Here is a 144,179-nt window from a genome sequence, read left to right as displayed (position 1 = left end):
TGATTTTGGCCCTGAAATACCTCAAGGCTATTACCAAGAAATACCAGAATCAAGTTCTCCGACAGAATCACAAATCCTTACGGAAGAACAAAGAGAAAATCTTTATGAAGAAAGTCAAAGGAAAAACATTATGGTTATTAATACAGACTTTATACCAGATATGAAATTAATCGAAAAAGATTATTATCATGAACTCAATGAGAAAAACAGAAGATTATTTATCAAAAAATACAACCGTGAAGAAAGAGAACAAATTAAGTTAGAATGGTTTAAAAAAATGAATCAATTAAAAGAAAATATCCCTTTCTTCAGATTTGTTAAGGAAAGACAAGAAATTAATGTTATTCAAGATCCAACAAAAAATTGGAAAACCACTGATAATTACTTTATCAAATCTATTCATCCGCCAGAAAATTCAATCAAGTTTAATTATAAAGGAACAGAAATCTTAGCCTCACCCTTTAAAGAAGCAAAAGGGAAAACAGAAGTTGATCAATTAATTAGTCAAAACAATTACACAAATCAAATGCTTAGGTCAATAGCTACTCAATCTACAAGGATTGAAGAACAACTTGAAAACCTTACTGAAATTAAGCATAACAGCACTTATGAAAAAGGTGAATCAAGTAAATCAAAAGAAAGATTAGAAGAACCAATTAGTTTTGATATTATTGATCATAATCTTAAGAACTTTAATTTTGACAAACAAAATGAACTACTTATCAAAAGAATTGATGAATTAGTTGGTCAAACCTCAAATCTTAAAATTAATACAATATCTAAGGAAGCAGCAATTAATGCTCTTGAGTCAAACTTTAAGGAAGAAAGTTTTGACCTTAACAAAATCAAAGACTGGAAAAGTCAAAGTCAAAGAACTTATTATAAAAAGCCAACTCCACCAAGTCTTTTATCAGAAGAGTCAAATGACCTCCTTCCTCAAAGAAATTTCCAAGGAAATGAAATTCATGAATGGAGAATTGATGGTCTTACTGAATATCAGCTTCATTCCTTTTTACATCAAATGGCTATGGCAGCCACTGCCTACAGATTACATTCAAATAGAGCCAGTGAAACTCAAATTGTTTCACTACTTTCCCATGGTTTTACTGGAACACTTAGAGAATGGTGGGATCATTATCTCACTCCTTTTGAAAAAAGACAAATTTACGAATCAAAGAAAATTAAGGAAGAAAATGGAAATGTTACTCAAGAAAGTGTTGCTGTTGCAGCACTCATTTGGTCAATTTTTAGGCAATTTATAGGAGAACAAAGTAGCCAACATGAGAAGAATAGTGTTATTCTTCTTAATCTTACTTGTCCAAAATTATCAGATTTTCAATGGTACAAAGACATTTTTTGTAAAAACCCAAAAATATATATATAAGATTAGTGGAATGAATTCCAAAAAAATAAAAATAAAAATAAAAATAAAAATAAATAATTAAAATTAATTAATTAATTAATTAATCGGATTTAAAAGAAAAAGAAAAAAAAATAATAATTAAAATTTATTTCTATTTTTGTTAATAAAATATATTATTAATATTAATTAAATATTATTAAATTGAATTGATTAAATAAATAATATTAAAGATATATGTGTGTGTGTGTATGTATATATATATATATATAAGGATTAAAGTAAAAAGGAAAAAAAAAATAATGTAATATAATATAATTATATAGGTAAAGATTTGAAGAGAAACCTTCAGGACGTTTCCTGAAGGTTGAGTTAATTATACAATGAATTCTTTTTATTTTATTTTATTTTATTTTACTTTCTTCTTCTTCTTCTTCTTTTTTTCTTCTTCTTTACTTTTCCTTTCTTTATTTTTATTCTTCTGCAACTCTCAGAACTCTCTCTCTCTCTCCTCACGTTCTCTCTCCCTCTCTCCTCGATTTCGTGACGGATTTTCGTCCGATCGAAAATCCGAAAATACCACTGGACTCCATTCGCCGTTGCCGTCATTTCTACAGGAGCGGATCGGTGGTAGGAGCGGCGTAAGCATATTCCCTGGGGTAAGCCATTTCCCCCTTTTTCTTTAATTTCTTGCAAAATATAAGCCCAATTGACGAACGGACACCACCACGAGAATCTAGGGATGATTCTCTACAAGTTTAGTGGGACGGAATTCTCATGGGGGTGTCGGGCCAAAACTCCAAATTTGGGGTGCGGCAATTATTAAGGGGCTTATTTTTAATTAATTAGCATTAATTTAGAAATGCTAAAATATTAAGCATCTGCGACTGAAATAGGATTTTTGAAATTTAGTGCTCGGGTGAGCGCCGCGGGTGTAATTTTGGGACCCGCAGGCAAAATTTGAAAAAATTAAGTAGGGATATTAAATAATAATTTAAATATTAATTTGAGGGATATGGAGCCTAAGGAAGGCTAGATGAGTATTATTTTGGAGAAATAGATTAATAAATCTGGGGAAAAATGTAAATTGCATGAATTAGATTTCGGGCGCCAAGGGCGTGAAATTTTGGGTCCTAAGGAATTTCTCAATAGTCAGATAAGGGAATAAACTAAAACAGTAATTTTTCATACAAATTATTATTGATTATGAGTAAATTTATTTTCAGAAAAGCATATGTTATATTGTGTATTACGCATGAAATGTACGATTGGGAAAATACTGCTATGATGATTAAAATGTATATGTATGTATGAGATGTAAATAATTCACGTTTTTAGAATATGAAGTATGACTTTTAACAGCATATGTGTGGCATGAATATTATTTTATGTGAAATGTATTATGATGTGAAAGATTTTACGAACCAAGCATGATTTCAGGCATTTATGAAAATATGAGTTATGTTGTGATGGTTTTGACGATTGTGTGATAAATGAGGTATTTTCAGTATTTATATACCTGAAACAATTTTGGCGCGAGGCTATATATTTATGTTATCGGCACGAGGCCGTATTTATGTTTTTGGCGCGAGGCCATATATTTATGTTATCGGTACGAGGCCGTATTTATGTTATCGGCACGAGGCCGTATTTATGTTATTGGCGCGAGGCCACGTATTTATATTTTCGGCACGAGGCCGTATCTATGTTTTCGGCACGAGGCCGTAATGATGTTACGTATGATCATGTATTATATGTTTTCATAACCAGGATGTTAGTTTAGTTCAGACCAGGAGCTCGGTATCGTAGCTATAGGTTCATTTTGGCACGAGGCCTTATTAGTGCTACCGTCCCACGAGGGGATGGGAGATGGATAGTCGATGTGGCTTTTAGTAGAGTGTGGACGTCCACCTGGCAATCCGGACCAGGGTGTGGCGGGCTCATCGTACTTACAGACATATTTGATTCGGCAGTAGTCGGCCAGCCATTGTCGGGTCCCGCCTTCGAGCTGCACAACTCGTCATGGGGGGTAATACATGACACCAGCTAGCTAGTCATCCTGGGTTTGTTTTTAGTACTACAGTTATAACAGATGATTTTATGTATGATATGATTTGTTAACAGATGTGAAAATATATGTTTACCCAGTACGATATGATTATGTTTATAGAATTATGAAATGTACTGTATACGTACAAATGCATTAAATATTCATGTTACCACACAACTGTATTTAGTTTATTTTCCCTTACTAAGAAGTGTCTCACCCCCAAACTTAATTAATTTTTCAGGAGCTCCTGAGAGACTGGCGGGTCAGGGCCGCCGTTGAGCTAGTGAGATTACCCTGTGAGAAGGGTAAGATTTTGTAATAGTGTCAGAGTTATTTTGTGTTTGACCCTAGAGATATTTGGATGTATGTGAGGATGTATAGAATGCTCTGGTATTATATTTTATGACTGGATATTTGAGATTTTATGTGTACTGCTGCTGGGTTTTCCACTGTGTATGACAGGTGTCCCCGCTACCCACGGGTTCGGGTTGACCATTTTATTTATTATGTGATATTTTATGTTAAGAAATTGAGGGACGTTACATTTTTATTGCCAAAGTTATGAGTAGACCAGATGGAAGATCTGGATTTTGGAAAGAAAAATTTATTAGTGGATTACCAAAACTCTTTGCTCAAAGGGTAAGAGACCGTGTCAAAGAAACCTTAGGAACAAATTATGAATCAATCACCTACGGACAAATAGTTTGTACAATTAATCATGAAGGTCTCAAGTTATGTAATGAACTTAAGATGCAATCTCATATGAAATCTGAATTTAGAAGAAACAAAGGTGAACTTGGAGATTTTTGTGCTTAGTATGGGTATGAAAAGATGCAAGCACCCTCAAGAAAACACTCAAAGAAAATTCACAAAAAATATAAACCATCCAAAAAATATTATAAAAATTACGATAAAAAATATTATAAGAAGAAAAAGAATAGAAGATCTGAAGAATCTTCTAAGCATTATAAGAAAGAAAACCCACAAAAGTTTAAAAATCAAAAGACTTGCTTCAAATGTGGAAAGAAAGGACATTATGCAAGAGACTGTAGGGTTAAGCAAGAAATTAAGGAACTTAACATTGGGAAAAAATTAAAAAGACAAATGCTCAACCTAATTATCAATAGCGATTCAGAGGAATCAGAAACATCTTATTCCAGCTCATCTTCCGAAAAAGAATTCATAAACGAAATTATCTCAAGTTCTGAATCTCTTAGTCAAAGTACTTCTTCAGAAGAATCTTGTCAAGAAGACTTAGGATTTTGTTCCTGTAACAAGTGTTCAAAATCTGTTAATGTTATTTCGAAAACAAATGAAATTATTCTTGAAATGATTGAACATATTCAAGAACTAGAGATTAAGAATAAGTACTTACAAAAATTAAAAAAGAATTTAGAAAAAGATAAACTTCCCAAAATTGAAGAAGTATTTAACAGATTTAAAGAAAGAGAAACATTATCAAAAGATAATATTACCATCCAAGACTTACAAAGAGAAGTTAATCAAACCAAAGAAGAAATTAAGAAGTTAAAAGAACAAGGAGAAGAATTTAAGCAAGAAATGATTCAATTAAATTCAAAATTAGAAAAAATTAATAAAGGAAAAGAGAAAATCAATTCAGATGATGAAGATGATTTTCAGATTAATCAAGGATTTCTTCATTACTTGTCAAAAGTCAATATTCACAAATGGTATTCAGAGGTCAAGATTGTCATTAACAAAAACTTTGTCCTTAAAGGATGTGCTCTTTTAGACACAGGAGCAGATCTCAACTGTATTCAAAAAGGGCTTATTCCTACCTGCTATTATGAAAAAACTAAAGTACAACTTTTCAGTGCAACAAATTCTACGCTCAAAATACAATACAAAATCACTAATGCTCATATTTGTAAAGACAACATTTGTCTCAAAACTACATTTGTACTTGTCAAAAATATGCAACAAGAAATTATACTTGGAACTCCTTTCTTTACAATGATTTATCCTTTTACGGTTAACGAAAAAGGAGTATTTACCTCAATAAGTAATCAAGATATTACGTTTGAATTTATTGACAAAATGCACGAAAAAGAGATCAATACTCTAAAAGATTTAGGAATTAGTAAAATAAATCTTATTCAAAATAAGCAAAAACATATTAAATCTTTATCAAGAGAAATTTATCACAAAAAAATTGAAGAACAAATTCAAAACGCAGAAGTTAAGCAACAAATCAACTTATTCAAAGAAAAGCTTGAAAGAGAAGTTTGTCCTGATCTCCCAAATGCTTTTTGGGATAGAAAAAAACATTTAATCAAATTACCTTATGTTAAAGATTTTAATGAAGAAAAAATACCTACAAAAGCGAGACCTATTCAAATGAATAAAGAATTACTTGAATACTGCAAGAAAGAAATACAAGAATTACTTACCAAAAAACTTATTAGGAAAAGTAAATCTCCTTGGAGTTGTGCGGCCTTCTATGTTCAGAATCAAGCTGAAATAGAAAGAGGTGCTCCAAGACTTGTTATCAATTACAAACCCTTAAACAAAGCCTTACAATGGATTAGGTACCCGATACCTAATAAAAGAGATTTACTCAATAGACTTAATACTGCTGTAATTTATTCAAAATTTGACATGAAATCAGGATTTTGGCAAATACAAATTGCTGAAGAAGATAAATACAAAACAACATTCACTGTACCATTCGGACACTATGAATGGAATGTAATGCCTTTTGGTCTCAAGAATGCCCATTCTGAATTTCAAAACATTATGAATGACATCTTTAATAAATATACTAATTTTACCATTGTATACATTGATGATGTACTTGTTTATTCAGAATCAATAAGTCAACATTTTAAGCATCTTAACACATTCTATAATGTTGTTAAGAAAAATGGTTTAGTTGTTTCTAAGCCAAAAGTTAAGTTGTTTCAAACCAACATAAGATTTTTAGGACACCAAATTTATCAAAATAAGATTACTCCTATTCAAAGATCTTTGGAATTTGCTGATAAATTTCCAAATGAAATTACTAATAAAAATCAATTACAAAGGTTCTTAGGATGTCTTAATTACGTAGCAGATTTTATTCTAAACATTAGAATTTTAATAAAACCCTTATTTAAAAGACTGAAGAAAAACCCTCCAAGTTGGAATGAAGAATGCACCCAAATTGTTATCAAAGTCAAAAATTTAGTAAAAACTTTACCATGCCTTAGTCTCCCTGACCCAAATGCGTTTATGATAGTTGAAATCGATGCATCCAATGAAGGATTTGGAGGTATACTTAAACAGGAAATTAATTCCCAAGAAACCTTAGTTAGATTTCATTCAGGAGCATGGTTAGGACCTCAAGTTAATTACTCCACCATTAAAAAGGAAATGCTTTCAATTGTTTTGTGTATTCAAAAATTTCAAGACGATTTGATTAACAAAGAATTTTTACTCCGGATTGATTGTGCTAGTGCAAAAAATATTATCGAAAAAGATGTTAAAAATCTTGTTTCAAAACAGATTTTTGCAAGATGGCAAGCAATTCTTTCAGTTTTTGACTTTAAAATTGAATTTATTCAAGGAACTTCAAATTCAATCGCAGACTTCTTAACAAGAGAATTCCTATAGGGAAACCATGGCCAAAAGACAAACCGTGAGTGACCTTTACTCAAAAGTTGCCTCTTCCTCAAAAGCTCCAGAAAGAATTCCTTTATCAAACCGTTATTCACCACTCGAGAGACCCTCAAAGCCTCAAACCCCCAGTTATAAAGACATCACAGAGGGAAAAGTTGTTTCCTCTAGACCCTCTCCATCAAAAGATTCTCCTAAGGGCTATTTTACCAAGAATATTTATGAAGATCTTTTCCCCATTGAAGATGAATGGGAAGCAGCTCAGCCATTTGAAGTTATCAAAAAATGTTTTTTCAGAGGATGTCATTTTGACACTCCTGATATTATCAAAGACAGAAGATTTTACGAATTAATTCTTATTGAAACAAATTCGGTTATTATTGATCATACCTATGATCTTCAAGATCCACAAAAAATAAAATTTTCAAAAATAAAAATTATCAAAGTAATTCCTCCTTCTCTTTGGGGACAAGCTCCTCGTTCATCAAAAGAATTTAAAGGAATTTTCATTCCTCAAACTTACGATTATAAAGATTACCAAAATGCCTGGTACTTTGTCTTCTTCATAAGGAATTTTACTCATTCCTGATTTGTTCATTTTGATCAAAAAATTATTAAAACCTTTCCAAAATGGTTTCTTACTTGGTTTTCTTACTTCGGAGCCGAAGCAGGAATCTTCCCAAAATCTATTCAAAATGATTTTGAGTTATTCAGAAAGAATTTTAAACTTCCTAAAGATTTCTCAAGGGGGCGTCTTGAAGAGACTGCAAGTCTTCTCTTCTTTTGCTCATTTTTTATGATCACATGGATTTTCTGCTGGGACTATGTCATTGTTTCTCCAGAAGATAGTTCATTCGGTCATTCAAGAACCTTACGAAGAGTTTTCAAAATCCGTTGGTGGGATAAATTTATCATGCCTGAAGGAAAAGTTCGAGCCTGGTTATCAAAATCCTCAGACCCAGAAATCCCTTTTACTCAGAAGAAGAAAATTGTTCTTGAAGAAGAAGACGACGCTATGTCAACAGTCTCACTTTCTTCGAAAAAGTCAAAATCATCCACAAATTCAAAATTACTCAAGATGATTGCTCAGCTTGCTTCTGACGAATCCGGATCCGAACCCGATTCATCACCTGCTCCACTTGCTCCAAATTTTAACCTTCTGGGACCCGATATTGAGTCCTGGTACAAATTTATGAATGATTTAGATGAAACTTGTTCGAAATAATTTTATCAAGACGATGACTCCTTTGGCATCTTTGAAAAGCAGCGACAGGCAATCCTGTCATCTTATCAAGACTTGTCATATTTTCCAGCTGCCAGCCGTTTGGCCCAGCTTTGTAAATTATTTATCTTTGTGATATTTGTCTATTTTGCACCTGTCCACCACTTGGGGCCAGGGTTGTATTTCTTTATTTGAGTAAAATATTTTATTTAAAGGTGGTGGGCTCTCCACACAAATGCAGCCGTCCATGTGCTGTCACCTTTATTTAAAGTATTTTGTCTTGTTGCATCGGCTCGCCTGTCCTGTAAGGTCTCCGTATCTTTTAAGTGGTCGATGGGGCCCAATGAGCACCCGCACTTATTTCCCCGGATTCCAAATTGTTTGAAGTCCGAGCCAGTCTGTCTATAAATAAGAGGTTCAGCTTCTGTTGTTCCTCGCACCAAGTTAAGGTTTGTCCTAGACTTTGGCTTCTTGTGAGTAAAGGTTGGAAGTTAATTTTAAGTGCGGGTGCTTCATCTTCCTGAATAACTCTTAGGTCACAAGTTGTTCTTCAGCAATTTGTATTTGCCAAAATCCTGATTTCATGTAAAATTTTGAATAAATTACAGTAGTATTAAGTCTATTGAGTAAATCTCTTTTATTAGGTATCGGGTACCTAATCCATTGTAAGGCTTTGTTTAAGGGTTTGTAATTGATAACAAGTCTTGGAGCACCTCTTTCTATTTCAGCTTGATTCTGAACATAGAAGGCCGCACAACTCCAAGGAGATTTACTTTTCCTAATAAGTTTTTTGGTAAGTAATTCTTGTATTTCTTTCTTGCAGTATTCAAGTAATTCTTTATTCATTTGAATAGGTCTCGCTTTTGTAGGTATTTTTTCTTCATTAAAATCTTTAACATAAGGTAATTTGATTAAATGTTTTTTTCTATCCCAAAAAGCATTTGGGAGATCAGGACAAACTTCTCTTTCAAGCTTTTCTTTGAATAAGTTGATTTGTTGCTTAACTTCTGCGTTTTGAATTTGTTCTTCAATTTTTTTGTGATAAATTTCTCTTGATAAAGATTTAATATGTTTTTGCTTATTTTGAATAAGATTTATTTTACTAAGAAAGTGGAGCACTACAAATACGAGTATCAGCTATCGTCACTTGTAAATACCCAATCAAAATTAATAAAGAGTATTTTTACTCTCATCTCGAGTTTTCATTATTCTCATTGTAAATTTGGTTCAATTGGAGTAAGACTAACTTGGTGCTCTAAGTTTCCAAAAAGTCATGGAAGACAAAACAGGTTAACGGGTATTTGAAAGTATTTTTTTAAAGATTTCATATGATTTTTTTTAATCGGCATAATGTGTAATTTTCTAATATATCGATACTCAATGCGCCTTACATGAAAGTATATATGCTCGTTGTACTTTTTTTTTTCTATTTTGGACACATTGAATTTAGTGAACATTTTTTGAAGCTGCCTTCAATTTGTTTTATTTTCTGACGTAATCAAATGGATTACGATGCTCGTAATTTATGCCTAACACAAAAAGTATTTTCACTATTTGTTTGGACCAAATTTTTTATTTGAGAAAAGAAAAAATAGATATAAAAAGAAAATTTATTTTCCATTTCATATGTTTCCACATCAAATAAATTAAAAATGAAAAAATATAATTTAAGAAATTTTAAAAATAAAATATTATTGATTTGTAAAATAAAAAAATTTTTAAATTTTATTCTATTTTTTATTTTTATTTTGATAATTGAATATGAAAAGCTCATCCTTTTATATTTTTTATTTCACTAATATTTTATAAGTTTCAAACAAAACTTGAAAAGTTATCATTTATTTTTTATATAGGAAGTTACGAACAAATTTACTCAAAATTTATGAAAAAATAACAACAAAGGTTACAAAATAAATAAGAAAAATCTCAAAATAATTTGCAGAAGTTTGGATTCCTGGTGCCATTTCTATTTAAATATGGGATTGAATTATCGTCTTCTAAATGCGAATTAAGAAAATTATTCATCACTCAACAACCTTGAAGTTTATGATATTCTCAAAAATCTAAAAATAAAAATAAAAATGAAGGCGTTAACAAAGTCTTACGACCTTCCCAGTGGACCGTCTCCTGTTCGTTTCCCTCTCTGCAAAAAAGTGTCACTCCCCACTCCTCCAAACCCGCCGCTGCGGCCTACGACGCCACTTACCCGTCGCCGCCTCCTCCCGGAGAAGCCCTAGGCTCTTGAGACAATCTGTGGTTCTGCCACGGCATAATCAGTTGCCTTGCTTGCCACAAAAACTTCATTGTATCATCTTCGAGCAGGAAGGAGATGGAATAACAGAGGTCTGTGCTGCCAAAATTTTATTGATATTAGTTTCGAACACATTGAAAATTTTTGTTCAATTCTGTTTGTTTTGTGTAAAAATTCACAATTTTCTCAATACATGTAAATTCACTTTCCATTTCAGACTTCAGGATCGATTCCGTGCTTTCAGCCAAAAAAACCCTTCAACATCGAACAACTTCTATTATAGCTTATAGATTCAAGAAATGTTGCGGCGCCTCATCAGAGCGGCCGCTTCCACTGCAACGACGTTGCAGAGAGACTCCCTGAACTTACCCAACGCTCTAATTTCTGCAACTACAGTTGCTGCTTCTTCTTCATATTCTTTGAAGCTCTCGCACGCAAACTATTCCTCGAAAAAACCCACTAAGCCCAGTGTGTCTAAGGCGAAGAAGGCTAAGACCAAGTACGATGCCAAGGCAGACGAATTTGCAACCGCTGCCGTGGCTGAGGCCGAAGTATTTGATGAGGACGACCGAGCTCGCCGCCTCGCTGAGGACGAAAAGAACAAGTCCCTTGACGTGGGTCCCAACGGCCGTCCCCTCTTCACCTCCGCCGGTTCCATTTCTCAGCTCACCAGAAAGGACGTCTGCACTTACATGAAATTCAGGTGTGTGTGTGTTTAGTAATATATATGTTTTTCCAGTAATTTATATGTTAAATTCGTGATTTATTTGGGGTTTTTAGTATGGAAGATTTGGAAGCAGTATTGCTGGAGGGAGTGCCGACAGGTATGATGAAGGAGTTTGAGGACTCAAGGCGAAATGCTTTGCTTATTCGGCATAGCTTTTTGGATCTTCGTGATAATTTTAGGCGGATTGTTGATCCGCCATTGTGGTCATCTGATGGCAAAGGTGTGTGTGCTTTGCTCATTTTATTGAATTCAAATGATAAATCTGTGAAGATAACGCATCAAATATTGAGGATTGAACTTGTTGTCAGGGATTTATTTATTATTATTGTTATTTTTAGAGTTTTCTATTCATCACCAGGAAACTAATCACAAGAAATATTTGGTAGTGATGCGGAATCCATGATTTATTAGAATTAGTGGAGTTTTCCGTATTTTTATGATTATTATTCCTTCTTCAAACAAACATACGCATTATGAACTGATTCCTTCACTACAATGGTGGTGAATTGAACAATTTTCTATAGTGGGAGGCAAAGTATATGCACGAAACAATAAAAATGTAGGCAGTAAGTTTCACTGACAAGGTAGACTTCATAAATCCTTTTTTGTCATTCTCCAAATTTCAGCACAATATATTAGAAAGTTAGAATGCTTCCAAATTCTTATTTACTATGTGCCTGCTCCTCTTATTATCACTAAGAACAACTAACTCACCATTTTAATCATCCTTCTCTTGTCTGTTAATGGTGTTACACCTACCTTGACACTGTTTTGTGCATGGGTGACACCCCCTTGATTCCTTTTTATGAATTCTCTATCTTCCCATAAAGAAAAAAGTAAGACCTATTCATTCCTTAATTTGTTTGTAAAGGTATGCTACTCATCCATTTTCTAACATTTTCATTTTTGTAACCTTTACTTTATGGATAGAATATTTTTTTTGTCACCTAATATTCTAATGCAGCATAGTTGGTTTTATAGCCCATCGTATGGAACTCTCCTTTCAATTTTAATGTTATTCTACAATCGCACAACCAAGGTTGTTAGAATTAGGATCCTACATAGGACCTAGGAGGGTCCGCAGGATTGGATCGTGGATTGTAAGATTCTACTTGCAATGTAAAATAATTTAAATTTTATATATTTGGCAATTTGTGACAATTCTCAATAAAATAGTCCTTAATACTTGGTAATAAGTTCAAGAAATTAAAACTAATTTCAGGAATGCAGCTAGCTTGCTAGCTAGCACGTAGCAGTTTTTTCCTTCAACAAGTTTGAACCTAAAAAAAATAAAATCTAAATGGCCTGAATTGCAAATTGCTATGCAAAGGGAAGACTATTGCTGGCTTATTTATTTAATAATTATAATTAAAAAGAAAAGAAAAAAGAATGAAGAGAAGAAAGAAGAAGAAATTGCTAATCTTAGTTCAATGGACTGATATAAATTTCTCAATTTATGTGGTTTTGTCATCAGATCATAAGAGAAGAAGAAGAAGGAGATGAAGGAAAAAAAGAAGGAAGAGGAAGAAATTTTTGTTAGTGGAAATGAAAAGAAGAGGAAAAAGAAAGCTATATGCTCTATGCTTTGGGAAAAAAAGATAGGTCTCTAGCTTGTCGATGATAAGAGGGAAAAAAGAAAAAAAAGAGAGGAAGAAAGTAAAAAGAACTGCAAAGATAAAGCATAACTGCTACAGGCTTGCAACTTTAAGCTCTTAGCCTGATTATGAAACTCACTATTTGTTGAAACTCTCAGCTGACCTCTATTGTTGCTGGAAGAAGGAACAGCCCAAGTCTATTGATAGACAACCTAGGATCTGTCTATCAAGAACTCTAAGCTCTAAGAGAGCTTTCAATTTTGAAGGAAAGGGAGCTTTCAAGAGACACTCAGCTGCTCTCAACTTGGATTGAACAAATCCTAGAACATTCTCGTTATGTTGCTATAATTTTGATGCATTTGAGCCAACTAGACCAAATTTTGTGTCTATGCAAAAGTAAAGTGTTTGGGCCAATAAAAATATATTGGTCTTTTTCTTTAAAATTCTAAATAGGAAAAAATATTATTTCATTGCAGAAGTAGGATCGGTAGGATTGCAAGTAGGATCGAGATCCTAAGATCCTAACGATCCAGGTAAGATCCTACTAGGATCCTACTTTATTAATATTCTACTTATGGATCGTAGGATTGTGGAATTGCACGATCCGGATTGGGATTTTGATAACCATGCAGACAACACGCCTGAGACGCTTGTCCATTTTTCCCAACTTGCTTTGTACTATGCCTTCAATTTCTCTTTCAGCTTCCATTTCACGTGGGTGACTTGGGTCTCACTTCTACTTATCATAAAACCTATTGATTTTAAAGCATTTTACCATTTCCAACTTAAGTTCTATTCCACAATTTTCATCAATCAAGAGTTAGTATTAACTACACACAACGTACACTATGAAATCTCATTTTGGATATGTCATTGAGTTCGTCTGTATTTTGGATATCTCTAGTAAATTTATTCATAGCTGAAGTAAAAATATAAGAATTCAAAGCTGACCCTTGATGCATACATGTATTGTGATTGGAAATTCGACTCAGCATGTGTAGACATAACACTAGCCATTATCTCATTGTCATATCTTAATGAAATCTATATACATTACTGCCTACTTTTTTTTTCCCTAGAACCCACCATAGAAATTCCCTAGGTACCTATCATAGACTTCCTCTAGATCAATAAAAACCAGTTACTTCTTCTTCTTTTCCTAAACTTTTCAATTAATTTTCTTACGGATATATTGCTTTTATGGTTGATCTCTTGGATATAAAACCAAAAATCAGTTTCTAATCCTTGTTTTATCCTTAATCTTTGGTCAATGACCCTTTTATTTTAAGTTTCAGAATATGGCTAGGTTTAATTTCATGATTGGTATTACAAATTTGAATATATCCTAGTTATATAGGTGTTGATGTTCTTTTCCTCCATTTGGTATTTTCTTAGTCCTTATTAATTTTTTTTAATAAGCAAGCTAATTATATTACTCTGTTATGCCTTCAACATTTCGAAATTTCATCGTGAATATCAAGTAGTTGTACTCACTCAAGATGTTCTCTAAACTTAATTTCATTGACTCTAATACTATGGATAAATCTTAAAATTTCAATTGTTTCCTTGATTGTTAATTCTAAATTGATGTCTTCTCCTTGATTTTCATTAATAGCATATAAAAATGAGTTCACCATCTTTCTTTTTATAGCTTCTTTGTTTAACTATAATACTATCGTCCTTTTTTATTTATTTATTATACATTTGATATTATGTTCTTCGTATAGCTTCTTCTTTTAACTAAAACACTATCATCCTTATTTTTTTAATACATTTGATGTTACTTAGGTCTATACTCTTTCTCTCTCCAGCTCTAGCAAATTTAATTTTTTTTCCCCTTTCTTTAGTGCTTTCTTTAGTATATAAATTATTGTATGCTTAAGTCTAGCTTCATTTACAATTTTTTTCCCAATCCTTTATTGCATCTCATAGATTTCAGAAAATTCTATATTTCAATGTTATTATATGTCTTAAGCCACATTTTTTTTTGTCTTTGCTTTTTAAACATTTTGATTCCGCTACCAACTTTCTTTACTTATCATGCATTTTGATCTAGATTCATCTTAAGACCTTTTTGGCTCTCTCTAGCCATCCTATTCCAAAGAGTATGTGTGTCCCCTATTGTCTAGTCATGTTCTTTTCTCATTTTATCTTTATTTTTCATTTTTATTATGTATTTTTTTTCTCCTTTAGTCACATTGATCTCTATTATCCTTCCTCTTATATTTTTAGTGCACATACTAACAGTAGTACTCTATGTTGTGTAGTTAAACTTTTTTGATGCAAAAAGAAGTTTAATTTATAGTGGAATGCGTATTTAAACTTTCATACCAAAAAATTTATAATCCTTATGTGATAAATGATCTAGACTCCTAGTTAAGGGAAAATCAGTTTGACTTTTATTTTGTCTGCTCGTAACAGTTATTAAATGTTATTTTCTCTTCTTAGAGCATACATTCATTGTGAAAGGATCATATGACATAGCAAACTCATATCATCGGAGTTGTTTTTTATTTCCTCTTCTATGCCTTCCAACTGTCATTCATAACCTTTATTTATCTCTCCTATCTGGTCATTCAGATATTCTTCTATGAATATTTGCTCATTCCCCAATATTACTTGTATAATACTATCTATAACTTCCTCAGATTGCCCTTTTAATGTTTTCCTCTGAGCAACATATGCACTAATGATATTTATCATTTTTTATCCGAAGACCACCTTAGTTTTTATGATTTTATCTCTTACTCTTTTAACATCTATAACACCATCTTTTATGTCTTTGTCTACATTAGTGCCTACCTCATTCTTATGTTTTTCTTTTCATGTCAAAGTTTAAATCCTTCTTTAACTTCCCCCCCCCCCCTACTCAGTTTACAAAAATCAAATTTATGCTATTCTTTTTCTTTTAATCATTGTGTCAATTACTCCATGCTTTTTATATGCTTTTATGTTCCAAGCTGCTAATTTAATCCCAGTCTCCTAAAGTAGCTCCTTTTACCTGCCCATGTCAAATGATGCTAAATTGTCACATGTTAGATGTATTAGACACTATACTCGGGTGCTGACATGATGCGTCGCTTTCTAGTCCAGCTTGCCATTTTTCACGAGACCTAGGTTGTGAAAGTGCAGCACATTGCTTGCAGAGGATGTCCAGGAAACACTCAGGCAGAGTTATATGCATGAACACTCAACATTTAAAAAATAAAATAAAAACTCCGAGGAATGCATGCAATTGGTTTGTAAGGAAAAAATTGGGATTATGTATTTAATTGCCCAATACTTTGCCTTCATTTAGGGATAAATATATTTTTAGTGGGGAAATTGAACAAGTTATAGAGAACTCAATTTTTCACGAAGTGCAATGGGGGCATAGGAGAATAAATAAATCAATAAACATTTATGTTCATATATAGTTTTTATTTTTTGGAAGAATGATAGCTACAGCACTATCGAACCTTGAATTTTTCTGAAAAATCCAGTGAGGGCAAGTGCCTTGACTGACTTCAATGTGGTTCGCCACTTATTATAATTCTGGCATTCGGCGTCATGAGTCAAGACAAAGTGTCATATTTAACTGAGGGAAAAACATGAAGGGAGGGATTGTGAACTTATAAAGCTCTATGGCACCGCGCCATTATGGCTATTTTTTGGTGTGTTTTGTTGGAAAGGAACACTAGAACATTCAAAGGTTGACTACTACTAAAACAATTTTCTTTGGAGTACAGTGTTATATCTTGCGTTGCTCTGGGTGTTGTCAGCAAATGGTTTTTTTCATCATATTTCTTTGGAAGACTTGCAGTGGGATTGGTAGGCCCTGTTACATTGAGTTTAGTTCTCTGTTTAGGTTTTATTCTTTGTAACTAGATTTAATTGATTTAAAGGAAGAATTTCTTTTTCTCCCTGTCTTTTCTTTTTTCTTCCCATTTCTCTTTCTAATTTTCTTATGTATTCTACTCTCTTTTAATACAATTCTTTGTTTATCAAAAAAAAAAAAAAACATATATTCAAGACTGCTACATGGATGGCATTGCTTTTGGGAAAACTTATTTGTTGGGATGTTTCATTTTCTCCATTTATCTTATCCCAAAAAAAAAAAAACACTCCATGTTTTGTTTACCAGGTCCAAAAGTTCGGAAGCAGATTGTTTTGGATGGTCCAGTTAGCTGTGGGAAAAGTATTGCACTTGCAATGCTTGTTCACTGGGCCCGCAATGAAGGTTGGCTGGTCTTTTATGCCCCAAATGGTAAAAAATGGACTCATGGAGGATTTTTCTCTAAAAATCCCCAGACTGGTCTTTGGGATACTCCTGTTCAGGCCGCAGAAATTCTCCAGGCAAGACTTCGAATAGTTTACATATGTATGATACAATGAAGCGTTATTGTCTTAAACAGCTCATCTCCACATTTGTTTTTAGTTAAAGGAGAATAAAGTAATACAGTCAGTGCATTTTCCTCTTCATTTATTTTTAATTGATCTGTAATTTGCTGAAATTTTGTGGAAAAATCATGGTTGAACGTTGAGTGCTTGAGGTCATCAGTTCATTGCCTATTCTTATTTACTTATATTATCAGGGTGTTGTGAAATTAACAATGGCTTTATATTTTATTCTGACTTTCTTTGGCTTTGAAAAGCTTTGAAGAGAAGGGGGGGAAAGAACTAAGAGATTCTAATATCAATATAATCTGTGTTTATACCCCAGAAAAAAATGTTTTTTGGCATATCTATTTTATTTACAAAAGCTATGGTGAATTGCATCACTATATCTCCCTTTTGGTTCTAATGATGTCATACTTTAATGTCTTACAGCCAAGTGCTGAACTGGGGAGGTCATAAGTATTGTTTGGTTATGTCTGAAAAAAGTGCTAACTATAAGTATTGATTGAATAAGTATTGTTTAAGATATTCACTTTTATTATAAGTGTCGTATGAATCTACAACCACAACAACAACAAAACCAAGCCTTAGTCCCACTAAGTGGGGTCGGCTATATGAATCATTTTCTGCCAATTTATGCGATCATGGACCATTCCTTTTGATAGATTCAAAGATATTAAATCTTTACTCACTATCTCCTCCCAAGTTATTTTAGGTCTACCCCTACCCCTTCTACTGCCCCTCACAGTAACTAAGTCACTCTTCCTCACAGGTGCACTATAAGGCCTACGTTGCAAGTGTCCATACCATCTGAGTCGTCCTTCCCTTATCTTATCTTCTATAGGAGCTTCACCTAACTTACCACGAATATGTTCATTCCTTAATTTATCTTTCAATGTTATACCACTCATCCATCTAAGCATCCTCATCTCGGCAACTTTTACTTTTTGGATATTATGTTTCTTCGTCGCCCAACATTCTGATCCATATAGTATAGCTGGTCTTATAGCTGTCCTATAAAACTTCCCTTTCAATTCTAAGGGTATTCTACGATCACATAGAACACTTGAAGAATTTCTCCATTTTACCCAACCTGCTTTAACTCTATGCATTACATCATCTTTAATTTCTCCTTCAGCTTGCATAATAGATCCAAGGTATCGAAATCTACAAGTGCTATTTATTTCTTCATCATCAAGTTTAACTTTGTCTCCAATATTCCTCCTATCATTACTAAAATTACATTTCATATATTCTGTTTTATTTCTACTTATCTTAAAGCCTCTAGATTCCAAAGCTTTTCTCCATAATTCTAACTCAGCCTCTACTCCATCCCTAGTTTCGTCAATTAATACAATATCATCTGCAAACAACATACACCATGGAACCTGCTTTTGAATACTCTTAGTCAATTGGTCCATCACTAAAGTAAAAAGATAAGGACTCAAAGAAGATCCTTGATGTACACCTATGGTAATTGGAAATTCTCTAGTTTCTCCATCTATAGTCTTTACACTAGTCATTACTTTATCGTATATATCCTTAATGACATCGGTATACCTACAACATACACCCTTTTTTTTCTAAAACCCACCATAGAACTTCCCTAGGTATCCTATCATATGCTTTCTCAAGGTCAATAAATATCATATGCAAGTCCGTCTTCTTTTCCCTAAACTTTTCTATTAATCTTCTTAAAAGATAAATAGCTTCTGTGGTAGATCTCCCAGGCATAAAACCAAATTGATTTTCTGAGATCTTCGTTTCTAACCTTAATCTTTGTTCAACTACTCTTTCCCATAGTTTCATCGTATGACTCATAAGTTTAATTCCACGATAGTTATTACAATTTTGAATATCTCCTTTATTTTTGTATATAGGTATTAAAGTACTTTTCCTACATTCATCTGGCATTTTCTTAGTTTTTACAATTGTATTAAATAAATTAGTTAACCATATAATTCCGTTATCACCCAAGCATTTCCAAACTTCAATTGGGATGTTATCTGGTCCCATAGCTTTCCCATTTTTCATCTTTTTTAGTGCAAACTTAACTTCGTTAACTCTAATTTTTCGAATAAATCTTATATTTTTAGTCTTTTCCTCATTTGACAATTCTAAATTTAAGCCTTCTATTTGGTTTTCGTTAAACAACTTACTAAAGTAACTTCGCTATCTTTCTTTAATATCTTCGTCCTTAACCAAGGCAATATCATCCTCACTTTTTATACATTTTACATTTCCTAAGTCCTTGTTCTTCCTTTCTCTAGCTTTAGCAAGTTTAAATATATCTCTTTCCCCTTCTTTTGTACCTAATCTATCATACAAACTATTAAATGATCTATGTTTAGCTTCACTAACGGCCCTTTTTGCATCTTTTCTTGCCTCCTTATATTTTTCAAAGTTAGTTTCTACATTTTTGCCACGTTTTATACCAAATTCTTTTTGTCTTTATGATTTTTTGTACATCTTTATCCCACCACCAACTTTCTTTGCTATTTGAGAATCTTCCCCTTGATTCGCCTAAAATCTCTTTTGCTATCTTTTTAATAGAGCTAGCTAATCTATTCCAAAGAGTATTTGAATCTATCCCATCCTCTAAGGTACAATCCCCATCTTTGATCATTTTATCTTTAAATTTTATTATAGTTTCTCCTTTTAGGTTCCACCATCTAGTTCTCCTACACTGGTTTATTTTATCCTTTTTCTTCCATTTTTTAATGCATATATCTAACACTAAGACTCTATGTTGTGTGGTTAGACTTTCACCTAGAATAACTTTACAATCCTTGCATGATACACGATCTACCCTCCTAGTTAAAAAAAAATCTATTTGACTTCTATTTTGTCCACTTTTAAAGGTTATTAAGTGTTTTTCTCTCTTCTTAAAGCAAGTATTCATTATACTAAAATCATATGACATAGCAAAGTCTTAGATCATCTCCCCAGACTCATTTTTGTCTCCATATCCATATCCTCTATGTATCCTTTTATAATATTTTAATTCAGAATTAACATATAATATGTAGCAAATAAATTATGATTATTAAATTATGATAACAATATTATTATATAACAATTTAATTTATATTTTCTGACTAATTCTTTTTACAAATTTTCTAATTAAAATTTTTATTTAACAATTATGTTAATTAACATTTTTATTAACATCTTTCAAATTTTATATTAAATAAAATATGATTATTATTTTCAATTAACAATAATCTTATTATTAATTTCTGTTTAGCTAGTTCCTACCAGCATTGTTGATTTATTTATTTTTTTAAAAATAATTTGCTCAACTTAAACAGCACTTCATCATCATCATCATAATGTTGGGTTAAGTTTCTGTCTTTAACAGAACACACCATCCAAAATCTCAATGTTTTTTCTTTCCTTTAAAGGTTAGCAAACAAGCTCTATCAGTTATGCTCCTCATTTCAGATTCTTCAAACAATATATATGTTAACACGCATCCACTCTTTTCTGCATCTCCAACTAAAGATATCCTCTCTGTTATTTCAATACATTCCCAACCCAAAATACCCATACCTTTCTTCTTTAGTTCCCTATGCCTGATGCGCCAGCATCATCTTCCTGCTGTCCATCACTTTTCTTTGTGCCAACTCAGCTCGGACCTTACAAGGTGGACCCCCAGGGTGTCTCACTCATGAACAGCAAAAACAGCGTCATCAACAACAGCAATGCCCTGTTCCTTGCTGGCCTTAGAGACCATAGCGTTACAATGGAGGCAGTTTCCAGCAGAGTCTGTGCGGCATGGGCATAGGAGAGTGTTGGTGAATCTGGTGATGCACATGCTAGAGAGAGAGACAGAGTCGTTCCTGTGCATGGGAGACTCCCAAAGAGAGGGTGAGGGAGGGAGAAGAGAGAGGGCATGTAAATTTTTGAAACTTTAAGACTGCCACTGCCTCTCTATAGTGGCACTTTTAAATGCCCAATAAGCAATGCAAGATAGATTCTCAAAATTCACTTAAAAAATTGCCAACTTTTCAGCACTTAAAGCACTTATTTGGGAACATGCCAAACTCCACTTTTTTGCAAACTCATTTTAAGTGATAGTTTTAATAAGTGCTGCCAAACGGGGTTTCATTTTCCCCTCCCTCTGTGCGCCCCCCCCCCGGCCTCCCCCCCCCCCCCCCCACCCCCCAATCCCCACCCTGGTTTCAGTGACAATATGTCGTCTGTCCAGAACTTTTATTATTTTTCAGTCGATTAGGTTTAGCTGTTCCTTTCAAGCAGATGGTTCTATATGTTACATTCCGATATGCCTCATTTGGAAAAGGACTATTTTTAGAACAACAACAACAAAACCAAGCCTTAAGTCCCACTAGGCGGGGTCAGCTATATGAATCCTTTTCCGCCAATATATGCGATCATGGACCATTTCTTTTGACAGATTCAGGGATATTAAATCCTTACTCACTATCTCCTTCCAAGTTATTTTAGGTCTACCCCTACCCCTTCTATTGCCCCCCACAGTAACTACTCACTCTTCCTCACTGGCACACTATGTGACCTACATTGCAAGTGTCCATACCATCTAAGTTGTCCCTCCCTTATCTTATCTTCTATAGGAGTTACACCTAACTTACTACTAATATGTTCATTTCTTAATTTATCTTTCAATGTTATACTACTCATCCATCTAAGCACTATTTTTAGACTAATTAAAATTTTCTTTTTATGCATTTGCACTTTTATGATGGAATTCGTCTTCTCCAGGATTTTATGAAAGCGAATGAGTCCCGCATACAGCAATTACCATGCCAAATTTTTGAACCCATTCCCCTGGGAGAGGGTGCTGGTGTTGGATTGAAAAAGGAGGCTGATTCTGTGGCAATGCCTGAAGGTTCAACACTATATGATCTAGTTCAGACAGGACTAACTTACACACATGCTGCTGTTGGCGTGGTGGTTCGTTTGAGGAAGGAGTTATCCCTTGTGAAAGATATCCCTGTGCTTATTGCAATTGATCAAGTGAGATCCTGTTTCAGCATTTATGATGTTTATTATTATGCACAATATACATTTTTAAAGTTCTATCTCGAACTATTTCTGACCTGCTAATATGTGTGCTTTTATTTGTTATTACTTGTATCCAGTATAATAGCTGGTTTACGTTCAGTGGGTATGAGGAACCTGTTACTCTTCGTTCTTGCCGATCAACACATGCCAGAGAAGTTGCAACGGTTAGTTTTCTTGTGTTCTGCAGCTGGTTTATTCAATGTATTTTTCAGGCTAAATATAATGCTTAATCAAAGTGTGCTAGATCAATCAATGGTGCAGTCTATGGTCTCTGGTGGGGTTGAGTTTGTTAGGTTGACACATATAATGAGACGGTGAATAGTTATTATTTAGTGGCACATTTTCTGTGCGCTCTCTGTGCATGTGCCTTTTTATGTTGAAGTTGTGGAGTTGGTACTATTATAAGCCTATGACATGGTTAATTGGGATTTCCTTGATAAGGTGATGTGAAAAAAAGGTTTTGAGCTTTTGTGGCATAATTGGATAAGAAGGTGCCTTAGCTCTGCTAATATGTTGGTGATTGTTAATGGTCAGCCTAGGGATTGGTTTAGGGTTTCTAGGGGTCAAGACAAGGGTATCCATTATCTACTTTTTGTTTACACTAGTAGAGACCTGTGCGACGCAGGGGGGATGTTTATAATTATGTCTATAATATAAATTAAGATTAATATGCTAATCTATATATATATGATTTCTGAATTTGGAGTTTCAACCCAGTGCTAACATGTGGCGCTGGGGTTTTTTTTTTGTTTTTTTTGCAGCTGTCTTTTACACCACAATTTTTCACCCTTCTTATATCTTTTTCCCTCCTTTATCTCTCAGCATGGGTCCCACGTGGGCACCACTAATTTTAAAATAGTTTTTAATTTATTTTTTAAACTATTTCCTTTTTCTTTGGTCCCACACGGGTCCTGCTAAATTCCTCTCTCTCTATTAATTTCATTAGTTTTAAAAATAATTAATTTTAGGAATATTTCCTCTTTTTATTAGACAAAATTTAAACATTCCAACATTAATGAATTTCACTAAATAATTTTTTGAAAAACAATCCCAACTTAACAACTTTCCATTACTTTCTTTTTCAATACTTATATTATAAAATTAATTCATTAGTTTCTACTTTCTTCGTTATTTGTTTATATTTACATGTACTAAAAGTATATAATTATTTTTAATTTATATTGTTCGAAAATATAAAAGTATATATATATCGTGTTACATTTTTGTTTACATACATATATACATTAATATTAGCATAAATGATTGGAAATATTTTTAAAATATTCAATATAATATATATAGTACAATACAATCTCTCTCTACTAAAATTATATAATTAATTTTAATTAATATTATTATAAAATATATATATATATATCGTATTACATTTTTGTTTACATATATTATATACATTAAAAATAGAATAAGTGATTGTTTTCTCACTTACCTTCCGCCAAAAAGTTCGAATATTAAAAAAATTACAATTATATATAAATATATATTTATATATAAATACATAAACACATGTAATTTAATAAGTGTTCAACTTTCCGTATTTTACAAAATAAAATATTTAAATTTTACTCAAATTTTGCATTTTAAATCTTCATTCAATATTCTTATGATTTATATTTGTATTTTATTTTTATCACTTAATTTTAAATTTAAATTGATTCGCCACAAATAAATTTATTATATATATATATATATGTCCATAATATTTTTGAAAGTTTTATGTACTGCATACATATTATATTATTCGTATGAATTTATCAATATTTGTCAATTATGTTGAACAAATAATATAAAATAATGTGTTAAATTATGATATTATTGTCAAAACTAATTATCGAAATACACACACACAGAGATATATATATATATATATATATATATATATATATATGACAATTAATCTCACTAAAAACAAGTTATACCTAAATATCATTTGTATTAAGACCCATCTTCTTCTCCCTACTGCTGGCTTCCCTTTAGGAATCATATTCGGCAATTGATGGTAAAATTTTTTTCCTTTGATTAAACATATTTGATTACTTCTTTAAATAATTCCGTCCTATTGTTAAAATTGTCGGCTGATCAAGGAAGCTAAGTTGATATATTTTTTAAGTGATTTAATTAGCAATTAATTGCACTAAAAACATACAAAAAAGTTATACTTAAATATTGTTTGTATTCTATGCATTTCAAAGTAATATTTAGTTCCATGCTACAACAACGACAACAACAAAACCAAGCCTTAGTCCCACTAAGTGGGGTCGGCTATATGAATCCTTTTCCTCCAATTTATGCGATCATGGACCATTTCTTTTGATAGATTCAAAGATATTAAATCCTTACTCACTATCTCCTCCCAAGTTATTTTAGGTCTACCCCTACCCCTTCTACTACCCCCCACAGTAACTAAGTCACTCTTCCTCACAGGTGCATTATAAGGCCTACGTTGCAAGTGTCCATACCATCTGAGTCGTCCTTCCCTTATCTTATCTTCTATAGGAGCTACACCTAACTTACCACGAATATGTTCATTCCTTAATTTATCTTTCAATGTTATACCACTCATCCATCTAAGCATCCTCATCTCGGCAACTTTTACTTTTTGGATATTATGTTTTTTCGTCGCCCAACATTCTGATCCATATAGCATAGCTGGTCTTATAGCTGTTCTATAAAACTTCCCTTTCAATTTTAAGGGTATTCTACGATCACATAGAACACTTGAAGAACTTCTCCATTTTACCCAACCTGCTTTAACTCTATGCATTACATCATCTTCAATTTCTCCTGCAGCTTGCATAATAGATCCAAGGTATCGGAATCTACAAGTACTATTTATTTCTTCATCATCAAGTTTAACTTTGTCTCTAATATTCCTCCTAACATTACTAAAATTACATTTCATATATTCTGTTTTATTTCTACTTATCTTAAAGCCTCTAGATTCTAAAGCTTCTCTTCATAATTCTAACTCAGCCTTTACTCCATCCCTAGTTTCGTCAATTAATACAATATCATCTGCAAACAACATACACCATGGAACCTCTTTTTGAATACTCTTAGTCAATTGGTCCATCACTAAAACAAAAAGATAAGGACTCAAAGCAGATCCTTGATGTACACCTATGGTAATTGGAAATTCTCTAGTTTCTCCATCTATAGTCTTTACACTAGTCATTACTCCATCGTACATATCCTTAATGACATCAGTATACCTACAACATACACCTTTTTTTTCTAAAACCCACCATAGAACTTCCCTAGGTATCCTATCATATGCTTTCTCAAGGTCAATAAATATCATATGTAAGTCCCTCTTTTTTTCCCTAAACTTTTCCATTAATCTTCTTAAAAGATAAATAGCTTCTGTGGTAGATCTCCCAGGCATAAAACCAAATTGATTTTCTGAGATCTTCGTTTCCAACCTTAATCTTTGTTCAACTACTCTTCCCCATAGTTTCATGGTATGACTCATAAGTTTAATTCCACGATAGTTATTACAATTTTGAATATCTCCTTTATTTTTATATATAGGTATTAAAGTGCTTTTCCTCCATTCATTTGGCATTTTCTTAGTTTTTACATTTGTATTAAATAAATTAGTTAACCATATAATTCCGTTATCACCCAAGCATTTCCAAACTTCAATTGGGATGTTATCTGGTCCCATAGCTTTCCCATTTTTCATCTTTTTTAGTGCAAACTTAACTTCGTTAACTCTAATTTTTCGAATAAATCTTATATTTTTAGTCTTTTCCTCATTTGACAATTCTAAATTTAAGCCTTTTATTTGGTTTTCGTTAAACAACTTATTAAAGTAACTTTGTCATCTTTCTTTAATATCTTCGTCCTTAACCAAGACAATATCATCCTCACTTTTTATACATTTTACATTTCCTAAGTCCTTGTTCTTCCTTTCTCTAGCTTTAGCAAGTTTAAATATATCTCTTTCCCCTTCTTTTGTACCTAATCTATCATACAAACTATTAAATGATCTATATTTAGCTTCACTAACGGCCCTTTTTGCATCTTTTCTTGCCTCCTTATATTTTTCAAAGTTATCGCTGTTTCTACATTTTTGCCACGTTTTATACCAAATTCTTTTTGTCTTTATGATTTTTTGTACATCTTTATCCCACCACCAACTTTCTTTGCTATTTGAGAATCTTCCCCTTGATTCGCCTAAAATCTCTTTTGCTATCTTTTTAATAGAGCTAGCTAATCTATTCCAAAGAGTATTTGAATCTATCCCATCCTCTAAGGTCCAATCCCCATCTTTGATCATTTTATCTTTAAATTTTATTATATTTTCTCCTTTTAGGTTCCACCATCTAGTTCTCCTACACTGGTTTATTTTATCCTTTTTCTTCCGTTTTTTAATACATATATCTAACACTAACACTCTATGTTGTGTGGTTAGATTTAGTTCCATGCTAAAATGATATATTATTGCAATTTTTTTATTTTCCAAGTTCTCCTTTGACCAAGGAAGTTAGGTTGATTTGTTTTTATCATGATTTAATTAACAATTAGTCGCACTAAAAACACACAAAAAAATCATACTTAATATTTTCTGTTCTATATGTGTTCTAAAGGTGCTGTTTAATGAAATTGTCTATTCTAGATATGCTTTTCCTATACACCTTTACTACTAGTAAGATTGCATTTACGTTCAAGCTCCATGCTATAATTATATATTATTGCAATTTTGATTGATCTTAATATTTAGATTTATTTTTTAACTTATTTCGTATGTATTTTATTTTTTTTTTCTTTTATATTATCCCGTTGCGAAGTGCGGGTAGTTTTTCTAGTTGACATCAAAGTTGTTATAGAAAATTAAAAATTTTAAAGTGTGCTAAAATGCAACATCTCCCCTAATATGTTGAACAATTCAAATTTCATTTAACCTGCAAATGTGATATGTAAATTTATTATAACTCTGTCGATAGTTCCATGCCTTGATCACAAGATTCAAATGGTGAACATGTATCACAAAATAATATGTCAATAATAATTTTTAGTTTAAAGTTATGTAAATGATAACTCTCAATCTAGTATTGGAATAAACAAAACTACAAAATATTCTAATAAAAAAATCCCACATTTCAAAATGGTATAAACCATCCATTCATTCTTCCCCCCACCCCTTATTTTCATCAATTTCTGCAAAAATTAAGTTAGAAAAAAATAAAAAAACCCATAAATATGGGATCCATTCAACTTAAATTGATAAAAAAGAAACTAATTTCATTGCACTTGGAAGCATTTCTTAGAATTAATAACATATTCATTCTTACATAATAAGGATGGGTTTAAGGAATTAGTTCTTTTAGCAAAAAAAAAAAAGAATAATTCAATTTCATTTGGAATTATTTTATAGCTATTAACTTAGATACAATTAACATATATATATAAAATAAATTTGAGAGTTGATTAATATTAAAAATTAATAGTTCACTATATTGCTAAAATTTTAAAAAGAAATATTAAATTGATTTTAAATTCAAATTGAAAAAGAATATATGGTCTATTTGAATCAAGGATTTTATTTTAAAGAAAGAAAATGAAGGAAAATTAAGAAAATTTAATTTTCATTTTGTATTTTATGTCTGTACTAAATATTATTAAAAATGAAAATTTATTTTAATATGATAAGAATTAAGAAAGATCAAATGTTATTATTGTGTAAAATCTATTTTTTGTTCATTGATTTGGTGTATTCTTTATTTTCTTTCTTGCTTTCCTTGGTAACCGAACACCAAAAAAATTTATTCCAAATAGGGCCTTAAGAAATCATTAACTTAGTTTTAATTTATTAATAAATTATGAATTTGGAAATTTGTTAATAAATTGCATTATGAATTTGGAATTTTATTTTAAATATAACATATTAACTCCCAAAGATATGGCCCTTTTGCAACGGATATTCACCTGAGCATTTTCACAAACACATCCTGTGTAGAGTCCTTTCACAAAAACATATTACATATTCCTTCTCTTGCATATTAACTCCCATACATGCAGCCCCTCATGTAATGTATTAACTTGAGCATTTTCACTAACACATCATGTAGACAGTTCTCTCATAGAAACAGATTACACAGCCCCTTTTATGCATTCATAAACACACAGCACATTCTTCCTATCAACGGTCTCTCCATCACGTAAGGAATAGCTCAAGAGGGTGGCCCTTGAACGCAACAGAGCTTGAGCTTCATGACTACACCAACCTCAGAAGATAGCACCAAGCCCCATGATTCCATGCACTTTCAATGCTTCACATAAAATAAAATATATTTCTTTTTAGAGTGAGTGAGGGGACAGGGTTGGGGAGTAAGCGCAGGCTGCCCCATGCTTTACATGGACGATGGAACGTAATGTGAGAGAGAGCTGCGCGCGAAATGGAGTTTTAGAGTGAGAGAGGGGAGGGGGTGGAGGAGTAAGTATAGCTGCGTGGCTGCCCCATGCATGCTTGTGATAGAACAAAATGAGAGAGAGAGAGAGAGAGAGAGAGAGAGGACCATGAGAGTGCTGTGATGGAGCTGGAGATCAAGAATTTGTGCTTGTCATTGATGACCAGAGCACTGCTATCGTAAATGATATTCATGGTGGATGTCAATGTGGCAAGAATGTAGAGTATCAGGATCACCATAACATGTAGAAAACCTGTACGTATATCATGCTCATCGTCTCCTTAAAAAAGGATATTAACAAATATTCTGCATTCTTCTTCTTCTTCTTTTTTAAAAATATGAAGCATTGCTAGCTTCTTAGGAGAGAGAGAAAGTGGGAGGGATGGTGAGGGAGGGACATTTGTAACTATATATGTGCAGCTTTGACAGATCAACTAATTTTGGTGATGCTGGGTGTCTTCAATTTTTTGGGAACGTGAACGGGTGCCACATGCGAGCTATTATTGGCCACTATAACAATTACATTATTAATTTATTTAACTATAAAAATTCTTGATTGGCTTTTTAATTTAATTTTATTTATTTTGGAGAAGCTGGCTGTCTTTAATTTTTTGGGAAGTTGAATTGGCTCTGCATGCAAGCTGTTATTGGTCACTATAGTAATTATATGATTTATTTATTTATTTAATTGTACAAATTTTTTTTGATTGGCTCTTTTAATTTGATTTATTTTTTTAATTCAAAATCACAAGAAATTAGGATTGGGGTTTTGGAGGCCATACGAAGCCCCTTGTTTTGCTTTTATATATATAGATTGGTGGCGGACGGTTTGAGTTGGCTAGTTCTTCGCACTTAGGATCTAAGGGTGATTAGGGGTCTTTTGGTGAAGGAGGAGGTGGAGGTGCCTTATCTTTAGTTTGCGGACCACACTATTTTTTTTGGGAGAATAGTGTAGATGAATTTCATAAGGTCCTTACTTTGTTAAGCACTTGAAAGGTCCTTTGTCAAGCATTTTTGAGAAGATTTTGATGCTGAAGTTAAATTTTCCAGAGTGGTTTTAACAGGTATCACTTTTGAGTAGTATGGAGTTGGAGGGTTTTAGATCTCTAGTAGAATGTGACACTTCCATTTAGCCTTTATCATTTCTTGGTCTTTAGGGGGTAATCTTCATATGCTTTTAGGATCCTATGATTAAGAGTAGGGAAGAGACTAAATGGGTAGAAGAAGGCTTATCTTTGATTGAGGGTAGGGATTACCCTGATTAGTGCTTTCCTCTCTAATATTCTCATTTTTCTTTATTTTTTTCCCTCTTTTTAAAGTCCCTATAGGGTGATCAGGAATTTGGAGCTTCTTGTGGTTTGGGTTTGGAGAGGATAAGAGGGATCACCTTGTTAGTTGGGAGGTTGTTAGGAGAACAAAATTTGAGGGGAGACCGAGGTTTGGAAATCTAGTTCCTAAGAACATCTCTTTAATTGGAAAAAGGCTTTGGAGGTTCCCTTTAGAGTCTACTCCTTATGGTGTCTAGTTATTAAGAGCAAGTACGAAATTCTTTGGAATGGGTGGGATACCAGGGGAGTCGCCACGTTACCTGCCCGAGCCCATATAAGTTTTTCTAGCCATTTTCTTTCCTTTCATTTGTATTAAAGAAAGAAATGGTGATAAAATCCATTTTTGGGAGGATATTTGGGTGGGTAAGGCATTGTTGGAGATGTTGATTTTGTGTTTGTTTACACTTTCTTCCATTTATAATTGTCATAGGCCAAACACTTCACACCTTGTGAAGGGTTGTGTGGCATTAGTTAACGTACTTTTGCTTAGCTAGTCGACCAAATGTATACTGCAATTTACCCCAATAATATATTCGCAAGTGGAAGCAGTAAGCAATCATGTAAGCAAGTGAGAATCATGCGGTAAACTATAAAGCAACACAATTCATTACACCTCTATAGGCAATGTGTGTTTAGTGAGGGAGGCAAGTAGGATAAACACATTTACAAATGCTAGTGAGTTTTACACTGATTGATGAATACTCACCCTTCCCGAAAGAACTTTCTCTGCTATTCTAGGACACTATAAAACATAAAACTGATCGAGGAGTCATACACAAAGGCATTGACACACTTAATGAATGGAACATATGCTACTATTTACATGATCGTTGCCCCATCCCATGCACACAATATAAGCGGTCACATGGCAAGCATAATGCCCTGAACAAGTTTGGTTCGTGACAATAATGCACCAATCTTAGCTCTCTATATTTCCCTGGCCGGGGGGGGAACTCTTTTTCTAGTATTTCCATTTGTTGGAGTCTCAATGAAGAGAGGTTGGTGAGTTCACTTGCATATTGGGTGTACTAGATTCTTGTTTTCCTTCGTAGAAGGGGGGGCGCTAGGCTTTGAATTGGGATGCTTTCAGGGTCTTTCTCTTTAAAGTCATTTTTCACTCACCTCTCAAATTTGCCAAATCCTAGCTCTTTCCATTTGAACTTAGCTTTTTAAGATCTGGGCTTTCATTTGGATTCTTGTTCTCAACAAGGTTAATACAAATCAGTGTTTTAAAAAGTGAAGGTGTTAGGCAAGGCTTTTTAACCTTTAAGAGGCGAGGTGTAAGCCTTAAGGCGTTGGGGTGTAAGCCGCGTAAGCCTTTTGAGAATTTGTTTTTAAGATAAAAATATGTTAAATAAATTATATATATTTAAAAGAAAGGAAAAATTAAGAAAATCGAAACAATAAAGCCAAGCCTCAAGTCCCACTAGGTGGGGTCGGCTAAAAAATTAACAAAATCACAAATATAATGTAAATAAGAAAAATTAGATATACTTTGCAAACTACTTGGTCATTCAAAAATTGCTAACTTGAATACATGGCATAAATCATGACAAGAGATAACTATACTATTATAAATTTCAAACTATTTCATGATCTAAGATACAACTCTTGGTTATTTTGGAAAGGTTGAGGTTCAAGAGTTTTAGAAATCAACTCATTATGATTTTCCTTTTATACAAACATGTAGTTAAAATTTTCTAACCAATTCTAACTTGAGAAACACACCCAAAATGTGTAAGCCTCAACTAAAAAAGTGCAAAAGACATGCCTGTTGTCAAAATGCATAAGCCTCAGCATGCATGCGTTAGCCTTTTTGGAATTTGGTATTTTAGATGGAGCCTCAAGGCGTTTTAGGCATGCATTGCCTTGAGGCGAGCCTCGATTGAGCCTTTTAAAACACTGATGCAAATGATTTTTTTTAGATTAGGAGGCTTCATAAGGCACTCAGAGCAGATGTGTGTGATGTGTCACGTGGAAAACACCTAATGGTCATCTTTTCCTTTATTGCAGAATGATGAGGTATATGTGGAACAATTTGTTTTCTTGTTTTCTTGATTTTGAATTGGTGAGTTTTTGGGGTCTTGAAAAAGGATAGAAGGACTTTTTGGGATTGCATTATATGCTACATTATGAGTACTTTGGCCCAAAAGGGATGCTAGAGTTAGAAAACGACTTCTTTGAATTTTCTTTGGGAGAAAGTTATTTATTTATTTTTTTCCGGCTTCATTTTCGAGACATTCTTTTGGGGCTTTTGGGGGCTTTCTCTGTTTGATATTCAAAGGGATTGGAAGGCAGCTTTCATGTAGGCACCCCCCCCCCCCCTTTTCCTCCTACTTTTGGAGGATGTCTTATCCTCCTTACTCTGTAATTATTTTTCCTTAGTGGATTTTTTGTTATCTAAAAACGAAAAAAAAAGAGTGGGTGGAATAAATAGTTGTATGAGAAACATGTAAAAGTAAAGCAATTAATTTGATTCCATTCCGTTTTTTTGTGTACCAACAATGTGTTTTCTTTGTATATGTGCTATTATTTGTTAGGACACATTTAATGCTAATCTTAATAATTGCTTAAAGTGTCATGTGCAAGTTATTCTGAATGTTCAGAGGACACAACCAGAAAGAAGCAAATGGAAGTTTTTGTAGATTACCTATTTCCTGTTATATTTTTTTTATGCATAGCTATAGGCAAAATATTTTGTTAGAATTCAACCATTGTCAAATTTGGAAGAACATGCATTCTACCACTTTATTTTATTTTTCAGCTTTAAAATTATTTTCTTATTTATTGATGGACCTGATGCCATTTCTCAATATGCCTAACTTTCTACCTGTTGTGTTTAGGATATTGGTTGTCTTCTTTGAGCAATTAGTGCTGGGTCCCTCAATAAAAAGAAATTGGGTGGTTGAGTTGATAATTTGATGTTTTCCTGAAGTACTTTGTATGTGATTTTTTTTGGGGTCAATTAATGCTGGATGTCATTTGATTGACATGCTTGTGGGACATGGGGTGGATTGAGTGGTGGACAAGTTGATCTAGAAATCACCCCCTCCCTGCAGTCTGAAAAAGTGATAGTTTGCATTTGATACTTGAAGTGTGACTTTATTGTAGCTGGGCCTTCCTGAATATGGTTTTACTTATTTTATTTCTTGTGCTTGTCATTTATACAGGGTAGTGCTTTGGCACTAGATGTTTGCATTGTTTCATTTTATTCATTACATAAATACTCTAGAACTGTAATAAGGAGCTTTTCTTAATAATAATTTTTATACATTTCTGACAGGTGAATGCTTTTAGATCTATGATGCACAATGACATGATGGTGGGTGCCTTTTCTCATTCAACTGCTGTTGGGAAGCTACGTAAAGATTTGCCTGATGTTCCTATTGATGCTCGTATCAATTTTCCTCGCTACAGTTTAGATGAAGCTGAAGCTGTTTGCCATTACTACCTTAGGTATGCTTGCTTGTTGCATCTGTTTATTAGTTTTCAACGTTGATTGATGGTTTATTGTGATTTAAATGACCGCCTTCTCAATTTTCTTCATATAGTAGTGTCGCGTATGAGTGGCTGATTTGCTCAAATGAACTTTGTTTAGTACCTTTTGCCTATTATGGTTTGTATAGCTGTACATAGTTATTCAACTGAATTTTATTTGAAGAGGTTTTGCTATGTAAAACTGAAAATTTTATTTGAAGAGGCTTTGCTATGTAAAAGCGTAACTTTTTTAGTCATGGTAAAAGTCATTAATGTTAGTGTTTTTGTGAGTGTAGAAGCAGGTTTTGGAGAGGCTTATGATAGGTTTCTTTAGGGATGTAATGGATTCAGACTGAGGGCGGGTTTTGGTAGTTTCCTAGAAAGATGGGCAGTAGTTCCCTGAACCAAGGACCTTTGGGTGGGGGATATGCATCTGGCTTTTGCATATCCTCATCTCTTTCGATTATCAGATCTTCATGATACCCCAATTTTTTCATTTCTTCTTTTGGTAGAGGATGGGCATTCTTGGGACTTGCATCTTGGGAGAAATCTTGAAGAGAGAGAGATTAATGAGTTGGCTTTGTTGACCAATTTGCTCACGTCATTTCATGTGCATTTAGGGAGTGATAAAAGGGCATGGAGCTTAGATCAGGAATTCTCTTGTAAGTTCTTTTTCCCCTATCTGACTCTTGATTCTAATTCTGACCCTTTTGACTTGTATTCTTTGACTTGCTTCAGAAGAGAATACCTAATAAGACCCTGTTGGCTGTCGCCCAATGTTTGCGTGGTTTGTTTGAGGAGTGAGGAGACTTGTTCACAATTTTTTCTTCGCTGCCCATTCACTCTGGCCATTTGGAATAAATTATTTGGTATCTTTGCTTGAAACTGGGTTTGCTGTCCACATTGAAGGCTTTCTATTATTATGTTTAGGGGATTTGGCTGGGAAAGGATAGGAAAGCCTTTTTGCAGAGCACTGTTATGGCTCTTATTTGGTGTATTTATTTGTAGAGAAATGCTAGAATCTTCAAACTTCAGAGGTGTGGCTACTAGCATCAACTTGCTGTAGTGGTTTATCTTGTGTCACTGTTGGTGTCATCGAGTGGTTTCTTTTAACATGTTTCTTTGGAAGACTTGCATTCAGATTGCTTCGCTCTGCTTCATTGAGTTGTTTTCTGTTTTTTTGTGATCTTGTGGCTGGTTTTCTTGTTGTAAAGGAGGATTTCTTATCCTCCTTGTTTTATTTTTCCTTTTTTCTTTTTTTTGAAGGCTGCGTAATATGGACACGTTGTGGTCCACCCTCCACATATGTGGTGAGCTTTGTGCACCAGGCCACCCCTTTTTTTGTTGTGCATTCTTTTCTCTTCTAATACAACTCTCTGTTTAGACTTGGAATAAATTTTGTGATCTCAGGCAGATTGAGGCAATAAGTGGGAAATATATTCTCTTTCCTTGGATCTGTGTTGGCCCAAAATCCACTATGCTCTAGGAAGCACCGTAACGACACAAGATACAAATACGACATGATACCAACACGGCAGTTTTGTAAAAACATGGATACGTCACAGCTGGGATATTTTAGTTTATCAATATTAAAAATATATATGTAAGCATGTTTTTCCTTTTAAATGAAAAATATTGAATAAGCATCATTCATGCTCAAGTATGAACTGCATGATTATTAACAACACTTATATTAGAGAACTCAAGAAACATTCATCATTTATCAATAATCAAAAGATTGTTTAAAGCTTCCAAGCAAAATACAAAATACTTGTGCCACTACAGTCTACAAATCTAATTAACACAATAGAGTCATAAGATACCCATTAAATATGTACCGTCATTTTCACCATCACCATATTTGGAAAACATGGCCTCCATATTTGGTTCATCAAGGGAAAGAAGATGGAGAAGAGGGAGGGAAGGAAGTAAGGAGATGAAAAAGAGGGAGGGAAGGAGGAGGGAGGGACTCATGTTGAGCAAAGAAGAGTGTAGCCTTCGAGTGAGACGCCTCGAGTTTTTTACCTTTTGATAGATGGGCAAAGAAGAGGCTTTGACCTTCGGCAAATTGGCAGAGAAGAGGCTTTGGTTTAAGCCTAGAGGCCCTAGACAAAAGCCAGCCCAAATTGTTGTTGATGAAGGCTGTGATGTTTGACAAAGAAGGCTAGGAGGCTGTCAGAGAGGTTCAAGGTTAGGTTTCCTTTGTTAAGGTGGATGAGTGGTATATCATTAAAAGATAGATTAAAGAGCAAACATATTCGCAATAAACTAGGTATAGCACCAGTTGAAGATAAGGGAGGAGCAGTTTAGATGGTTTGAGCATTTCAAATGCAGGCCAAGTAAAACATAGTGAGGAGTGAGTTAGTTATTGTTTCTGACATTAAAAAGGGATGGGGTTGACCTAAAATCACCTGGAATGAGATTGTGAGGAAGTACTTAACAACTCTTAAGCTAGCGGGGAAAACTGACCTCAATCGAGTGAATTGGCGGAAAAGAATTCATGTAGCCAATCCCATCTAGTGGAACTAAAGGCTTGTTGTTGTTGTTGTTGTGGTTTTGAATAGTGGCTAGAGGAGCAAGTTAAATGCAGCGTTTTGAGTAAAAACATGTCTTGAGCATGTTTGGGAGTGTCTATCCATCTCCAAAAATAAAAAAAAACAATAAAATTAATTCTTGACACATGTCGAACATGTATCCAGCCGTGTTGAGGGCGTGTCAGTATTCTTCACGTCTGACACTTGTTGGGTATTGACACTCCGATCCTTTTGAATGTTTCCTAGGCTATCTGTCAGATCCCACATCAGATAAGTACTGGGAAATGTTGGACTTGTAAGGATGGTTCAGACTTCAACTATGTGAGGTGCCCTTTATAGGACAAAACTATGAGGTCAGTGGCCAAAGCATGTACTGCACTAGAGTTGGGCTGAGACTGTTACACTGAGCTTAATTGAAACTTGCTCTGAATCCACCCAAAACATAGATAAATAAACAAACAAGTATTGTGTCCATGTATGTATGGGGGTGTGCGAGTGCATAAATATGTTGTTTTCATTCAATTGTTCCTAGAGTCATAGCTTTATAATGTATTGTTGTCATTTTATTTTAATAATATCAAAACTTTTTTTTTTAATTTGTATTTTTATGGTCAGTGTGTTGGATTTGGATCCATGACTGGAGGTAGATCTCCTAATGAGGTAGGTATGGGGATACATATAATGCTTTGAGGCAGTCAAGGTGGTAGGCAGGATGGATTCGGGTTATGCCTGTCCCACTTCAAAATGTTATATTGCTCATGCTCTGGTACTTGGGATAGTTAGAGGGATCAACTAGATCATCTTGTTAGTTGTGATGTGGTTAGGAGTCAAAAATGGGGTTTAGGGCAAATTCCCGATGATGGTAGATTATTAGAAGCAAGTATGGGGTTTGTTGAAATGGGCAGGATACAAAGGGAGTGGCAATGTGTTTTTCTGTTTTGGGACACTTGAGTTCCTTTTCAGCTTCCTATGAAGGCCCAAATGGAGTTAGCTCCCATCAGGCCCTCTTCTGTTTTGGGACCCCTGCACAAGCTAGCCAGCCCAAAAAGACTGTACAGGAACTAGACATTTTGGAGTTCTTGAACACCCTGGAGGAAGAAGAAGACTGCTGGTGTCTATTTGCAAAATGAAGATGGTTAGTAAGACCATTAGAGTGTCTTTGGAAGGATTTGAAGAAAGGGCCATGAGTTTATTTGAAGATATAGAGAAAAAAGTGAAGGGAAACTTATTGACAAAAAACCTCAAGAGATCCAGTGGGACAACATTGTCTGGTAGGTCTGAGCACTTGAAATTGAGTCTGGTAGGTGTGAGCATGCGCACAAAAAGGAGAACCTAGTGAAATTTATTTGCAAATCTGGTATTCTACCTTTTTCTATTGAGTATTAAGCCTTCAATAAATGACATTTCTAAATGCCAAAGGGAGGTCTATAACGGGGAGAAGTATTGTTCTGTGTTTTGGTGTGCGTGCTTCTGTGTGTGTGTGTGGGTTGGGGGGTGGTTGTTGAGGGAGACAACCATGGCCTTCAGGCCCTTTTAAAGTGAATGGGTTTTAGTTTAAGTCCTGAAAGGAAAGACCTTTGGGTTGTTGTTTCTCCTAAAACTTTTGAGAGATGAATAAAAGAGAGTCCATGAAGAGTTAAATAAGTCAGCAATTTTTGTTAAGTATGGGTGCGAGAAGGTCAAGATAAGGGGGTAAATTGGTTAAATTATGAAGTTAATTAGTTGGAATATGAGGGGTCTAGGGATGTTAGGAATACGAGCTTGATCAAGGAAATTTTAACTAGAAACTCAAGTGATATTGTTGTTAGATCACCACTTTACCTAAAAGCTTAAGCTTTTAGGTTGTGGGCTAACAATGTATATCAAGCCTTAAAACTCCCCCGCATGTGCAGCCTGACAGTACATGGAGAGATAAACACACGATAGATGATACGCATTACATGTAATTCAATAATTTTTTCAGACACCACAGATACCATGTTAGATTACCTCTTTACCTAAAAGATTAAGCTTTTAGATTGTGGGCTAACAATGTATATCAAGTCTTAACGATTGTTTTCCTACAAGAAACTAAAAACTTAAAAAAATTGGCGGGGGGTTGAAATGGAGTGTTTGGGTGGGTAGGTTTGAGGATTGGGAGTTCCTTCCTTCTCAAGGAGTTGCTAGGAGTATTATTATTCTGCTGGACTCTCATTCTTTCCCTAAAGTTGATGGTCAATTAGGTTTCTTCTCATTACCGTGGGTTTAGAAATAAGAGGTAGTGGTCTCAGGTCCTACTGGGCCTACTCTTTGTTCTGCTTTTTTGTAAAGAGTCGTATGCAGTGTTTGGTTTTTATCCTCCTAGGGGTGGATTGTTGGTGGGTGATTTTGATGTATTAAGATTTCCAGGGGAAAAGAAAGGGGGTGGTAGGTTCACCTCAAGCATTATGAATATTGATTGATTCACTGGGGATTCTGGGTTTAGGGATATCTCCATGGAAAATGATGTTTTCTCTTGGTCTGCTGGTGGAGGTAGGGCGGTGGCCCATCAACTGGACAGATTCTTGTTTAGTAGTGAGTGGGTGGATGATTTTCCTAATCTTTCCCCATTATCCTCCTTTTTTCCATTCAGCTCCAGCTGTGCCATTTGAAAACTTTCCCCACAATATCATAGATATGCTGATAGAATCCCCTTATCTCTGGTTCTGTAAAAATTTCCTTGATCTAATTTTTTCCTTTAGTTGGCTTTCCTCATGGGAGTTCCACTATGCTGCCGCAGGGAGGCTTCACTTATCAATGCAACAGAATGTCAATTTCCAGTGGGAAGCTGCTCTGATTTCCTCACCCCTTGACTAACGTTCTTGCTTCAGAGATTGCCCTGATTTCCTCTTATCTACCCCTCATTCCCCCTACAGACTTTTTCAACCACGTGCCTCTTTTCCATCCATAGTACAAATCATTTGTCTGATGCCTTATTTGGTTTCTTCTCCAGAGAAATAAACCTCTGATAGCTATTCGCTCTCAATCATGTCCTAATAGAATGATTTGATGCCCTCAAGGTTCTAACTCATGAATTTGCGGTTTTCATGAAAAGAAAAGAATATGTCGAGTGATAACCACCATCTTTCCTCAGTTGAAAGTGTTGCATGAAAAAAATGATCATTTTTCTATGTTATAATGAAAAAGTAGCCTCTATCATCAAATAAAAATGTTTTTCCCCCAATATTAACGCTAGCCTCTTCCATGGAATTAAGAGAAGGTAAGATGTGATGGTGTTTCTCTTATTTTTCCTGTCAGAAAGAAGATGTCATATTCTTGGACTATTTAAGGATTTTTCACCCCCCATGGCACTTTTTCAAACACCTGCAAAATGGTTAGCATATTAGAGAAGCAACCCAAATCCTCCAAAAGAAAGAGAATAGTATCATCTGCATGCAAACTGAAGATGGGATATCCTCATGCAGATTGAGTTCTTCCACCTAACCTCTTTAATGCCTCTATTAATCATCCTGCTCGAGGCATCAGTCACAATAGTAAAAAGAAAAGGGGGAAGTGGATCTCCCTGTCTAGGACCTTGGAAACTCAAACCAAAACTTAGCCTAGCCATCCACAAAGACTGAAAAAAATACACGAGAGACACCCCAAATCCATTTCCACCATCTCAACCCAAGTGCTTTTCTATCCATAACGTTGTCCAAGAAGTACCAGCTCCCCCTATCATAAGCTTTTCCAGAGTCCAGTTTCAAAATTAAATCCCTCTTTGTTATTCGAGCCACATCTACGACCACTCCATTCAGTATTAATGTTGCAACTTGGAATCTGTCTATCACCAATAAAAATGAACTGATAATGGGAAATAGTATGCTGCAGCCAATCTTTAGGATAACACTTTAGTCAATATCTTATAGATGCTTGTCACCAAGATAATTGGCCTAAAATTCTTGACTCCGATCGCACAATCTCTTTTAGGCCCAGGATAATAAAACTTGAGTTCACATTCTTCTCTACCACTCCATCATCGAAAAGCTCATGATTATGATTAACAGAAGACTTTGAAAGGTGTTGAACAATCTCGAAAAATGTCATTGTAAGCCTATGTGGCACAGTAGCCTTATCTCTATCCATCCCAAATACTGCACCTCTAATATCCTTCTCTTCAAAAGGTCTTTCTAACCACTCTGCTTTGTTTTCCGAAATAGGGCTCCAAGCGAGCCCCTCAATCATAGTCCTTCCTCCATCCTCCTCTGAATTAAGTGTTACTAAAAAAATCAGTAATCAAACCTGTCATTCTGTCAGGATACCTTGCAATCACAACCCTGAAATGCTGTAAAACATACTAAAATATTTTATGCAGGTTGAAAAAAGGAGGAAAATAAAGGATCTTTCAGGAGGAGGTAACGACATGGATTAAGATGTAAAGACTACTGCAATACTAGATAACAAGATAAAAAGCACTTTAAACCCCTATTTTAGAAATGCTCTGCAAGATGTTGCCAATGGATGTTTTGGTGACATCGAAGAAAATTAGGAAGATTTAAATGTGTAAACTATATAAATTATGATAACACTTTTTTACAGTTTAAACATTCAGTAATTTGCTACTGTTTGTGTTTCAGACGAGGGAGGGTAGTATAGAATATATTAATCACAAACTGGAAAGAATATATTCAGTATTCAGTGTTTATTTTGTTGTTGTTGTTGTGTCCAATTGATTTCACACCTTTATTATTTTGGTAACTTTACGTGCATCTAAGATGACACTGTTTATTGCATTGGTCGTTTGTTTTTTTTTTTTTCTTTAGTATATAGCTCGCATTGCAATCAAGCTCCCTCCAAATTGACATATATTAGATGACAACAATGCCAAGGTGACTAACATGTTTAAGAAGAGGGAGTTCGTCTCCGAAGTAGATTTTGAGAAAGCTTATGACAGAGTGAGCTGGAGTCTTGTGGATAAGGTCTTTGTGAAGAAGGGTTTTGGGGAGCGTTGGCGTTGGCAGATTAGAGGCTGTTTGTCAAATGTGTGATTTCCATTTATTGTTAAGGGTGAACCTAAATCTTGGTTTACTGCTTCAAGAGGCATTAAACAAGGAGACCGTTATCTCCCTTCTTGTTTGTCCTTGTAGCTGATGTTTTAAGTAGGATGGTGGATAGGGTGGTTGATGGAGGGTTGGTTAAAGGATTAAGTGTAGGGGAACGAGGGGGTGGTGATTTCTCCTCTCCAGTTTGCTAATGATACCATTTCTTTCTTGATGATCATAACCTTATGTTTATAATAATTTTAGGTATACAAATTTTTGAGAGGGTTTCAGGGATTAAGACTAATTGATGCAGGGGCAGTATCAAGGTTCTGCAGCCATGGAGAAATTAGAAGAGAAGAAGGGGAAGGGAAGAGAGAGGAGACACCAGGGGGAAAACTCATGTTTAATTCAATTCAAAATTTTCAACAACTAACAACAACATGACTTTGACACACTATTTATAAGAAAGCCTCTTCACATGAAATTACACATAATCCCCTACAACTACATAACAAACATACCCTACATTACACAAATATGACAAACAACCTCCAAATACACATAATCCTATACTAATTAATAGAAAACACACATAATAAACTACTAACTAAACCCAACAATCCTAGATCCAATTGTTCTTAAAGTATTTTCCAACAATGCTTTCCGAGATCTTGCTTCTTGTCCTACATCAACTCTCCCCCCAGTTAGAAAAAAATTTGGCTTGAAGGACTTTTTGAAAGCCAACGCTTGGGTGAGGCAAGAAACCACGTTTCATTGGCAACACGATAGACTTGACTGGAGAATTAGCATCAATGAACTCATCAGGGATGACAAACTCTATAACAAGAACGCTCGAAGGACTTTGGATGTCTGCAAACGTATGCATTTCCTTGCTTGTAGTGCTTTCAAGTTGAGTAAATTTGACTGATTCTTTGTCTTGGTTAGCAGACTTCAAAATGATTTTCTTCCCATTATAGCGAAAGACATATGTATTCTCAAGCCCTTGAGTCACACCCAAATCATCCAACGAAAGAGAACCAAGGAGTACATGGCCAATCTTATAGGGAGGATATCACACCAAACATTAGCCAAAATATTCACCCATTTGGATAGGAACCAAACATCTCTCGCAAACATGCATAGAGGAGTTATCAACCCAAGATATCACATGAGGCTTTGGGTGAGGTTTTGGATGAAGCTGCATTCGACCGACTCCATTTATGGAAACCACATTCATTGGACATTTTCCATTGATGATGATTTTGTGAACTTTTTCTCCACACTTGAGAAAGGTGTGGAAAATCTTGAAATTGTGCCCAAGGTATGATAAATGTCATTCCTTAGTCCAATAATTTGTCACCATATTGCTGGACTTATCAACTATGTATCACCAAAATTTCTTAACACGCTTGCCCACAATTCCCAATCTGATCATGCAAAACCATAAACTTGACTCCTAATTTTCAAGAAATATCTTCAATTCACCTTAGATCTTGAGTGTCTTGCTGAAATGAAACAAATTCACTTACAAAACTCTCAAATTGCAGCAATAAAACCTGATTTTTGATGCTGGCAGCAACAATTTCTAGGGTTTTGTGCCAAATTATCGTGCTTGCTTACAATGTATTGTGTCCGTGATCAAAATATTGGAGATAAAGTTAAACTTGATGATGAAGAAATAAATAGCACTTGTATAATTTGATGCCTTGGATCTATTATGCAAGTTGAAGGAGAAATTGAAGATGATGTAATGCATAAAGTTAAAGCAGGTTGGGCAAAATGGAGGAGTGCTTCAATTGTTTTTTGTGATCGTAGAATTCCCTTAAAATTAAAAAGGAAGTTTTATAGGACGGCTATAAGACCAGCCATGCTATATGGATTAGAATGTTAGGTGACGAAGAAATAGAATATTCAAAAAGTAAAAGTTGACAATGAAAGATAAATTAAGGAATGAACATATTTGCAATAAGTTAAGTGTAGCTCCTATAGAAGATAAGGAAGTGACAACTCAGATGGTTTGAGCACTTGCAATGTAGGCCACATAGTGTGCTATTGAAGAAGAGTGAGTTAGTTATTGTGGGAGGCAGTAGAAGGGGTAGGGGTAGACCTAAAGTAACTTGGAATGAGATAGTAAGGATTTAATAGCTCTGAATTTGTCAAAACAAATGGTCCATGATAACATAAATTGGCGGAAAAGGATTCAAATAGCCAACCCCACCTAGTGGAACTTGAGGCTTGGTTTTGTTGTTGTTGTGCCAAATTATCGTGCTTGCTTACAATATATTGTGTCTACGATCAAAATATCTATCTGCAGATCAAATTATCGTTGAGAAACTTGAAATATCGTGCCTGCAGGCAATTTCTCACAATGCAGGAAATTGCAGAAGACCTTGGGAGATTTTCTTACGCTCGTCGGTGTGTGGGGCACGTGATTCAATGGCGGTGAGATTCCAACGATGAAACTTCAGGCGAGTGCAGGTCAGTGGGTGGGGAAGCACAGTGGTGGTGGTGGTGTGATGAGAAAAACACAAGCCACTAGGGATTCTTGAAGGCCAATGGCTGGAGTATGTTTGGCTGGCGCATGGGGTTACATGACTGGATGAATGGTGATGCAATGTCGTGGTAAAGTGTTTTGGAAGGTTTCTGTTTTCAATGGAATGGGTATTGTAGGGTGGTTGCTGGAAAGTGGTGTTTGAACAAATGGGGTCACAACTAGAATTTCAGAAAAAGTTCAGAAATGGCAGAACTGCTTTTCAGTTTTTTTCTTTAATGAAATTTCAGAATAGTGAAGAATCAGAGGGAGAATGACGGAAGGGAAATAGAGAAGAGGAAAAGACAAGAAGGAAGAAGAAGAAGAAGAAGAAGAAGAAGAATAGAACAGAAAATCAGAGAACTAGAAGAGAAGAAAGAAGCAGCAGCAGGAGGGAGGGAATGAGAAGTTATAGAATAGAGGAGAGAAGGAAAGAAGAAGAAGAGAGGGAGAAGAAGAATATGGTTGAAGAGAAGAGAAGAGAGAAGGGAAGATGGGGGGGTTGAAATGGAAGAATGGAGATTGAAGTTGGGCTCTAATACCAAATGATGTGGGGGCAGCATCAAGGTTCTGCAGCCATAGAGAAATTAGAAGAGAGGAAGGAAGCAAAAGGGAGGAGAGAGGAGATACTAGGGGGAAATTTCATGTTCAATTCAATTCAAATTCATCAACAACTAACCCCTTAAACTACATTACATTACAAACATACCCTTACTTCACACAAATATTACAACCAACCCCCAAATACATATAATCCTATACTAATTAATAGTAAACACACATAATAAACTACTAACTAAACCCAACAATCCTCGATCTAATTGTTCTTAAGTATTCTGCAACAAGGATCTTCCCAAGGTCTTGCTTCTTGTCTTATATCACTAATGTGGGGAAAAGTGGTTTAGCAGTCCTAAGTGTACCTGTTGAGAGAACTAGTAATTGGGTAGCAGATGCTGGATGTGGTTTATTGGACTGGATCCTAACTTACACGTCTCGTTGGGAGGGAATCCTAGAGGGGCATATTTTTGGAAACTAGTAGTGGAGAGGATTATGAAGAGATTAGATGGTTGGAAGGGTGCCCTTTTTTTCTTTTGGGTGTAGAACTACGCTTATCTTTTTTTTGAATTCTAGTGGGATCGCTAGCAAGCTTGAGAGAATTATGAGAGGTTTTTCGTGTTTGGTTTGAGGGGTTGTAGGAGCATTTAGTAAGCTGAGTGGAGGTATGCAAATCCAGAAAGGAGGGGGGTTGGGTTTGGTGACTTGGTGTCTAAAAACATCACTATGTTAGCTAAATGGTTGTGGTGCTTCCCCTTAGATAATTCCTTCTGACAAAGAGTTATTCGTAGTAAGTTTGGGTTGGATGAGAATGGGTGGGATGCCAATGCTAGTTTGAGGTCCGTCTCCCAGATTTACTCTATTTTCACCCCTCACACTAAATTTGAAGTGGAAGGGGTTCCCACATTCGTTTTGGGAAGACTAATGGCTCGGGAATGATTATTTTTCCACTTTTTGTCCTCGTTTTTTAGATTGTGCTCTGAGCTTAAAAGAGTTCCCTCTTTCTTTGTGGACAATGTGGGTAGCTTTTCAGTCTCTTGGAATCTTCATTTCAGGAGACCTTTAAATGATGGGGAGATGGTGGAGTTGTCTTCCCTGTTGTCCATATTGAACAATTGCTAACTACCCTTGGGTAGGGATGTTGGTTCTTGGTGTTTGGATCATTTAGGGGTCTTCTTGTAAATCATTTTGAGTTTTTGACCTATTCAAACTCTCCCTTTTCTTTTTGTCCTGTTGTTTGGGAGGTTAAAGTTCCCCCAAAAAGTAAGGCGTTTACTTGGTTGTGCTTAACAAAATTAATACCAATAACTTGCTGCAGAATAGGGACCTTTGAAGGCTCTCTCCCGAGATGTTTGTGTGCTATGTTACATGAATTCCGAAACAGCCTCTCTTCTCTTTTTGCATTGTGATTTTGCATGGAGGATTTGGAGTAAGTTGTTAAGTATCATGGAATAGAGTTGATCAATGGAGGACTTGTTGTCACTTCTTTTGCCAGATTTGGAATAAGGAACAATAGGGCAGTTTTATGGGGTTTATGGTTGGAACCAGTGTTTTTAAAGGCATTTTTAATGCGCCTTGAGGCGTTTTGATGCTAGAACGCACTGAGGCATAGTTCAAAAGGAGGAAATCCTGCTATGCATATGCTTTCTGGGTTGGAGCATACGCCTCCATTAAAAAATTGCGTGTTTTATGCCTCAAAGAGAAAGGTGCATGCATTCTGGGACCAGCCCTTAACTTTAATTATTTAAAAAAATTAAAGACACTGCAAAATAGGGCAGAAATGCCTTTTCATTTGTGCTAGTATAACCGAATGAAGGAAGACCAAAGCAATCAAGGATTCCTCCCTTCTACGAGTGCTGCATCACTTCGACAAAGAGCCATTGTCATCTTCTTCAACGAGCTCCTCCGACGGGATGACTGGGCTGCCTGGCTGTTCTTCTCTTTATCTCTCTCGTTCTCTCTCGATGATGAGACAATTGGATCGACTTCAAGTGTCTTTAACCCTCGTCTCTAGTCTCTTTGTCTCTCTTGCTCTCTCATCTCAAGTGTTTCTTTTTCCGCTCAAGACTCTTTTCAATGGAGGTAGTGGACTGTGGAGAGGAGATGGCGATAGAGAGGCAAACAGAAAAGCAAGATTTTTTTATTGGGTGGGAAGGCAACCTGCAAGGACACGTGGCTGTAGCATTACACTTGCTGGAATAGTGCATGGGCAATGAAGTCAACTTGGTTAATGTGTATTGATTTTTTGTTAAAACCTTTTTTTTCAGTTTAAAATTCAGACAACAATTTATAATATTTTTAAATAATTTTTTTATTATTATATATATAATTTGTTTTATATTTTTAAAATAAAAATTCAACCGTCAAAAGACTTATGGCTTGCCTCAACATGGGTAAAATGCCTTGCGTTACACCTTTGCCTTTTGAAACACTGGTTGGATCTAACGCGCAGATTTTTCCTGGGATGAAGTTCAATTCGTCTTTGGTGTGGGAAAAGATTCAATTTTTGACTTCTTTACGGCGTGTGGGGTTTGGAATTTTCAAGGAAGCAAGTTTCAGGAATTAAATAGGGATTGGAAGAACTGGTTGGCTTGATTTCTGATTTTTGTTGTTTTTGTTTTTTCTGGTTTGTTCCAGATTTTTTTTTTTGTAGATGCCTTATTCCCTCCCTATTTCTTTTCCCTATTGATAAAATTTCTTTTGCTATCCAAAAAAAAAAAGCATGTTTATATGGGTCAAAGCTATACACAACGAGATTATGCTTGAATCTGCTTGAACTTACAACTGTAATCTTTTGACAATAACATCCTATAATTTATTAATACTAACCTTCACATTTGGTTTGTTGGGGACCCACATATGCTGCTGATGAGGTTGCTTGCAGTGCTATGCAAATTCAGAATTCTACTTGGGACTTATTTCCGCATTGGATTTGCAGAAGTGCTTGGAATGCGGTTTGTAAGTGAAGTGTCTATCTAAAGAAGTTCCTAGGCTTTCAAATGTAGTGTACCCACGAGTCTTATGGCTGTTCATTCCTATTCAGCTGCATCCTTGTTTTATTCTTTTCAAAATAAAGTTGAAAATCTAACTAAAAAGGTCAATCAAGCAAGATTCAATCCCACAAGATGGTCTTTTTGGAGACACTCAAAACTACAATAAGGCCTAAAGAGAGACCTTTAATAAATTAAGATGTGTCCTAATAAAAGGGTTTGTTATGTCTATAAAATGATGATGTTCGTTAGCTTACCCCCTTTTTTCGGGATAAAAGAAATATTAATCAGAGAATTGAGATTTGTAGCTCCAACCTCGCACTCTGAAAATTGCAGCTATGTTCAATCCCATCTTTCTCGCTCTTTGATCTCTTTTAAGTATGTCTCATCCTCGCCAGTTCTGTTATCATAGTACAGAATTCTTGATTGCAATGCAAAATTTGTATGTCGTTATGATGGGTGCTTTCCCAAGTTTTGCTTCATCCCCGCTGTGAATTTAATTTATACTTGCTCTGTCTCTTCACTCATGCCTATTTTTCTTAATCTCTGAATTTAAAGGCGTGTGCTACCTAATGGAAGGTCAGTCCACAGAAATGCTTTGGTTTGCTCTTTCCATTACCACACTGAACAGAGAGGAAGCAGGCTAACTAAACCTAGAGCAAAACATTGAAAGAAGATTTTCAGCCCTTGGCTTGGTTGTTTGCTTATATGTCTATTTGTTGCATAAAAAACCTTTGTGAATTTCCACCAATGAAAGAGATTCTGCTAATGAAACCAAAAAGGGTGTTTTTTGGGTTGGATGGGAAGGAATGAAAGAAATACTAAATCATTCCATACCGAATATAAGACTTTGGTCCTTCCTAGAATTTGTACTATATAATGATATAAGATTAAATCTTGGGTTATAGTAGATTAATAAATGATTTGTACAAGAAACAATTGCTTCCTAATTGTAAAATACTTGCACAAAGAGTTATGTCAAATAGGAATTATCTTTATCTGATTTCCAATGAGATCATCGAGTAAGGAAATTGGAAGGAATCTTCCAGAATGATTTAAATGGAATTCCCTGGAGAAATGTAGTTGGACCGTTGTGTCAATTCGAATGAATCGGCCTTTCTACAGAGGTCAGTCTTTGCTTGCTAGGCAGGAGGATAGCAAGTTACATATTCTGTCTTGGTAGGACATGTATATATTATTAAATAAGTTTGTTTATCCGAGATTGGAAAAATACTGATTGTATTAATTGTTGGTATCACCCTTTGCATCTTCAAATGAACTCAGTTCACCAATCAAAAAAAAGTGAAAAGGTAGTATTCAATCCATTGTTCTGGTCTCAACTTCTTAGGCTTCCGGTTTCCATATTGTTTGTAGTTTTGCATGCCTTTTCTTTATAAAATCCTTGTTTTTCTCCCAGCTCTCTTTTCACTATTATATTACTATGATTATTTCTGGAAATTAAGCTATAAATTAATAGCCCTACCATCTTCCCCATATTTTGGTCTTGGACCTCCTGAACCCCACTTGAAACTGTTTCAACAGCCTTTAGGGCTTTAGCAAAATCATTTCTCTCTCAATTAAATCAAGTAGTTGATTAATGTGGGCTTGAATTAGGCATGATGTTAAGCTGCTCTGTTGGTACTTGGTATTCATAGCGGAACTAAGAATGCACCATTTTCTTTTGAATTTGTGATACCATCCACAATATTACACTTCTGACTCAAAGATTTTTACGGTTGCTTCTGGCAGGCAAAGAATGGTAAGTCGTGAAGTGTTCTCGGAGGAAAATTGGAGGAAGGTATACTACCTGTCAAATGGAAATGGAGCAGAGATGAGGTGGTTAGTTCCCTTGATGCGGTGACCACACGGTCTATTGGTTGTTGACATCACTCGTTTTTCGATATCTTAGTCAAAATCAATGCCATGGTGCCCTTCTTGGATTAATGAGTTTAGCAGTCATACTTTGGTCTATTCTTGTAACTAATTTGGTCAGTGCTATTTGCAATTTTGCTGCGGTGTCTGATTTGGTTAGGGAGGGGAGCGTGTGTTCAGTTTTGCAGTGGCGTCTGACGCGTGAAGACCCCCCTACCATACATCGTTCAATATTCATTTTGGGAGCATCATGGGAAAAAATGTGGTAATTTTTTGAAAAATTTATTGTATTTGTTGGGCACCAAGTGCCTGATTTATGTTTACTGGTTAATATTGCTGTATTGAGCTTCTCAATCTTAAGGTAACCCTTTTTGTACCTTGTTAAATCAGAAGTGTAATCAGCCTAGTCTGTCTGCCAGTTGTGCTTCTGAACCATAATAAAGATTATTCTTGAGTCAAGTGGACTGCAGCTTCACATTGCACAGCTTTCCAGTTGAATTCAGTTGATATTATATTTGAAGTCAAATTTGACTCCTTACTACGAGTTCTCTAAGTTCGAGCTTGATTTAATTAATTTTTATTATAAAATTATATTAAACATATAAATAGTTTATATCATTTACACAATAAAAAATAACAAAAAAATAAAAATTTAATTGAATTTTAATTAGGCTTGTTGGTGGTAATGCAAAACTTGAATTAGCCGAATTATTTGAGGGCCCAAGTTTCCATTGTTTTGAGTTCGCAAGTTGACCTTGAATAGAATTGTATTGAGTTGAGTGATAGCGAGCTTGAGCATCTATGGCCTCGATTCATTCTTATAGTGTTCAAGAACATAAATTTTGAGCCTTAGATTTGAATTTAAGTGGGTTTAAACAAATTTCATTATAATTTTATACATTTTATCTAAATTCAATATAATTTTGTCTCCATATGTTTTTCAATCGTCTTTTGAAGGTGAAATTCTTGTGATGCTAGTGTATGGGAACAAAATTTAGTAGCGGCACAAAAAGTTAACCACAATTTCTCTCCTCCACCCTGTCTAAACCCTGGTCAGACATGACAATTATGTTTAGTATATGATTTTTCAATTTAATAATTTCAAACATAACTTTATATTATGTTTTTTTTTTTTTTTTTGAGTAACGCCGGGTATCCACAGCCGTCAACGCGCGTCCGTTTTACGGTCCGCACGCACCGGCATGTGACTAATCCCACGCCTTGTAGCAGGAGCCCCACCCACCACAGAGAATTAATTCAGGCGCCCGCTGCAGGAATCGAACCCGGAATGCCAGGATTAGGCTCACCTCGTGAAAGGAAATCCCGGAGTCCGCCCTTGCCAACTGAGCTCAGCCCTGGGGGCTATGTTTTATTTGTCATATGGGTACATGTCCTTTATAAAATTGAATATTATAAAACTAAAATTTAAATTCATGAACAAAATTGATTAAAATACTTATTATTTACAGGAATTACACGAGGCAACATGGATTGTTTGGGGAACACAGCCTTAACCAGGCTTTTGCCAGCCTGCTTAGCACTGGGCTATGAAAATTTAACATAAACAAAGACCGTAAGCAACTAATCCATTTTGACGATGCTGCGCTATCGCAAATGCTCTCACCTTATCCACTTTAATGCGTACCTCAATTATCAACACGGTTTAATGATCCACTTTGGTCCAACACTGGTCAAATGTAAGACACAACTCTGTGATAATGGTTAAAAGAAACAAAAAAAAAGTCGACCAGGACAAGGCTCAATGGTGCTGCAAGTTTAATTTCATTTTTTCTTCCTAAAAAAATAAAAATCAATGCTATTGTCATTACAGGGTGAAAACCCAATCTGTTTGAGAACATAGTTTTGGAGCGTCAAGTTTAAACAGAACTCAGAATGAGTTTATATTGCAATGTCAAGACCCGAGACTCAAAATCTAAACCTTGATACACACAACAAGAACGAGACTAAATTTTAATTTTCCTTCAGTAATAACTATCAAATTTATTCATATACACATCCTCTAAATAAAAATGTTAAATCTGTAAACTTCAAAACTGATAGCACCTCCAATTCCCTTTAAAATTACGTCTATACATATTTCTTAAAAACAAAAAAGGAGGAGGTCGATCTCTATATTGAAATCTGCTGGATCTACATTGAAGCGATGAGAGAACTTCAAACCTTAAAAAAGACAGTTCTGTCATGCTCTTTCAACTAACCCACAGGCCTACAAGTACATTCACATGGATTATGTATGCAAAGAGACCTAATGGAAAGAAATCACCCTCCCTTAATTTATCGGGTCTCCAATAGTAAATCACAACATACCAGATCTCGTCAGGCTCTGAAAACCAGCTTACCTGCGTGAAAACCCCTGTATCAAATTGTTGCTAACAAAATTTTAAAAAATAATATATATAGCATGCGGAGTCGATCTTTGTCTACAGAATTGACTCTAGGTCTGCTGCTATTGTTTTAGTTGGATGGAAAAGATATGGATCAAATGAGAAAATAAGGCTCACCCATGATCAAGCCATGCAGTTAATGACTCAGTCTGGTAAAGCAACACAAGGCATCCTGATTTCTTGATAGCACATTTAATGATACAAGAGAACAAACAGTTTGTGGTAACCCACCCTGGAGTGACCTCAGGAGCGACAACTGACTAGGAAGAATGCATAGACAGACAAATCATAATCAAACCATGGGCTTTAGAGGGCCAACTACAGCAGGAATAGGTGCTATATGGTAGAGGTTGAACCGTACCCTAACACAGCCTCATTGAGGGAAAGTGGCCGGAGGCCTACATGACCTTCGATCCTCGATAGCACAATATACCATGAAGCTACCACCCCCACTGTAAGGTATTTGTCACATTAAGTTCATGGGGTGGAATGTGGTGGGAATGAAATTCAATAAATTGAAATAAGAACATGAAGAAATTGACACAGTCGAATCCATTCCATCCCTATGTACCAAACATATAGTGAGTGAAACTGGGCAATCAAGAATAGGATTTCACATGTTGCCAAAATTTTGGACCTAATTTTGTACCTTTTATCATTCTAACTAATTTGGTGATCCCTCCAAAGATTCTTTCTACATGTGACTGTTATGAAAAAAAATGTGTTAGTGTGTGCAACCCTTGACCCAATGACTGAGACTGGAACTAGTCCAAACTGAAATTCAGTACTATTCCACTTTGAGCGAAGGGTCCTAACTTTGCCAAATGGACAATAAGGTAAAAGCTAAAGTGCAGGTGCATAGATCTTTTTAATTTCATTTAAAAAAAAAAAAAAAATCAAGGCATGTCTATGTTACAAAAAAGAGAGGTTACCATTATGCACATGGCTCAAAGTCAGGGCCCACAGTTGTTTTAAGTCTCCAAAGCTCCCACAATGAATCTTCAAAGAAAATTACAGGTACAAATATATCAGTAGAAAGTTGGACTGAATACACATGCACACACTTGCACGCATGCACTCATCTGTGTGTGCATGTGTGCGTCTGTGACTCTGTGTGTGAGACAGAGAGAAAGAGAGAGAGCTTACATGAAATACAGATGCATACTTCACTTCTGCTTTCCACTTAATTTTCCTACTCTCCATAATATGAAGTAACATTATGCCTTTGAAAAGACTTAGAATGGAGACTGGCAGAGTGGGCATGTTGATTTATGAGAAGTTGAAAACCACTTGTAGAGACAGGCAGAGTGGAACTTATGTTTGCAGGTCTTGCAAGCAAGACGGGGAAGGCTGTGGTTGGCAGTGTGGATGACACTGTAACAGATAGGGCACTCCTCGACGCCTTCAAATTCCTTGTCAAAATTGCTTTTCCATATTCGTATGGCTTCAGCTAGTGCTCCATTCTGCATCAAAAAGGAAAAAAAATCATCTGCTTTCTTATTACAAAGCATCAAAACAAGATCTGAATCATGCCTCAACTGTAAAGAACATCGAACAGTTACTGTCATATGCCAACTAAGATCTCATTCATGCAATATTCACTCAAAGCATGGCAAGATAAGGACAGAACAGTGAGTAAAAAATGTACGCTCTGTGAATAAGATTTAATTAAAGCCATAATTCATTATTTATTCACTAATCCTATTCACACAAATTTTGACCTTCCATACCACCCAAACACATCACCTTGCAAATCCCTTTGTAGAGGCAGCACAGCAAGTGTCCTCTTTAATTTGTGCTGCCTTCTTTCTTATAACTACTACTAATACAGAACAACTGTTGTTATTTTAAAATACCCATGTTAGGAAGGGAGAGAGAGGGGTTGAAGGAGGCAGGTGACATTGAGGCTTTAGAATTTATATGTTCACACAAATTTCAACTTCAAAACGTGCTGCTCCATGTCCATTACATTCATTGTGTGTAAGTATATGAAAAGCCCTTTTTTTTTTTATAGGGAAGGAGAAAACATGATGCAGGAAAAAGGTAGTCAATTGAAATCAACAGAAAGTACCTGATTACGAACAAATGCCATCATAGACATTAACCATTTCCTCTGCTTCACTTCACTAATGCCAAGGCTCCTTGTACAGTCAACATCCACTGGTCGCAATGGGTAAGATGCAGGAAGGCGAATAACTAAATCCATTCCTGTCTCATCCTTTGTATAGGTAGCAACAACCTCATTGGCTGATTTGCTTACACTAACTGAAAAATTCTCTTCAGAAAAACTGACTTTCTTGATCTGCAATATGAACAATATTCCAAATCCAAATGTTAGTATCTAAACAAATAGAATTAAATGAGAGGGAGTGACTGGAAACAACTGGAATAACTAATTCTGTTTTTGAGCAGAGAGCTTATCTCATTTACAGACAAAAGTCTCTATATTTTAATCCTATAAATGAAGAAACAGTACTCTTGAGATACCTAGAAGACATAAGTCCCACCACACCAGCTTGTCTTGAAGTGTTTGAAGGGCATTCAAGAGGAAGAATTTTATATTTATGTCCACCTTTTGTAAAATTTATTTCAAATATTTTAAATAATACTAGGGTATTTCAAAACATTAAAAATTTATATCTCCACAAAAAAAAAAGAAGAAGTCAAAACACATACCTGAGAGAGCTCATCAGCAATTAAAGGAGGGCTACACCAAGATTTTGTAAAATTCATTCAAGAGGAAGAATTTTATATTTATGGACACCTTTTACAAAATTTATTTCTAATATTTTAAACAATACTAGGGTATTTCAAAACATTAAAGATTTATATCTCCACATACAAACAAAAAAATACAGGTCAAAACACATACCTGAGAGAGCTCATCAGCAATTAAAGGAGGGCTACACCAAGATTTTGTAAAAGATTCGATCATAGATGATGCAGAACGGTCACGCAAGTCACCAAACCACCCTCGAACATAAGCAGGAAGAACACGTAGCATCAAACCAAAAATTGCAGCAGAAAGTGAGGCCATTTTCTCTGGTCCAATAGGCCAAAGTGATTCCACAGAAAACAACAAAGAACCTGTTTTGATGGCATGAGTTGCTGCTTTGGCAGCCTCTAGTAACCCAGCAGGAAGCTCTACATCTTTTTTCTTCAACGCATGCACCATGCACAATTCCAATGGAATCTGCTGAAAGAGGCAATCTAATATTGTTGAATTAGCAGAATCTTGTATATACTGGACAAGTCTCTCCTTTTCAGGTGATAAAGGTGGTAAATATGATATATGTGACAGCAACAAAGCCCAAGCAAGGAACAAATTTACCTGCAGATTTTGGAGCAGATAAAAGCATATCAATAATAAAACTCCTAATGGGAAAGAAATCATGTGAAGTCAAATTAGAGAGAGAGGGGTCTGGAAAAAATCAAGGGGAGAAGTGAAAGTTTGCAATTATTTAAAGCATATTTATCCATACCTGGGCTATTATGTCTGTTTCGAGAATCTCACAAGGCAACTTCTCAATCATGCAAGATATTTCCTCCCTAATATGGGCATTCCCTTCCAAAGGTGAGTCAAAACGGATAGTATCTGGGTCACCATTCCCACTTGAGCAAGATTCAGTGTCTTCTCTAACTATAGCCGAGGATGAAACAGGTTCAGTTGAGAGAATAACATAAGCAGCAAACTGCAAAGAATGAACTGGTTTGGAGGAAAAAAGGATAGCGTACAATGAGCCAATTGATCCCTTGCTCAATCCCCAGAATTCAAACGATTTCACTGCTCTATCTCTAGCTCTTGTAGAGGAGTTGATGACGCTTGAAGCAACTAACTCCCAGAAGTGTGGATGATCAAGACGAGAAGATGCTATAAAGGATGAAGCTTCACGACAATAGGATCTGGCAATGGCCTCGGCAACACCGGTGGAAAAAAATATGCGAAGAATAGCTTCAAATACTCGATCTTTAAGAGGTTCCCATCTCTCATTCATATTATATGCAACTTCTGATTGATGGAGTTCAACAAAACGACAAAATAGAGAAAACACAAACAAGGAATGTCTCGCAATGTTTATAGGAACAGGGTCTAAAATCAAAACACTTTTATCCAGCTTATCCAGCAAAACTTCTGAGTTATCATAAATAGAGGTTGACAAGAAGGTATCATTTATATTTTCGGCTACTTCCTCCATAGTCACAACAACTGCCTCGATCCACCTCCTCAACTGAGAGAGTATAAACTCCCAATCTTTTTCATTAAATTCCTTACAGCAGTATCCCACAGTAACAGCCATTAGCTTTGATAGTAATATCTGCACTGAAGGCAGTTGATTAGCTGCAGCTGATGCACCAGCAGCATGTCTTTGCTTTTGAAATAATTCAAATAAGTGCACTTGCTCCGCAGGGCTGATGTCTCTTGCAACCTTTAATGCTTCTTTTCCACCTTTTGCATTCAAGGGGTAGCAAGATATGACCAGATGATACCACTCTTCCATATCTACCAAGACAAACATGCAAGTCGGATGTGGATGATATAATAAAAAAAACATAATATGTATAAAAAAGTAATGCACAAGTAGGAGGAAGTATAACCATCAATGAACCATCATTGCACGTGTATCATGGACATGGCAGGCCCCGTTACTTGATGCTCCCAAGTAGGGATATGCCCCAACACAGCATTGTAATTGTTAGATTACCATTTTACCTAAGAGCTTAAGCTATTAGGTTGGCCCAAGCTTTAACACCCACTTGTATGTGCAGCCGACAGCACGTGGAGAGATAAAACAAATGATAAGTAACACCCATTACAGGGAATACAATAATTTTTAAACACCACACAATAAATGCAGGCAACAAGACTAGACCCCAAGACCTCCTGGTAACATACACTGATACCATGCTAGATTACCACTTTACCTAAAAGCTCAAGCTATTAGGTTTTGGGCCAAGAATGTATATCAAGCTTTAACAATAATCAATATCAAGTTTCTTTATATATCTTCCACTAAAATGTAAATAGTTGGATCGCTGAAACATGAGACTCTAACCAATTATTAGGCAGGACACGTTATTTGTGTTCTATGGTCCCTATGCATCAGGGCTCAAGAAGTGACATGTGATATTTAAAATTCCAAAACATAACAGCTTAGAAAGAATCAGTTGTGCTAATGTCGTGAGAAAGAACATTCACTTACGCTGTTCAGGTTGCCAAGAGATTAAAGGTGGCAATGACAGAGCTTTTTGGAGCCAGTCTTGGATGGTAACATGCATCAGATTTTCCACAAAGGAATCACTTGGAGCATCTTTACTTGATTCACCATATTCAGAGCTTTTCTGGCATAATGGTTGAATTAAAACTTTCATAATTGGAGGAAGAATCCTCAAACAGTTCCAGTTTACTGTTTCACCGAAGGAAAGTTTTTTTACAAGCAACTCAAAAAGCATCATCGCTTTGTCCCTTTCCCATATATGGTCTTCAAACAAAGTTAAAAGTAACGATACAAAAGCTCTCAAGAATGGTTCTTCAATGCCACCTAATTCATCGTGCGAAGCAGCCCATACGTTGACAGAGCTCCATCCATCACTTGACCCATGAACAAGAGCACCATCAAGTAAAATACTGACAATGGAATCTAACAAGCAATTTTTTAGTGAAAATTTTATAGTTCTTGCATAGGCACTTAAAGAAGGTAAGAAAGAACTTAATGCACAGCCTCCTTTCCATTTCCAAGTACATAATATTTCAGCAGCAAGCCAAGCTCGAGAGCTGACCGGCTCATTTGTTGCTTCCTTTGGTGCAGATGGAGAACATGTGACACAGCCAGCAACAACTCTGTCGAACCCAATTTTTGAAATAAGCTTGTCAATTAAAGCGACAAACTTATAATTCACAGATGCCTGCAATCGGTAAATATTTGTGAGCACAAATTATTAGTCTCTTGAATTGTATTATAAGAAAAAATTATAATTTTTCCTGTAAAATAAATAAATTCCAAGTATACTCCACTCTAGAGAACAAATTTTTTTAACCTCCTCCATGGAAGCAGAGGCAAGTACCCACAAAAAACAGTGGATTGACTTGTATTCACAGCTCAAGAGAGAAAACCCATGAACAGATACCAACCAACTTTGCGCTTAATGAAGAGCATCCCATACGAGGGAGGTTTGTGCACCAGGCTGCCCCTTTTTTTCCCCATGAAAGTAGAGACAAGTACTAGGTTGGGTGATCTCCTAGGAAGTCCTCATGTTGAAATGTAAATTATGTAATTAAGCAGGGCATCAATTAACAAAACTGAGAAAATGAACATAGAACTCAGGACCCCCTAGCAACCACGCTATGATGCCATGTTAGGTTGCCACTTCGCCTAAAAGCTGAAGTTGTTAGATTGCGAGTTAAGCCTTAGCAGTCCCACTTTGTCCTAGTATTTGACTTATTATCTGATAAATGGCAGTTTAAAACTCATCCACAAAATGAGCAACTTTTTCCTCAATTCATTCTTAAGAACTATTTGCCTGCCCTCAGCCGGCATTCAAAAATCAATTAATGGTTGTCTTGACAAGCTCAACCTAAACTTTAATGAATCCTTGTCAAAACACACTCCTTAATTAATTACTCCTTTGATACTAAACAACACCTAATAGTTCTGACTTAATTTATTCGAAGTACACAGTATACACAGAATGACTAAGATGACTCACTAAAAGCAATGACTTATCCATAAAATGCAAGTCTAACATAAAGGGGAGAACTTGCACTATGAATTGAAATACAAGAATATAAACATTACAAGATGAAATGATCCTATTTGAAAGTATATCCTCAGCTATTAGCATTGGCAGCTTAAATTAGACAAAGATCCAGTGCCATTCTACTAAGCAGAAAGTTTTTTAAAGATGGAAAGCATGTGGACACACACAAAGTTAATATGTGTCACAGGAGGACAAATGTCTGCAAGAATTCCTATTCTGAACGGTTAATCATTTATTAGCACTATCAGTTGCATCAGCAGTATCCCATGGACAAATGTGAAGTTGTAGCATTAGCAACAGCAATCATAAAAATGACCTGATAAACATGCAAATAAGAAGCTAACAAACAGCTGATAAACATGCAAGATGCAAACAGTTCACCCCCCCCCCCCCCCTTCCTTTTTAGGGGGGGAGGTGGGGATAAAAGAAAAATAAGTAAAAGAGAGAGAAGAAACAATAATTGGAGGACTAGCACCTTCCAACAATAAGCGAAAGAAGAAGGAGAAACTACAACAAGCTAGTAATCCAAAAAGGAAAAACATCAAACCAAAAACAGTAACCAAGCTGCTAAGAATACTACCAGGTCCCAATTCATAAAGAGACCCAGAATGGAAAGCACATGATAGTTGAAAAATTTTTAATTAAATATAAATGAATAACACGATGCTGTTTTAAACTTATCATTTAAACAGGAGAACTAGTGAACAGAAATCTCACTCACATGAATATCAATTGAAGTCGGATCAAGTTTCAGGGTGGCCAATCTTTGCTCATTTGTGAAATCAGGAATGACCCACAAAGGCCACAATTCATCCTCGCGAATGAACTGGTCTAATAACTTTTGCTCCTCCTGTTGGTCCTGGCAAAGAAATTCAAGGACTTCAAGCATCCAAAGGGAGCACAAAGACGTGATTTTATCAGTGTCCTGTTTATCCATTCTGAATACAACAGACCTGATAAACTGAATTAAAATATGTCCTATTCTCTCCCGACTCTGCATGCTGAGGCTTTTCCAGAAATGTTTACTTATCTTACAACAAAAAGCATGCACAGATTCACCAAAATCCAACCTGGACGAAATTTCACTTGTTGATTCATCACAAAGTGCATCAATTAATGTTGATGCCATTCTACTCTCCCAGTCAATAACAAATATTGCCGCTAAAATACCTGGAACAAGATCATTTTCTTTGTCAATCATCTTCAAGCAAAAGAAACTCCCATCAAGTACTTTAAGAGCGAACCGCGCCATCTCAAGCATGTTTGAATTAGATTCACAACCTGGCAAGTAATTGTTTGCCCCAGAATTCAATAAAGAACTTGCATCCCCAACCCAAGAAAAAGGGGAATACTTTATAAAATTGATGAACTTCTTGAAAACCTCTTCAAATACCAAAATCACTGCATTTTTTGACAGAAAAGATGTTTGATCACTTTCTGTTGAGCCACCAAGAACAGCCCTGTAAAAAAAGCATTGATAGTGGACACATTATGCAATGACCACAATAGAACAATCAAGACTCCGTAATTTTAATGAAATGACAAACAGAATATTCGTAATTCAAATTTCCCAGAGATCTGTGAACCAAACCTCTTACCCTAAACATAAATCCAGATTCAGCTAGAAACCATTTATCCAAAGCTATCTAAACTAATAATTCATTCAGAACTCCAACATCCTTACAATCTTCTTGCCCTCTACTAGTTTGGAAAAGCACCATGGCTTTTAGTCCAAGCAAAAGATGTGGAACAATAAAAGGTTAAGGTGTGGAATGATTTTTTTTTTTAATAAAAAATAATTTATTAAGAAAAAAAGAAGAGACGACTACAAGAGAAGGGTAAAAGTATCCTTCTTTAACTGCAGAATAAAAATAGCCACAACAGGAGGGTAAAATATCCTTCTTTAATTGAAAAAATAAAAATAAACATTGAAGCCTGAAATCATGAGGAATTCCAGCAACAGGTACTCTTGTATTGTTTCTTCTTTTTACGTTTCTTCATGTTTGATCTCGCATAATCATCTTCAACATCTTTTCGTAGGTTTGAGAGATTGAAAGCCGAAGAGACAAAGAACCAAATAGAAGCTACAAATTCAGTTTTATCCAAACTACATGGTAAAGTTTGAACTTCAAAAAATTCTAGTATTCTCCAACCACAAATGTCAAATCATTTCCCCCCGCCCCTTTTTAAGCCATGTGCATTAAATCATGGCAAGCATAGCACAACACTCTAATATATGTGACTCCTTTCCTTTCCCTTTCCAATCCATAGCTTCTATACTTTGTTAGCAACAAAAACAGCAGCACCAGCTGCAACAATAACCAAAAAAAAAGAAGAAGGAAATATTCAGATCAATCTTTTGAAAGTAGCAGGTGTAAGGCAAGGCATTTTAACCATAATGAGACAAGGTGTAAAGTTTTTTAGGAATTCTGTTAAGATAAAATCTGCAAATAAATTATATTCAGTGGCAAAGACAGATACTTCTGTGTGTAAACACAGCGGTGGAGGCTCTGGAATGTGCCACTGGCTGAATCCTCGACCCACTCTTCCAGATAGGAAAATTCTGAGCAGATCAGAATGGTTAAGAAAAAATGAAAAAGAGCAAATTTTGTACAGTACAGCCTCTTCATTGTCTGAGCTTACATACATATAATACATAACATGTGGGCACACTGTGTCTAGGAAAAATGACTACTCTTGACTACAACTATTTCTAACTTAACTAGACTCAATAGACCTTATAAATGAACTTTGGAACTTGACTCATAAATGAACTTTGAAAATGAAGTTGGCTTGGGAAATGACACAATTTGACTGAACCATAATAATTGCACCTTAATAATTGTTAGATTGCCACCCTACCTAAAATCTTAAGCTGTTAGGTTGTTGAGCAACAATGTATATCAAGCATTAACACTCTCCCGCACATGCAGCCTGATAGCATGTGGAGAGATAACCTAATGAAAAATTACATTATAGGAAATAAAGTAATTTTTTGAACAACACACAATCAACACGGGCAACAAGACAAGAATCCAGGACCTCTTGGAAACTAGCTCTAGTGCCATATTACATTAGCACTTTACCTAAAAGCTTAAGCTGTTAGGTAGTGGAGCAACAATGTATATCAAGATTTAACAAAAACTAATTATCCTTTTTGACACCTTCTTTCAGATGTATTTTGAGCATCCTCCATTTCTTTGAGAGGGTGCCAGGGCTTCAAATAAATTTGGGGAGAAGTGGTCTCGCTAATATTAAGGTGCCTCTTAAGCATGTTAGGGAGTGGGCTTCTGAGGTGGGTGTGGTTTTTTAGAGTGGCCTTTGACTTACTTCAGGGTCCCTTTAGTGGGTAATCCTAGATCCATGGGTTTTTGGAACCGGAGGTGGAATGAGTGGCCAAGGGGTTGGATGGTTGGAAGGGACTCTTTTCCATTGGGGGTTGAATCACCCTTATTTAAGCTTGTTTATCTAGCATTCCCTTATATTATTTGTCAATTTTTAAAATTCCATAGGGGATTTCAAATAAGATTGAGAAAATAATGAGAGAAATCTTATGATCAGGAGTTGGGGGTTTTCGGGATCATTTAGTTAGGTACTTAGGTGGGAGGAGACCTGTAGGTCTAAAAGGGAGGGAGAGCTGGGTCTTGGAAAATTGGTGTCTAAAAACATCGGTACTCCTAGCTAAACAGTTACGGAGTTTTCCCTTAGAAGATCATTCCTTTCGGCATAAAGTGATTAGAAGTAAGCATGGGCTAGGTGTGAATGTCAATGTGTATTAGTATAACATTAAAAGATAAAAGTAAAAAATGAGCATATACGCAATAATTTAGGCATAGAAACTGACTGAAGACAAGATAAGGGAGGGGCAGCTTAGATGGTTTGGGCATTTGAAATGCAAGTTTAGTAGAGCATCTATGAGGAGTTAGTTATTGTTTCTAGCACGAAAAGGCGTAGTGGGTTAGGCCTAAAATAACTTGGAATGAGGTAATAAGGATTTAATAGCCCTTAATCTAATAGAGAAAAACGCTCAAGATTGGGTGAATTGGCAGAAAAGAATTCATGTATCCGACCCCACCTAGTGTGACTAAAGGCTTCTTGTTGTTGTGGAGGGGTTCTTGGATTCGTTTTTTGAAAGATCCATGGTTGGGGAATGACGTCCTATCCACATCTTATCCTCGCCTCCTCAAATAGAGCTCAAGGCAAGAGAGTATGATTTCTTTCTTTGTGGGCGATTCAGTCAGCCCTCTTGTTTCTTGGAACTTCCATTTCAGAAGATCTCTAAATGATAGAAAGATGAAGGAACTCTCCTCCTTGTTGTCGTTACTGAACAATTGTCATCTTTCTTCAGCTAAGATACTCGGTCTTGGGATTTGGATCATTTCAGGTGTATATTCCTATAATTTTTTTTTTTTTTTTTTTTTGGAGTTTTTGACCTGTTCCAACTCTTGTTTTCCTCTTTCCTCGTGTATTTGGAAGGTCAATGCTCCCCCAAAGATAAAGGCTTTCATTTGGTTGATTCTGCTTAATCAAATCAATACTAATAATCTGTTGCAAACTATGAGACTTTTGAAAGCCTTATCTCTAGATGTTTGTGTGTTTTATATTTGAATTCTGAGTTGACTTCTCATTCGTTCTTACACTTTGATTTTTCTTGGAGCATTTGGAATAAATTATTTGGCATGTTTGAAGAAGCTTGGGTTTGTCCAGCGACGGTGGATGGTATGTTGGCTATCTCTTTCGAGTGTTTTGGAAGAAGGAAGGATAAGGCGGTTCTGTGGAAATGTGGAATATTTGCAGTGCTGTGGGGTTTATGGTTGGAGTGCAATGCATGGATTTTTTCAAGTAAAAAATTGAGCAGGTAGCTGGTTTGGGAGAAGATCCATTATTTGGCCTCTTTATAGTGTGTTGGCTCTAGTTGCTTTAAGACAGCAAGATTTTTTCAGCGAGATTGGACAATTTTTTTGCTTTGATATTTCAAAGTTTTTTTTTTTTTTTCCCTGGATTTTTTCATAATTTTGATGGGAGATGTCTTATTCTCCTCTTTGTAAATCTTCACTTTCTACTGAAATCTCTTCTTTTGCTACCCAAAAAAAAAAACTTCTTTTTTGATAGAATAAGAAACTTCATTGGAGATAGCAAGGAGAAAAGGTTACAGAAAAGGAGGACAAGGAATCCTCAAACATAAGAGGGAAAAGAATAATCACTGTCAGCTCGATAATGCTGTCCAATTGCGGTTGACATCCTCAAAACAACAGCTTTTGAAGCAACCTGCACTCTAAGCCCAGAGAGATGCCGTTTACTGCACCATATTTTCCAAAGTAAATCTAAAGACACAAGGAATCCTGAAACACAAGAGAGAAAAGAATAATCACTGTCAGCTCGATAATGCTATCCAATTGTGGTTGACATACTCAAAGCAACAGTCTTTGAAACAACCTGCACTATAAGCCCAGAGAGATGCCGAATTCTGCACCTTATTTTCCAAAGTAAATCTAAAGGCAATCTTTTTCCAAAAAAATATTCAAACCTTTGGTTCCAACTAAATGCCCCATAAAACAGCAAAGATAGCACATCTCTACAACCTCCCAACATCCAAACCCTCCTCAAAACCAACAAAATTAATACTTGAGCTCCTCCACCATATTTAGGACACAACTTCACCAAGAACGCCAAAAAACCTATTCCACAAACCTCAAGCAAATGAACAGTGTAGAAACAAATGAGGAACATTCTCCAAACTACTCCCACACAAAAATAACACATCCGGAGACAAAGCCTTAGCAAGCCTCCTACTCTGCAGCAAATTGCTGGTGTTAACTATATTAAGGCCCCCAAGCCAAACAAATGCCTTCATATTAGAAGGGACATTACCCTGCCATATGCACCAATGGGAAGGAAAAGACACATCAGCCTCAAACCACATGAGGAAAAGAAAAAGGGACTTACATGAACAATCCTCTAAAGAATCCATGCCCCACTTCCTAACATCACTCTTACAAGAGATATGACCACCCTCCATTTAAATCCCTTTAAAAAATGAAAATCTCAATAAAAGGATCACCTTGATAACAATAATTACAACTATTATTCCAATTAACAATGGAAAGAGCAGACTAACTTCTACAGAATATTGACTGATGCTTCACAAGCTCTGCACTGCATCATCAATCAGCATATAGCCTATATCATCCACAAATGACATATACAATGGGACTTTTGTCTTGAAAATGCATCATAAATTAATCTGTAATCAATGCCAAAAAAAATACTTTCAATGTAAAAATATTTTGGTAGGAACAGCCTTTTTTCTTCCCCAATTATTCTTGCAATTCTCAGTTCATGTCTTTAATTACGTCTTGCACTTAATGAAAACCTGTTGTGTTCAAAAAGTGCACCACTTTTTCCCTCTTAAGGGACCCTATCACAAGGTTTTTCTAATCAAATAATTATCATGTGCAAATCTCTGTTACTCTCTGTAGCTTTTCACTGATCACACAAGAAACTAAATATTAATTCCAAACATGAACCCAAATTGATTTCTGATAAACTCATTTCATCTTTCAAATTTTATACGACCTCCCAGAATTTCATCATATTATTCAGAATATAATTTGTACAACTTATGAATTGATATAAGAAGATACCAAAGATACCAGTACATTATTCTCATCAGATATTCTCTTCTATCTTTCAGGATTTTCCCTTCATCGAGCACCCTATGCCAATGTCTCCTAAGCATCTCTAAGTTGAAATGGGGATGCTATTCCTTCATTCTTTCTATTTTCCATTTTCATTGAAAGCGTCAAGCTGTCAACTTCAAATGCATCTATCTTTTATCATTTATATGATTCTTATCTCGAGCCAAATTATTTAGTTCAAGGTATAAAATTTTTAAAGAGTTTACATTAAAAATAGAACTTTCCTATTTCTTCAATCTCACTGCATACATTTTCACTCGTCTTTCTCATTGCTGCACATGTGCAGATAGAACATTCTCACCACACTTGCACCATGACTTGTTCTATAAATAACCACACACCATCAATTAGGCCTTAATTACCAGATCTTTTACCTCTTTCTTTGCCAAAATTTTTTAAAATGTTCCTCATTTTTCAATCTTAGGAGAAAAAGACCCTCCTATAAAGAGAAGGAACCAAAATAGACTAGAAAACAATAATAAAACCGCCTTCCAATCTCTTTGAAGATTTGAGAAAGGCGCCCCTTTAAAACTGCCAGCTGCGAAAGACCACCAGAGAGAAGCTAAGTACTGAATCCTATCCCAAAACAAAGCCCCAGAATTCCTCTTTCCAGAAAAGAACAAGCATTCCTTAATCCACAAGACTAAACCACCACCAATCTTCCCAAGAAGTTAACTTGGGACTCCTTCACCACCAACCTCCCTTAGGATCACCCAACTATTCAATAGCCCAAAACTTCTTTTGTTTCCATTCAAATACAATGGTCATACTGTTCCATATATTCATCTTCATCCACATTCCATTTGCCTTCTTTTGATGTTTCATGTGTAAATATCATTAAATTTTTGCATCCAAGTTTTAAAATTTATTTCTTAGTTGCTTCCCCAGGCACACTCTTTGATGTTTGCATTCTAATTGATTATTTTCAGCCAAGGTATGAACTTAGAAATTGCATGCTAATTGATCATTTTGATTGAAGGCCTGTGTGGCTCCCGAGCGGTTGTTGAAGAGCAGCTGATTCATGTCTTTATAAATTGCTTCAGCACAAAATAGGAAACAATCTCTCCAACATATAAGTGGCTGGGTATTTATTTTCTCATCATCTTTGGCAAAATGAAGGCCACCGTGGAGACATTCATAAACTGCTCTTACTGTAGTTCTTAGCAGATAACCCGAATTTAGGTTTAATAATACTTCCCAATATGGGTGGCCATACTTGTTCAATTTATCTCTCAACTTGGATGCCATGAGGCAGCCTTTGAAATTTTTAGAACAAGCAAGAGGAATTCGTAGATCCTCCAAACGTAGAGCGCACAGGGCTTTGAACCCAAATACTAGCATAAGTACGCAGGGAATAGAATATAAGGCGATAAATGGTAGGAACAAATGATTTTAGGAGGGATTATTTGTCTTCCTAATTTTTGACACAAAAAGGGAATTTTCTACATCCTTTCTTGTGCTTGTGTCGAAACACTTGATGCCTTTCCTCAGCCTATTCTTAGTCTCGATTTTTCCAGGTTTACCCTTCGAACCTTTTTTTTACGTATTTATGTTTGCATAAAATACACCATCCCCCCAACTCCCCCAACCCCCCCCCCCCCCCCGGCCGCACAAAAAAAATAAAAAATAAAAAGCAAAAATGAAAACTGCAAAAGATAAAGGAAACAGTGGAAGTTGAAAGGTAAAAGCAGTTTCTTAGTGTTTGATCAAAAGATAGCTATAAACCTGTTGTATGTCATTAACAAAATAGGAAGCATCTTGTTGGAAAGTTTCAAATCTGTTTAGTCAACTTTCCTATTTTTCTAAGAGAATCTCGGCCGTAAATGTGCGAATATCCTAGAATATTTAGTTTCCTTAGAAGTTAGCATCTTTGGTTCTTTCCTTCTTGGTTCTTTCCTTCTATTCTTCTGCTGTACGTCTATTTATACAGACCTGTACCTATGTTACGATTAATGAGAATTATTTCCACAAGAAGCTATCTCATTCTAGATGGTATCAGAGCCAGGTCCGGCTCTTGGCCTTGTGTAAACCCTAGTTTCCCTTCGCGGCTCCAATTTGACCCTAATCTCTATAGGGTTTTCTTCCTCGTTCAACTCTACCCTAATCTCTTCTGTTGCTATAGCCATGGCTGAAACTTCAAACAAAGCTAAAACCGAAACCAAACCTGAAACCAGACCTACCCATTTTGAACCTTACTCTGTCCAAATTACCAATATACGATTGAATGAGGCCAACTTCCTGCGGTGGTCACAATCTGTCAGGATGTATATTCATGGAAGAGGGAAGATAGGGTACTTGAGTGGTGAAGCTAAGGAGCCCGAGAAGACAGACCCATCTTATGCTATATGGGATGCTGAAAATTCCATGGTGATGGCATGGCTCGTGAATGCTCTGGATGAAGAGATTAGTGCTAATTACATGTGCTATTCTACTGCAAAGGAACTCTGGGACAATGTGAGTCAAATGTACTCTGACCTTGGGAATTACTCTCAGATTTATGAACTGCAACAGAAGATCAGCAATGCTTATCAAGGAGACAGCAGTGTAACAAGGTATTTCAATGTTCTTAAGCGCCTATGGCAACATCTGGATTTATTCAATGATTATGAATGGAAAAATCCTGCTTATTGCAATCACAATAAGAAGATGGTGGAGAATGCAAGAATTTTTAAATTCTTGGCTGGACTTAATGATGAGTTTGATTAAGTAAGGGGAAGAATCCTAGGGAGACAGCCTCTACCGCCACTCGGGGAAGTATTTTCTAAAGTACGACGAGAAGATTGTCGAAAGAGTGTGATAATGAAGAAAAAGAAGGATGAGACTAGAAAAATCTGCTCTACTTGCTGCCAATAATCCTGCTCCTCATGCTGCTGGTAACACAGATTTGGCTACTGCCAATATTTCTGCACAGCGGCCTTACTCTAATCAAAGGAGGTTGGAAGATAAGCCTCGAGTATGGTGAGACTATTGCAATAAGCCACGCCACACTCAAGAAAATTGCTGTAAACTCCATGGAAAGCCAGCAAACTTGAAGGGCAACAAATCTAGATTTGAAGAAAGAGCTCTATTATTCTGATAATTTCTTCTTCTAGTATAAACACGAAGCTCAGATGAGGTATTTGATAGTACTTCTCTCCCTGTTTGTGAATCAGGGTGTTCCCGGGCCATAAGGCTCCCCGTATTGTCACAGTACGGGTAGGGTCATCAGTGTACACAGCCTTACCCCTGATTCTATGCAGCGTGGCTGTTTCAGTACACAATATGAAGGACAAGTTAGACATAAATGAAAAAATCCATTAACTGAAAAAGCACCTGTTCACTTTAAAAGGTGCTATTAGAAATTTTTTAGCTTGAGAAGCGCCACCAAAAACGAAAAAGTAAATGGATCAAATTATGCATCTCCTTCTAAAAAGTGTGGCTCAGCCCACAGAAAAGGACCTGAACTGGCCATATGTCGTTTCTACTTTTCTAACCAAATAAAAAAATGAGAACATGCTAATATTGTGCATAAAATAGTAAACAAAATGGAAAAACAGAGAGAGAGAGAGAGAGAGAGCGAACGAGCAATTTTTTATAATGATTGAAATGCATCACTAACACTCCAGTAAAAGTATCCACGAGCGTACCGTACGAATTGAGCATCTGAATTTCTAATTGAAGAATGAGAACAGATGACAGAGACGGCAGTTGAATCTAGGAACTCATGGTGCCAGTGATCTGGGTGAGAACCTCGACGACAATTAGAACCACCTTCAACATTCCTCATTCTAATCTCCTCTCTTGCTTTCTCCATGAGCATCGCAAATAAATCCATGTGGCTAGCTTCCAGGGAACCAGGACCAACTCCAAACTGTTTTAAGTTTGTTGCATATGACATAATAATGCACCATTGCTCAGTAAAACAGTCATCATCAAGTAATCCAAGCAAAAGATCCAGTCGAGCACTAGTGGAGCAATTATTACCACATAAACACCAGGGGACAAATACATTCCCAAACACCTGCAAGAAATGCTTCTGGCCCAATTCCTGGTCATTGTGATCAAAAGAACTAGAAGGATGCCCTTCATCATGGACGAAAATCTCTTGGATAATCTTGCGTGGTCCAAATATTGAAATAGAAACAGATAAAAGTCTCACAGCATCTGGCCTGGCCTGATGTCAACCAAATTAAATACAATGATGAATAGTTTTTTATCAAAAAAGATGACCATATTCATAGACAAATAATGTATAAGACTTGAGTATAAAATCCTCCTCAAAGGAACAAAAAAAAATAGAAATATGAAAAAAAATCAATACAAAACAGCTCACCGATCAAGTACCATGCAAGACAGACACAAACAAAAAGGTTCAACTCCATATATGCTGCACCAGCTAGATAGATTTCACTAGATTTATCTGTAAATGTACTAGTTACTGCAGTTATTTAGCTGGCTGTTTTAGTAAGCACGAGTTGGTGCACTGGTAAGGGCACCGTGTTCATTGTTAAATACTGGGCATATATTATAAAGAGGGATATCCCAAGAAGAAAAACCCCCCTCAGAAGAAATAAGGGAACTGATAGGAGCATTATGAAGAGAAGAGAGCTTAAACAGACAAGGAACCTTCAGTTCCAACGAAATCTCCCCCACCCACACATCTTCCCACAAGTAGACTTTACTGCCAATACCCACCTTGAATCAAATGAGGGGAAAGAACTGACTGGATACCTGAGAAACAGATTTCCAGTGACACACGTGAGATGCCACTGCTTGTCGTCTCCCACCCATTCTATTTGATCCCATACCTACTCTTTATCACCTTATAACAAAGGAACTCAGTTTCCAGAGGGAATCTCCAAAGCCATTTACCTATTAGATAGATGTTCTTGGATACCACATTCCCAATGCCAAAACCCCACTCAGACTTAGGTTTGCTAACTAAGTCCCAGCTAACAAGATGGTCACACCCACCCTCCCCAAACCCTGACCAAAATTAAAACAACCAATCATTTCCAAAATAAATCACTGAAAATAAAAAATCAATTTAAAAAAAATAAAATCTCTTGGATCTCATAAAATGTATGGATCCTGGCCAAAGCCTTTCTACATGAACAACGGCTGCCTCCACCAGCAAGTCCTCTAAATAAGAGGACAGTACTGTGTGTGCATCTCTAGCTGCTCATTGTGATATTAATAATGTAAATTATCAGATGTAAAAGTCTGAGGGTAGAACTTTGCACCCATTACACGTTGAAAGAAAGAAAAGAAATGAAAAAAATGGGGGTTGCATCTCCAGACTTTTTCTCAAAGAAAAATAAAATACCAAGCCAAGGCTGTACACAGGTTTACCACACAACGCACAAATGCATCTGTGTATGGCACTGCGTACATCAGTATGCATGTCGCAATTCTAATTCTAACAATGAAAATGAGTGAAATGTACAGGCCCACTGCTGCAGAAACTGGAAACCCTGCCAAGTGGGGGATCTTTTCTTCTTCTCAAATAAATAAATCAGATAATTGTGACTCCACAACTGCTTTCATAAAAGGAGAATAAATCAACAAGATATGCTGCTTCTGGTTGACAGTGACGGTTGCATAAATGGCAGCAAACGACATGAATGACACTTACATGTAATCTAATCAATGGGAACGACTTTGACAACATTGGTCCCACCAAGCGGATGAAGGGCCAAGTTTCTCCTTTCTGGACTGCATGTTGATCTACTAACAACAAAAAATTAATTATCCTTTCTACATTCTCAGAACATCTTTCTGTGTTCTCCAGTTGCTGACATATTGCAAGGCAGTTCTCCTTAAATGTTGCACAAAAAGTGAACAGCAAATTATGGTCCAATGGATAAATTCCAGAAAGAATTTCAGTAACACATTTCCCCAACTCTGTCAGATAGATCATTGAATACTTTGAATTCAGTGTTTCCATTGTCTTTCTGTGTAAAGGTTCAACACTCTCCTCGGATGGATCACCGGACTTCCCAGAACAGACCGTCTCCTGTCTTTTTGAGCTAGGAGGCAACAGGTAGTCATGCCACAAAGCATTTACAAGGATACTGTCAATGAGAGTGACTTGGAAATGATGAATGGTTTCCACTCCATTACAATATCTGGCATCAAAGAGGAAAACAGAATTAGAGTGCAAGTAAATTTAAAATTACTACATTATCATGATGAACTGGGAAAGAATCAAGATCAACTGCCAAGACCAGCAGCTAGAAGCAGAATTCGATAATTAACAGTAAAGCGTCAACTCCCACCTTGATGCATTACGCAATCCCCAAATAAAACATTCTTTAAATGCCATAAAAAATGCCAAACGATCAGCATGTAAGGGAACAGACAGATTTCTCCCAGCCCATAGGTTCTGGAAAAACTCAAGAAAGAACTTCTCTCCCACTACTGCATCAGGGGGTACTGTATCTAAGAATACAATCAACTGTGCATAAGAAACCTGCTGTGATCCAAAGCAGCCACTTTTAAGGAAATGCCACAATCGGCTTAGTATAGTTTTCTGGACATTCAGGGAAGTCCAGCTACCAGGAAATCTTTTGGAAAATAATAAAATTGCATCCCACATTGCCGAATGACAAGCTGGATCTTTTTCCTGGAAAGCACCAAGTATTGCAGCAGCAATAGTTCTAATATTTCCTTCATTGAAAGCATGAGGAACATTTTTAATTAAACTCCTTAGCAGAGAATATGAAGCTGATCTGACAGTAGGGCTTTGAGATTTCAGAAAGTCTAGAAAGTACTTATGAGAAGAGAATAACTTTTCAGTAGAGGAAATAGTAGTTGCCCTAGCCTTTGAAGCATGTTTTGATTCTGCAGCTATCTTTTCAAAGCCAGGTCCTTCTAATTGCATGCACACTAAAATATCTAGAAGTGTAGCCAATGCCAACAGTGATGATGAAATCACCTGTGATCCAATGGGCCAAAAAACAAAGATTCAGGAAGAAAACAATTAGCATTGCACCCAACACGGAAACCAAAAAACTTGTGCGATAGAGATTAAATGGTGAAAAAATTATTGCATTTAATAGCCAACAAGATAAAAATTATTACAGGAGAACATCAACAGTGATAGGATTACTGATAGGCTAGGCAGGACAGAAGTAAAAAATCTCAGTATCACCCAACTAACCACAAGCAGCTGTCCTTGCTCCCTCTTTTTGCTTTCTGATGGCACAAGGTTTGGCCCATTATAGCAAGGACCCAGTTCAGAAAAGAAAAAAAAAATACTATTTGATGTAGGACAAGAAGTGTGGAGGAAATGTTTGCAAAATCATCATTTATGGACGATGCCCTATGAATATGGTTTCTACAAATGGAGTCACTCGTATGCAACTTCATCCAAAACCTTACCTAAAGCCTTATGAGATGTCTTGGTATTGATAACACTACTTTCCTTTTTTATGAAACAAGTTTGGTTCCTATCCAAATAGGTGTTTATTTTGATATAATGTTTGGTGTGATATCATACCTACGAAGAGAGTCCACATACTCCTTGTTTCTCCTTGGTTGGATGAATTGGGCATGACTTAAGGACATGAGAACACATGTCGTCCATTATAATGGTAAGCTCATTTTGAAGCCCACTCTACCAATCAACCAAGACAAGGAATCAGGCACAATTACTCAACTCGAAGACACTACAAGGGAGGAAATGAATGTGTTTGAAGGCACCCAAAGTCTTTCGGACATACCAACCGCTGCATTTGTCATTCCTGATATGTTCAATAAAGCTAACTCTCAATTCAGGTCTATGCCTGTCAAAGGAACATGGCTTCTTGTCTCACTCAAGCACTGGATTTCGAAGAATCCAAGTTTCCTTCTCATTCTCACCCTCTGACATTTCAAAATTTGAGGCCAATTTTTTTTCTAACTGTGGGAGAGTTGAAGGAGGACAAGAAGCAAGACCTTGGGAAAATCCTTGCTAAAGAATAATTTAGAAGAGTTTGTTCAAGGGATTGTTGGGTTAGTAGTTTCATGTGTTTAGTATTAATTTAGTATAGGATTATTTGTACTTGGGGGTTGTTTGTAATAGTTGTGTGATGTAGGGGTGGGTTTGTAATTCATGTGGTTTTAGGGGTATGTGTATAATTTTATGTGCTTAGGCTTTGTCATAATAGTGCGTGAAAGCCATGTTGAAAACATCTATTGTTGAATTTGATTTGAAAGTAAACACTCCTCTCTCCTCCCTTCTCTTTCCTTCCTCTCTTCAATTTCTTCTAATCTCTCCCATGGCTGCAGAACCTTGACGCTGCCATCCATCATTTGGCATCAGAGCCCAAGTTTGATCTTTCTCCCTCCATTTCAATCCTCCCATTGTCCTTCCAACCATTCTTGTTCTTCCTCCTTCCTTATTTCTTCTCCTTCTTTTCTCCTTCTGCCTGCTCTGTTCTGTCTAGCAACTTCTCTTGTTCTCTGTAATCTGCCTTGCTGGATTTATTTCTCTCTTCCTTCTGTAATTCTGTAATTCCTCCCCCTCTTCTCCTCTTCTCTTCTTCTTCCTCCTCTCTTCACTTCTCCCCTGGTGCTTCCTCTTCTTCTTCTCCCCTTCTCTCTGTTTCTGCCCCCTCAATTCTCTCTCTAATCTCTTCTATTTCTCTCTCAAAATCTTCCATTTTGAAACCATCCAGGAATCTAAATCCCACTCCTAGATTCATCCCATTCAACATCTGAAATTTCATTTTACAAAAAATGAACACTGAAGCATTTCTAAAATTCTCAAAAAAAAAAATTCATTCATGTCCCCAGTCTTTCAAACACCTCTTTCCCGGATGGTTTTTGAGACACCACTACCGATAGTCAGAAGCCCCCAAAACCCCTTCCCCTAAAATGTTGTCGCCGTCCAACCACCAGTGAAGCTCCACGCGCTGGCCAAACCTCTCCCAGCCCACAGCCCTTTCAAAACCCTAAGTTCCTGCTTTTTCTCATCACACCACCAGAAACAGTTGATCCCCATCCCTTCGTCTCCCCTCGCCCACAACTTTCATCGCCAAAGGGCCCTCACCGGCAGCACAGCGCCGGAAACTGCAAGTGTGATTCTGCCAGACTTCCCTCCTGCTGCTAGAATCACAAGAAATTGGTGTTTTCTCCGGAGATTTTGATTTGCAGCATGATATTTTGGTTCCCAACTTGAAATTGTGCAAGCAAGCACGGTAATTTGCTACAATAAGAAAGAAATTGCCACTGCCAGCATTGGAAAAATGTAAAAGGAGATGCTTCACTGGTTCAGCTGCACTTTATGAAGAAATTATGGACTCGCCATAATCTTTTGTGTTCTATCAGTACTCAAAACCATTTCCTATAGTGCCTCCCAGAAGGAAAGCCACCTTAACTGGAGTACGCTCGTTACAAATTGCCTGCAGAGAAATAATTTTGGCATTCCCCAATAAAATTCCAGCTAATAGCCTGGAAAAAATATTACAGTCAAAAGATCTCCTCTACAAAGCTTCCAATGACAACTAGCATGATGTTCCATCCCACTTTCCACTTGTACAAAGCATGAAGGAAAGTAGCTAGTCATCAAATAGAAGAAGTCTCTATCTCCCAATCCCAAGCATGCCTAAAAAACTATGTATCCCATTTCACCCATCCATCCAAAGGGAACACAAATAAACTTGCTAAAGCATCCGTCCCTTGCCAAAAGGAATAGATCCTCAAATCAAGTTTTCAAAAAAGATTCTCCACGTGTGATGCCAAAATAAGTTGTTTCCCAGTGCTCACCACAAAGAGAGCTAATAAAACAAAATCCCCCCACCCCTTCTCCCAGTCCAATTATTTCATATTCTCTCTATAAGAGTCCCTCCCCACCTTGGAAATCGACCCAATACAATCTAACCCATACTTAACAAACCACAATCATCCTTCAAAAGTCATCACCCTAATCAACAAACCCTAAAGACCTGAGTGTTTGGTCTCATTATAAGAAGAATTTTATCAATCATTTTATCTGCTTCTTTTATTATTAATAAATTTCAGGTACTGATTTTTAGGTTCTCCTGAGAAGTAAGGGATTGCATGACTAAAGACACAAGAAGATGTTTTCCCTTCATTTTCCTCTAAGAAACCCAGGCTTTGACAGACAACCAAGAAAAATCATCATCCTGACATGCTCTTGACTGCATCAACAGGGATAGGAAGTAAGCAGGAAGGTTTGACGAAAGGCTTATAATGAAATGAGTCCCCCACTCTTCAAGAGAGACTTCCATCTGGCACTCTCTCTACCAGTCAGATCCACACCCTTATATCTTTGAAATTTTCTCCCAAAAGGCAGTCCCAAGACAGTCAAAGGAACCAACCCCATAATCCAGGCCAAAACACAAGCTGACAAGTTACCATCAATTCCTTTCTCTGCATTGCAGCTAAAACCTTTGGCTATCTCAACCAAGCCAAAATGCACACATATATGACATAGGGATTTCAATACCTCCATTTTTCAAGTTACCGTGCGAAAAAACTCAGGTTCTGCTTTAATAGGCCAAAAGGACCCTATCTAAAGAGCATCCATGTTGGTGCACTTACACATGAACTCAACTGTGCAGCATGTGCAAAATAAACCATATGTAAATTTTAGTCTTTGGTAGAAGCAACTGACCATTTATATGGAATATTATGATCCTCCCCCAAGCACTGCACTTACCTGAAGAGGGATTTCTAACATCACTTAAGAGCTGGAACTTCAACAAACTTTTTTCCTCACCATTTGTGAGCCTTTTGTTATCATCTTGACGCCACATCAAAACTTTTGAAAAGCACTTCAGAATTACCATTTTCTATAGACAGCCAGAAACAAATGCTGCCTCTCTCTGAAGCTGAAACAATGTCTTTAGAGTCCAAATATCCCACAAATGCCATATGAATTCATAAATATATTTGAGCATTAATACTAATGCATGAATGGACGTGCATCCTCCTCACCGAACTCAATGCAAATAATAACTGAATAAAGAGATGAAAAACAGAACACAACTGCATACCTGCTGGTGCATCTCTTCCAATTCATCCAAAGCAGCTGCTTTATCAGAGATACTCTGTGGTGTGAGCTTTAGATTTTCTTCCAAATACAAAAATATCTCATTTGTGCATAAAATTAATGCATCCAATCTCTTCTCTGGTGCTGGAAAGGCTGCCTGTTCATAATCAAACCATAAGATTTAATCTTATATAAAACCAAAGATGACGGCAATTGCAATTAAAGAAAAACATGTTTCATTGCAAAATAACTTGACAACAAAAAAAGAAATAAAAAAGATGATAATAAAAAATTGGACCCTAGTATTACCACCCACATGGCCTCGCAGCAGTGACAAACTAAAAATATGAACAAGAAAATTGATTCAAAGTCAACCATCAACAACAAAAACCAAACCTTCCCGCCTGGGTGGGTGGTGGCGTGGAGGGTGGTGTGTGGTTGTCGTGGAGGCCAGTGTGTAAGCTACATGAATCCTTTTTCCACCAATTTGTACAATCTTGGGCAATATCCTCTGACAAATGGAGAGCTGTTAGGTCCTTGCTCGGCATCTCATTCCAAGCAATTATACCTTTCTACTCATACTAACATTAGCTAGCTCACTCCTCATTTTGTGGTCTATGTTGCACCTGCTCAAACCATCCAGCCGCCCCTCCCCTATCTTATCTTCCGCAGGGGCTATGCCTAACTTCTTGCAAATGTGTTCATTCCTCAATTTATCTTTTAGGCGATGCTTGGTAATTGGGAATCAACTCTTAAGAACTAGAGTCTAGAATCAGATCAGTTGATTCCCATTCTTAACGTTCGTTTTACGGTAATCTCATTCCGATTCCCATCCTATGCAGGAATGCAGTTCCCCCTTTTGCCAACATTTTGATTCCAGACTCTTACTCCGGAATCAAATCCTAATTCTTGGAAGCACAGTACTTATTATAATATGATAATTTATACAATATAATATAATATATATTACATAAATTTAAAAATAATATTAATATTATGATATCATTATTAATATTTAAAATATTATTATATATTTTAATATAAACATTAATCATCATTATTAATATTTTTTTATATAATATTATAACATATAAAAATTAATAGAACAGAATTAAATGTTCAAACATTATGAAATATTTGTGCTATGATTATTGATTTGTTATATTATATGATTTTTCCGATATAAATCAAGCAAGTTTTACATCAAGAAGATTTGGCTTGATATAGTATAGAAAAGAATATAATACTATTTTATATTAAATATACCCAAGCACATATATACTATAATGTAATATTATATATAATATAATAAAATATATACTACATAAATATAAAAAAATAATATTGATATAATACTATATATAATATAATATATATATATTACATAAATCTAAAAAATAATATTAATATTATGACATCATTAATATAAATATATGATATAGTACAGAAAAAATATATATATATATATATATATATAATACTATTGTATATTAAGTACACGCAGGCACATATATACGAATTTATTTAACACAATTATAAAAATTAAGAAAATGTCAAATGAATGAAGGAAAAGCACTTTAATACCTATATACAAAAATAAAGGACATATTCAAAATTCTAATAACTATCGTGGAATTAAACTTATGAGTCATACAATGAAACTATGGGAAAGGGTAGTTGAACAAAGATTAAGGCTAGAAACGAAGGTCTCAGAAAATCAATTTGGTTTTATGCATGGGAGATCTACCAAAGAAGCTATATATCTTTTAATAAGATTAATGAAAAGGTTTAGGGAAAAGAAGAGGGACTTGCATACGGTATTTATTGACTTAGAGAAAGCATATGATAGGATACCTAGAGAAGTTCTATGGTAGGAATGTATGTAGTAGGTATACTAGTGTCATTAAGGATATGTACGATGGAGTAATGACTAGTGTAAAGACAATAGATGGAGAAACTAGAGAATTTCCAATCACCATAGGTGTACATCAAGGATCGGCTTAGAGCCCTTATCTTTTTGCTTTAGTGATGGACCAACTGACTAAGAGCATTCAATATGAGGTTCCGTAATGTATGTTGTTTGCAAATGATATTGTAGTGATTGATGAAACTAGGGGCGGACAAGAGGCTAATTTAGAATTATGGAGAGAAGCTTTAGAATCTAGAGGTTTTAGGATAAGTGGAAATAAGACAGAATATATGAAATGTAATTTCAGTAATGGTAGGAGGAATATAGGAGACAAAGTTAAACTTAATGATGACGGAATAAATAGCACTTGTAGATTTTGATACCTTGGATCTATTATGCAAACTGAAAGAGAAATTAAAGATGATGTAATGCATAGAGTTAAAGCAGGTTGGGTAAAATGGAGATAAAACCTGCTATCCTATATGGATCAAAATGTTGGGTGTCGAAGAAACAGAATATCCAAAAAGTAAAAGTTGCCGAGATGAGAACTCTTAGATGGATGAATGGTATAACATTGAAAGATAAATTAAGGAATGAACATATTCACGGTAAGTTAGGCGTAGCTCCTATAGAAGATAAGATAAAGGAGGGACGACTCAGATGGTTTGGGTACTTGCAATGTAGGCTAGTGAGGAAGAGTAAGTAAGTAACTGTATGGGGCAGTAGTAGAAGGGATAGGGGTAGACCTAAAATAACTTGGAATGAGAGAGTGAGGAAGGATTTAATAACCCTAAATTTGTCAAAAGAAATAATCCATGATCGCATAAATTGACGGAAAAGGATTCATATAACCGACTCCACCTAGTGGGACTTAAGGCTTGGTTTTGGTTTTGGTGGTGAAGCACATATATACCATAATGAAATATTATATATAGTATAGTAAAATATATACTACACAAATATAAAAAAATAGTATTAATATAATGCTATATACAATACAATATAATATAATATATATTACATAAATCTATAAGATAATATTAATATTATGGCATCAATAAATAATATTTGTAATATAAAATATCTTTAACCATTATTATTAATATTTATATTACATATAATAATATTATAACACATAAAAAGTAGTAGAATAGTATTAGATAATAAAATACTGTCATAATTGTGGTATGATTATTTATTATATTATTATGCATAGTCTTAAAATAAGATAAAATAACATAAATTTTTATAATGATATAACATTTAATAAATTGCATATTAAAATATAATACTTATTAAATATAAGATAAAATATAATATTAATAATATAGTTAAAACAAAATAATAACAAATATGATAAAATATAATGCGCAAAATATAATCAAGTACCTGATTATCAAAATGATTTTGTTGTAAAAAATAACATGAAATAATATTAACTAATAATTATGTATTTATAGTATTATTATTCCACATTAAATTAATTGAATAAATTTTATATACTGCAACCACAATTGATAAATTAGACTCATTTTCGATTCCTACTATAATTATATATTTATAATATTATTATTCCATAATAAATTAATTGAATAAATTCTGTACACTGTAATGACAATTGATAAATTAGACTCATTTTCGATTCCTACATCTATATATACCAAACACTATAATACAATTTTCAATTCCGATTCTGTTTCGAACGAGAGAGGAATTTGACATTCCATTTCCAGTTTCAGTAAATTTTAATTCCAATTCCAATTCCAACAATGAACTAAACGCTACCTTAGAGTAATACCATTCATCCACCTTAGCATTCTCATTTCAGCATAGTTTGATCCATGTATGAGTCATGACGAATAAATACACAAGTTCATTATTTTAACCTAAGGCAAATAGACTATTTTCCTCAAAGTAGTGTTTGCCAATTGACTACATTAAAAAAAATAAAGTATTATAGATCAACCATGTTTAACAGATAAAGATAAATGACTGCACACCTGTAGTGATTGTTTTGCAGCCTGAGAAACTTCAGAAACTGGATCAAACTGAGAAAACCACCACGGTCCCATCAATGACTTCAGGTGCGGAGCCAAATCTCTTCTGAAAAATTACAGGAAATCCAAAATCTCAGAAAATTTAATTTAAAATGGGACAATTGACATGCTCAGAGGTAGTCCCCCCCTCCAGTGTACTTTCTCAAATTCTTAATATAAATCAAATGAAATGAGGAGGATGTGTCAGATCGTCAGTCAACAACTTAATATCTAAATTCTGATTAGCATGACGAAGATAACTCAACACTTTAATCCACTCTATGGAGAAAACACATGGCCTCTTAGATAATTTATAAAACAATCCTTGATAAAAGGATCAGTACTTGACTGCGAGCCTACAAGACTTAAAGATATAGTCACAACATAAAAAATAAAATAACAAAAACAGAAAGCTAAGATAATGCAAAGCTGGAAATGAGATTCCTAACGAACCTGCCAAACCTGAACTAATTTTTCAACTAGCCAACTTCAATAGTGCCAAAACAGTAACAAGTTGTGGTTTCATCTTCAGGTTGTAACTCTTTGAGCAGCCAACGAGAATGGATTATGGGCATGATGAATATAAATAAATAAGCACCCACTAAACTACTTCCTGTATGACTTTCTCCACTATTGCTGATTAAATAAATTGAAGTTCATTTCAATCATCATGCTACTTATAAAAGGGCAAACAAAAGGGTGTGTTTTCACAATGGGGTGCCTCCTCAAATATTTATTTTTATTAAAAAATGTAATTAAATTAAAAGGATGTCTGTTTTCACAATGAGGTGACTCCTTGATCAATATTCATTTTTATTAAAATTATTAATTAAAATGAAAGAACATGTGTTTTCACAACAGGGCGCCTCCTTATGTCCATGAAAATATCTATTTTTCATCAAAAAATTAAAAAAATTAAATAATGACATATGTTTTCAATAGGGTGCCTCTTTGTGTATATAATTATTTAAATTTTTAATTTAAAATTTAAAAAAGTAAACCAAAAGATGTGTTTTGGGGTGCCTTTGTGTTTTCACATGGACCTGATACATTCTCTAAATGATGTCTCATGCTATATAAAATTAACCTGGAAATGACTTGCCTACCCACCAGTCCAGCTGTCCCACCCTCCCTCCCTCCCTCTTGAACTCTATTTGTCCATGTCCCTAACACAGGAAATGAACACAACATCATCAAATTGGGAATATTCGAACTCTCTCTATGTTCAAAATGTTGTTGGGCTGTGAGGATTGGCTCAATCTCATCCAAACATTTCTTGCAAGAAGTCTCAAGCAAGCTAGGGTAAATTTCGAGCTGTAATCCTCACTGTTCCCTAATCTCATTTTTTGGGCTAGATTGGATTTCTCATTGAATGACTTAATTGCCAAGTTTCAGAAATCTGGCATCGAAAATTTGCGGACCAATTACAGAGAATGTCCCTTAGCATTTAAATTACAAAGGCAATCTGAGTAGTTCCACAGGCCAACCCTCTGGTATGGTGTTGGAAAGATGGGTTTCCTTTCCAAAATCCAATGAATTAGATTAGATTTCCAATATGGATCATAATATGGACCAATTACAGGAATTGGTCCACATCTATTATTTTGGGGGTAGATTAGCTTTTTTTTTTATAATAGTAAAAGAAGAATTTCATTAATAGATTAAGAATGTACAGCCAGGAGAATAAGACATCTCCTTAGTAAAATCTGGAAAGATCCAGATAAAAAACAAAGAAAAATCCAGAAAATTAAAATATGCAAGTAAAACCAGCACAGACTAACAATCCAGCACATAGCGCCAATCGTGCTGAGTATCAGAAAAGCTCACCCACTTAAAATTACCCTGTCCCACACACCAAAGAGAAGCCAAATCATGTATCTTTTCCCAAATCAACAAATGAGACAACTTTTTCACAAAAAAAAAATATGCGCATTAGGCTCCATCCACAACCCCCAAAATACAGCAAAGAAGGCACATCCAAAGTGCTGCCCTTTCCTTGTTCCTTTCAAAACCAAGAAAAGACACTGCCAAAAAGTTCTTGACTGCCCCTTAAGTCACCCAACATTCGCCTGAAAAATCAAATAACTTGTTCCATATCCACCAAGCATAATCACAATGTATAAAAAGATGCAATGCAGATTCTGACAATTAAAACGAAGAACACAGATATCTGGAGATAGAGCATTCAAATGACTCCTAACATGCACCAAGTTAATTGTCCTTGATTTTAAAGGAGACTTTGGCCTTCCAAACGGATCTATGGAGAGGAAAATATGAATTAAATATAGTCAGAAAATCACAAGAATATTTGCAAGAATAAATCCGCAAAGGATCCAAAGACAAAGATCAACTATCCTCTTCCAAAGAAAATCGACAGTAATTCAACATGACTAGCAAAGAGGATAGCTATACCAACTTCCCATCATTCAACAACCTATGAAAATGAAAATCTCAAGAAGGCAAGGGACCACCTGGATCAATAACAAAAGATGAAATGGGACCATCCTACCCTGAGCTTAAGCGGAAGAGGCAAGGAAAATATGTGGACAAAACTACATTCCCAAACCAAGGAACTTCCCAAATGTGGATATTACTACCCCTTCCCCCCAGGAATTTAATATGGGGAATGAAAGGGGGATAACTCTCAGAGATGGATTTCCACAAACCCTCTAAAGAACATTATTGATGTTAGATTTTGTTCGGCCTGCCAACAAAGGGAATGGTAATCCCTGAACAAGAAGATAGAAGAAAATGGGGGGAGAACAAACAAAAAAAAAACACACACACACACAAGACACAGAGTGGTCACCTTATTTTTTTGGAAAGTAAGAGAAAATAAAGAAAAATTCCAAAAAGTCTCCAAACATCAGAGATCAGGTTCAGGAGTGCATTTGTGCACAAGTAAGGTGTTTCACTAACCATCTCAGTATAGCTCTAAAAAGGGGTTGGCCTCAAAACCCTCAATTTGGAAAAACAAAAAAACAAAAAACAAAAAAAAAACAAACCATGATGATGATGATGATGATGATGGAAAAGTGTTCTTTTGAAAACATCAAGTTGTATTACTAATATGACAACAGATGTTTAGAAAAAGAACACTTGGTTGTATTATCAGTCTAAATTCTTGAAGATGTGTGAAGAAAATGGGTTTAGAAGGTGATGACAGGTTGTACTATCAATTTTTAAAAAATAAAAAATAAAGGGATTTGATGAAATGCATGAGTTTTGAAAATCTAGAGCTTCCTCATCTGCCTATTTTTAAAATCAAGAAAATTTCTGAAAACAAATAATAGCACTAATAAGGAAACTTTCAATTTTCAAGATTTTTTTCATTTTTTTGGGATTTTTTTCAAGATTAATGAGACAGATAATAACATTAATAGCACTACTACTACTACTACTACTACCAATAATAATAATAATAATAATAATAATGATGATGATGATTAATAACACACCTTCACCAACCTACACAGACTAACACATACAGTAAGGTATACCAATAATGAAAGACACATGCTAACACGTTCACAATTATATAATTATATACACACCCAATATATATATATATATATAAAAGACACATGCTAACACGTTCACAATTATATAATTATATACACACCCAATATATATATATATATACACACACATATACATATTCACATATACACAAAAACTTTATACATTTTGAATGACACTTTATATTCACATTTCACACACATATACTTACACATGTACACATACGCACTTGTTAATTTACCTAATACACATTTATTTACTAATATACATATATATATATATATATATGTGTGTGTGTGTGTGTGTGTGCTTAAATATACACATTAAGACTATAAATACATATACCGTATATAAACATTAATATATACCATATTTATACAAACACATATATACTTAAATACACTCAAAAATACATAAATATGTGTTTATATATGTATATACATATATCCCCACACACACCTGACACATATATAAATACCCATACACACACACACACACACACGTGTCTATATATGTATAATCATATACACACATATATACATATACACTAATACACCCACACATACATACTTGCACACACTTTTACACACACTCACATGGGTACACATGAATATACACACATTAGTATACCCATGCATGGAAACACACATTCTCACATATAAGCATGGAGACACACTCACATACATGCATGAACACACACATTCACACTCATTCATGTATGCCCACATATGTACTCACACAGACATGCATGCATGCAATTAACCACCATGCATGCACACACACACTCACCCACACATGCATGCCATACACATGTATGCACACACGGCTACGCACACACACATTCATGCATGCATGCACACTCATCCTCACATGCATGCCAAAACACACACGCATGCACACACAGCTACACACAGAGCATGCATGCATTTTCACTATACAGCACAAACACCTACCATGCATGCACTTCCACTCACACAAGACACATGCATTCACACACACAGCATGCATGTACTCACACACAGCACACTATCATGCATGATACAAACGAGAGACAAAGGGAGAGGGAGAGAAAGAGGGGGCAAGAGAATGTAGAGAGAGAGAATAACCTGCTGCCTGCTGAAGGAGGGGGCATCGAGTTCTGCAGACAGAGGGGAGAGAGAGAGAGAGCCAACACAGCAGCGCCCCCTCCCCTCAATTTCTTCTATTCCTTTCAATTTATAAAGAGGAAGGGCAAAACAATTAAAAAATATATATGAGGGCAACAGATCGTGTTTTGTTTGTTGGAAGGGGGGGAGGGTTAAAGTTAGAGATTGGTGATGAAATGAGGTGGTTCGGTGTGTTGTGGGATTTGTGTGATTTCTAAGGGCTCAAGAGGATTTGGGGATGAAAATATGATGGATGGGGGGCTACTGGAGGTGTTCTGAGGTGAAAAAAAAGGAGGGGAGGAAGGGCCCACCGAAAAAATGGCAGAGGCATTACCAGATTTCACGTCGGAACGTGGGGAAGAAGAAGAAAGGCCAGGCCCCAAAACTACGTCATTTTGGCCCTGGCCAATTATTCTCTTAATTTAAGACAAGAGGCAAAACAGCTTTGTTTCAACTAGTAGTCGGGTGTGTGTTTGCACGTGCTTGCGCATGAGATCCACGCGTGAGCACATGCATGCACTTGTCTTTTTATTTTAAAATTTTGAATTTCAAAACAAAGTCATTCTAGTCTAGCATGTGCACATGCCCCCTCGCCCGTACATTTGAGCCAACCAAGTTTTTTTCTTTTTTTTGGATTTTCTTATTTTTCTATTTTTTAATATTTTTTATTTTTCTATTATTTTAAGTTAACTAATTTTTTTATTACTTTTTATTTTTTATATTTTTATATTCTTTGTATTTTCTTTTTTTTTCCAAATTTTAAATTTATTATTTATTTATTAATATTATATTTTTAAAAAAAAAATTTATTTACTAAAATAAAGAAAATGTAAGTGGGGCCTGCCAAAAATAGTCAAAAATTCCAAAAAAAACCTAAAAAGGCCAACAATTTGTAGGAAAAGGAGAAAAACCATTAAAAATAGGTGTTTCCTCGATTCCCATGCACGAGATCAAAAACTCTGTCGGTTTGGATTGTCCTGAATCACCCAAAAAGGTCAAAAATGGCTAAAATGGAGTATAAAATTGTAGAAAAAATTAAGGTTTTGCCTCGATAATCGTGCACAAGATCGAAAACTCTGTTTAGACCCCTCCTTACCATTCTGAACTATCTTGAATCACCCAAGTTGGTCAAATATGACAAAAAAAGGGCAAAAAAAATCTTTAAATGAACAAAAAGGCTAGAGAGAGGGAATTATGGATTGTCAGTCCTAGTTTCGGTCATTCAGTCAAAATGGTCATCAATAAACATCTAAATCTCAAATTTATATTCCATCTATTCCTGTTTCATTCATACTTTTAACAACTTTGCGCCATAAGGAAGAATTCTCTAGCGGGAACCACCAAAGCAATTTAGCCAAAAGAGCTATGTTTCTAGATACCAAGTTTCCAATACCAAAAGCACCCTCTCGTTTAGACGTACCCACCACTTCCTAAGTGACAAAATGATCCCTCAAGCTCCCTGGGCCTAGGCACGAGAACTCCCTCGTTATCAGTTATATAAGTAAAGGTAGTTTGATTTTCATTTCATATCTATTTTACTTTCACCCAAGGTTACAACATAAGAGATCCAACATGGAAGTCACTAGTAGTGGGATAAGGTTTGCACAGTTGAAGGTGGTCTTTTGCATGCCCATGTTGAAGGAGAATTGTAAGCGCTTGTTGCAATAATCAAAAATTTCCAATAAAAGTGTAGGAGCTTGTTACAATCATCAACGATTCCAACAAATGTTCATCACAATTCGAGAAGATTTGAAGTACTTTTTTATGTTAATGGATTAATATGGATATTGTGGCATATCAAAGGTTTGTCCAAAGCTTTGTCACCACAACCTCCATGCAATGGCAGCACTTCAAACAATTCTTAAAATTTTTCTAATCCATACATACATTAAGAGAAAGCAAAAGTAATGCAAATTCAAATAAGATACAAAAGTAATTTAGTCCTAAATAATCTTTTATTACACTGCAATGTTCAAATAATTTGGCTCTCTATATTAAAAATGTTTACATACAATAATTTCACGAGTTAAAATAATTAAATTTTATGTCACATATATCAATATTAATTATTATATTTCAACCAATACTGATAGCATAACTTCTACTACATATAAAAATACACATAGTATATATCATTTTTAGACTAGAACATTTTAAAATATTTCTTAATTAACTTACCCTTTTTCTACTACATATAAAAAATAATAGTGTAAATGATTGCTAAATATTCTAAAATATTTCTTAAATGACTTGTCCCATTTTTTTCCTAAGTAGATTGAATGTCCTTATGTTTTTATACAATACATGTCCAACTTAACAGAAAATAAAAGTAATTTAATCATAAATGAACTCTTTTCATGTTTCTAATTTTCAGTTAACTTGATTTTTTTATATAAAAAGAACTCTACATGGATTAATATTAAATATTTTTCTACGTGGACTAATATTAAATCTTTTGGATAGAATAGATTGTTGACTACGTCCTAAATAATGCAATATTATCTTACAATTATGTTTTAACCTAATCCACATATAATATAGGCGAAACAAAATAATTTAATCTCAAGTAGACACAAAAGTAATTAAATTCTATTAAAACTCTCATCATGCTCTAATGTACAAATAATTTGATTCTTTATACTAAAAGAAATTTATATGCAATGTTTTTCACATGATTTATAATGTTACGTTTTCATGTTAAATACATTCATATTAATTATTAACTTTCATCTGGTACACATCCAACTTATATTATAATAAAACTTATTGAGTTTGTAAAAAATATTTAATAATTTTCATATTCTTTTATAAATCAAGATATTTTTAAAAAATTAATAATTGATTTTTTTAATAAAATGCTACTTTAATTCTTCGTGTTAAATGAACTTCCTATACTTATTTAATTTTATTAAATTACAAATACGTTAAATATATTCCCAAAAAGTATGCTAGATTTTTTTCAAAATACTTAGCATATCTCAATCACATAACAGCCAATACAAGTATTTTTTAAAAGATTTAATCTTTATAGTTTGCTCTGATAGCCAATGGGCATGAATACTGTGAAATGATAATTTAATAATAATTTCATCTGCTCTGTTTGATACAGTATCTTCGTATGTACTACATAAGGGTCTTCGTAATGGTAGACAACAATTTTTATTTTCATTTCCAGATTTTCAAATAATTACAAAGTGCCACCTTGTTTACAAATTTTCCAATATTTAAATAGGTAATCTAAAAAAAAATTAAAAATATTTTTCAACTTTCCTATAAAAATTTGGAGAGCTGGAAAACAAGTTGCATTTTTGTAATTATTTCAAACTAAAAATAAAAAATAAAATTATTTACCACAACTGAACAGGACTAACCTTTTCTCTGAGATGACTATTAGTAATTATTTCATAAATATCAAATTAAAGTAAGTGTCTAAAACTAACTATTATCAATTGGTCACAATACACTAACACTAGATGACTAAATTGCATTCTTTTAAAAAATATTTTATTTTTTTCTAAATTTAGATGAGCATATGTTAATGATTAATCTTCCTAATATTTTAATTGGAACAATAAATTAAAAGTATCACATTGTAGTTATTGCAAAACAATATAGTACTGAGTTTACTGACACTCATACAAATAATTTTGAGTATTTGTACTTTAACTAACAAACTAATTTATCAAATATATTATCAATTTATTTTTTTAATAAATCAACTAAGTTCTATTAAAATTATCTATATATATCAGTCAAGAATTTTCAATTACAATCACATTCGTTATGTGACATACCTCGTAACTTAAACATAGATTGTCTAGTGCAAGGATAAAAGCGTATCCAACTAAAACATGCTCACATGCAGAAAAAGCAAAAGCAATGACCTTTTCCATATATGAACAACTCCAAAGTGCAAAAGAAATTAAGAATGTTCATTATAAATTCAATAGTTTTTCGAGCAGCTTGTGGGCTGCTTAGGGGCAAAACAAATAAGAAAGTGCAAATCTAGAATACATGGGATGAGCCCAAACCCGACAGTGATGACAAGGTTAGTCATGGTATCATGAGTAGCTCTCCGGACCTCTCTGCTGTAGTCCAGCAACAGCCTCTTGTATTCAAAGGCCTAAACAATAAAGTGCAAAAAAATAAAGAATTAAAATAAATTCAGCTATCAAAACATGTGAACAAGTCTTTACCTGGTACATGATAAATTTAACCCCAAAAAACGATGTTGTGCAGATTTAATGCATCCATACCATTACAAATTTCAAAGTAAAAGAATTCCGCGAGTAGCTGGACAATTAAGAATATCCAATCATCCAAGACAAATGGAGAAAAACATCCAGGCACCAATGTATCAAAACAGGGCTGGAAGTCAAAAGTCGCACAATTAATTTCATATCAAACTTACCACTTGTTTAATGCAACCAACAGCCAACAGAGATTTAACTGAGAGAAAATTAAGACTGGATACAAAAATATTTGAAAATAAATTTGAAGGAATGAATTTTCAATCACAATGGGTTCACATCTGCAACAAATCTTTTACAGTGGTTATAAACTCCTCAGGCATGTCTAGGAAGATGCCGCATAAATTCATTTGCTGAATGGTGGCATGCTCTTAAATTTCCACGAAATTGTCGAAATTTCCGTCACCCTCGAAATCGAAGTGGCAGTCGATTTCCATCTTGCATAATTTCCATCGAAATCTCAACGAATCACCCGAAATTTATCGAAATCTCAAAATTTTAGCGAAACTTGTCGAAATATTAACTAGGCAATGAAATTTCCTCAAAACTCAAATGAGATTTAGGAGTGAAATGAAATTTCTCTCTTAATTTAGTTTATTTATTTTTATCGAAACAAAAGATTATTACTAGTGCTTTTGAAATTATATGAAAAAATAAACTTAAAACAACATTTTATTTAACCATTCATGTCTAAATTATCATTATTTGTATAATAAATAATATTTAAATGATTTATGAATTTCATTTGTATTAACTAAATATGTTTAATGCACATTATCTTACAAATACTTTTGATACACATACAATATTACAACTTTTCCACCTCATACACAACATAGATGTATTTAACTTGTAATATATTATTCCTAGAACTTACAGTATTATGTCAATGAACCATTTCTAAAGTTCCACAAAGAATTCCATGTTTTACTACTGATTTCCGTCATTTTTTCAAGTTGAAATCAAAATTTCCATTGAAATTTCCGAACTTTTAGAGCTTTGAAATTTGAGTTGAAATCAAAATTTAAGACCTTAGTTTAGACTTTTTTCTGTTTATAATGCATCAATGTTAGATTTTTTTTTTTTTTTTGGGATTTCAACTGTTTTAGTAGTCTCAGTGAAACATTGACGAGTTAATTTGCTTACTCGGTAGCTGGATTCTTTCTTGCCAACTTCGTGGGGGGAAACACAAGGCTTTGGATAGGGGACACTTCAGGGTCTTTCTCAAGCCTTTCTTTTCAAATATTATAAAATCAACAAATCCTCTAGTTGGTCCTTTTAAACAAAGTCGTTTGGAAACAAAAGATTCCATTTCACTTTCAATATAGACTCTAATTCTCATCAAGATCAAAATGAATGATGTGTTACGAATAAAGAGGTCGTACAAAGCCCTTAGTCCAGATATTTGCATGTTGTGCTGTGAGTCAAACAAGGCATCTAGCTATATCTTCCTTCATTGCAAGGTTGCTAGGTAGGTGTGGAACAACTTGTTTTTCATATTTTGAAGAGGAATGGCTGGCCCTGGAAACTACTCATGACTCTTTGATCGTGAAGTTTTGGGGTTTTGGGAAGAATGAAAGAGGAAGGATCTTTTGGGACTATGAAGTTTTTACAATTCTGCAGTTGCTTTGGCTCTTCAAAAGATCAAAAGACTTCTCCAAATTTGCTTAGGGAAAGTTACTCTTTTTTCAGCTTCTTTTTGGGCATATTCTTTTGAGGCCTTCATGTCTATCACTATCCAACATCCAAAGGGATTGGAAGGCAGCTTTGATGAAAATTTTTTTAGTTTTTTCTTAAAGTTTCTGTTTTCCTTTTTTTTTTTCTTTTTTTTTGCTTTCTTTCTGGTAGGATTTCTTATCCTCCTTCCACTGTAATTTATTCTTCACATTAATAGATTTTTTTTATTTTAAAAAAAAATAGTTATAATAGGTAATGATGATGTAGATCAGGGTTTGAAAGAATTTCCTCAAAATAAGATTCAAACAAATGATTTTGGAGAAGAACAGATATTTTTTTGGAATTGAGGTAGCGAGGTCTAGCAAAGGAGTCACTCTTTTGCAATGCAAGTATGTCCTAGACTTTCTTAAAGAGATGGAGTTGCTTGGAGCCAAAGCAACTAATACTCCTATGGATCCCAAACTTAAGCATCATTCAAACAATAGGGAATAGACCACCTTGTTGGAAAACTAAATTATTTCAACTATATATTTCATTTGTGGGAAGTAAACCAAATTATGGGTTCTTCACTGCCGCATTGGAAGGAAGTTTTGGAAATTGTGAAGTATATGAACGGAGTGCAAGGTTGTCGATTATTGTTTCATAACTTGGATTTAAAGGCTTTTTGCAGAGGCTAACAGGCAATCACTAATTTCACTAATAGGATATCACACATTTGTTGGAGGTAATCTCCATTCTTGCAAAAGAGCCAGAATGTTGTAACTTGACTTCGTGTAGAAGCCTTAATATAAAATTATGGCTCATGCTCATGAGTTTAAATAGCGGTCATGGGTAACATCGTGTGACAGCCACAAGCAGTGGTGTTATTATTGTTAAAAGCTTCACTAATTGCAATATGATAATTATATTAGTATTACTATTACTATTATTGTTGTTTTTGCTGCTGTTGTTGTCATTGTTATTATTATTTGTAGTAGTTGTTGTTATAATAAGATGATAATAAAATAAGTTATTATTACTATTATTGTTGTTATTTCTTCATCATCACCATTATTGTTATTATTATCAGTGTGGCACAGTTGACAAACAAAGTGTTGCTTTGGGAAAAATGTGTATTGAAAATCTTAAAAACCCGTGGGTTCCCAATTTTAAAAGTTCCTGTCAAAGATGAAGGATCTTGCTGTAGGCGCCTCTACATGAGCTTAGCTTTTTTAAATATATATTATTTAATGAAGGTTGTCAATGGTTATATTAGTATTTAGTATTATTAAGTGTAATTTCTGATTTACTGGCCTATCATCATCCTACTCAAAACATATGCGAGGACGAACAAAAAGGGAGATAATGAGTCTCCTTGTCTAATGCCCCTCGAAGCAATAAACCAAGATTTGGGTTCACCATTCACAATAACTGAGAACCACACATTAGACAAACAACCCCTAATCCACCTATGCCAACACTCACCAAAACCCTTTTTCACAAAAACTAATCCAGGAAGCTCCAACTCACTCTATCATAAGCTTTCTCAAAATCTACTTTGAAAATGAACCCCCTCTTCTTATTCCAACAAATGCCCTCCACGACCTTATTGGCCACCAGAATAGCATCCACTATTTGTCCCCCCCTCCCAAACAAATGCACTATGAGCACTCAAAATAGTATCATTGAGCACCGCACTCATTCTATTAGCTAACACTTTATTGAAAATCTTATACACACTAGAGGCAAGACTAAAAGGCCTAAAATCCCCAACCTTAGAAGAGCAAATGATTGGTACCAAAGTGTAAGCTATTAGGTTGTTACCAAATGATTGGTATAGGTTGTGGAGAGAGGAAATATGAGGAGAAGAGAAGAAACTCAAGAGAAAACACAATTAACTCTTTCAATAATTCCAATTTGCCAAACCCTACTACATGATTATTTATTGGAAAATAAGAAATACATAAATTATGACTAAACCCCTAGATCAAGTACATAATTATATAATCCCAAGAATGCGCCAAAATATAAAAAATAATTAACTATCTACTTACTAAAATGAACAATTGCACTTCTTGTCCTTGAGACAAGGCCCCAAATCTGCTCAAACCTATCTAACCAAGTTGTGGCGGCCGTCCTTGCATCATATTGCCTCAGTCCTTTTATCACAAAAACCGGCATGCTTAGCCAGCCTCTCTTTCATTACTACCAACATATTCTCAAGGCTTACTCATAATGCCCTCCAAATCCTCATACTATGAATCCTCCCTTTTGCTAACATGTGCACCCTATATCAAGAATAAATATCAATCCACTCCACAACAATAAGGCATTAGAAATTCCGAATCAATTATTTTAAAATGTGCGTGCCCTTGCCACATAGTACTACTTATGTTCCAAGACAAAACCAATTCCACCTAAGAGGCTAGGACTTAACTGCCATAATCCTTTCCATTTTATATGTGTTGCAAACCTGAAAGATCTAAGTCAATTAGCCAAAGAACAAGAAAATTATAGTTGGGGAAATAAAATGATGAAGAAATGGTAGGAGAAGAATGAGAACTGTTGGCCAGTAGTGAATACTTCCCATAAAACATCTGATTGTTTATTTAAGCTTTTTCTGATGACAAAAATACCCCCAGGCTCCAAGTACAATAAGATAAGAACACCCAATGTCTTAAGCCTGCCGCCAGTTTGACAATATTTAAATAGTATCGTCTCAAACAAAATTCCTCTCCTCGTTTTCTCTATTTTTCACTCACATTACAACTTCAATTGAAATTTAAGCATTCAACCAGAACAAGAAACAAACTTGAAAACTCTACAATCAAGACAAGCAATCAACAACCCCCTCATATTCCAGGTCTTAGTCTCAAAATAAGAAAATATATATTCACTATTTAACAACACCCTCATATTCCAGGTCTTAGTCTCAAAATAAGAAAATCTATATTCACTATTTAACAACTGATAAATCTTATGTAGTTATGTCCAGAACCTTAATATTTGAAGGTTTTCTAAGACCACAAGCAAAATTAATTCTCTCTCTAATTTACCTACTTTTTGCATGTTGAACCTCTCATCCAAACTTAGTCATCCCTATCAACATCAGTTGGTGGCAGACTGGCATATTGCTCAAATAATTTCTAAAATATAACACACAGATGTTAAAGAGCTAATACAGCATAAAAGAGCATCTCAGTTATAACTTTCAACAAGAAATTTCAAAGGAAGAGCAAGGAGCTTTCACATAGACAATTAACAAATGATATATGAAGAGAAAAAATGTATACCCATATTGGAATGATTGGCACTATGTCCTTTCCAGACTTTTGCTTGAGCAACATAGATAAAGATGTCAAAGCTTTAAGCTGTAGAAGAAACAAAACAAAGGTCAAGAATTTTTATATAATAAGAAAACAAATAAAAATTGAAGTTCAATTTTTTGATAATTTAATCCAATGGTTTGGCCAAATATTTAATCTGTGTGAGCTCAACAACTGTTTACAAGAAATAGAAGTCAAAAAATTTGCTTGAAAAATACACACATTCCTCTCCCCAAAAAAAAACAAAAAACAAAAAACAAAAAATAAATTCTAAGGAAACAGGATCAGAGTATCGCGAGAAAAACAAAATGTTCAAACAAACAGAAAGGATACGCTTGAGAAAGATTTGTCACTCATGAATCAGGAATTAACTGATAAAGTGGTGACAAATAGAGTTTTAAATAGTGATAGCAGGTAGAATAGCATAACGGTAATGGACACATGCAGAGAGAAGCAAAAGTAGAGCAGATGTTACATAGCAAGAAGCAAATGTAATGATTGCAAATTTCTTTCAAGCACACAGAACCTTAACTATATTGGTCTATTTCCATGTTTTAAAATCCTAAACTAATAAGATAAAAGTATTTTGGATCATTTGGTTCAACTTACCAGTATTATTATTAATGGTATAAATTTTTCAAACGGGAATTTATTAGGCACAAATAATGTTGCCATTAATTATATAATTTTTTTACTTTTCATTGATCATAAGAATTAATGAAACAAAATATATAAGCTTGTAATATGATATGCTCCATTAATATATTAGGCACATAAAACATGTAATAAATAATAGATTAACAATATTATAATCATAAAACCAATCACTAAAAAAGTTGACTCTTCTTTGTAAGGGACAGGACTCATTGTTCAGCCTGCTTTGGTCCTTTTTTATATATATATAAAAAGACAATTGAAACTGAGAAACAAAGTATAAGCTTTGGAGAACAAGGAGTCCTCCCCAACCAGCTAGAAAAGCTGAAGAAAAACTATAAACAGGGAGGAAAAAACCAAAAAAGGAAAAACAAGATACAATACAAAAATTTCATTACAAGAACGCTGCCTTCCAATCTCTAGCAAGGTCAGACAGCGGAAGACCCCCAAAGAAACCCAAGGAGTGTACCCAAAAGGAAGCTAGGAAAGTCACTCTAACCCAAAAAAGCAGTGAGCAGAATGATCGATTTCTGAAAATCCTAGCATTCATCTTTATCCACAAGGTCCAAAGGATGGAAAAAATAGCCGCACACCATAGAGCTCTAATACTCCTGTTCTACAAAACCCCTCGAATTAACCAAAGCACGTCTTTCACCTTTTCCAGAGCCACCCACTCTTCCCCTGCCAGAGGAAGGGGCATTCCAAAGCTGCGATGCCACCTTGCAATGTACAAAAAGATGGGCATTCAACTCATTGTTTTCACAACACATGAAGCACGTATCAGGACTAAGAGCCATACAGGGTCTTCTCCTCTGAAGCACAACATGCGTGTTAATCCCTTCCAGGATCACACATCAGACAAAAGCCCGAATCTTCCCCAGCACTGTAGCCCTCCAAAGAAAGTAGCTCCAAGGAAAAGGATTAGGGGTACAGGTTTCTAGAAGGTGAGAAAGAAAAGATTTAGAAGTAAATATACCTGAGAATCCCCCTCCCACACACACTCATCCTCGCTAGAAGAGGGCATGTGCTGGTCCAAAAAGGAAATAAGGGTAGTGAGCTCATTAACCTCTCTTTCATTGAGATTCCTGAAAAAAAATGGAAATCCCAAGAAGAAGGGCCTCCCTCAAAGAGCATTATTAAGGGATGAAAGCTTAAAAAGACAAGGAACATTCAGGTCCAACGACGTCTGCCCCACGCAAACATCTTCTCAAAAGCGGAGTTTATTGCCAAACCGAATAAGAGGAAAGAACTGACTCGCTACTTGAGAGACAAATTCCCAAGGACATGCATGAGAAATGATGCTGCTTCTCCTCATCTCATATCCATTCCATTTGATCCCCTACTTACTCTTTATCACCTTATGCAAAAGGGATTCAGTTTCCAGAGGGAACCTCCAAAGTCATTTACCTATAAGAGAGACGTTCTTAGATACCACATTCCCAGGCCCCCTTCCGACATAGGTTTGCTAACCATGTCCCAGCTAACATAATGATCGTGCCTACCCTCCCTAGGACCCAACCAAACATGCATCGACCTCTCCAAGGATTGGCTGCTCTAGAGGGGACTCTAAACACAGAGACAATAAATTGGAGGATTTTCGAGATAGCAGCACTAATGAGAGTGGCACAGCCCCGAAGGGAAAAATAAGCCCTCTTCCATCCCTTCAATCTCCTAGCCACCTTTTCTAGGGCAAGATCCTAGAAGGCCTCAGAGTTTGGGTTACCTCCAAGGGGAGAACAAGTTAAGTTAGGACCACTGCATGGAATCACATCCTGCACTCAATTTGAAAATCTGAGGAGTCCTCTCACCCATGTTGATGCCAGCTGTATCACTCTTAGGCAAGTTGACCTTAAAACCCAAGATCTCCTCAAAGATTTTGAACAACAAAATAGCTTTCCTAAATTTTTCTAGACTATCCTCGAGAATAGCAAAGTATCACCAGCAAATTGGAGGTGTGATATCTCCACTTCCTCCCTCCCCACATAGGCCTCTAATCACCACCTAGTTTGAGCATAAAAAAACAACCTACTAAGGTTATCAACAGCTAAGATGAAAGGGAAAGGGAATAAAGGATCCCCTTGTCTAGGACCCCTGGACGCCTTGAACTAAGCTCTCGGTTGAACATTCACAATGACAAACATACAGGACAAAGAGAGACAACCCTTAATCAAGTTTCTCCACAGATCCCCAAAACCTTTCTTAGTCATCACCTTATCTAAAAAGCCTCAGTTGATCCTATAATAGGCTTTCTTGAAATCCACTTTAGAAAAATACCCTTTCTGCCACTCCTCTTTACATCCTCTACGACCTCTTTGGCCACCAGCACCACATCAAAGATATGTCTACATGGATTAAGTGGATTAAGCCAAGGTAATAGTTTTCCCTAATTACGACTATTAGCAAGGACCTTAAATAGGATTTTATAAAGGCTAGTAACAAGGCTAATTGGTCTAAAGTCCCTGACTCTTCTAGCTCCCTCCTTCTTAGCGATAAATGTGATGAAAGTGGAATTAGCACTAGTGCTCACCACACCCTTATGATGAAACTCTTCAAAAAAAAAATATTAAGGATATCCACTTCCAAAATACCTCAATTTTCTTGAAAGAAAGATATCGAAAAAAACCATTTGGGCAGGGGGGGCTTGTCTCAACTCATGTCAAAAGTCATTACTCTAATTTCCTCCACCTCAAAAGGTCTTTCCAACCACCGAGTATAGTTCTCCTTAATGGGACTTAATTTTTCCTCCTCCTTCTGTTTGCAACCTTGTGGACATAGCTTGAGTTACAACCCTAGATTTTTTAAACCGACCTTCTCTCACAAGGAGGATGTATAACTCATTGCAAAGCTTGGCCTTCCTACACCTACCCTCTTCTTCGAGAAGACCACACACATCTTACCTATCCAGTATAGCAATCTCGGAGAGGATCCCATTTTTAGCAGCTGTGACATTCCCATAAATCTCCATGCTCCAAACTCTCAGCTTGGCTTTCAAAAATTCAGCTTCTTCAAGAATTTAAAACCCATCCAACCCTCCACCCAACACTCACCCACCAACTTCTAACATTTTCCCGGAAGGAAGGATGAGTTAACCACATGTTCTCAAATGGGAAAGGAGTAAGCCCCCGCTGCATTGGGTTGGATTCTAAAATGAGAGGAAAGTAGTCAGAAGTGGGCCTAGGGGCGATTTGCTGGACGAGATGAGGGAAAGCATCCTCCCACTCATTAGTGAACAAAAATTTGTTAATACGGAAGCAAGCCCTGCCATCCCTAGAAGTCCCTAGGTGAAACAATCATTATCCTAAGCCCACACTCCCGGATAAAACAATCAAACTTTCTTGGGGATGAAGAGGTCCTAGAACTCGCCAGAATTTCTCTAGAACTGCAAATCGCATTAAAATCCCCCCCACCACCGCCACCCAATGAGGACTACAAAATCCATAAATGTCCCCCAACTCCTCAAAGAGCTGAGTCCTTAAAGAGGCAACTTTCGGGCCATACACCAAAGTAAACTACCACTCACCAATGCCTCTAATATCAACAGATAGGGAAAACCCTCAAGGGCATCCTTAACAGACGCTACTCTAGAATCCCAAATGATAATGACCCCCAAATGCCCCCAATGAAGGAAGACACGCCCAGTCTCTATTTCTAATGTCCCAAAGACTTCTAAGGAATGAATCCACATCCTTCAGCTTAGTTTCCTATAGGAATGAGTTGTCAGGATTGATTTTAGAGATGAGTTCCTTAACCACTCTTCTTTTACCCCTACCACCAAGACATCACACGTTCCAATAAAGGAGCTTCATTTTGTATGTAAGAAGGCCCCGGCTAAAATTCAACCTTTATCATACTTAACAAAAGACTCCAGCCTCCCTAACTCCATCCTTAGTTTCTTAGCCTTCTCTCTATTCCCCAAATTACCCCTTCCTAAGCCTATTTCTTTCCCCCTTGAATTAACCAAAGCTAGGTCCAACTCATCTAGGAGAGCCTAGGCATCTAGGTTATCCCTCTCATCCTCTGATATGTCTATGGAAAAAGAAGAACCCTCCTCCAAAGGATCCCTATTGCAAAGAGGTGCATTCAAGTTATTGTAAAATACAAACGAAACGGGTGAAATACTCTCAAAAACAGCACCTCTGTCTTGCCTGTCTTCTAGAACTTCGTGACTCAATCCACAAGAACTCATAATAGAAGAGGCATTTGATTTAACTGAGGACTCCAAATTTTCAACAGAGAGAACATGATTTAAGGAAGCTCCCAAGCTATGGTTCTCAAGGTTGAGGACCCTATCTAGACTCGCTAGCTTTTTCAAAAGATGGTATCCCTAATGTGTGACTCTCCAGTATCAAGATCTCTGACCTCGCTCTTCCTACTAAGACAGTCAATAAGGATCCCTTCGTTATCTAAAGAAAAAGGATTGAAATCATTTTCTACATCCTCTAAAGCTTCAGCATTAGATAGGGCAATTTGATTGCCCTCATTCTAATCAGGTCCCCCTCCTCTCCAAGTCAAGCCCTAAATCTTTGACAGGCAGCTGAATGTCTCAATAACACCTCCTCCTTTGATATAGTACTAGCAGAGTGCAAGGGAGATTTCCTCACTCTATATTCAGTTTTGGAATTAGAATTCTCACTCAATGGGGTCAACAATTTGCCAAATTTGATTGTCTCCTTATAGGAATGAAACTCTTAGTAATCTGCCCATTTTCAAATTAGGCTTGGTCCTAGCTTTGTTTTTTGCCACTATTTGTTTTAGAAGAGTATGTTTATTAAATCTATAGCAAGATTGGTGAGCATTTTTACTTATTGGTTATTTATTTATTTCATAGGAGGAGCTCTTATTTGCCTTATTGTATGTTCTCTTTTTCTAATGAACCTCACTTCTTTTCTCATAAAAAATAAATAAATAAAGTATTAACAACTTGAGCAAAACAAAAGCTAGGGGCAAAAAAAAAATGAAGGTTGAAACTGAGCAATATAGAAAAGAAATATCAAATTACAAATATTATCAAAAGAAATAATTTTGTTAACACAGCATTATTGTATCATACTATTAATTAATGCTTCTCCAGTGAATATTACAGAGAATAAATATTTATGTATTGTTATCATCCTCATTACAATTTTCTCCCCAAATCCCCAGCCCTCCACATAAATAGCAAAGACTAGTTTATGTTGACGTTCATTCAACTTAAACACGCGCAGCAGAAGCACACAATCAAACACGAAACAATCAACAACCACTACTGCAATCACTCAATGATGAAATATACTCAAGAAGCAATCAAACAATGATAAGAAAAATCAAAACACAACTAGAACGCACAAGATTTACGTGGTTCTGCAATAGCCTACGTCCACGGGAGCAGCACTTCGGTTTTCATTATGAACAATGTCAAAGTTGCAATCTTTGGGTTACAATATTGTTTAAGTATGAACCCAATGCGTACAAAAGTTTCTAGTATATCTAAACTACATTTGTATCAATCCCCAGAGGAAATCCCTCTGTTTTAGCCCAATCTACAAGCCCCTGATTTGAAATCACGTAATCTGCGCCGACAGTAACCCACAACAGTTAGGGCCCAATCCGTGGACTGTTTGCCCTCAGTGCTGCAGGCTCCTCTCATGCAATTGTCCCTTGCTTCACGTAGCTTTCACCAGTACATGTGATCCGCTCTGAATATGAGCCACATCCCTAACAATCTCCACCTTGGCGAATATTCAACCGCTGCTCCACTTGGGCCTATAGATTGGGTCCGTCTCCCGTTTAGCACTTGGAGACGTTGATCAAGTCCAAGCAATGCTTGAACTTGTCCATCGTGACCGGCTTCGTCAGAGCATATCAGCCACATTGTCAGATGTACAGACCTTCTTGAGAAGAATCTTCCCTGAAGCAAGCAGTTCCCTAACTTGTGAATGGCACTCTAACTGTCACACTGCAGCCGAATTCCACCTTACTGGACACCCAACTCTTTGACTAACCCCGTAAGCCACAACGCTTCCTTGACAGCCTGAGCCACTGCCATATACTCTGACTCAGTAGTAGACAACACCACGAACGACTGCACCATAGACCTCCAACAAATGGGTCCCGCCACAAGGGAAAATACGTACCCCATGGTAGACCTCCTATCATCCAAGTCTCTTGCGTAATCAGCATCCACGTACCCCACCACCGACGGATCACTCTGCTGTGCTCTGAACTCTATGGCATATCCGGTTGTACCCCTCAAGTACCTGAGAATCCACTTCACAACATCCCAGTGCTGTCAACCCAGATTCGAGTAGAACTTGCTCACCATGCTGACAACATGTGCCAGGTCTGACCTCATACACACCATGGCATACATCAAACACCCCACTACGCTAGTAGAGGGGACCCTCGACATATCGCCGACTTCATCATCCGTCCTTGGGCATTGGGCAGTAGATAGCCTGAAATGACTCGCCAAAAGCGTCCTCACCGGCTTAACATTGGCAATGCTAAACCTCTCCAACACCTTCTCCACGTAGCCACCCTGAGATAACCATTATCTCCCTACAGCTTTGTCCCTACAAATCTCCATGCCAAGTATTCTCTTGGTTGCACCCAAGTCTTTCATGCTAAACTCTTTTCCCAACAGAGTTTTCAACCGATTTATCTTGGTCATGTCTTTAGCAGCAATCAGCATATCGTCACGTATAGACGAAGAAAAATAAGAGACATGTCCACAAGTTTCCTCACATAGATGCAGCAATCGTACTCACACCTTTTGTAGCCAATTTGGGTCATATAGGCATCAAACTTCTTGTACCACTGCCTCGGATACTGCTTTAGCTCATACAGTGACTTGTTCAGTTTGCAAACTAAATGCTCCTGTCGAGATTGGCTGAACCCTTCTAGTTGTGTCATGTAAATCAACTCCTCCAGGTCACTATGGAGGAACGCCGTCTTTATGTCCATTTGCTCCAGATGCAGATCATGTCGTGCCACCAGTCCCAACACTACCCTGATGGAAGTGTGTCTGATCACAAGGGAGAAGATTTCATCGTAATTTACTCCCTTCCTCTGCGAATACCCCTTCACTACCAAGCGAGCCTTGTACTTCTCTCTTTTTTTTTTTCTGAAACTGCTTCCTTTTTCCTATATACCCACTTGCATCCAATTGCCCGCTTTCCAGCTAGAAGCTCCTCCAAGTCCCACGTCTAGTTCTTATGCAATAACTCAATCTCCTCCACCGTAGCGCCTATCCAGCTACCCTTCTCCTGGCTATGCATCGCCTCCTGATAGGTAGTAGGATCCCCACTGCTGGTGATAAGCGCATAAGACACCAAATCATCAAAACCGTATCTTGGAAGTGGCCTAATGACGCATATGGGTCTGTCTACAGCTATGCTCCTACACGACTGCTGGTCATCTGAGCTGGAACTCTCTGTGTCATCTCCACCCTGAGTTTCTAACTCCACCTGCGCCGTTGACTGATCTCTCAGGCTAGGACTCCCTGCATGCCTGCCCTAAGTCTCTTAACTCCACCTGAATCGCACGCTCATTGTTGTTGCGATTTTCTGGCATCTGTTTCTCTACTTTATTTTGAGTACGCGACAACATGACTTTGTCATCGAAAACCACGTCCCTACTGATCACCACCTTATTTGTCACTGGATCCCACAACTTAAACCCTTTAACGCCTTTCTGATATCCCAGAAAGATGCACCGTCTAGATTTCGCCTCAAGCTTAGATCTCTCCTCAGCCGAGATGTGCGCATAGGCCTAACACCCAAATATTCTAAGACCAGAGTAACTACCTTTTCACCCCTCCACATCTCCTCAGCAACTTTCTCATTCTATGATGCCCTAGGTAATCTGTTTACCAACAAAACACATCATATTAACCGCCTCGGCCCAGAAATTCATAGCGAACCCAACCTGCAACCTGAGGCACCGAGCCTTTTCAGCCAGGGCTCGGTTCATCCTCTCCACCACACCATTTTGCTGCGGTGTCCGGCGCACGGTAAAATGCCTCCTTATGCCTTACTACTCGCAAAACTCTCTGAATCCCAAGTTTGTGTACTCGGTCCCATTGTTTGTCATAAGGAATTTTATCATTCTCCTGGTCTAGTTTTCTACTTTAGTTTTTCACACTTTAAACCTGGCAAACATTTCCGATTTGTGTTGCATGAAGTAAACCCAAACCTTCCGTGAGTAGTCATCGATAAAACTCACAAAATACACATGTCCCCCTCGTGATGCCACTCTCACCGGTCCCCAAACGTCAAAATGAATATAGTCCAATACTCCCTCCATCTTGTACGTGACCGTCATGAACTAAACCCGGTTTTGCTTCCTAAGCACGCAGTACTTGCGTAACTCCAGCTTGCATGATTTTTACCCCTTCAGAAGATCTCTCTTGTGAAGTTCTTGCATCCCACACTCTCCCATATGCCCTAGACGTATATGCCACAGAAGAGTACTATCAAACTCATACTCTAAGGCTGCAGCTCCACCTACAACCGTGGTACCCAACATTGTGTAAATATTACCCCGCACTCTCTTCCCCTTCATCACGGTCAGAACTTCCTTGCTCACCTTCATTACCCCACCTTCGAACTTAAAATTGAAACCGTTACAATCCAAGGTGCCTAACGAAACTAGATTATTCCTCAACTCTAATATGTGTCTCACATCACACAACGTCCGCACTACACCGTCGTACATCCTGATTCTAATAGTCTCCATCCCAATCACTTTGCATGCAACATTATTTCCCATTAGAACGGAACCAGAACTGACCAATTTGTACGTGAGCCAGTCCTTATTAGGCGTTATATGATACGAACATGCAGAGTCCAAAATCCAAGAATCTGTGAACTCGTCCAACCCCGATGAAACCGAGAACATATCACTGTCACCGCTCCCAAATTCTCCTTCTTCAACTACATTCGCCGTTGTTGACAAGCCTTCTTTATTTTCAGCACCTCCCTTCCTCCTTTATGGACACTCGGATTTTATGTGCCCTCTTTTCCCACACTTAAAACACCGCATGTCCTTCTTCTTCCTAGATTTGGACAGAGCCCTATGGCTGCTCGATCCACCCCGGAAGCCGCTCCTCCCCCGATCCTGATTCAACTTCGCCACAAACCCTTCAGCATGTGAACCCTTGTCGCTGGCCTTCATCCTTTGGTGGAATCCGAGCAACGCACTCGTGATATCCCCAACTTCAGGGTTTCTTTTCCCCAAGTTAGCATCGTAACCAGGTTTTCGTATGTCGAAGACGTCGGTAGTGAATTCAGTAGCATCAGTCCTTTATCCTCTTCCTCAAACTTCACATCAATGCGCTTCAAATCGCTGATGATCTGATTGAAAGTGTTGATGTGCTAAGTAAGGTCCGAACCCTCCGTCATCTTAAGCCAATAAAGTTTTTGCTTAAGATACAGCTTGTTCATAAGCAACTTGGACATATACCGGCTTTCGAGCTTCAACCAAATTGCAGCCAACTTTTCCTCATCCATGATGTTGTACATAACGCCATTGACCAAACAATGTCGGATCGTGGAAACCACCTTTGCTTCAAGCTCCTTCCGACTTAGTTCATTCATGTCGTCCACCTCCTTCCGTATAAAGCCTTCACCATCCCTTGCTGCACTAGTAGATACTTCACCCTTTGTTGCCAAAGCTCGAAATCACCAGTTTTGTCAAACTTGTTTACATCAAACTTAATCGAAGAGACCCCAATCATTGTTGAACCAATAACTCTGATACCACTTGTTGACATTCGTTCAACTTGAACACGCGCAGCAGAAGCACACAATCAAACACAAAACAATCAACAACCACTAATGCAATCACTCAATGATGAAATATACTCAAGAAGCAATCAAACAATGATAAGAAAATTCAAAACACAACTAGAACACACAAGATTTACGTGGTTCGGCAGTAGCCTATGTCCACGAAAGCAACACTGCGGTTTTCACTATAAACAATGACAAAGCTACAATCTTTGGGTTACAATATTGTTTAAGTATAAACCCAATGCATACAGAAGTGTTCTAGTATATCTAAACTACATCTGTATCGATCCCCGGATGAAATCCCTCCGTTTTAGCCCAATCTACAAGCCCCCAATTTGAAATCACATAATTTGTGTCGACAGTAACCGTCGACGGTTTAGCCAAACGGTCAATGGTTTGGTGCTGAGAAAATAACCACCTGCGTACTGCCTAAAACCATCGACAATTAGGGCCCAATCCTTGGATGGTTTGCCCTCAATGCTGCAAGCCTCTCTTATGCAATTATCCCTCGCTTCATGTAGCTTTCTCCAGCATATATGTGACCCACTCTGAATATGAGTCACATCCCCAACAATTTATGAAAGGAGAAATGAGAGAAATGACAAAATTAAAAAAAAAAAATGTCTTAACAATCTTGTAGCAGTTGTAGCAGTCTATAACAACCATTACAACTGTGATTTTTATTCCCACCACTTTAGTGGCATGTAACAATATCATATCAGAACTTTAAACATTATTTCTCTAACAATCATGCCAGTGGTGTAACTGACAAATGCTTTCAACAACTCTCGTATCTCAACACATTAGTATACAACTGCAAAATCCTAGTAAAGAAACCAAGATATATGCCAATTAAACATCAGAATCTCTCTAGACATTATGATTGCCAAGGCTTTAAATTTCTTTTTTATAACAAATTAAGCCTCAAAATTCTTCCATGCTCTCTTATAAAGGAAAAATTGCATCCACAATCCCCAAGAAAAAATACGGATTCACTTAGTCTACAATGTAATTTCCATTTATTTATGAATTTTTGCTTCTTATTATGGTACTTTGGAATATTCTTACTTCAATTTAATGAGAAAACAATTTCATATCAAAAAGTACAATTATAAAAAGCAAAATATTGTTTTTTTTATTACCTTCCTCATTCACCCTTGTTGTGGATGCATTGAGGAGTACAATGAACCTAATGGGGGCTGAATAGGGGTGCAGCATAGGGAATTAAGGTGGGGTCTGAAGAAATGTCTATTTCTCATTTACAGTTTGCTGATGAAGATGTTAGAAAGAGGGGGCTGGATGGGGGCGCAGCGTAAGGAATTACACAGGGTCTGAAGAAATGTCTATTACAGTTTGCCAATGATGGCATTCTTTTCTTGCATAATGATCTAAATATTTTTTCTAATGCCTTAACAATTTTGCAAGTCTTTGAAAAAGTTCTGTGCTGGAGAATTAATTTTTCTAAGATTCTAGGTGCAGGAATGTATGCATAAATGTTGATTCTAGTGTTTTTCCTGTTATGCCTTGTTTGCAAGGTGTGGTGCTTTAGATTGGCCACTTACTTCTCTGAATGTTTTTTAAGTGGTACTCTACTTGGGGGTTAGGTTTACTTTAATTCAGTCCTATCTTCTGCCTATTCCTTTATATTACTAATCATTGCTCAGGATTTCAATTCGTGTAACTCCTCTATTAGAAAAAAATGATGAGGGATTTTATATAGTCAGTTGTGGATTTTAGTAAGAGGGATCATTTGTTAGAAAGATATGGTGCGTAGGTCTACAAAGGGAGGGTTGGTTGTTTTTCTTCTTTTTTTTTGTGGGTGTTGGGGGGGGGGGGGAGCATCTCCTTAATGGGAAAGCAGCTATGGTGATTTATTTAGAAACTGGCTCTCTGTGACATAAGGCAGTTCCTTGTAAGTATGGGGTGAATGTTATTGGAAATTTATTTCTCAAGTTTCACGCTTGCTCTTTCTATAGGTGAGATATAAAATTGCTGCATGTAAGAAGATTCAGTTTTAGAAGATCTTTGGAATATTGCAAAAAGGAAGCTCCTTTTTTCGAGTTTTCCCCAACATTTATTGCTCATCTAGTCTCCATAATGCTCCAATAAGTAATTTTATTCTACTCAAGTGGGCTTGCCTTCTTGGAATTTTCATTTTATATGTATCTTGCATATTATGGAGACTAATGATCATATTCTTTTGATGACTGTACATGATTATTTTCATTTTTCAATGTGAAGAAACATTAGATCTTGGATTTTGAATCCTGCTCCATACTTCTCTTGCAAATTGTTTTTTTATCCATCTCGCGCATGCTCATAATATCTCATTCCCTTGTATGACAGAAAATTGGACAAAACCAATAAAGAAACAAATATCAATGATTAAAAGAAACAAATAGCAACACATATTACCTTGGTGGTGGGATCCTTCCTAGCAAGTCTTTTTAAGTGTTGGGCCAATTCACTGTCAATATCCTGCACCAACCAATGCAAAACCATATAACAATATGTATCATGAGTAAGTGCAACAAATTCAGCATCTTTTCGATGTCCACAATATTTTAAGCCTAACGAGGCAGCAACCAGGATAAGCACCTCAAGAAAAAATAGGTCCTTGATTCAAACTCCACAAGTGCAAATGGCTCTTTAGGATCAACCCAAGGCCTGTGTGGACTACTTAATTGGTGCCAAGCGTGGGAGCACTATATTCCCCATAGTAGCAAGCTAATTTACAATCACTCCATTCATTATCCAAATAGCAGGAAAGAGAAAGGTTTATAACCATTTCTTTAATGAAAGGAATTCAGTGCAAACTACGCAGCCAACCCAGAGACATAGGACAATTTTTCACCTTGCTCCGGAGCTTTTTGACCTTGAAACTTAATCACAAGTATACATGCAACCAACCACAAGAAATAGGACAATTTCATAACCTAAAACACAATCCCCTAATTTAAAGCATCGACATCATTTAATTTTTGTAGAATGAAAATAAATTTGCAACAAGCTTCACTAAGTCAAAAAAGAATTCTCCTACAATCCTGGCAAATGCTGCTGTCTAGTTCAGGCAGCTTTAGAATACAATATTTTATCCTTTCCTGCAATTTCATTAAAATATGAACCAAGGCAATACTTAAAAATTATGGATTAAACTATGCACCCAAATAATGCATAACAAATTAATATAAATGCATTTCACATCATTTAGGGCAATATCCTCAAACAATGAGGGTGCAAACAGATTACTACGAGCAATTTTGGTTCAAGTAACTTTAGGCATTCCCTTCCTCATCTAACTGCCCCTAATGACAAATAAATCACCCCTTTCTCACTAGAACAGCATTTGGCCAAGCTCGCAAATGCTCAAGTAATCGTAATCAACCAATCCATAATTTATCTTCTACAGGAGCTATGCCCAGCTTAGCAATATGTGTTCATTTCGCCTAGCTGATTTGGCTCAAGTGGTAAGTGTGACTCGTGACTTTGGTGACGCAATTCCCCTTGAAAGTTTATCCAGTGAATTATTAGGGATACGTGAGCGGCTTTCATACTCCAGGTTTGGTGGCCACCATACTGTCGAAAGGATGGTGGCTGGAGTCCCGGATTATCAATATATATATGTGTGTGTGTGTGTGTTCGTTTCTTACTTTACCGTTCATCAATAAAATTCATAACGAAGGAAAGCATACCGTGAGCGGAACTGCATCTTCGATTGCGAGGGATGAATCGAGCCGGGAACTACCTACGTAGCCTCCAAATCCAACGCTTGTAGTGCCGCTTGGCAGAAGCGACGCAGCAAGGCTGCGGGAACGAAAATTCCATAAAGTTTCATTATAATACAAGTTAATGAGAGTGTTAATGACAGGGAGAAAAAAGAGCGAACTGAGACACCTGCTACTTGAAGGACGAGTCTTGCTCCTGCCGCCATCTCCTTTCTGTCTTCCCATTAATTTTCCTGGAAATTTTATTTATCGAGATTCTGCCTAGACAGTGAATTCCCCGCTTCCGCTTGTCCGCGCAATGATCACCGATGTAGAAGAAAGTGATTTCTGAAGATCAGGAGATATGATTATGAGGACTTCAAACTTGAATTCAAATTCAAAAGCGAACACGGCAGTCAGCAGCAGAAATCATGCTGAAGATTAGGAGATACGATATCTCCTGCGGACTTCAAACTTTAATCAAATTCAAATGAGAACTCCGCCGTCAGAAGCGGAAATGTACAATTGCATGTTTAAAAACCCTTCCACTCGCCAATCCGGCGTGGCTCCGGCACTGGTCGAGGGCTGAGTTCGAATGTAAGTCGTGAGAATCAAAATCGATTAAACAAAGAAATACTAAATAGATATGCCAGTAAAACGGCGTCGTTTAAGATGTATTGCATTTTATCCACATGTAAGATTGAAATTGATAATGTCTAATAAATTTGTTTGCAGTAGTCATAAACCTAACCATCACCTAATAGGCAATAGAGTTAACATTCATATTTTTATACCAAACTTTGCTTGTAATAAAGCTTCTCTTATTACTATAACTTCAACTTTCACAGTGTTACACATTGGATAAATGTTGTTTTCTCAATCTTTTGTTGATAAAAATTTATTAGAATAGTTTCAAGTGAAAATGATAACACCAAAAGTTATAACTTTTTGAAAAGTAGCATAAGAAAAGTTTTCTATAGATTGGTTGAAGTTAAATATAGATGGCTTTTGTAGAGAAAATATGAGTTCTTGTGGTAGTGGTGGTATCATCTCCGACTCATCAAGTAATATTAAGATTGCTTTCTTTGAAAAAAGTGAATCAGATACTAATAATAGAGTGGAGTTGCAAGCTCTTACTAGTGGTGTTTGGCTATGTAAAGAATTTTGAAATCCAATGTGTAGTCCCCAAGAGGGGGGTGAATTGGATTATTAAAATTTAGTTAATTCTTTTTATAAATTCTTAACCACTTCTTGTTGATTTAGCAATCACACAAAAACTTAGTTCTTTATTCAATCCACAACCACACTACTTAAACAAAACTTAAACAACTAATCAATTGATTTATCAAGCACAAGTCAATGTATGCATTGCGGCACTATCAAGATTAATTCAAAAGTAGATTTTAATGCTTACAGGTTTCAGCACTTAAAGTAAAGATTGAGAATGTATGTTTGCTAATATAAAGTCCTGTATTAATGATTTTGCTTTCTCAATATGATGTGCAATATAAAATCTAACATTGTTTCAAAAAACTTAGACTTTGAATAAACTTTCAATTAAAGAGTATTTGGGTGTTGAATCAATCGACGTATTCCCTTATGGTTTTCGCAAATTATTGATCAACCAACGTACTCCATTTCGGTTTCCACAAGCCAAAAAAAAATAATCTTCAATTTATTTAATTTCCAAACTACGTAGTATATATGATCAAGAATTTAAATTATCCACGCAGTTTATAGGTATGCTGAAAAATAAAAAAGAGTAAGGGAAAGAGAAGGAGACAAGGTTTTTACGAGGTTCAGCTTATCCCCAGCCAATGTCCTCGCCTTAGGCAAACCACCTAAAGATTTCACTATACTTGTTCCTTTCCGAACGGAACAAAACCGTTACAAGCGATACTCCACGCTCAAACACTCATTCACTAGGTTAGAGTAATCGCCTCTCAAAGCGATACCCCACGCTTGATCAACGATCCAATAAACTGGAATCATCAAAAACACTGTAAGAATACAAAATAATCGCTACGTACAAGAACAGTCTCTCAAATAGCAGATTAGTACAAATTCAGCACTATATACTTCAATAATGAAATATCAAGATGAAATAAAATTAAAGCTCAAGTATAAAATTCACCAAGAGTCCTTAGATGATAATTAGTCGTATAAATCAGTGTAGGAAAGATCAACTTTTTAGAAACTTTTAGCAATTCGGTTGTACAAAGGTTTGAGCAAGAGAGAGCAGCAAGATAGCTTTCAACTAAAACAAATTTTTCAATTCTTTTGTTCTTTGTCTCTGATTTTATTAGGTTAAAGTAGTATTTATAGAGTTTTTAGAGTGAGTTTTCTTGCTACCCTAGTTGCTTGGAGTGTTCCCCAACATTTAAATTTGAAAACCTAATTTTTCGGAATTTTCCCGTTGAAGTTTGAATTTTAAAACTTTGCAAGTCAGTTGGCTAGACAATTAGCTGAGCTTGTTTTGTATAGGGTCAGTAGGCTGAGTTCATTTTGTCTATCCAGAAATTTCAAAAATTAATTGTCAGTTGACTGGAAAAACCTAATTCATTATGGTCAATTGGTTGGACAGTCCAATTAAAGGTTTTAATTGACAGTCGGTTAAGAAAACCTAATTCATTCTTGGTTAGTCAGCTGGAGAGTTCATTTTTCCAAAAATTTCACTTTTTAAGACTTTAAACCCTTATTATTTGAAAAACTCAAATGTGACTTTTAAAATCATTTTCCATGGTTTTCAAAAATTGGTCTCTAAGTCTATCTTGCATCCTAAAGAGCTTCAACATATTTCAAAAGATATTCAAATATCACGTACTTACATAAAGACTTCTTAAGACTTTGACATTCTAAACACTTAAGTCTTCATGCTTGCTTTGGTTTCATCTTGTCTTCAAGTTTTAATATACTTTGAGCTTTCTTTTTAATATACTTTGAGCTTTCTCTTTAATATTCATGCTCTCACAATCTTCAAGCTTTAATAGATCATCTTGAAATCCATGTCTTTAAGCTTCTTTTGATCATATTTTTTATTTTTATTTTAAGACTTCAATGGATCCTTGTGAACACTTGACCTTACTTTCTCATAGTTGAATCTTGAAATGTCATCACTTAACCAAATTTGTTAAGTTCCCCTTGTTTGTTATCATCAAAATAAGATTTTAAACCTTATAAGGCCAACAAATTTGGATATCAAAATATTTGTATTGAATGTGACTGGGAATTGGTAGTGGGATGGATCACATCTGGAGTTTGTTCTTCCTAGTACTTATAAGACTTTTGAGAATTGTTAGAGGAGGAGCTACAAGGCCTTCAGTTCTCTATAAAGCACCAATTTAGAGAAGGTAATCAAGTGGCGGATTACTTGACTCGTCAAGACGAGGGAGGCAACACGAAGAGATATCTTGTAGGTGATGTACTGTTGAGTAAAATAAGATATCTAATTCGTATGGATAATTTGAGTATTCAAACCTTCATCTTTAATTGTAATCATTTGGCTCTCCTATGCTTTTATCGAGTTTTTGTTTTGCAAGTAATTTACCTCGATTTGCAAGTAATTTGTTTTTGTTTGTGTTTGTTTTATTTTGATTTTATATGGGCTCGTTTAGTTTGTTTTAGTTGGATAATGGTAAAGGTTTTGTTAGACTTGTATTAATTTTGTTGTCAGGGTTGGTTTTGATAGTTTATTTGTAAATCTCTTGTGGCATGTTTGTAACTATGGTTTTCATCCGTCATAAATGAAGGCTATAAATAAATTTGGGGTTTTCGTAATATATATATTATTTCCTCATTGTTTTACTTGCAAATTATGCATGTAACAACTAATTACCAAGAACAAAAGCAACAACACAATAAATAATTAAATCAAAGGATGAACATCAACTTTATTAAATTGCTTTACCTAATAGTTGGAAAGGTTTTAGATTTGGATTTTTATCAAATTTAGATAAGATGTAATGTAAAATTGTATTAAAATTTATTGAAATCCCCTTTAATCCAAGTTTTATGTCCAAAATTTATACTTCCAAATGCAGCCGTAAAATAGGTTTAAGGTCACCCTCTCCAAAGTGTTTAAGGTACCATAAAATTTGGAATATTGTAAGAGATTTGCTTTCAAAGTCTATATTTTAGTAGGAGTTTCTTGCTTAAATAGTATAACAAGATAAACATTAACCTTATTCCCAAAATACCACATCCAATGACTTTTAAGGGCTAAAAGCCAAATATACTTTGCAATGTTATTTATAAAAATCACATACTTTTACTAACAGGTTGACACCAATTATGGATTCCTTAATCTTATAAAAAATAAAAAATAAAAATAAAATAAAAAAACATAATGTCTCCATTGAAAGGAGATCAACATAAGACAATATTCTTTCTTTCTTTTTTTTTTTTCAAAGAACCGGAAGCCACCCATATAGCAGTCCCGTCCCAAGTTTATTAATACTCTCACTTATGGCAGAGGAATACCATGAAAACAAAATGACACTTGGGGCATACATAATAGCTATAAAACACCCAATGCATCAAACCAAATAAAAGAAAAAAACAAACATATATCAATACCAAAAGAAAACCAATTAAACATACCTCATATAAGTCGTACACACCTCATCCAATCTATACAAACCTTTGATAATTTTAGGAAGTTGACTATTATTTGTAAACAAATTATTCTTCCTCATGACACCTTGTCGAGGTAAAACATTTGCCACTTTATTCCCTTCTCTATATAAATGATTTATAGAAAAGTCTACTCCCTCCAATAAACCAATAATCTACTCCCAAAAAATAAATGAGTTTCGATAAAACTGGACTAAAGACCATTGAATGAAATTGCTCACTCAAAATCTAAAAAAATATGATTTTCCTAAAAAATTGGATAAAGTGGATACATCAATGTATTTCAACATTAAGTTACTCAGTGAATAGGCAAAACAATAAATGCCTTCATCCTTCAAGGGGTTTTCAACAAGGAGATCCTCTGTCTCCTTATTTTATTTTTATTATATGTTGAAGTTTTTTTGAACTTGCTGCAAAGAGCCACTTGTCAAGGAATGGTCTCGGATGTTAAAATGAAGAGAAAAGTTGTTGAAATTTCTCATATTTTTTCTACTATCGATTGTGTTATATGTTTTGTAAATTAAATTTTGATAAAAGAGGTTAAAAATATATTGAACATCTTTTAAGACTCTTTGGGAGTTTGAACTAATACTTCGAAATCACATGTTAGTTTAACTATAAATACGATTTGAATATTAAGGAAAATTATGACAAAAAGACTTGTATTTTAGAATATAAACAATAATGAAAAATGTGTAGACACTTGCATAAACTTTGGAAGAAAAATAGTACAAGTTTTTTAAAGCATCCGTCGTAAATTAAGAAGAATAATTGAAACTTGGCAGAGTAATTTGTTATCACAAATAAGAAGAGATGTTTTAATTAAAGTAGTAGGTGCCAGACTTCCTATACACAAGATTAGTGTTTGGAAGTTGCCCAAAACAATTTTGTAGCCAAGTGAAAAATCATTTAAGAGATTTATGTTGCAAGGATGGGGGTGGAGGAGTAGAGGGGATAAGGGAAGTTGTGAACCTCATACTTCAAATTGGAAGTCTCTTTGTTTTCTTTTTTCTCTAGGATGTTTGGGTTTTAGGTTTCTTTATTATCTTTTTTGAATGCTCTTTTTATTAAGCAAATCTTAAAGATTATTGAAAAGCCCAATTCTGTAATGATCCTGAAAATTTTAATGGTAAAATAACTAGGAAAAATAATAATGAAATGGATTAATAATAAGGAAAAGGAAAAGGAAATATTTTTGTTAAGGAATTGCAGGTCTCGTCAACGAATGTTCTGTTTTCATCGACGAGCGTTCTTCTAGAAATCGTCGACTAAGCCCAGTCCCTCGTCGAAGAAAAAATCCCAAGAGAGTAAATTGCACTTTGAATTTCGTCGACGAACGCATTCTCTTGTTGACAAAGACCCTTCAGTGGTTCGTCGACGAGCCCAACCTTCTCGTCAACAAATCCACGTGGCAGTAGTATCTATAAATTGAACCAGGGTTGCTTCCACGCGAAGGAAATTTGATTTCCTTCACGATTTTCTCTCTCTAAGTCATCTTTTCTCTCTTCTCTCTTCAAATCTTGCCCAGATTCAGCCCGAATCGCTAAATGGAAGTCGCTACGGTGTTATAGGGAAAATTCTCTACATATCTAGCAGATCAATTTTTTAAACCGGGTTTTTTTATGAATGCTCCTAAATTGAGGTAAGGGTCTGGATTCTCAGTTTTAGGCTTTTGAAATGTTATTTAAGGTTATTAAGTTGAGAAAATGTAGAAATAGTAGTTTATTTGGGGATTTATTTAATTAAATTAGGGTTTTTGAACCAGGGTTTGGGTGAGCACCGCGGGCATCTGTGTGGGATTCTTGTCGATGTAGTTCAAGGATTTAGGTAAGGGGGAAATTTATATATTAAATCAGGTTTTTATGTATTAAATGGAAATTGATTATGTTATATATATATGTATGTATGTATGTATGTTTTCATGTGAGTATAAATGTCAACCATTTAAATAATATTTTTCTGAGCTTAAAGCTGTTTATTTAGCTACGTATATGTGAAAATGAACTAAGAAAAATGGAAAACATTTTCAAGATAAGTATGTAAGAAAAGAAGGTATATTTTCAGTATATAAACGTTAAATGTTAGATGGCTTATTTTACAGACAATGTATGAGTTTTATTGTAAAATTGTGTGGCATGAGTAGATGGTAATGTAGTGTAAATGTATGTTATATGTACAAGATGCAGGCTATGTAAGAAATGCACTGTTAATGAAATGTTATAAGGATCATGTTGTTTGTGTTTGATAATGCAATCATGTATGCAATGACAGCTAAAAGGAGCTATAGACTAATTGATGACAGTTAAAAGGAACTGTGTTAACAGATTTTAGCACATATCTATGTGGACTAATTGATGTACAGTTAAAAGAAGCTATAGTACGAATGAATGAAATGAAAATGAAATGAAATGGAAATGTGAATGAAATGGATATGAAATATGAAATGTGAACGATGTAAAATGTTAAAGGTTACGTAAAGTGAAATGCCAAGAAATGTTAAGGTTATGAACATAAACAGATATGGATGGTTGAATAATAACAGACAAAATAGTGTATTATGGTGTTATCAAGTATTTATGTTAATAAAACATGTTATGCTAGGGCAAGTGCGGTTGTAGTATCAAATGTAGCAGTAGGTTGCATAACGCACTTGGACAGAGGGAAACTACTTGAATGAGCAGGTAGATTTCCTTATTCTTGGGAGCTTCGTTGGTAAACTTTGTATGAATTGTGTGAGTACGAGATTAATTTATCACTTGAGGGTGATGTTTTGCATGTGTTTGATAGGGTTCAGAGAATGATTTTAGAATATATGTTAATGGTTTTACAAATGATATTAAATGTTGATTATATCTCATGTTGACCACACGTTGTTTTTAATATATATTGTTTCTTTCTCTTACTGAGATGTGTCTCACCCGAATATGAATTTATCTTTTCAGGATCACCACGTAAACGAGCTTAGAGAAGCTCGAGGTTGATAGCATTTTTGGGGTTCTAGATAAAGAAAAAGGTATGAATACATTTTGATGATATCTAGAATGTAAATAAGTTATGTTTTATGTTTTATGTTTTAAGTTGTATGGATTTTATGGAGCACATTGGTGTTGTGAATACTGAATATTTTTGGAGATATGTGTATATATAGGAATACAGGTGATGAATGGTTATTTAGGAATTATGGATAGAAATAGTAAACTCTGATATTTTTTATTATTATAATTGAGGATCATAGTTATGTTTTTCACTGCGTATGTGTGAATGTATTTATGGATTATCAAGATTTAATCAGGAATAACGCACCGGACCGGGTTTAAGGTTTTGAGGCGTTACATTTTGGTATCAGAGCCATGATTTTGGGATTTTAAGAACTTAGGGAATGATTTATACCAGAGTATAGGAATGAGTTAGGATGAAAAATAGGAGATGTGTAGGTTAGGTGTTGACAAGTATAAGATTTTGTCTTATAACTTGGAGGCAGAATTCCCTTGGTGAACTTCTGTGATTTTTTGATTCAGTCGACGGTATCAAAAAACCATGGTAAATCCATCGACGATGATGTTTCTTAGCCGTGAGATTGGTCCTTATATGGAGATTTTGGATTTTCATTGGATTTAATTTAATAATTATGATGTTTAGAGATATGATATGGAATTCTTATATCTTTTCTGTCCTATTTTTAGGATGGACTCTAGAGATGAGAATATAGAGGCTGAAGGAAGGGAAGTTTCAAATACTTCCAATGAAGAGGACGTTGATACCTCCAAGGTGCCGCAGGGTATAGTTTGTCAAGTTAAAGCAAAGATGAAGAAAGAACCTAAAGAACATAACCGTTCACCTGCAGGTCAGGGCTACAACATTAAGGAGTTTATGAGAATGAACCCTCCGGCCTTTGTAGAAGGACCTGATCTAGTGGCTGCAGAGAATTAGGTACAGGAAATAGGGGAGATCATGGTTGTACTTGATTGCACGGACGAGCAGAAGGTTCGTTATACTGCATTCAATATAACTGGAGAGGTGAAACGCTGGTGACTTTCTACAAAGCTGCTAGAGGACTAGAGGTTGAAAAAGATAACTCTTACTTGAAAGAGATTCAAGGAGCTATTATTTGACAAGTATTATCCTTCATCTGTCAGAGAGGAAAAGATTGAGGAGTTTACTAGTCTATTCTAGGGGGAGATGACTGTTGCAGAATATGTAGCAAAATTTGTGGAGCTTTTACGTTTCGCACCATTTCTGATCCCGAACAAGGCAAGGAAGGCTAGGAAATTTGAAAAAATGGCTGAGATGCAAAATATACAAGCTGGTGGTGGGGTTTCAGCTTCAGACTTTCTCATAATTAGTTGATAAGGTTTCGATGTTGGAGAAGAGTATCTAGAGCAGCACAGAGCCTTCAGAGCATAAGAAGAGACCTGCACTATCTAGTTTTCAGTTTGAGGCCAGTCAGGGATCAACAAAAAAAGGAAAAGAGGCAGTGGACTCTGTATGCCAGAAATGTAATAAAAGGCATAGGGGCAAATTGTAAAAACTCCAAAAAGAGATATAAAAGATGAGTGGATTGATTTAAAAATAATAATAATAAATTAATTAATTAACTAATTAATTAATCAGATTTAAAAGAAAAAGAAAAAAAATTAATTAAAATTTATTTTTATTTTATTAATAAAATATATTATTATTAATATTAATTAAATATTATTATTATTATTATCATCCTGAAGCTTCACAAAGCTTCAGGATGAATTTTTTTTTTTTTTAATTGTTATCTTCAACCGCCCCCCCTTCTAGCTTTCTTCTTCTTCATCTTCTTTTCTTTCACTTTCCCTACACAACATTGAAATCTCTGTCTCTCTCTCCTCTCATTCTCTCTACCTCTCTCCTCAATTTCGTGATGAATTTTCGTCCGATCGAAAATCTGAAGATACCACTGGACTCCATTCGCCGCTGCCGTCATTTCTACCGGAGCGGATTAGTGGTAGGAGCGGCGTAAGCGTATTCCCTAAGGTAAGCAATTTTTCTCTTTTTCTTTAATTTCTTGCAAAATATAAGCCCAATCGACGAACGGACACCACCACAAGAATTTAGGAATGATTCTCTACAAGTCTAGCGGGACAGAATTCTCGTGGGGGTGTCGAGGGCCAAAACCCCAAATTTGGGGTACGGGGTTTTTAAGGGGCTTACTTTTAATTAATTAGCATTAATTTAGAAATGCTAAAATATTGAGCATCTAAGGCTGAAGTAGGATTTCTGGAATTTAAGGCTCAGGTGAGTGCCGCGGGTGTAATTTTGGGACCCGCAAGTAAAATTCAGAAAATTAAGTAGAGATGTTAAATAATAGTTTAAATATTAATTTGAGATATATGGAGCCTAGGGAAGACTAGATGAATATTATTTTGGAGAAATAGATTAATTAATCTGGGAAAAATGTAAATTGTAAGAGTTAAATTTCAGGCACCAAGGGTGTAGGATTTGGGTCATAACGAATTTCGCAGTAGTTAGGTAAGGGAATAAACTAAAGTAGTTATTTTCTATGCAAATTATTATTAACTATGAGTAAATTTATTTTCAGAAAAGTATATGTTATATTGTTTCTTATGAATGAAATGTGCGATTGGGAAAATACTGTTATGATGATTAAAATATATATGTATGTATAAGGTGCCGGAAAATCACGATTTTAGAATATGAAATATGACTTTTAACAGCATATGTGTGACATGAATATTATTTTACATGAAATGTATTATGATATGAAGGATTTTACGAACAAAACATGATTTCAGGTATTATGAAAAGATGAGTTATGTTGTGATGAATTTGACGAATATATGATAAATGATTTATTTTAAGAATATATATATATACCCGAAATGATTTTGGCGCGAGGCCATGTATTTATGTTATCGATACGAGGCCGTATTTATGTTATCGGCACGAGGCCGTATTTATGATATTGGCGCGAGGCCATGTATTTATGTTATCGGTACGAGGCCGTATTTATGTTATCGGCACAAGGCCATATTTATGATATCGGCGTGAGGCCATATTTATGCATGATTTCGCCACAAGGCCGTAATTACTATATTTTTGGCATAAGGCCGTAATGATGTAATATATATGATCATGTATTATATGTTATCACAACCAGAATGTTAGTTTAGTTTAGTTTAGGGGTTTAGGGGCTCAGTACCGTAGCTATATTGTAGATCAGATATCTACGTCAGATTGGTGCTAACCATCCCACGAGGGGATGGGAGATGGATAGTCGATATGGCTTTTAGTAGAGTGTGGACGTCCACCTGGCAGTTCGCACTAGGGTGTGGTGCGCTCATCGTACTTATAGACATATTTGACCCAGTAGTGGTTGACCAGCCATTGTTGAGTCCCGCCTTCGGGCTGCACAACCCATTATGGGGAGTAATACATGACATTAGCTAGCTATTCATCATGGGTATATGTTTTCAGTATTATGAGTATAACAGATATTTTATGTATGATATGACTTACTAGAAAATACGAAAGCATGTGATTTTTCAGTATGGTATGATGAACGTTTATGAAATATGAAATGTATTGTATACGTATAATTGCATTAAATATTCATGTTGTCACACAGCTGTATTTAGTTTATTTTCTCTTACTGAGAAGTGTCCCCAAACTTAATTAATTTTTTAGGAGCTCCTGAGAGACTGGCGGGTCAAGGCCGCCGTTGAGCTAGTGAGATTACCCTGTGAGAAGGGTAAGATTTTGTAATAGGGTCAGAGTTATTTTGTGTTCGATCCTAGAGATATTTTGATGTGTATGAGGATGTATAGAAGTACAGTTTTATAATGTTATAGAAAGCTCTGGTATTATGCTTTATGGATGGATGTTTGGATTTTATGTTTATTGCTGCGTAAAATTCCGCTGTATTTGATAGGTGTCTCCGCTACTCATGGGTTCGGGTTGACCATTTGATCTATTATGTGACATTTTATGTTAAGAAATTGAGGGACGTTACATGAATGCTGGTTTGGCACTCCGAATTGTTTCAAGTGTGGTAAGTCAGGACATATCAAGAAAAATTATCGGGAATCATTGCCTATGGTATCTGTTCAGAATCAGGACCGAAGAAAACAACAGGTACCACTTGGAAGAGGTGCTCCACCCTAATTGTATACACTTCAAGCTGAGGAGGATGTCATCAGAGAAGCAGGTATGAGTTTATGATTAAGGAAATTATAAATTAAATTCAATTATGGATGATTGAGCAGTATACATGATGATCTAAATGTTTATGATGATCTGATTAATTGTAAATAATGTAGGGATTTGGGTGATATACATATTGAATTTTATGACTTAATGAATTCTAATGATGTGAAAGGATGATTAGTAGGTAAAATTTCGAAGATAAAATTTCTTAAGAGTGGAAGAATGTAATGACCCGAAAAATTTTAATGGTAAAATAATTAGGAAAAATAATAATGAAATAGATTAATGGATAATAAGGAAAAGGAAAGATTTTTTTTAAGGAATGCTTTTAAGGAATTTCAACTTGAATTTTTTAAAAAATATAAATTTTTCTAATTTTTTGAAAGAATAAAAAAATAAAAATATTTTTTCACAATGCTTGTAGTAAGTTTGTGTCTTCAAAAGTATCGGAGTCTCATAGACAATTTCCAGTCCTAAGATTTATAAAAAAGGAACCTATATTTCTTGCTTGGAATGAGATTTTCAAAGATATAAAACCTTTCTAGTGCTATGCCTTTTTTTCTTTGTTGAATTTTTTTATATAAATTCCTAGTTCAAAATTGGTTGAACTTTTTAGGAGGTGTTGTTATGATGCTGATAAAATTTCATTATTATATTTGTTTAGGGATAGGATATATTCAGATTTTATGAGAATGTAAGGTTCTTATAAAATATGAACATCTTATTCTCACCTTCCCATCCCGATAGGTAAGTTTCATGGGAATCTTATTATCAGGGGAATCATATCTTTTGGATCAAATTGCTCTCTCTATTTTAACTTTGGAACAATAATACCCCTACAATACAATATAATCAATCACATTATACTATAAGATTCAAAATAATAAAATAGTAAAATAAAAATAATTTTTTTTAAAAAAATTAACATAAATATTAATTATTTTAATTTAAAATACATAAAATGTTAAGTACAAATATTAATTAGGAAATTTTAATTAATTTTTAATTAAACAATAAATAATATTTAAAATGTCTATTAAGAGTATTACAACTTGTTTGGTTTGGCAAAATAGTTATTCTATAATTTAAATTTTGAGAATCAAGGGAAAAGTTATTCCTTGTATATTCTCAATTTTTTTATTCAACATGTAGTAAAAAAGAAATAAACATCCCATATGAAATTTGGGTATAGTTAACCCTTATCTATTTTTTATTATGAACTCATAAAATGTTTCATATTTTTATTTACTTAATAGTAAGAATATAATCTCTTGTATAATTAATCATAATTAGCCTACTAAAACTAATTTATTTTTTGAAACTAGAAATTCCACAAACCAAACATAACTTTAAAATTTATGTTAATTAATATTCTAATTGACATTTTATTTAATTAAATAAATATTTTATTATTAATTTATAAAAATTTTATATAATTATTAATATTCAGATTGCCCTGAATTATTTTTATTAATCAATTATTAAGTGTTAAATGGTTAAGATATATAGTTGTTGAAAATTTTAGGATTTAGATTTAATTAAGTATACATTCTTAATCTTTTTGTTGAAAAATACAATTATTCTTCACACATTTGTTACATACATTAAGAGTTTAATGGTCATTTTCTTAAACTATCTACTAGTATAATATTGAACCAAATAATGGTTTGATTTGAAAATCTTGTGTACATTCTTGAAAATCTTACAACACGAACCAAATAAAAATATTTATATGAGACAAATATTTTATTATTTGGAATAAAATTTTCGAGAATGACATTTTATGAGGATTTTTTTTTATGCCTCGAACCAAATGATCCCTACGGTGATTCAATTCTTTAAGATGGTAATAGGCCCACAACACAATAGCTTAATGCCTAAATTCTAATATTGTAAACCATTTTAAAAAAAACTTTGTTAACTGCACAAAGTAGTGTCTTTACCTTTTTGACAAATTACCAGCCCTTTTTAATAGAAAAATTACCAGTCAAATTGATGTATCCTCACAGTAAAAATAGTAATAGAAGATCAAATTCACTCTTGCACAACTTACCTACTTACAAAAAATATTGATCAAATACAAAGTGAAATTGAATTTTCCCAAATGAAATTCATTTTTCCCTCTTTTTTTGGATATTAACGATGGTATATCTACATTTCTGGGTTCTATTATCTTCATCTAATCAAAAAATATTACAATCAAGGCCGCAATTAAAACACAATCAACAAATCCAGGAAATATGGTTGTTTGAAATCTACACCTCCCAATATAAACCTTCCCAAGCTTGTACATCAGCTTAGTCTGCATCAAAACAGAACAAAAGAAACTACCCTTTAATATATATATATATAAACTGTATAAGCATAGCAGTTGACAAGTGAATACTGCGGTGAAAAATGGAAAAAACATCAGAGAAGTTATCATTATTATTATGTTTCAGTTTTAGTAGTATCAAACAAATTATTTATCCAAGTTAATCTTCAATGGCAAAGAAAACCACCTACTTAGATTATATCAGATGAAGCACACTTCTAGGACGTGTCAAAAACGTTCTACTATAGCCATTCCCTTGCAGTAAGGAAAATGAAGTCTTAGAAAGTTGACTCACAGATCATGTGGGTGGTGTGGGATTTGCCAACTCAAGTGTTGATTAACCTATGTTCAACCATAGAACTGGTTCAAAGATGTAATTTTATTTGAAGCATATAAAGTCTGGGCTTTAGATTTGAATTTGTATGGGAGTGGGCAAAACTCAATAAAGGCCGAATTTCATCTAGATCTAAGGCTCAAAATCTATGCTCCCAAACACAGCATAACTGGATGCAATACAGATGAGAGGCAAGACAATACAATGAAAGATAAATGGATGCACTTTTGAGAGGTTTATACTTTACAGTGCAACTATTGGGAGAGAACAAATTGACATGGTTAAATAGTTATCCATATATACAGGAATTTCCAGTAAGCTAGTTAATTTTGAAGTTATCATTCAGAATTAGCCATGGTTAATGTAATACCTGAGCTACTATGGAATTGCCTCTATAGATGGTACAAGATCTCTGAAAGGGACAACCTATCATCTTGAAGCTAGAATCTAAGCCCCCACGATTTTCACCAACAAGGAACACCTCTAATTCAGTTTTAGAGAATGTCTTGAGTTTCCTCTCCACTCTAAATATCAACTGCGTGTCCTGCTTAAATCCTTGCCAAGATCCATTCTGCGAACAAAAAAATACAACATGTTACCTCTTTGAACCTATAAAAATGGCAAAACTTAACATTCCATTGCCCAGCCCCCAAATGGGAAGCCAGGGTTTGATTTCCATAAAGTGGGAACCCTGGGTAGAATAGGAGTTTGCTCCTTTGGAGGCATTGCGCAGCATGCTTCTTTTGGAGGCTGCGGTGAAAAAAAATACTAGACGTCTGATTACATGTTTCTGATGTGGAAATACACAAGTCACCTACTTCGATGCTGCAGCTTTTAAATCTAGAGAGGAATTCACTACATGGTAAAACTAAGTTTGCTGCACATCTATTGTGCAGTTGTGCAAAACATAAATGCAAGCTATATGACTTCAAAACACAGAAACATAAAAATAAAAATTGCACAATGAAACCAATGAATTACGGTACAGCAAACCAGAATAGTGCATTTCACCATATTATTATTAGCACCAAAATACATCCCTCAGAGTTATTTGAAACAAAAAAATAAAATAAAATCAAGGATTATCAGCACAACAGTTATCCAGCATAGAAACTGGAAATTCAATTATACTTTTAACCAAACTCTCTGCATGTGCTTAAACACTTCTCTGTTCTCGAGTTGCAAAGTGAGAGAAATTACTGAGTTTCAGGGAAAGTAATTGGAACTTTCAAGAGTACAGATAAGTTTAAATACTAGTATATCTTAAGAGATCAATTTTGATTCCCCACAAATTCATGTACACATGTAGCCCAACAAATAAGCTCTATCCAGAATCTAATTTCAGTCTATCTCAAAACATATTATTACAAACAGATTTTTGTGCTTAAGATAGAATCATTGAATTATCTTTCAAACAACAGTTTTTCTTAATTAATTCCTAACAGGAAACAATGCCATTCTAGTTCAATTTTATTATCGCATACATTCATATGTCAAGTTACATTCAAACGCCCAATAATGTAAAATATCACCTAAGACTTTACAAGAATGATTCCAGACGAGTCCATTGTGCCACCTATTAGGCTTTTCCCTTTCGGTTGTGCTGAGTCTTTGCTTCCAGAATCTTCAAATATTTGTGGGTCTCCATGCTCTGCTTTGTTTTTCCTAACAGGCTGTGCATCCTTGGACCATTCTAGTTCAATTTTATGATGCCATTCTAGTACAATTTTATTATCACATACATTCATATGTCAAGTTACATTCACACGCCCAATAATGTAAAATATCACCTAAGACCTTTTTTTTTTAATAATCATTATGTCAGCAATGGCAATTAAATGAAACTAGTGGTCCAAGAATGCACAGCCTGTTAGGAAAAACAAAGCAGAGCTTGAAGCCACAAATATTTGAAGATTCTGGACGCAAAGACTCAGCACAACCGAAAGAGAAAAGCCTAGAATAGGTGGCACAATGGACTCGTCTGGAATCATTCTTGTAACAAATTCTGTTATGAAAATATTCTCTAGCTAGAATATTCTTCTGATGTGTAATAGCCCATAAATATGCTGCGGTAGTCTATAAGAAGGTGTGCCTTCATCCTTCTTACTTTAATATGGTATCAGAGCCCTCACAAAGACCACCGTCTAGCTTCTTCTTCCTTCTGCTTTTTTTTTTTCCCTTCTTTTCTCAGCACCCACACATGAATCCTGGCCCAGAAAAACAATCCGAAACTTCCTCATCACCTTCCTCTCCTTCCATCATCAACTCCTTTTCTCATTTTGTTACTATTAAGCTGACCATAGACAATTATTTTCTATGGAAAGCTCAGGTCCTTCCCTTCCTCAAAGGCAACCAGCATTTTGGTCACATCGATGGCACCATTCCTATGCCCTCTCCCACTACTAATGACCTTCCGAATCCTGCCTACCATTGCTGGCTTCTTCAAGACCAGCTTATTGTTTCTACACTCAATTCGTCTCTCTCTGAACAAGTCCTCTCCAAGGTGCTCGACTACACCACGGCCAAAGAAGTATGGTCCACTCTCCATACTCTCTTTGCTGCTCAATCATGTGCCCATGTCATGCAAACCAAATACCAGTTAGCCACTCTAAAAAAGGGTTCCGATTCCATCACCACCTACTATCACAAAGCCACTACTCTTTACTCCTCTCTCAGTGCCGCAGGACAACCTCTCTGCCCCTCTGAATTTTCTGCGTATCTTCTAGCTGGGTTAAGCACTGATTATGACTCTATAGTCACCTCTCTCACTACTAGACCAGATTCCTCAACTCCTCAGCAGGTCTATAGTTTTCTGTTAAACCATGAGTCGAGGCTTGCTCACCAAACACATTGTCTTCTTTCCAATACCCTTGTTGGCTAATACCACTTCATTCAAACCTTCATCACCACCTTCTCGTGGTAGAGGCACCCATGGTTGGGGGATGGGTCGTGGCTCTCCTAATTTCTTTTGCCCTAAAACATACACTCGGTTAGTTTGCCAAGTGTGTCTTAAACCAGGCCACACAGCCTCAACTTGCTGGCATCGATTCAACCAAACATAGCAAGCATCTCCTCCCCCTTCTCTCGCTGCTCATTTAACCACCCTCCCTTCTCCCTCAGCTCCACCAAATTTTTGGTTTCCTGACACTGCTGCTACTAACCATTTTACTGCAGATTTCTCCAACTTAAATCTGGACTCAGCAGCTTATCATGGCCCTGATCAAGTTAGCATTGGAGATGGCCCCTCTCTTCCGATTAACCACATTGGCTCGGCTCATCTTCCCACTTCCTTTGGCAAATTTCTACTACGACATCTCCTTCATGTTCCCTGTATTTCTTGCAATTTATTGTCTGTGAGTCAATTTTGTGTAGATAACTCTGTTTATTTTGAATTTCATTCCTCTCATTTTCTTGTGAAGGATTTGCACACCAAGGAGGTAGTTCTTCAGGGAACCATTGAAAATGGACTGTATATGCTTCCAGTTGATGCCACAGCCACCACCTCCACTGTCTCTCCGCAAGCTTACTAGGGTGAACGGACTACTCCTCAAAGTTGGCATTCCCAACTTGGTCACCCGTCCTCATGAATCAGCTTCCAATAACTAGTAGCACAAGTTTCACTTCATGTTCAGCTTGCTCTCAAGAAAAATCACACACACTTCCGCATCCTACCTCACCCTCACAATCTCACAAACCTTTTGAACTTATGTTTCTTGATGTTTGGGGGCCGGCACCCGTGCTATCTACCTTAGGTTCTCATTACTACTTAGCCATTGTAGATGATTTCACAAAGTACATTTGTATATTTCCTCTTCAATCTAAATTTGATGTCTCAACTGTTTTTCTTGCCTTTTTGACTTATGTTCATAATTTTTTCTCTTCAAATATAATTTCTGTGCAATCGGATTGGGGCGGTGAATTCCGTCCCCTCTCCCCAATCTTAAAAATATTTGAAATTAATCAAAGGATCACTGCTCCTCATTCCCATGCTCAAAATGGCAGCATTGAACGGTGGCATCGTCATATCGTAGAAACGGGGCTCTTCCTTTTAGCTCATGCGTCTGTATCACTCAAATACCGGTCGGCTGCATTCCAAACAGCAGTGTTTTTAATCAATCAAATGCCCACCTCCATTCTTAATAACATGTCTCCATTTCAAAACTTATTTCACAAAATACCTGATTACAAATTTCTAAGGACTTTTGGGTCTGCCTGTTGGCCTCATTTACGCCCCTTTAATAGACATAAAATGGAATTCAGATCTCAACTCTGTGTCGTTATGGGCTATAGCCCAGATCACAAGGCCTACAATTGTTTGCATGTACCATCGGGCCGTGTGTATATTTCAAGGGATGTTAAGTTTGATGAACTTAACTTCTCTTTTGCTCATATGACCAGCACAAGTTATTCAGCACCCACAACCCCATCTCCTGGGCCTCATAACCTTGTCTCTCTAAACATACCAAGGCCCATTTCATCCCCACACCACTCTTCTTCTCTTCTACAAAGTGCTGGACCTCCTGTTTCACCTTGTGGGCCTACTATCATTACTAGAGCCCATCCTTTATCCCCATCAAGCCCATCCTCTCGACTTTATTAAAACCTACCCGATCCTTCTCAAACCTTCCCATCGCAAACATCTTCTCCTTCCTCTTTGAGTCCTTCCCCTGTACATACCTCTTCAACCTCTGAGTTGATCTCTCTTCCCAACGTTGAAGTCCCTACCTGTCAAACCTGTTTCAACCCCCATGTCTTCATCACTTAGACTCACTGCATTAGATGGTCCTTCTTTTGAAGACACTGGTTTATATAGAAGTGTAGTGGGTAGTCTCCAATAACTGGCCTTCTCTCGGCTAGATATATCCTTCTTCTTTAATAAAGTCTGTCAATATATGCATTGTCCACGTGTCCCTCATTGGCAAGCCGTGAAACACATTTTGCGTTATTTAAGGCTCACTGACGAATTGGTCTTCACTTTTCTTCTTCATCCCTCTCACACTCTCGGCTTACTCCGATGCTGCCTGGGCAGGTTGCCTTGATGATCGCAAATCCACAGGAGGATTCCGCATTTATTTTGGTAAAAATATAATTTCTTCGGGTTCTAAAAAGCAGCCCACAATTGCTTGTTCCTCCACTGAGGCCGAGTATAAGGCTGTTGCAAATACAGCTTGTGAAGTCTTATGGTTGCAGTCCCTTTCGAAAGAGCTTGGTATTTTCCTTTCGGATCCCCCAACATTATGGTGTGACAACTTGGGGGCCACTTATCTGTCCATGAATCCTGTTATGCATTCTCGAACCAAGCATGTTGAGCTTGACTATCATTTTATTCATTAAAGAGTGGCTGCCAAAACCCTCAAAGTCTCTTTTATCTCCAGCAAGGATCAACTTGCTGATATTTTCACAAAATCGCAAAATCACTTTCAACAGCTCGGTTCAATCTACTGCCATCAAGCCTCACCATTGCCATGGTGCCACTTGATTCAAGGGGGGCTGTTAGGAAAAACAAAGCAGAGCATGAAGACCCACAAATATTTGAAGATTCTGGAAGCAAAGACTCAGCACAACCGAAAGGGAAAAGCCTAGAATAGGTGGCACAATGGAATCGTCTGGAATCAAGCTTGTAACAAATTATGTTATGACAATATTCTCTAGCTAGAATATTCTTCTGATGTGCAATGGCCTATATGCTGCGGTACTATGTAAGAAAAGCATTGTACAAAAACAATCAATATATTCTGGTTGAGGCTTTTCTTCATACAGAAGGTATGCCTTCATCCTTCTTACTAAAATACAGCCACATTCAATTCAATCATAAAGATCGAAGGAAAAATTACACCACAAGTCTCTGAGGTTTTGTTTAATTGCACTTACTTCTTACTAATTTGATTGTCACAATTAGCTTCCCCAAATTTTAAGTTCAGCTTTTATGATGTGGTTTGCACAAATCTGAATAAACTTCAAGAATTTAAGTACCGCAATTCAAACACCAGGGAGCAGTTAAATCTCAAGAACTTATCGTGTAATTTACTCGAAAGTAAATTGGGGCAATTTTGCCCATCTTAATCAGAAAACTAAGCATTACGATAGGTTATGCTAATCTTACTCAAAATCCACTTTATCTTGGATTCTACTTATGGAAAACATTTCCGCTCCGAGAGAGAGGGAGATACTGACGCTGTTACGGTCCATGGTGATGAGGACATTTCCAGCGGGGTCAAGCAAGAGTCGCTTGTTCGGAGGAACAGCCGAGTTGGAAGAGTAACTGCCGACTACGAAGACGAGATTGCCCGAGGCGTCGGTGAATCTGAGATCGCCGCGGCAGATGAGGCCCCAGCGGTTCCTCGACGCGAACAGATCCACGGGGATCTGCAGATTGGCAGGGTACGCCGGTGGCGCTGCGGCGGCCATATGGAGAGACAAAGGTTGCGTAGAATGAAAGGATTGCGTTTGATTGCCTCCGAGATTCGATATTCAGAGGATGAATTGCGACGATGAATTCGAAGAACAAAAGATAAAGAAAAGAGGGAACTGGAGGATGAAAAAGACGGAGGAAACGGAATTGGATTCGCGGGTGTGCGACTGCTCGGCCGGTTTGCTTTGGAGCTGCAGAAGGAAGTTAAGAAACAGTCAATGAGGTAATCGTGGGCCCCATGTATCCGCTGGCACCTTTTTTTTTTTTTTTTTTTGAATACGTACCGATATTCACTTATCCGTTTTACGGTTCACGTGACTAATCCTGTGCTCCTTTACTTGGCATGGCTTCTGACTTTTCACCCCAGCGGAGAAAAACTAGATAGGAATTAAGAGTTTTTTCCGTTTTCAATTTTATTTTATTTACAAATATTTCAAAAAGTTTGGAAAAACTTTATTTCCTCATTTGTTGTTACTACAGGCAGCGTCTTTTAGTCCAAAATATTGGACCATCCAGCCATTTTTGCATGTCTCATACAATGTTTAATAATTTAATTTTTTTATTAGAATTTTTTGGAGATTTAAATGATTTTCAACATTTTCTTTTAAGACATAAAAATATTAGGAGTATTTAAATAGTTTTAATTTTTAACTTTTAAATCTTTTTATCACTTACAAACACAATGATCATGTTCTAAAACTTGAAAAATGAGTAATTCTATTATATTTTTATGTACTGAAGATACAATTTTAGTTTATTGTGGATAACGTTTAATAAATATTGTCATGAACTAATATAAAATATAATCTAGTGAACAAACTTTACACAAATAATTTTACCATTTCAAATTACCAAAATATGGAAGAAAATAATAATTGCAAAAAACCACCAACATATATTTTAAAAAAAATCAAACTGCATACACAACATGACAAATGTAACAACCTAACAATCTTAAATTAACGAAAATAAACTAATTGTTGTAGTGATAAAAAATGATTCATGTAACTGATCCAGACACCACCTACTAGGATTTAAGGCATGGTCATTTTTTATTATTGTTGTTAGTGGTGGTGGCGGTGTCTTAGACAAAAATGCGAGCTTCCAAACTATTTACTTACAAATAATCTTCAAAAATGAATATTTAATACTAGTTACAGTTTTTTTGTCATTTGAATAAAGAGTTAGGCAGCAAAGAGTTAACAAGAATTAATTATTTCGAAGTGTTCAATTAGCTATGATGGGAAGTGTTCATTTGAAATATTGAAGGCAATCATATTCTATTTTGTTCGTTGAGTTCATCGAAGAAGTAAGAAGATGCCCTAACTGCATGAGAATACAAGTCTTGCCAAGATAAGGGAATAAAGGTTTTGATGCAAGTGTCTAACTACATAGATCCTTTTATAACAATAAGCTAAGAAGATATACATTAAAGCAAAAAAAGTTTGAGTTCCTAACATCAAGATATCATGAGATGATAGATTTAAACTCTTGTGATTCAACCCTTACACTAGGGTAGAAAATCGAAGCACCTCATGTTTAGATTATGCTACTAGGTCACCTCATTTGTCTTTCGATCCAAGAAACTCATACTACTTGAAATTTTCGTTCAATCCTTAAACATTATCATTCATGCATTGCATCAAGGAGGCATTCATTTTGCAAATCAGAGCTCCAACTGTAAAGAAAATAAAAGAAATCATCCAATTCCAAAATCTTAGGTTAATGTGCCTTCATAGTTTGACTTGGGACAGTAGACTTCAATGAGCATGGTTTTCTTATGAAGTCCTTTGAAAAACCTTTTTCTTTAAAAAAAAAATGAAATTGTATTTCCACTTCACACTTAGTACATCCATTACACGAGGTCTAGTTCAAGAATAACAGTTAAGCTTAACCTCATATGCATTAAGTAAATCATTTACATCAAATATGACATTTGCATTTGCATAGAATTGTCACTTGCATCTAGTTTAGTTTAAGATTAGTGTTTCCATGTATCATTTCATTTGCATCATAATTCACACATACATTATCATGAAAATCAAAACCAAGCATCTTCTATGATGTAGAATGGTTATAAGTAGCCCTAGTCATACGGTTGACCCTTTTTGTAGCACACACACAATATCACAATCTATGGAAAGATTTGAATTAACCAAGCATGAACATCACAAACATATTCTAATGATCATAGGTTGTTGAGATTTTGAAAACATATATGATTTGGTTTAAAAGCCCTTAGTTAATCATTTCATTCAAGAAATCAAGTTCACGTTAAAAAATGTTATATTAGGATTCTTCGATTAAAAGTCCCTACGTACAAATCAATTATCACTAAGCATGGTACTAGCAAGCATGTTCCTGTAGAAAATCTAGAAAGATTCAAATAGAATGAACTAGAGTTTTCAATCAATGATTCAGGTAGAGTTTCAAGGCTTACAAGGTACCCTTAGGGGTTGTTTTACATGGTTACAAACAAAGAATTGCAACAAACTTACCAAAAGGTTTGGAATGACAAACACCAAGACACATGAGTACTCGATCGCACCACGAACAAGCTTGTTGATTCTTAAGAATCTTGAGAGAATAATGAAGCTCAAGGAAGGTTGTGGTTATGAGCTATGAAAGAGGAGTGGGCGTGTAATAGATGATGACGTTTATGTTGTCATGGTATCTCACCACCCAATATCCAGGGAGGCAGAACATAACCTTACACTACTCACTCACAAGGAGAGGAACAAAATTCACAAGTTCAAGAAAATGCTTCAGTTTAAATTGATAGTGCAAAATCCCTTCTACAATACAATTGATGACATATTTATAGCCCTGCATGAGCATGCACATGACTTGCACATGACTTATTAAGAGACTAAAGAAAATAAAAAAGTAAAATAAAACATAGGTAATGAGATTGCTAGGAAATTGTTTGTTATGGGAAATAAGGGCCTAAGAACTATAATTGTAGTGACCCGAAGAAAAATAGCATTTTAATATTAGAGGGAGAGAAAATAGATACAGAAATAGAAGGAGGCCGTAGACTTCATCGACGAATGCGAAGTGTTCGTCAACGACATTACATTTTTGAGATAATATTAAATAATCAAAATTTCTGAATTTTGCCAGGCTTCGTCGATGAACATAGGGTCTCGTCGACGAAGGTCTTCAGAATTTCGTTGATGAACACAGGGCTTCGTCAACGAGAAAACACCGAGAAACGGTTCGGGTTTCTTTGAATTTCGTTGTTGAACACAGGGCTTCGTCGACAAATTTTGTGAAGGGCTCGTCGACGAACCCAGTCCTATAAATAGTGAAAACTTGGGATTTTGTCATTCACTCGCCGCTCTCTCTCTCTCTCTCTCTCTCTCTCTCTCTCTCTCTCTCTCTCTCTCTCTCTCTCTCCCTCCTATGACTCCCTCTCCCTTCTCTCTTCATTTTCGGCCCCACTGGTAGCCAGATCGACGATCCGAGGCTACCACGACACTCCTGGCGGAGTTCTCCACGCATCTACCGGAGCGGATCATCGGGAAATAAAGTTGAAAATCATCCTAAATTCAGGGTAAGACCTTTTAGTCTCCTTTTGGCCTTGTGGTAGTTATAGGAAATGATACAGACATAAAAATACTGATGTTTAGTTCTAGCAAATATTGGTTTCAAGGTGTTTTGTAGGAGGCCCTGCAGGTATCAGGCTAAAGTACAGTAGGGGCTTTTCAGAGATAAGGTAAGGGAATTATGCTATGTTAGGAAAGTTTTGAATATTATGCAGTTTGTTTATTTACGAAAATTATGTATTTTAGTATGGTGTGGCTTATGATTATGTATATGGTACGAGGATATGTTTATGAATTTAGTTTCATAATTTTACGAATTTCAGTATTATGATTATACGCATTTCGGTACCATGATTATACGAATTTCAATACCATGATTTTACGATATTTTAGTACCATAATCTTATGAATTTCAGTACCATGATAACACGAATTTCAGTATTACGAATACGCAGTTCCATATTATGATTATTCAGATTTCAGTACGTTATGCAGTATCATGGTTATTTCAGTACTTCAGAATCATGGTAAATCAGATAGACATGTATATAGAAATATATTATACGATATCAGAACCTGTTGGACTTGCAGCTACAGAGCACGGTACCGTTGCTACAGATACTATATTACTATATAAGTGCAACCACCTATTCAAATATACGTGGTACGGTCGACCACCTAGGCCCTTGAAGAGGTTAGGTTCCCCATCCAGATATGGGTTGAGGTGGGCAGGTCGACTAACGGAGTTTAGTGATTTATTCCTGGTTGGCCAGCTAGGGTAAATCCAGCCTACGGGCCGCACAACCTCATCATGAAGGGCATGTCATGACACAGATAGTCACAGGGAATAATTTCAATTACTATTACTTACGTATTGATTTATAGAAACAGGGATCCTACAATATACACTAGAAGTATTTTGAATTATAACCATAATACTGATATGTTAAGCAATAGGGAAAAAGGGTGGTGTTTTATTATTTGTACTGTACTTTTGTACTCAGTTATTCATGTTAATATGAAACAGATTTCATGATATGTAGTAGCTCATTTGCCACACACTAGTAATAGCATATTTTCTCTTACGGAACGTTGGCTCATCCCAGTGTTGATATATTTTTCAGGTGATCCAGGCAGGTGAGCAGATCAGGGTCGCAAATAGAAGGGCTTCAGTAGTGCCCTGACAGTGAGTGAGTATAATTTTTGGGAGCATTTTTGTATTACCCTAGCTAGTTGAGGGCAATTTTTGGGGATACAGTTATGTTGTATATTTTGCAAAACATTTCAGAACTCCGGTATTGTATGTAATAGTTTAGGTTTTGTTTATATGATTATGCTTCTCGCTGCTTAGAATAATGTTGGTATCAAAGTATGAAAATTATTACAGTAGAAAAAAAAAATCAGTTAATTAAGCAGGTTGTTACAATAATAATTATGATAGTGGAGTCTAGGAACTTAAAATGAAATAAATGTTTCTTGAAAACTATGACTCTTTGACTTGCAAGTTATCATGCTTCTTGAAAAACCAAAACTCTTTGACTTGTAAGTTGTCATCCTCTTTTAAAGTTACATTTCAAGCGAAACTTCAATTGCTCCAAATAAAGTTCACATCCAATGGTGAACTTCGGGTGGTTGTTCATGTGTCACAATATTTGTGAAAGATACTCGAGATGCTTGTTGATCCCCATCAATGTATTTTTCATGAAATCTAACACGTTCATGACATCAAAGTCTAGGAAAACCATGCTGATGTATGTGTAAAAATTTTGACAAAGCCTCCTCTTAAAATCGAGTATACCCATCTATGCTTGCACCTGTTCAAATAGAACAATTTTCATTGGCAATCGATAACAATATTTTCACAACTTTCATACATAATTGTCTACATTCATACTACATCAAATTACTGTAAAAATTTCGACAAAGTCTCATCTTAAAATCGAGTATACCTATCAATGGTTGCACCTGTTTAAAGAGAACAATTTTCATCATCAATCAATAACAGTATTTTCACAACTTTCAAAAGCAACTATTTACATTCACACGACATCGAATTACTGTAAAAATTTCAGTAAAGTCTCCTCTTAAAATTTCGGCAGAGTCTCTTATTCTTCCACTTCAACCACTTGTTCCCCAGGCGTCTCCATCTGCCTATCCTTGGCGATACTAATTTGAGGAATGGTGTCCACATATAACTGCACAATTAAAATATTCGCGCCGGAGCTATGTATATCTAAAATGCGCAGTCCATAGTCATCTGTTATAGGAACAATTTCATAGAATATTGTATCATTTAACCCCTGCAGAGGGTATCTTACGTTCACCTACAATACATACTGGTTTGGATCAATATGCAAATATTTGTATATCTTCGCATACAATTTGTTTAATTTTGCCCTATTGCCAATTCTAATTGCTCGAACAAACTTAGTATTATAACTAACACCATCTACTCCTGTGATAATTTCTCTCCTCCATGTACAACAACACAGTCATTAGAACACTGCTTGAGCTTCCTGTCATTTAGACCCGCCGTAAGACAATAGTAAAGACTTACGAAAAATAGAAAATCGTATATTTTAGACTTCGGTTAATTGGAAAAATATTTTGTTGTATTACTTTGAAATATATAAAGAAAACAACAAACTATTTTGCACAATCGTGGAGATGTTAGATGATAGCAATGAAGAGAATGAGGAAGTTGATGTTTATCCAATTTAAGGGAGTCATTGCTGTATGAAGGGTGATGGCAACAACAATCAATGATGAAGAGGAAGATTGGTGGCAGCATAGCATTTTTTGGACATGTGTTCCTCGTGGCACTAAGATGTGGTCTTATGATAGATGATGGGAACATGAAAAATGTTATTTCAAGAAATGCATAGGAGGAACTAAGGGGTTGTTTGGTATATTTTATTTATTTTATATTTTTTGTTTTCATGCATTTACCATGGAGAAATATGACCTTTTTTTTTTTTTACATTGATAGACTTGTTTCTCTTGTCATTTTTTTTTTTTGAAAAAAAAAACTAAAAACTAGATTCTTATGGTTTTTAGTTTACAACAATTGCCACAATACTTTAATATAAAAGAGTAAATTTTGTGGATTAATCATTCATTTTTTACACAAACTTTAATGTGATTAAAATAAAACGATCGTGTTAATCATTCATTTTTTACACAATTCTTAATGTCATTAAAATAAAATGATCATGTGAATTTAAAAAATAATTAATACAGAAATATCAATAAAATTTTAAATAAGTTGAACAAAGAATAAAACTCATTTTAAAGAAATATTTTTACTATTTTACAATTGTTGTGTACAATAAGATTGTTCTTGTAGCATAAAAAAGTGAGTTTTGAAATATAATAATCAAGTAAAATAATTATGATAGTTTTTATACCATTGATATATTTATGATTATGGAAAAATACCTACTTAAGCTTTCTTGGAGCATTATGATTATTTACATCCCTTCTTTATCTCCAACATGAAAAACATTTCTCAACCCAAAATATATATATATATTCAATTGTCAAATTAGTACATAAAATTTGAATGTCATATATTGAATTCAAATGCAAAATTGGTAAATAATTAATTAACAATTACTAATGTTGGATAACAAACAACACAAGAACATATTAACAGTGCACTGCGAACCCATTACCGCTCCCATTCATGAAAAAAATAGCTTCTAATAATGATTACTTTGAAATTTTAAGTGCTATTTTCTCAAATAAATTAAATATAAACAAATTAATACATGAAAAAAACTCTAACATCAAATTGGGGGTTCCCGAATGATACTTCAAATCACCAAATTTGGTTCAATGCAATCAAATTAAATGTATCAACTACTAATTTCTACCACGAACTAACAAAAATTTGTACTAAAAATTTTGAATCTTAACAAAACAAGAACAAATTCAAATAAATAAAATATGAATAAATTAAGGCATGAAAAACCCTAACCTCAAATTGGGGGTTCCCAAATGATGCTTCAAATCACCAAATTTGGTTTAATACAATCAAATTCAACGTATCAAATACTAATTTCTACCACAAACTAACACAAATTTGAACTTAAAATTTCGAATCTTAACAAAACAAGAACAATATTTAAATGTAGGAAACATATCTCATCTCCTTCTTTTATATAATACATTTCCCAACGTTCGGATTTGACTTTGTCTCACAACAGTCGGCTCTCCAATATGAAGCAATGGTCGCTTGCAAGGTTGTCAGATCATTCGACCATCCTTTCCTCTTCTCACCCTCGAACTACTCTGCGATTCGCAGAGAAAAAAGAAGGAGGAAGACGTGGAATACCAGAGCAAAAAAAGGCTAGATCATCCAGCATTTTTTAGACGCCACGTGTCAAACAATGCGTACGTCTCCTAAACTAAAAGACGCTAGACCATCCAACGTATTTTGTTTAAAAAACACTGGACGGTCCAGCATTTTTTAGGACGCATCAAACGGAGAAATAAAGTACCCTCCGAACTTTTCTTAAATATTTTTAAATAAAATAAAATTAAAATGAAAAAAACTCCAAGAATTAATGTAAAAAAGAAATAATCATTTAAGTCCATATTTAAAGAAAAAACACTTGTCATTATATCTCAAACATGAACTTTGATCTTAAAATTTAAATTTATATAAATTAAAAATGTATATAATTTAGATTATATTTTATTCAAATTTCACACAAATTCAAGGCTTATGTGTATTTAAGTTTATGTGGATCATCTTAGACTAATGTTTTATTTCTAGCGATAGAATGACTTTAAAAAATATATATTAAGATTATAAAACAAATCACAGTGCAAAAATATTTATTAGTCCATTTCTTAAAATAGACGAATAAGAATAACAATAACATGACTAACTTTCTTCTAAATTATTAATTTTTATTCAATTTTAGTTATATTTTCATTGTATTTCACCATACTTTCATTGAGTGTCACATGAATATAATAAAATTTGTTTAAAAATATAATAATTTTAAAAACAAGTCATTAAGAAATATGGATTTCAAACTTTGAATTTGGATTTGAATAGATTTGGTAAAATAAACTGAATTCCAATTTCTTATATAAGAGTCAAGTTTATTATGAACATAGGGTAAAAAAATTTGAATTCAAATCTCTTATATGGGTCAAGTTTATTATTTTTACAATTGCTTCTAGTATCACGTTATAATTTTGTAGTGGTTAGATATATACAAATTCAAATTCAAAGTCAAAATTTCAAGCTTCCAAATGTCGGTAAAAATATACATAACATTAAAACATCTCTCCATAACATATGTAATTTAAACGCTTTGAAATGATGTGGCAAGAACTTGACATTTATTCAATAAATAAAATCATTTATTAAATTACTTTTTTAGCTTTGTATTCTTTTTGTTTTTTGTATTTTCACTTCATCCTTGCAAAGGCTCTGTCATCAATAATGTTCATCAGTAATTTAAAGAACTTAGTCTCTGTCAAGCATGTATTGCACCTCTAAAAATATACACATGCAAAGCACATAATTGTTGCCAACAATACCAAATTAACCACTTGGCCATCACCAGTGATTTCCACAAGAGCAAACTCCATTCCTGAAATGGTGAAACCTGCTTGAATCCCTGGCTACAATCTCCCTCCCTTCAAATTTTGAAATCAACCCACTCACTACATGGCAGTCCACACACACCCTCAGATTCTTAACCACCGTAATGCGCGTTCCAGGGGCTGTTCTGATGAGCCCAAATACAATTGCCAGCTTCTCACTGTGATGCAGAAGTATCTCTTCCTTGGTCTGCTCATCCACATTCTGCACAACCATGCTTGTGTTGGACTTGTACCCATTTCTCTTCATCTTCTCCACAAGCTTTTCCAAGTACTGACAGATCTCCTCTATGGCTGGGTGAGTTCTCGCCCCGGATTCAAACCTGTGAACCTCTCTGTTAATCTCAATCCAAGTACACGCCTTCTCTTTTCTGATTCCTCTCTCTAACATCGCCCTTCTCACAGTGGCCACACCTTCCAAGTCCCCAACAAGCCCATAGAAATTGGATAGCAGCATGTAGGCTCCTGCTTCTTTTGGTTCTAATTGCAGTAGTTTCTGTCCTACGCTCCTTGCCAGCTCCACATTCCGGTGGGCGCAACATGAGCTGAGAAATGCAGTTAGAAGCTTCGCGTCGGGCTTTATTGGCATCGTATCCACAAAACTTCGGGCCTCCTCAAGACGCCCACATCGTGCCAGGAGATCCACCATGCATGTGTAATGCTCAATGAGAGGAGTGATGGAGTATTTGTGCACCATGGTGTTAAAATTCATCCAGCCCTGGTGGACTAATCCGGCATGGCTGCACGCATAGAGGGTGCCCAGAAATGTGACCTCATTTGGGACAACGCCCTCCTTCTCCATTTGATCAAATGTCCTGAGAGCTTCCAATCCCAACCCATGTTTCCCATACCCAACAATTAGAGAAGTCCACGAGACCAAGTTCTTGAAGGGCATGTTCTCAAAACATAAATATGCCTCATCCATGCAACCACACTTGGCGTACATGTCAATGGTGGCGTTTCCAACAGGCAAATAGAGCTGGAACCCATATTTGATCACTAGCCCATGAACTTGTTTTCCATTAACCAAGGCTGCAAGATCGGCGCAAATAGCGAGGACGATCACCTTGGTCGTGACATCAACTTCCACTCCCTCTAATCTCATTTTCTCATAGAAAAACAAAGCGGTCCGTCCCTCAGAATTTTGCCCGAGGCCTGAAATGAGGGAATTCCAGGACCCTGCATCTCTCTGAGGCATGTCGCCAAATACTTGGACGGCCTCCTGGGTCAAGCCACACCGGCATAATCCATAAACCATGCTATTGGCTGCGACCACATCTCTTTTGGGTATTTCATCGAACACGTGCCGCGCTTCTTCGGCGGCGGAGCACTTGAAGTACATGTCGAGGAGGGAGGTCATAAGGATAACATCTAAGCAGAACCCATGTTTCTGTATCATGCAATGAGCTTGCTTTCCTTCTTCTTGAGCTGCAAGCCTTCCGCAGGCCCTCAGGACTGCAGATAGAAGTATTTCGGATGTTGCAGTCCTGGTTTTTTGAAGGTGATGGAGCACGAGTACGGCTTTGCGACACTGCCCTTGGTTGACTGAAATATTGATCCTTCGGGCAAATGCTATGTTACTCCGGAGCATTTTTCCAAGACTGCATGATTAACTTGATTTAAAGAGAAATGATCTTGGGTCATTTATGTACCAACCATGCCGAGTTTTTCTTTCATTTTATTATTATTTTATAACAAAATATAAAATAATACTCGTTTAGGAAAAAATTTCCTAATTTAATGCTGCGTAATCTTGTAGATTGGTCCTGTGAGATTTGCTTCGATCCTTCAAGAGCCCTTTCTCCTTCAATTTTATTCACGAACAAAGAGCAGCAAAGAGTAGCAGAGAGACCAGAGAGTAGGAGACTGCAAATCAGAGGGCAAAGTACAGAGGTCGTCCGATTTGCAAGTGAACTATTTTTGATTGAAAAATAGTTCAATGAAACCCACTCGTTTGTTTTGAAATTCAAGTTCATATTTTTGATTGATTTAATTGATATAATTGTTAGTGTGGCTCATAAATTACTACGTAGCACCTTCAATATGCTAATTGAAGACATCATTTGGAAACGCTCAAATTTGAGGTTAGGGTTTTTCTGTTAGTATTTTAGTTCCTTTTATTTATTATTGTTATATGCGTTATGTGTAATTTAATTGACAAGTATGCTGTAATGTAGTGTTTTAAATTTGGTATTAGAAAATAGTTTTATTATTGATTGAATTTTAATTTAAAATGAATTATTATTAAAAACCATGTATTTTTTCAGATAAAATATATATACGTGTAGTTTTGAAGTTGAGAAATGATTAATCAAATAATAGTTGCATGCATGTGTATGTAGAATTGATTATATAAATTCTCTTATGATTCGTTTAATATATGGATAATAGTAACATGCATGTGTATCTAGAATAAATATATGTCTTGTTTAATCAAATATATATATATCCCATTTTGATGTGTCAAACAAATCATTAAAAATAATAATAAGAGAATCATATATATATATATATATATATATATATGATTCTCTTATTATTATATATATATATATATATGATTCTCTTATTATTATTTTTAATGATTTGTTTGACACATCGAAATGGGATAGAGAGAAAATTGGTCTTCCTAAACTTATTGCAATTTTTATAATATTCCTATCATGTCCTCACAATTTCATTACATTCTAATGTACTAAAATTTAGGTAGTATTCAAAACTCATTATTTGCTTGCTATGTAAAATTAATAAGATTAATTTATTAAATATTCGTTATATAGTTTTCCATTGGTAAAATTTGAAACATCTAAGATTTTCAAGTATGACACTTCAATCATTGAGTTTTTTTTAGTTCGTTGGTCAATAGGGAGTCAAATTTAAAAAAGATAAAATTTATTAATAAAATTATTCTTTTGTCCTTTCATTATTATGATTAATGAAAACTTAAGTCTAATAATAAATTATCACTAAAATATTACAAAAAACTTACTCTTTAGTATCTTTCATATTCTTGAGATTTAAAAAACATATAAATACTGCAAAATAAGTAACTAGCATAGGTTAATTAATGTGAAATTGCAAGTATAAATGTAAGAAACAATGAATTTAAATTAAAAAAATCATTACAAAAGCAATATGTTATCATAATTACCTTTTTAAAAAAAGATATATGTAATTGGAATATGCTATTTGTAAAAGAGTAACACTTTTAAAATAATATATAAATTTTTAGTAAATATTTATCATTGTACCTGAACTTTAATTTATCATGGTAACAAAATATTCATATTTTTCTTTGAAGATGTGTTTTTTTAATCTTAATATTGTTTTATTTTTGGCTAGGGGTGACAATGGATTTTAGTTTATGGATTTATATGATTGATAATGAAAAACAAACATTTTAGACAACTTCATATATTTTATATAATTTAGTAGTCACATCATGTAGAAACCCAAACCCAGAAAATAAGGAAATAAATGAGAAAAGAAAAAAAAATTTAAAAAGGGGAAACAACAGGATTCGTCGACGAATCCCCTGTTTTCGTCAACGAGTTCCCTTCTGTGTCTTGTCGACGAAATTCAGATATCGTCGATGAAGAGATTCCGAACGACAGGAAAATATCATACTTAAGGTTCGTCGATGAACCCTTCTTTCATCGACGAATATCCTTCTGCAGTTCTTCGATGAAGGTGTCATTTCGTTGACGAATTGTGCCGAGTCAAAGGGTTATAAATAGATTTTTATGTTACTTCTTCATTAAAAAACTTAATTTTTTTTCTCTCTCTAAACCTGCGCCCCTCACTCTCTCACTCCCATTTTCTCCTCGCTCGTCGCTTGATTCGATGATCAGAAGCCGCTATGAGGATCTAAAAAAAATTCTTTACAACTTTAGTGGAGTGGATTTTTTATCAGAGTCTTTCCAGGCATTACTCCAAAATTGAGGTAAGGGTAGATATAAGCTATCTATTTAGCATTAATTGGTTAAATTGGGTGTATGGGTTAGGGGATGTTTAATGGTTGCTAATATGGGATTTAAGGTAATTAAACTTAGGGAAATGAGGTTTCAGGATTTTGAATTCCGCACCGAAGTAGGGTAGATTTTAGGAGCGTTCTAAGAACTTTCTTGGTAAACAGGTAAGGAGATTATATTATGTCAGCTACTTGTGATGAAAAATAAAATAAGTTTCAATTTCATTATCAAGGCTTTTTATTGGTTTTCATTTTTTTTGCATATAAATATTGTAAAATTTTAAAATTAGTTTTTTTTAATTTTTTTAGAGAATGAAAAGGAAATTTGAAAATTATTTTCTACGACTAAACAGGCCTCTAATTTTATTTTATTTTTATTTGTGAATTGTTAGAAATCCTTAAATTAGATATTCTAAATGTTAAAACATTTAGGCCCCATTTAGCAGCGGAAAATAATTTAGTTTTTTATTTTATTTTTTTCCAAAAATTACAAAAAAAAAAAGTTGAACTTTTTTCTTTTATAGTTTTATAACATTTATATAAAATAAATGAACAATAATAAAAATGTTGCATTATTTTCTTGTATAAAATAGTTTTATATTTTATTTCTATTTCTTTAATAATTACAAAAATGCGACCTTATCTTTCTAAATTTGTAAATTTATATAAAAAAGTCAGAAATTTTTTTTTTTGTTATTCTCAATATTTTTAACTTTTTATTCAGTATATGAGAGTATGAAATTTGGATCTTATGCTTTGATTTGTGTGGATTATGTTTTAATATTAACATTCTTAAAAAATTAGAAAACATGTTTTTTTTGTCATTATTTTGAAATTTAAAAATAAAAACTAAAAAATAATTTTGCACAACTAAACAAACTATTTATTATCTACCCTTTTCAATACAAATCTTGAAAAAGTTTAAAAAATAAGTCAAAAATTTTATAATTCTTAGGAAAATTAAAATGAAAAATAAATTTTTTTTTTTTTTTAAGTAAACCACCCTAGATTTTTTTTTTCCAAAAATTATTCTCTTTACAGAGGTACTTAATTTTTTTTTTTAATATTAAGAAACTATCATCAGTTACATTTCCTAAAAGTATTTAACAGAAAAATGCATGTTAGGTGCATTGATAGTGGTGTTCAATTATTTGTAACAAAATCTTTAAGAAATTGGTTAATAGATGGTATTCAAATAAATATTTTATTTATTTTCTGTTTGAAACCTTAATACATATCTAAGTTACGAACCCCTCATAGAGATCCAATGAAAAAAAAAATGCAAAAAGGAATTTTTTGTTTTCTAATAGTTTAGAGAATGAGAGCTAAAGTGTCATTTGGTTCTCCTCGAAAAATACCTGTTCTTTTTAACCTATTTTTAAAGAACTTGAAAATTTAGAAAATTGAAAAAGAAGCATTTTCTAATTTGAAGGCTTTAAAAGAAAAAAATAAAATTGTTTTTAAAGGTCTAAAAATAATAATTTATCAAGAACATTTAAAAAAAATCATAAAAAACCTTTTAAAAGTAAATTTAATTCTATTGTTTAGGTTGAGAGAAGAGTACAAATAAAGTGAAAACTAAAATAAAAAAAAATCTATAATCAGTAATTGGATGATTTATTTTTATCACTTAAACCATTTAACAACCTTTTTTTAATCAAACACATCATTTTTAGATTTTATTTGAGTTAAAAATTTATATAAGTAAAAAGAAAAATTAAAAAAAATCATTTTTTATTATTCTCTTTACACATCAAACAGACTTAAAATATAATTAAAAATAAAATAAATGCTAATAAATATATTATACTGTATTTTTTATTTAATAATCAAGTATAAAAATGTGAATTTATTGATTTATTCTCTCTCTCTGGTTTTTTTGTTACACGTTTTCCAATTTACATAAAAAACAGGGGTGTGCAAACAATTGGTTCGGTCAAATTCGGCTAATTAACCGAATTTTTTGGTTAACACTAATCCCTAACCGAATCGACCAAATTAGTTGTTGTAACCAAATCGTACCCGATCAAACAAACTTTTCAAGTAATTCGGTTAACCGAATTTAGCTAAATAAATTTAAAATTAATTCTAAAAATAAAATATGATTGCAAATTTTGTTTATAGTTTACCAATTTCAACTTAATTAATAAAGGGATTTGTTGATAAAAGGGATATTTTAATGTTAAAACTAAAAGAATAAAGAAACAGTTGTAAATAACTTCTGTATTATTGTATATATAAAACTATACATGGGTCATCCTTTTCTAGGTGAAGGAGAGGCAAGCTCACAAAAGTAAATCATTAATGACATTAATGTTAATTACACAAATCATACTCTAATTACACAAATCATGGAGATCGACCAAATCATGGAGATTGGCCAATCA

General features: G+C 35.2%; 4 protein-coding genes across 5 annotated transcripts; 1 reads left to right on the top strand and 3 right to left on the bottom strand.

Annotated features, from left to right (window-relative positions):
- Window positions 1–10,325: 10,325 nt before the first annotated feature.
- Window positions 10,326–49,486, top strand: LOC131147779 (uncharacterized). Its single transcript, XM_058097341.1, has 8 exons — window positions 10,326–10,590; window positions 10,716–11,201; window positions 11,279–11,445; window positions 16,944–17,155; window positions 21,941–22,195; window positions 22,321–22,407; window positions 33,286–33,458; window positions 48,838–49,486. Exons 2-8 carry the CDS (start codon window positions 10,798–10,800, stop codon window positions 48,947–48,949), a joined length of 1,410 nt encoding a protein of 469 aa, XP_057953324.1. The 5' UTR covers window positions 10,326–10,590; window positions 10,716–10,797; the 3' UTR covers window positions 48,950–49,486.
- Window positions 49,487–50,920: 1,434 nt separating this feature from the next.
- On the bottom strand, window positions 50,921–108,357 carry LOC131147778 (E3 ubiquitin-protein ligase listerin). Of its 2 annotated transcripts, XR_009134935.1 has the most exons (19): window positions 107,957–108,357; window positions 107,755–107,866; window positions 106,478–106,540; window positions 93,606–93,683; window positions 88,438–88,529; window positions 79,707–79,809; window positions 75,802–75,954; window positions 71,077–71,735; window positions 70,434–70,926; window positions 68,446–68,972; window positions 58,843–59,581; window positions 56,567–57,269; window positions 54,848–55,866; window positions 54,238–54,696; window positions 53,437–53,667; window positions 52,512–52,828; window positions 52,298–52,364; window positions 51,289–51,320; window positions 50,921–51,187 (listed from the first exon to the last, which is right to left on the bottom strand). XR_009134935.1 is itself a non-coding variant. In XM_058097339.1 (16 exons), the coding sequence occupies exons 1-16, from the start codon at window positions 108,010–108,012 to the stop codon at window positions 52,601–52,603; spliced, it is 5,715 nt and encodes a 1,904-aa protein (XP_057953322.1). In that variant the 5' UTR covers window positions 108,013–108,357; the 3' UTR covers window positions 52,278–52,600. The 2 variants fall into 2 exon arrangements, 1 of the variants encoding a protein (XP_057953322.1); XM_058097339.1 differs by lacking the exons at window positions 50,921–51,187; window positions 51,289–51,320 and having other exon boundaries at window positions 52,278–52,828.
- Window positions 108,358–121,687: 13,330 nt separating this feature from the next.
- On the bottom strand, window positions 121,688–128,872 carry LOC131147777 (protein LURP-one-related 7). Its single transcript, XM_058097338.1, has 3 exons — window positions 128,415–128,872; window positions 122,611–122,811; window positions 121,688–121,894 (listed from the first exon to the last, which is right to left on the bottom strand). The coding sequence occupies exons 1-3, from the start codon at window positions 128,646–128,648 to the stop codon at window positions 121,772–121,774; spliced, it is 558 nt and encodes a 185-aa protein (XP_057953321.1). The 5' UTR covers window positions 128,649–128,872; the 3' UTR covers window positions 121,688–121,771.
- Window positions 128,873–137,557: 8,685 nt separating this feature from the next.
- Window positions 137,558–139,437, bottom strand: LOC131147776 (pentatricopeptide repeat-containing protein ELI1, chloroplastic-like). The gene has a single exon (XM_058097337.1). It carries the CDS (start codon window positions 139,411–139,413, stop codon window positions 137,779–137,781), a length of 1,635 nt encoding a protein of 544 aa, XP_057953320.1. The 5' UTR covers window positions 139,414–139,437; the 3' UTR covers window positions 137,558–137,778.
- Between the last annotated feature and the right edge of the window lie 4,742 nt (window positions 139,438–144,179).

Source organism: Malania oleifera, chromosome 2, assembly GCF_029873635.1.
Source record: "Malania oleifera isolate guangnan ecotype guangnan chromosome 2, ASM2987363v1, whole genome shotgun sequence".
NCBI lineage: Eukaryota > Viridiplantae > Streptophyta > Magnoliopsida > Santalales > Ximeniaceae > Malania > Malania oleifera.
The sequence above is the reverse complement of the archived record's forward strand: the minus strand, read 5'-3'. Positions and strand labels throughout refer to the sequence as shown.

What these genes read in the sequence shown, in the direction of transcription:
- LOC131147779 (XM_058097341.1), top strand. Translation starts at nt 10,798, where the DNA reads ATGTTGCGGCGCCTCATCAGAGCGGCCGCTTCCACTGCAACGACGTTG. An exon ending in TGCTTATTGCAATTGATCAA is followed by an intron (nt 22,196 to 22,320) that starts GTGAGATCCTGT and finishes ACTTGTATCCAG; the next exon opens with TATAATAGCTGGTTTACGTT. An exon ending in GTTTGCCATTACTACCTTAG is followed by an intron (nt 33,459 to 48,837) that starts GTATGCTTGCTT and finishes TGCTTCTGGCAG; the next exon opens with GCAAAGAATGGTAAGTCGTG.
- LOC131147776 (XM_058097337.1), bottom strand. Translation starts at nt 139,413, where the DNA reads ATGCTCCGGAGTAACATAGCATTTGCCCGAAGGATCAATATTTCAGTC.
- LOC131147777 (XM_058097338.1), bottom strand. Translation starts at nt 128,648, where the DNA reads ATGGCCGCCGCAGCGCCACCGGCGTACCCTGCCAATCTGCAGATCCCC. An exon ending in TCACCATGGACCGTAACAGC is followed by an intron (nt 122,812 to 128,414) that starts GTCAGTATCTCC and finishes TTTTGTTCGCAG; the next exon opens with AATGGATCTTGGCAAGGATT. An exon ending in GCAATTCCATAGTAGCTCAG is followed by an intron (nt 121,895 to 122,610) that starts GTATTACATTAA and finishes GTTTTGATGCAG; the next exon opens with ACTAAGCTGATGTACAAGCT.
- LOC131147778 (XM_058097339.1), bottom strand. Translation starts at nt 108,012, where the DNA reads ATGGGAAGACAGAAAGGAGATGGCGGCAGGAGCAAGACTCGTCCTTCA. An exon ending in ACTCGTCCTTCAAGTAGCAG is followed by an intron (nt 107,867 to 107,956) that starts GTGTCTCAGTTC and finishes TCGTTCCCGCAG; the next exon opens with CCTTGCTGCGTCGCTTCTGC. An exon ending in GGATTGCGTAATGCATCAAG is followed by an intron (nt 70,927 to 71,076) that starts GTGGGAGTTGAC and finishes CTTTGATGCCAG; the next exon opens with ATATTGTAATGGAGTGGAAA.